The sequence below is a fragment of the Zonotrichia leucophrys genome, chromosome 13, assembly GCF_028769735.1.
Source record: "Zonotrichia leucophrys gambelii isolate GWCS_2022_RI chromosome 13, RI_Zleu_2.0, whole genome shotgun sequence".
In the NCBI taxonomy this organism is placed as follows: Eukaryota; Metazoa; Chordata; class Aves; order Passeriformes; family Passerellidae; genus Zonotrichia; species Zonotrichia leucophrys.
In genome coordinates this window covers 6,336,913-6,471,277 of record NC_088183.1, presented here as the reverse complement: position 1 = coordinate 6,471,277, position 134,365 = coordinate 6,336,913, and the positions used below count along the sequence as shown (strand labels likewise).

At 55.7% G+C, this 134,365-nt stretch overlaps 11 protein-coding genes across 24 annotated transcripts in view; 6 read left to right on the top strand and 5 right to left on the bottom strand.

The window, feature by feature from the left end:
- Positions 1-4,835, top strand: part of TCOF1 (treacle ribosome biogenesis factor 1) — a 19,761-nt gene extending 14,926 nt beyond the window's left edge. For 2 of the 3 annotated variants that reach the window (XM_064725081.1, XM_064725078.1), the window contains exons 14-17: positions 389-617; positions 1,574-2,170; positions 3,218-3,315; positions 3,806-4,835. In XM_064725081.1, coding sequence (XP_064581151.1) covers positions 389-617; positions 1,574-2,170; positions 3,218-3,315; positions 3,806-3,838 — 957 coding nt within the window. In that variant the 3' untranslated portion in view covers positions 3,839-4,835. The remainder of the gene's footprint in view (positions 1-388; positions 618-1,573; positions 2,171-3,217; positions 3,316-3,805) is intronic. The other variant, XM_064725079.1, reaches the window with a different exon arrangement.
- Positions 4,836-5,104: 269 nt separating this feature from the next.
- On the bottom strand, positions 5,105-9,109 carry CD74 (CD74 molecule). Of its 2 annotated transcripts, XM_064725086.1 has the most exons (9): positions 8,882-9,054; positions 7,596-7,771; positions 7,391-7,482; positions 7,249-7,302; positions 6,991-7,086; positions 6,669-6,759; positions 6,168-6,356; positions 5,765-5,857; positions 5,105-5,663 (listed from the first exon to the last, which is right to left on the bottom strand). In XM_064725086.1, exons 1-9 carry the CDS (start codon positions 8,950-8,952, stop codon positions 5,656-5,658), a joined length of 870 nt encoding a protein of 289 aa, XP_064581156.1. In that variant the 5' UTR covers positions 8,953-9,054; the 3' UTR covers positions 5,105-5,655. The 2 variants fall into 2 exon arrangements, with proteins under 2 accessions (XP_064581156.1, XP_064581157.1); XM_064725087.1 differs by lacking the exon at positions 6,168-6,356 and having other exon boundaries at positions 8,882-9,109.
- Positions 9,110-13,033: 3,924 nt separating this feature from the next.
- On the bottom strand, positions 13,034-16,043 carry RPS14 (ribosomal protein S14). The gene is made up of 5 exons (XM_064724841.1): positions 15,780-16,043; positions 14,462-14,612; positions 14,016-14,177; positions 13,756-13,832; positions 13,034-13,143 (listed from the first exon to the last, which is right to left on the bottom strand). The coding sequence occupies exons 2-5, from the start codon at positions 14,608-14,610 to the stop codon at positions 13,076-13,078; spliced, it is 456 nt and encodes a 151-aa protein (XP_064580911.1). The 5' UTR covers positions 14,611-14,612; positions 15,780-16,043; the 3' UTR covers positions 13,034-13,075.
- A 4,721-nt stretch (positions 16,044-20,764) lies between these two features.
- Positions 20,765-42,185, top strand: NDST1 (N-deacetylase and N-sulfotransferase 1). Of its 2 annotated transcripts, none has more exons than XM_064724774.1 (15): positions 20,765-20,877; positions 31,946-32,848; positions 33,375-33,857; positions 34,063-34,150; positions 34,353-34,507; positions 35,529-35,714; positions 36,094-36,222; positions 36,385-36,567; positions 36,900-36,996; positions 37,139-37,262; positions 37,436-37,610; positions 38,106-38,276; positions 39,511-39,620; positions 40,338-40,440; positions 40,546-42,185. In XM_064724774.1, exons 2-15 carry the CDS (start codon positions 32,339-32,341, stop codon positions 40,663-40,665), a joined length of 2,634 nt encoding a protein of 877 aa, XP_064580844.1. In that variant the 5' UTR covers positions 20,765-20,877; positions 31,946-32,338; the 3' UTR covers positions 40,666-42,185. The 2 variants fall into 2 exon arrangements, with proteins under 2 accessions (XP_064580844.1, XP_064580845.1); XM_064724775.1 differs by lacking the exon at positions 20,765-20,877 and adding an exon at positions 31,657-31,678.
- An 18,998-nt stretch (positions 42,186-61,183) lies between these two features.
- Positions 61,184-75,359, top strand: SYNPO (synaptopodin). Its single transcript, XM_064724795.1, has 3 exons — positions 61,184-61,461; positions 70,212-72,163; positions 73,398-75,359. Exons 1-3 carry the CDS (start codon positions 61,215-61,217, stop codon positions 74,163-74,165), a joined length of 2,967 nt encoding a protein of 988 aa, XP_064580865.1. The 5' UTR covers positions 61,184-61,214; the 3' UTR covers positions 74,166-75,359.
- A 1,550-nt stretch (positions 75,360-76,909) lies between these two features.
- MYOZ3 (myozenin 3) lies at positions 76,910-82,696 on the top strand. The gene is made up of 6 exons (XM_064724797.1): positions 76,910-76,965; positions 77,150-77,313; positions 77,560-77,634; positions 77,737-77,884; positions 78,158-78,329; positions 80,725-82,696. Exons 2-6 carry the CDS (start codon positions 77,185-77,187, stop codon positions 80,885-80,887), a joined length of 687 nt encoding a protein of 228 aa, XP_064580867.1. The 5' UTR covers positions 76,910-76,965; positions 77,150-77,184; the 3' UTR covers positions 80,888-82,696.
- Positions 82,621-90,119, bottom strand: RBM22 (RNA binding motif protein 22). The gene is made up of 11 exons (XM_064724796.1): positions 89,989-90,119; positions 89,182-89,235; positions 88,252-88,281; positions 87,065-87,197; positions 86,705-86,805; positions 86,369-86,541; positions 85,646-85,846; positions 84,997-85,161; positions 84,501-84,589; positions 83,865-83,996; positions 82,621-83,194 (listed from the first exon to the last, which is right to left on the bottom strand). Exons 1-11 carry the CDS (start codon positions 90,040-90,042, stop codon positions 83,064-83,066), a joined length of 1,263 nt encoding a protein of 420 aa, XP_064580866.1. The 5' UTR covers positions 90,043-90,119; the 3' UTR covers positions 82,621-83,063.
- Positions 90,120-91,235: 1,116 nt separating this feature from the next.
- DCTN4 (dynactin subunit 4) lies at positions 91,236-103,870 on the bottom strand. Of its 3 annotated transcripts, none has more exons than XM_064724979.1 (14): positions 103,687-103,870; positions 102,356-102,426; positions 101,749-101,927; positions 99,796-99,839; positions 98,953-99,060; positions 98,350-98,370; positions 97,364-97,437; positions 96,914-97,026; positions 95,516-95,625; positions 94,032-94,105; positions 93,626-93,680; positions 93,042-93,149; positions 92,567-92,664; positions 91,236-92,389 (listed from the first exon to the last, which is right to left on the bottom strand). In XM_064724979.1, exons 1-14 carry the CDS (start codon positions 103,819-103,821, stop codon positions 92,176-92,178), a joined length of 1,404 nt encoding a protein of 467 aa, XP_064581049.1. In that variant the 5' UTR covers positions 103,822-103,870; the 3' UTR covers positions 91,236-92,175. The 3 variants fall into 3 exon arrangements, with proteins under 3 accessions (XP_064581049.1, XP_064581051.1, XP_064581050.1); XM_064724981.1 differs by lacking the exon at positions 103,687-103,870 and adding an exon at positions 103,260-103,278; XM_064724980.1 differs by lacking the exon at positions 98,350-98,370.
- A 2,349-nt stretch (positions 103,871-106,219) lies between these two features.
- SMIM3 (small integral membrane protein 3) lies at positions 106,220-108,069 on the top strand. Its single transcript, XM_064724978.1, has 2 exons — positions 106,220-106,372; positions 107,064-108,069. The coding sequence occupies exon 2, from the start codon at positions 107,065-107,067 to the stop codon at positions 107,242-107,244; it is 180 nt and encodes a 59-aa protein (XP_064581048.1). The 5' UTR covers positions 106,220-106,372; position 107,064; the 3' UTR covers positions 107,245-108,069.
- A 4,342-nt stretch (positions 108,070-112,411) lies between these two features.
- Positions 112,412-115,279, top strand: GPX3 (glutathione peroxidase 3). Its single transcript, XM_064725392.1, has 5 exons — positions 112,412-112,781; positions 113,767-113,920; positions 114,091-114,208; positions 114,376-114,475; positions 114,566-115,279. Exons 1-5 carry the CDS (start codon positions 112,452-112,454, stop codon positions 114,785-114,787), a joined length of 924 nt encoding a protein of 307 aa, XP_064581462.1. The 5' UTR covers positions 112,412-112,451; the 3' UTR covers positions 114,788-115,279.
- A 641-nt stretch (positions 115,280-115,920) lies between these two features.
- On the bottom strand, positions 115,921-131,526 carry TNIP1 (TNFAIP3 interacting protein 1). 8 transcript variants are annotated; one of them, XM_064725388.1, is made up of 17 exons: positions 131,275-131,526; positions 123,933-124,103; positions 122,811-122,933; positions 122,421-122,503; positions 120,252-120,443; positions 119,989-120,083; positions 119,829-119,910; positions 119,500-119,592; positions 119,189-119,254; positions 118,825-118,956; positions 118,612-118,740; positions 118,199-118,315; positions 117,772-117,897; positions 117,394-117,474; positions 117,084-117,278; positions 116,743-116,833; positions 115,921-116,412 (listed from the first exon to the last, which is right to left on the bottom strand). In XM_064725388.1, exons 2-17 carry the CDS (start codon positions 124,063-124,065, stop codon positions 116,387-116,389), a joined length of 1,764 nt encoding a protein of 587 aa, XP_064581458.1. In that variant the 5' UTR covers positions 124,066-124,103; positions 131,275-131,526; the 3' UTR covers positions 115,921-116,386. The 8 variants fall into 8 exon arrangements, with proteins under 8 accessions (XP_064581458.1, XP_064581459.1, XP_064581457.1 ...); XM_064725389.1 differs by lacking the exon at positions 131,275-131,526 and adding an exon at positions 129,783-129,917 and having other exon boundaries at positions 119,500-119,589; XM_064725387.1 differs by lacking the exon at positions 131,275-131,526 and adding an exon at positions 129,783-129,898.
- Positions 131,527-134,365: the final 2,839 nt, after the last annotated feature.

Genomic DNA, 134,365 nt, shown 5'->3' with positions numbered 1-134,365 from the left:
TGCTGCACAGTGCCAACAGCAGCAGGGATTTTTTCCCCCACTTTAGTTTGTAACTTAAGCCATGTCCATGAAATTGCCTTTGTCAGTAACGTGCAGGGCGTGCAGCACATCTGCAGAGCATTAAGTGTGCGTGGGTGATGGCCAGGAGCCTCCCCCAGCCTGCCTGCCTTGCTGGGCGAGAACAAAGGAGAACCTCTGCCTCAGCTGGTGTCTGTCACTGCTGGCCCCTCTCCTGCTAGCCCTGGGCTCTCAGGGCTGCCTCCACACGTGGCCAAAGGTGGGCCCTTCACTTGAAGTATGGGGATAATAGCAGCAGAGACAAAGCTGCATGTCTGGTGTGTGGGAGGCTGCCCTGCTGTGACTCCTCAGTGTGTCTGTGCTGTTCCAGTCCCTCCTCACAGGCTACCCAGTGCTCCCCAAGAGCCCAGTAACACCCCACGCACCAAAGACGGTTCTCCCCCAGCCTGGGGGTGAGGTGGGGCCAGGGAAGGCAGCTGTGAGTGCTGCAAACTCCCTCACCAAGGGCTCCCTGAAGGCAGCCATGGCCGACAGCTCAAGCAGTGACAGCAGTGACTCTGACACAGATGACAACCAGGTGGCTACAAACCACAAAGCAGGTGGGTCTCCTTTGGCAAGGTTGGGAATTTGCTTGGCCCTGGAGCAAAGCCGTGCTGGCACAGGGGGGTGGCACTGGGAGGGTGGGCCCTGTTCCCAGTGTGTCTCTGCCATGGAACCCCAGCATGGAGCTCTGCTGCCGTCTGCTGGCTTCCCTGGCCACAGCACAGCCCTGCTTGTGCTGGCTGCCTGCAAGGCTCAGTGCCTTTGCCTCCTCCAGCTTTAACCACAGTAATGAACAGGAGCAGGTAGGGCTCTCCCTGGAGCCAGTGCACACTGCATTGCTGGCTTCTGTGGAGGGCTCAAACACTGCCTCAAGAACATCTGCTGGTATTCAAACCTCCCCTTGGGCTGTGTGGGCTCTGCTGCATGTCTGGAGAGCAGAGGAGGGGATGCAAGTGAGAAAACCTGTGGAGAAACAGAATGTCCCACCCTTTCCCTGGTTTGTTGGCAAATTGTAAAACTTGGAGCTGAAAGCTGCTTCTGCTCTGGTGTGACCCTGGCACCTTCAGATGAACTCTGGCCGGCTCTAGAAGTTCAGAAGGGTCTCTTGGTCCCTTGGGCACATCATGAAATTGTGCAAAGGGCTGTTGAGGAAGGCAGAGCTATCTATATAGGGGCTCAGGAGGGCCCAGGGGCTCTGGGCTTGATTTGGTGGTGATTGCAGGAGGCAGTGTGGAGACCCCACCACCTTGGGAAGTCCCCAGCTCACTGGGGATGGTGTCCTGGGGCAGGACTGCTCCATCTCTGCTCAACCATCTTGTGAAACAGCCAGAGCTGTTGTGGCTGTTGTCACCCACTTCAGACTGAGGCCTCTTTCTCTGACTCTGCTACAGATGCCAACAAGTTTAGCTGTTTTGGGGGAGAAGAACTGGATGCTCCTCTTCAAATGCATATTTCCATCCTCCTGTGACTAGTCTGTGTAATGAATGCTTCCTGAATTTCTCTGTTTCTGCAGAAAACAACCCCTCTTCAGGGCAGGAAGCTACAGAAGCCTCCAAGAAAGAGAAGGTGGCAGGAAAAACAGAGCCAGGTCGTGCCAGCCTCAAAGCTTCCTCACTGAAGAAAACCCTGGCCATGAAAGAGAACAATGTTGGGGCAACAGGGGTGCAAGTGACCCCAGCATCATCACATGCCCTGCCCTCCGTCCCACAGCCACAGCAGCCAAGCTCAGGGAGTGAAACTGAGGTCACCACTGCTGCTCAAGTCCCTGCAGTGCACACAGCAGAGGGCTTGGAAGTGAAGAAGAAGAAGAAAAAGGAGAAAAAGGAAAAAAAAGAAAAGGAGAAAAAGGAGAAAAAAGAAAAGGAGAAAAAGAAACCATCCTCCACAGCAGACAAGGCTGTGAAAACATCCAAGAGCAAAGACAAAGAGAACAAGAAGCAGAAAACGTCTCAGAAGCGGAAGCTGACGGGACAGGATGGGGCTGTGGGGCAGCCCAAGGAGAAGAAACGGAAAGGGCAGGCTGATGAAGAAGCACCCAAAAAGAAAAAGAAGAAAGCAGATGGTGATCTGGAGAAGGCAGGCAGCAAGGAAAAGAAAAAATCAGCTAAAAGTAAGCATCTACACTTGGGGCCTAGTTTGCAATGGGTTCTTGCAGCTGATGCACTTCCAGGTGCAGGGCCTTGCAGATAGCACCCACTGTCCCATTGGCTTCCTGCTTGGTTGCTTCCCTCGTGGAATCAGTCATGTGGCTTGAAAAAGGTCTCTTAAGATCATCAAGTCCAGCCATTAACCCAGGCCCACCCCCAGACCATGTCCCCACATACCATATCTACACATCTTTTAAATGCCTCCAAGGTTAGTGACCACACTGCTGCCCTGGACAGCCTGTTCCAGTGTTCCAACAACCCTTTTAGTGAAGAATTTTTTCCTAATATTCAACTTAAACTTGCCCTGGCTCAACTTGAGGCTATTTCCTCTTATCCTGTCACTTCTGACCCTTCTGCAGCTTGTTCTGTAGTGGCCTGCTCTCTGCCCTAATCCAAAGGCCTTTTTTTCTTTACAGTGCAGCCTCTATTTGCAATTCAGAGCTGGTTTTGTGCTGGATCTGGTAGAAAGAAAAGCAAAAGAGAAATAGGGAGAGGGGATGTGAATTGGCTGGGCCAGGTCGGATGGTGTTTCTGTTCTGCTGAGACACAGCCCTTATTTTTGGAGGAGACAGACTTGTCTATTGGCCCTTATGTGAGCTGTTTAACAGGGATGAGTGGAGCCTCTTGTGCTGAGCTGAACCTCATGTCCATCCTGTGTCAGCAGCTCCCCTGGCTCTCATTTCTGCCATGTGCCCATCTACACCAGCTCTGAAGCAATTCCTTGGAGCAGGTGGGCAGCAGGAGGTGGAAAGAAGGGAATTCTGTGTAACTCCACCCATGTGTGTGCACAGATGGTGAGATCAAGCTGCTCTGGCTCAGGGGTATTGGGGAAACATCCCTGGGTGCAGCTGCCTGTGGGTAGAGCTTTGCCTTCACCCAATTCCTGCTCTGGAACTCTTGCTCAGGTCTGGATGTGATGGAAATCTTACTGGAGATGCTCCTACCAGTCTCTGCTCCCTCTAACAATACCAGAGTCCCTCTCTTAGTTGGCTTTTATTTCCCACTCCTAGAAAAGAAGACTGGAAAAGAAAAGAAGAGCAAAAAAGCATCTTTGGAAGGGGAGCCTGCAGCAGATGTCTCTGCTGAGGTTCACAAGAAGAAGAAGAAGGTATGTGTCACACCCTGGGCTGTGGTGCTCACCCCAGCAGAAGTGAGCAGAGCCATGTCCTGGCCTTGCTGGCAGTGCAGGGACGCCCACAGTTCACTGTGGCCAGTCTGGAGACTGACCTTTGGCTGGGGTTAGAGTGGCTCAAGGGCTTTGTCCCTGTATAGCTGCCCTAGGAGATTCCTCTCCCTGGAATGCTCAAACCCAGGGACCCTTTGGTGGCAAAGGACTGAGTCCTGTCTAAGGAGCAAGTGCTGCTCTCCAGCTGCCTGCTCATCTCATTCTCAGCAGAAGCTGGAGTTCCTGAGGCCTTGGTAGACTTCTGCATCCCATCCCAAGGGCTTGAAGGGTGACAGAGGGAGACTACAGGATGTTCCTTGTGGTGGCTGCCACCTCTGCAGGGACATGTCCATGAAACCTCTCTGGCTTTGCTGGGTCCTTGATGTCTGTGGTTCAAATGATGCTGATGAATTTTCTCCCCTTTCCATTTTAGAAGAAGAAAGGAGCTGATCCTGAAGGATTGTGAGAAGGTACATGGCCTGTGGGGACGGGCCATTGGCACCCTGAGCGGCGTCACCTTGGCCACATTCAGAACTCCTGGGCCAGATTTGGGAAGACAAAAAGAGCCCTCTGAGAGCTCCCTGAGCCAGCCTGGCCTTGGATCAGAGGGCCAGGGAGTGGAGCAGTGTGAGGAAGGTCGTGCAGCCGTGTGCTGGCTTCTCTGGATGTGTGTGACCTCAACTCTTTAGCTGCTGAGATGTCCAGCCTGGGTGTTGCTGACCTCTGTCACAGCAGAGATGAGTGGCCTCTGGCAGTGTCTGTCTGTCCCTGCTGACCCCAGGCAGCTTGAAAAAGTGATGGGATTGGATGGTGATGTTGTAGCCACCTGCAAGTGGACCAGCTGCCTTTGCCCACGCTCTGCTCAGCTGTAAGGCTGCTCTCCTCCTCCCCATCCCTAACTTCTAACTCCTCTCCCCAAAGGTACCGCATTCCTGTGATTAAAGATTTATGGGTGAAGATCAAACAGAAGAGAGGAAAAGGAAGCTCACCTGGAGAATTCCAACTTTTTTTTAAAATAGTAATTTATAATTTCTTTTAACTGTGACTTTTAGAACAGTTGTGTAACTTTCTGCCTCCTCCTGCCCTGCTGAGGCTCAGAGATGTGTTCATAGTCCCTCCGAATGGAATGGAAGTGGAGGAGGCAGTTTGACCAGAGCAGAGCATAAACTGCTTTTCCCCTTGTTGACACCCAGCCATCCCTTCTCTTACCACAGAGCTATATTTTTGAGAAAAACTTTTACCTTTTTTCCCCTCCTCCTGTGACTTGTGGTGTCAGTCCTTTTGCTACTACAAAGAAAGCTCTTGGGTTTCCTTTTTACTCTAACACTGACAGCAGTGATTATCATGTCCCTGGAGTTGCACTGAACAGTTGTGTCCAGCAGCTGTTCTCAGCCAAGGCAGAGTCGGTTTTTGTGTTGTTTTTTTTTTTATGAAATACAAAATAAAAAAAAACAACAGACAGATTTTTCTTCAGCTGGTTTCAGGGGAGGCCAAGGCTGGCTGGCTCTGGAGGATGTTATGGGTGGGAGAGCAGAGCCCAGGGTCTGCCTGTCTGGGGCAGGGGAACCCCAGGGCCCCAATGACACCAAACAAGGGATGGGACAAGGGACACAGCCAGTCCTGGGTGGAGATACAGCTGTCCAAATGCCCAGAGATTTTTCTTTACCTCTTTTTTGTTAAGTTTCATTTCTTTATAACCTCGGACAGCTGCAAACAGCACACGAAGCCCTGCTGGAGTTGCTTACAAGGCTTTGTTATTCAAAAGTTTATTTGAGATTATTAGCTTGTGAGATCATTTGTAAAGGAACAATCAGATATAGTCAGGAAAATCAGCCCCTCTGCCTATGGTTACCCACTGCTGAGGCTGTAGGCGAATCTATGTACAAACCTGAGCACTCCACAATAAAAACCCATTTACTCCAGGAATCTAACAGGGCTCCAGCCTACAGCAATCAGTTAAGAAGCTGGTGGGGGTTATTTGGCTGCTTTTAATATTTGTTCAGTCTAAGGAAGCTTAAGTTCTTCAGCAGGGGTGAGCTGCACTGCTGCCTGGGTGTTCTCGGAGGTCGAGTCAAAGAGAACAGGATTTATGGATCTGAGATGGTTGAAATAATTTTCCAGCCTGCTCTAACCACCTTCTGAGGGGACTCTGATGGTGGTGGCAGCTGTGCAGCCATGCCCACTGTTAACTGCCTTGGAAAAGCAATGTAAGAGCAGAAAAAGAAAAAATTAATCAGGAGCTGAAGGAGCAGGGATGCTGAAGGCAACTGCTGGCATCCTCTTCTACTCTTCTGTGGGGGAACAAGAGGAGGTACTCAGTAAAACAGCTCGAGGACTTCCCAAAACCCCTCTGCAGCAGTCCCCAGGACTCTGGGGGCTCTAGGACACTCACCTTTGCTTGGGGCCAGCTTAAGCATGTCGACCCCAGAGAAGATCATCTCCTCTGGGTCTGGGGTGCCAGCAGCAGCACTGGGAGCAGCAGTGCCTGCAAAGGGAGGGCAGGATGTGGGTGCCGGACCCTGGGGCTGCCCCATCACCCACCCCCATCCCTCTGAGGGCAGCAGGGCACCCAGTGCTGCGTGGGGGGCAAGGGGGGGCTCATGGAAAGCCCTGACTGCACACCTCAGCTCCAGCTACCCACGGGGGGCTGTGGGTTTTGGGGTCCCTTAAAGCCTCAACATACTGGCACTGGATGGGTGAGGGGTGCTCCCTGAAGCCTGGATGCCCACCTCTCCTAGCTCTCTCCCCAAGATGCCCACCTCTCCTTCCTCTGCATCCCCTCCCTGGCCACCTACCAGGGCAGTCCAGCTTTCCCCGAGTGGCAGTGCCCTCAATCTCGGTGCCATTTTTGTAGCAGCACCAGCAGTAGCCAGCGGAGGGCAGGCACTGCTTGGGCAGGTAGTCGCCGTTCTCATCGCACTGGGGGCGGAAGTGGCCCAGCAGATCGCTCCCAAAAGCTGCCTCTGCTTGGCACTTAGTTAGCACTAGGGCAACAGAAACACAGGGGACACTCCATCAGCCCCCAGGGCCCTTCCCCTCAGCGGGAGATTCTGTCCACACACAGTTAAAGGTGAACAAGCCCTGCTCAGGGACCTTTCTGAGGCTCTCGGTCTGACCAGGGATGGAGGATTTGGGGTGGGGCTCCAGCCTTTTGTTCACCCTACAGGCAGAGATGTTCTGTGATGTCCCAACAGCCACAAAACAGGGGTTCCCCACAGAACAAATAGGTCCATGTGAGATATCCCATGCCAGCATCTCCCTGCCTGTGCCCAGCTCTGCAGTCCCATCCCCAATACCTTTCTCTGCTGGGATTGTCTTGCGGCCCTCAGCCTGGGGGTTGTTGGCCATCAGGAACAGCAGCCACTTGTGCATCCAGGACTCGAAGGACTGCAATGAGAGGGTCCAGCACATTAATGGGCATGGGAGAGTTCACCCCAGGGGAGCCATGTCCTGAGCTCTGGCTTGGACAGGGAAGGTGGTGAACACCATCCCCTCCTCTGGGTGGGAGCAGCCCAAGCCTGGCTAAAGCTAAACTTTGTTTATCCTGATAAATGTCCCTTCCCAAAGCACTCCTGGACAGGAGGCAGGTGGGACAGGATGACAGTGACAAGCACTGACCTTCCAGTCCATATGATTCATGGTGCTTCTCAGGTGCTTCAAATTGTCCATCAGGTTGTCCTTCAGCTCCGGGAACTTCCTGCTGGGGTCTCCTTGCTGTAGAGCAACCACCACAGTGAAGGCAAAGAAAAATGAGGTGGGAGGGTGGGGGTTGGAGTTATGCTGATATATCAGCCAGACAGATGCTGCAGGAGATCAGAGCTCCCACCAGCTCTGAGCACCCCCAGAAACCCCAGGGCAGAGAGCAGGGAACCTTACCAGCAGCAGGTGCTTCACGATGTCCTCAGTTTTGTTGCTAGCAGGGGCCTTGAACTTAAGAGAAAAGGCAAAAGGGCAGTGTGAGCACGGCAGCAAGGCCTGAGGGCAGCAGGAGTGCCAAGCAGTGGTGGACTTCTCTTACCGAAAGGTCTTCAAAGGATGCGGGGTGCAGGACATTCATCACCAGAGGTGTATTTGCCTTGGCCATCTTCATCTTATTCACTGGCATGGCATCTGCCAAGGAAGGAGAACTGTGAGGGGACCCAACTGGGCTGGGTGGTCCAGGAGGGTCCCGGAGGGATTCATCCCTTCTCCCCCTCCACCTCCCTGCCCATGGGGCTACTGACTGCCAGGCAGCTTCCTCTGCAGAGCCTCCAGCTGCAGGTTCTGGGAGGTCTTGGTCAGCTTGCTGATCTGCCCGCTCTGCTGGTACACGTAGTAGACGGTGACAGCCTGGCCGGCGATGAGCAGCGCCACCAAGATGGAGAGCGTGGAGAAGGCGGCTTTGCGCCCCAGCGCAGCCCTGCGGGACACGCACAGGGAGCTCAGCCGCCCAGCGGCAGCGGCAGGTGACATCCTGCTGTCCCCCCCTCCCGGCCCCAGACACTCCCGTCCCGGGGCCTTGCAGCCAGACAAATGCAAATTCGCCCATCGCAGAGAGCAGAAGTGAAACCTCAGCACCCCTCACAGCGGGAAGCGAAACCCACAGTGGGGGCGGGGGAAGGGGAGACACGGGAGGGGGACCGAAGGGCGCTGCCAGGGGATTTTGGGGAACAGCATCACTCTAGGCATCGCCTCTGGGAGATGATGAAGCCATTTGAAATCTCGCTGGTCCATGGGGCAGGGGACACGATTCATGGATGTTGTTTAAAATGTTGTGCCCGATCCTGCCCCGCTGGCTGAATGTGGCGCTGTCGAGGCGCAGCGGTGCCCCGAGGTCCCCCCCTGTCCCCGCGGCCCGGGGCGGAGCGGACCCTGCCCGGCCCGGGGACAAGTCCCGAGCGGGACGCGCTGCGCGGGCGTCTGCCTGGTGACTGGTGACGTCACAAATCCAGGGCTTCTGATTGGCTGCAAGTTATGGGTGGGGCGTCCCCCCCCGGGGGGGTTGGGACATGGGGAAGAGTGGGGACATGGGGGGGGACAGGTCCATAAAGCCATTCGGGTCCAGGGTCCGCTCCTGCCCCATGGCCACGCCTTCATCCTGCCCGTCCCACAGCCTCTTCCCACAGAGCTGCTTCCCCCAGAGCTTCAGGCCATGGCTCCACGCCCCACCCTGTGAGCCTGCCCCCCCCACCGCCACGCCCTGTCCCCCTGGCCCAGCGGTGCAGTGACCCCTTTCATCCCGCTGCCACTCCGTGCCCTCCCAATCCCACAGCCACCCAATTCCCCCATCCCACAGCCCCCCCAGGCCCCTGCCTTGCTTCACAGACCCTTCCACGGCCCTCTTAGCTCCACAGTGCCCCATTCCCACAGCCTGCGCCCCATCTCCTGCCCCACAGTCACTCTGTGCCCCCCTGACCCGACTGTATCCCCTTCCATCCCACAACCACGCAATACCCCCCTGTTCCACGTCCCCACTGTGCCCCCTTTGCCCTTCTCGCGTGCCCCATCCCCGTGTCCCCAGCAGTGGCACCTCTGGGTGTCCCCAACGCTGAGCACACCGCTGGCGCGGTCAGAGATGAGGTCCCTCTGCTCCTCAGCCATGGCTCCGTTGGGGTCCCCGAAGAGAATGAGCACCCCGAGAGAGGCTTCTGGAAATACCCTCGGGTCCCCACCCCGCCCTGACACCCGGGGGGGGAAGCCAGAAAAAATGTCCTATTGGCTGCTGGCACTTGCATCACTCGTTGTCAGGCAGAGCTCTGCTGCAGAGGTCTCCAGTTCAGAGATTATGCTGGACACAGCCCTGAGCTCCACGGCCGCTCTGTGGGGCTTCACTGCCCACCCCACGGCACCAGCGGGTCACCGTGCCCCACTGGTGACACCGGTGCCAGGGGCCCAGAGGCTCTGGTACCCCCAGGGGGGCAGGAGGTGAGAAAAGGGGGGTGGCAGTGGGGAGGGTGAGAGGAAAGGTGTGAGGAAGGAAGTGGGGTGCAGAGCTGGGACAGGGGGATGGGACACCATGGGGAGGAGCCCCCACACCAAAAGCTGAGCAGGACCCTCCGTGGGGGCACAGTGCCAGGGTGCACCCCTCCTCCCTGGTCTCCTCCCCTGCTGCTGGGGAAAAGCTGCACTGGGGCTCAGCCCCTCCTTGAGGGTCACTCTGGACCCTCCCTGCGAGGGGGTTCTTGGCCAGCATTTCTCAGTCTGAGGGGATGGTGACTAAAGGATCAAGGGCTTTCAAGCCCTCCTTCCTTCTAGCATTACCCACTTTGCTTTGCCTGCAGCTGCTTCCAGGGGCTGAACCCCCAAATCCAAGAGAGGAGGAACAGCCTCTCGATGTGAGCGATCCCAAAGCACCAGTGGGAGTGGGGCAATGAGGGTCTCCAGCCCCCCACAGCCCCACAAGGGCTACATGGGCAGGAGCAGCCATCCACCCCATAATGCTGTTTTTGGAGGTGTTACACAATGTCCCAGAGCAGCCCAGGGGTAACAGACCCCCATGTCCATGCTGGGCCGAGGTCACTCTGAGCCCCGCACCAAGCTGGCTCCAGCGTCAGGACTCAGCACAAGCATGGCCAGAGCTCAGCCAAAAGTGAAACTGCAAATGTACCGGTGAAAGTCCTGCCTTACCCTACCTAACCAGGCACCACGGGTTACCTGGCAAACCCCCTGGGGCGAGCAGGGACATGTTTCAGTAACTCCATTTCTTTTCCTGATTCAGTCCTGAGCCTCCAGCTGGCAGGAGAGCAAGCAAAGGGATCATTTCAAAGCATTTACAGGGGTATAGGGTGGGGTCTCCTGGCAGATGCTGTTCGTGGAGGAAATGTGGTGGGTGATGCTCCTGCTTTCCAGGTGGGAAATTGCAGCCCCGCACAGGGGAAGGACTTTGGTGCCTGGAGCCTGATCCTGACCCTGTAACCCAGCTGAGAAAGGCCTGGGCACCCAGGGATTCACACAGCACTGCCCCAGGGTGTCCATCAGCCTCACCCCAGCCTGTAGCAAAGCTGTGTTTAGAAACCATCAGAGGGGTTTGAAAAGAAAATAAAAAGGGAGAGGAGATCGAGAGAAAATGGAAGAAAGAGAAGTAAAAAAAAAAAAAGGAAGAAAAAAAGGGGTGGGGGGGAAGAAAGAACACAAAAGCCTTCCATACATTTTTTGTCTCTGCCCTCATGGGCACTGGGACTTTTGGGGGACACACTGGTTTTCCTCACAGCCCCAGCCCACACTCAGCTCATTTTTGGGCCACAATCCCTGCCTGGAGGCCACGCTCCTGGTGCATTCTGTGACCAGCCTCAGCCATAAGGAGAACCAGAGAAAGCCAGAACAGGAACTTCACAAACAAAACCCCAGCGATTCCATGGAGCTGGGCCGGCTGTGCAAACCACAAACGTGGGTGACAACTTGGGGGTGAGGAACATCCCCTTCCCAGGCAGGCTGAGCCCCTCAAGCCCCAGCCTGGAGGAGGAAAGTCAGCCCCAAATCAGCCCCTGCTCCACACACACACATTTCCAGTCAGCTCTTCAGTGCCTCACACACAACTTTCTGCCCAGGGCTGTGACACCCGGTGGGTTCTCAGTCTGTGAACTGATTTTCCAGGGAAGACAAAGACACTTTCAGAGAGCAGCTTCCATCCTGTCTGACCCTCCTCACTCTCCCATCGCCTGAGGCTGGCAATGAATTGTCACCACCCTGTTACCCCAAGGCTTTGCGTTTGGTGCTGCCCATCAAAAACTTCACAAGTCTTTTTTGAGGACAAAAAAGCCATCTGGAGCCAGGAGTGATTTCAGGACTCTGAAGAGGACCAGGCCAGCAGAGCAATTATTTCAGGCAGTGAGGTGGAATAACCCAGTGGGCATTCACAGGAAGCCATTCATCACCAGCTGGGCCTCATTTCACAGCTCTCAGCCCCAGACCCTGCACAAAGGTTTGGGGAACACACCCACATTTCCCACCGAGCCTGAGGTGACACCCTCAGCAGCACAGGATCAGCCCTGGGCAAACCTGAGGGGAAAGGCTGAGCCACAGGGCTCACCAGTGACCACTGACTGTATCTGGGCAGGGAGCACAGCCCCTGAACAGCCCCATGCCCTCCACAGGATGAGCATCCCTGCCAGGGCAACACAGGGTGGGCAGGTAATCACTCAAGACAAGCCAGTTGGGTGAGGCCAGGAGTGTCCAGAGCCAGGAGATCCATCCATGCCACTCTGACAGGAGGGCCTTTCCCTCCAGAAAGCCCCAGGACATGAGCCAGGAAGCTGCTCTTTGCTGGGGCTTTGGTTTCTCTTCCTCATTCATCATTTCCTCTTTGGGGTTATGCATCAACACAGGAAGCTGCTTCAAAGACGTCAGGTCAGCTAAGAAATCAAAGCAATTTTAACCTTTAATTGTGCAGTGAGCCCAGGCACCAGCTTGCCCATGGCACAGCACTGCCAGGGCAGCACCTGGCACAGGCTGGGTGTACAGCAACTCAGCTCAGCCAGCCCTGTGTGCACCTGCACGGATCCAGCTTCCAAGGACTAAGGGCTAATAGAGCAAATCCACCTTCCCGTGGAGCAGACACCTTCCCCTTTCTACATGTGGTAGAGGCTGAACCAGCCTGGACCAGGGTGGGCAGCAGAGGGAGTCAGTGGAAACATCTCCCCCTGCACTCAGATGAGCAGAGCCTGCTGAATTTTTGCTGCAGCAAAGGTCCTGTGTTGGATTTCTGATATAGAGCTCTCCCCAGTTGTGCCCCATCAAACAGCCATGGTGATGTCCCCTGGGACAGAGTAACTCACATGAAACACACAAATCACTAGACTGGAAGAGACCTTTAAGATCACTGAGTACAACCCAGCCCTAACACCTCAACCAAACCATGGCACTGAGTGCCACATCCAGTCTTGTACTGTGGCTTCTCATCGTGTAAAAACCATTACTAACAAAATAACCCAACACCAACCAACCAGCAAAATTGCAACAAACTAAAAACCCCACTAGCAGGAGGGAACCTGAAACCCTGCCTGCTTGGTCTGCCATGCCCTCAGACGTGCCACACCTGCGTGGCCAAAAAGAACAGCTTTCACAGCATGCAAAGCCTATCAAAAAACAGAGTGGAGCTGTTGGTAACAGTGCCTCATTCCCAGCTCCCTCCTCTCTCCTGCCCTTTTCTCCTTCAGCTCCATGTTGGCTGAGCTGCTTCTGGTTTCACGTTTTTGACACCTTCTCCTTATGGAATTCAACCACCACTTTAAGGACAGGAAAAGTGATCTGAATGGCAAATGGTGCATGTTTAAGGCAGCAAGGAAAGTTTGTTCTAATGTTTTCCATGGCCACATATAAAATAACAAATAAAACACTATGGCTGTGCCAAGGGAAATGCTGGCTTAGGAACAGATATCCAGGCAGAGAAAGGACTTTTTCCAGAGAAAGGGGAAGTGATGCATTAAGCAACATTTTGCAGAAAATCCAGCAGCAGTTGCTCGTTCCCAGTCCAGCTTTCTTTTCCAGGAGATGCAAGAAGTTATGACTCATTTCAAAAGCAGCTTTTACTATATGAAGCCCAAGACCCCTATGGCTTTGGAGCAGCCAGCCTGGTTCCCCTCCAAGCCAGATGCCTTGCTCCACAGCACAAGCCTGTGGATGGAATTACCTGAAGCCCCCTTGGCTTCTGAGCACACCCCAGTAAGGAAACACAGAGCTAAACTGAGGTTTAAGAGAGCTTTAATAACAGAAGGTGCTGCGCTGGTTACAGACGACGTCCACGGCGACCACCCTTCCTGCGAGTGCTGTCGGAGGGGATGGGGGTGACATCCTCTGCAGGGAGAGAATCCAGAGCACAGTTACCTTCCAGAGGCACCCCACACACCACCTGGGCACAGCCAACACCCAACACCTCAGCACCTGGACACCACAGGAGCTGCACATGTGCAGAAGGAACTCTCTGTGAAGGTATTTGGGAACTTGCCACAGCCTGGGTACCCTGTGCAAGCAAAAATTCCCATCTCCCACCCCACTTAAACCAAGCAGCCACAGCAGTTCAAAAGAAACACAGGATGCTTGAAGAATTTTCAGCACAATCACCACCACTGCATCTTGTGACTTCCCCACAAAGTTCAGGACTCTCCCTACAACAGCTGGAGAACTCCATTATTACTGAGTCACCGAGACCAGCAAGGTATTTTTAGGTGCCAGAACAGCCATGTGACATCAGAGGAGGAGCAGCAGCAACCTGCTCCAAGCTGGGGTTGGCCTGCACACAGAAACCTGGGTTCTGAGTGCTGCTCTCACCACCTACTGGTCAATTTAAGGATCTGTTTACATGAAATCCTTTCATTGGTGCCACCTAGGCGGCCATGAAGAAAGTCCTGAAGTTAAGATCAAGCAGAGCAATTATTTCACTAAATAATCTCTTTCTTCCTCACTCACCAATGCGGCCAATCTTCATTCCAGAGCGGGCCAGAGCTCTCAGGGCTGACTGAGCACCGGGTCCAGGAGTCTTGGTCCTGGAGGAGAATCAGAACCAACAACCCCTTTCATGACCTAGAAGCTGCACACAGTTTACAAACAGCCAGGAATATGAAAGGCACACTTTCCCCATGCCAAACCACTCTCCTGGTGTTCCAAACCCATTCACCAGCAGCCCCCACAGCCATGTCCCCATCGGTGCCCCAGCCCTCCTGCTGTACCTGTTGCCCCCAGTTGCACGCAGCTTGATGTGCAGGGCAGTGATGCCCAGCTCCTTGCACCTCTGGGCAACGTCCTGGGCTGCCAGCATGGCTGCGTAGGGAGAGGACTCATCTCTGTCTGCCTTCACCTTCATCCCACCGGTCACACGGCAGATGGTTTCCCTACAGAAGGAAAAGGTGATGCTCAAAACAAAGCCATTCCTTGCTCCTCCCCCAAATCAGAACCTACTATTTCCAATGTTATCAGATCAATAAGCCACACAGCACCCTGAACACCATCTTGATCAGATGAGCTCACCAAGCCACTCAGTTCATGCATATGCACCGTGCAAGAAGCTCAGCAGAAACTCAAGTATTTTGGTGGAACCTCTTGCCAAGCCCAGTTTCTGCTTTCGCACCTGAAGGAGCTGGGCTCTGCAGGGAGGTGATGCCTGCCCCATACTCACTTGCCAGACAGATCAGTCACATGGACGAAGGTGTCATTGAAGGAGGCAAAGATGTGGCAGACGCCAAACACATTCTCTCCTTCAGCAACCTGAGGTCCCAGGCTGATGACCTGCTCTTCCTTCTTCTCCTTGCCCTTGCGAGGTGCCATTTCTGAGCAACAACAAAACAGATGTATGAGTGTTGGCAGTTTCTCAGCATTGTTCAAGGATTTTATGAAATTCCTGCTATTTCAACCTTTTACCAAGCACGAAAAAATGAGTTACCACTGGCAAAACACAGATACATTTCTTATAAACCCCTTAATTCTCAGCTTTGCTGTATCCTGGCACACAGGCCATCATCTACTGCAAGTAGATGTTTAGTGGAGTCTCTCCTGCTGCACTTCATGGCAGCTGATGTCCCCAAGTCCCACCACAGCAGTGCACAAGGGAGCTCTTTTCCTTGATAATCAGCAATGCTGAGCACTTCCAATTGTTTATGTGGGTTTAAGATAAAAAAAAAAAACAAACTAAACAATTACAGAAACCCAGGATTCTCAGAAAGCTGCGAGTCTGTAGAAGTTTAAGTACCAGCTTGGGTTTTTCCATATTACTGGTCTCCCAACCACATCCTTGGGACTAGCCCAGCCAAGTTTCCAGCTCCCGAAGCCTACCCCCAGCGATGGGAGACAGCAGGGGCTGTGCTCGGTTTGATGGCGGCGGATCCTGGGCATCCGCTCCCAAGCACAGAAAAACGGTTCCATATTGCCCTCTCCTGCCAAACTCCTGCTACAGCTGGCGCCCTGCACAAGGGACATGTCCGGCCGCTGCACCGAGGTACCCAACCCAAACACAACCCAGATCACCCTCGGCCATGCCCCCTCCACCGACTGCCCTGAGCACTATAACATCGATTTACAGCAGTGTCTGCGCGGACACTTCCATAGCACCACATCCCCTCCTCGACCCATCCATGGCGCACGGGCTCCACGGACAGCGCTCTCCCCAGCGCAGCGAGGCCCGCACGGAGCACGCAGCACACGCTGTATCGCCGGTATCGAGCTGCGAGCCACGAACGCGCCGCGTTTCGCCGCAGCCCCGACCGCTCAGGGTCCGGGGGAGGGCCGGCCCGGGGCCCAGCAGCCCCAGCCGGGCGCTCCGCTACTCCAGCCCGCGGCTTTCCCGCGGCCCATGGCCCCGCTCCGCCGGGCGCGCCTCCCCCGCGCCCAGCGCGCTGCCCCGCGCAGCCCCGGTCCCGCGAGGGCGGGCGGCGGGCGCGGAGGCGGCGACGAGGCGCGGGCGGGCGGATGGCGGCGGATGCGGCGCGGCCCGGACTCACCTGCCCGTCTGCTCCGGCGGCTGCCGCGGAAAGGAAGCGGCGGGGTCAGGGGGCGTGGGTGACCGCCTCACCCGGAAGGGATGGCGGGAGGCGGCGTGTCCGCTGCCGCAGGCGCAGGGCTGTGTCCCCATCCCAATCCCGATCTCTCTGGGCCGGGCCAAACCGTGACCGTCCCTCCCGAGGCCGGGCCGGGCCGATCTCCCCGGGATAGCGCGGCCGCCTCTCCCCGCACACAATCCATTCTCCCGCCGGCCCGACCTCCCCAAGATGGCGGCGGCCTCCCCCCGGCTCCCTCCCCAAGATGGCGGCGGGTCCGGGGGTGTTTGCGCTCCAGACGGAGCCGGCCCGGGAGAGCTTTGGAAACGAACCGGTTTAAAAAACAACCGAAGGGAAATGGGTGTAATTCCAGCAAGCATTCTGCTTCCCCCCGGCCACGCCGCTGCAGCCGGCTGTGCCCCGGCTCAGCTACAGCCAGGTTGGGGCGCAGGCCTTTCTCCCTCGCTCCCTGTCAGGGCTGAGCATGGTGAGGGGTCCTGGGGGTCTGCAAGCAGCTGCTTGTCCCTGCCGGAGCCCTGACTGCGAGGAGCTGCTGGGGAATTCACCCACAGGGGGATGTGTGTGGTGGTTTAATATGTGTGAGTGGCATATTTTTGTCAAGGAGGTGATGGGAGAGGTTTCAGTCACGGTGAGTCTCTCAGGAGCTCTGGCAGTGGATGGGAGAAGCAGAGACTGCAGCTGTGAACCATGAGTGATGGTGCAGGAACACCTCCCTGAGCTATGACGGAGGGGGTTTGTTCAACCTCAACAAAAAGAATGTCAGTTTGTAAAATTTTACATAAAGGTGGTTCAACAAGGCAATATTTTCTGTTTCCAAGTGATTTAAAAAGTGCTCAGGAGGGTAAGGATGGGGAGCACCAAAAACCTTCAGAACAGAGGCACAAAAAAATTGAATTTATAGAGCTGATGAAATGCTTCCCGGGCATCATCCTGCCCTGCTTCCAGCTGCTCCACCTGGTGCTGGGCTGCCTCTGGGAAACAGAGAGCTCTGAGCCACATGGGCTGGGGTGTGAATGACAGAGCAGGAGCAGCCGTGGTCCCTCCATGGGAACGCCTGACGGAGCTTCAGATCTGCATCCAGAGCTGTGCTCAGAGCTGGGCTGGTGGAGGAGCAGCAGCTGGACAAGGGAGGATCCTTATAACAGCACTGCTAGCGAGACTGCGCAGTCCAAAGGCCTGGAAACATCTGCAGGGAGGGTCCAGCACCTCTGCATCACTGAGAGTATTTGGTGCTGGCCCATCAGAAATTTCTGCCTCCCTTCTCATGTCCATCTCCTCTGCAGCTGTGGGGTGCTATGTGTTTTTAGGGTAGCATCCATTTGCCCATATTGCTTATCCAGATTTCCCATACATTTTCCTTTCTCTGGCCAAGCATTCCAGGATGCAAACCTCTGGGCTGCCAGCAGGAAAAAGAGATTTGATCCTTAAGGCTCCTTGTCCCGCTGCACCGCCCCCACCCGTGCTGGGACTTTTCCCTGGGAAAGCTCTGTGTGCTCAGCCATGTCACTGTAACCCCGGTCTTGACCCCCTGGAACACCTTCACTTGCTACTGTGCTCGATACACTTTTGCCACTGCATCAGGGATCTTCCTGTTCGGATATTGAAGGAGAGGCTTTTAAAATACACATTGGCAGAGCTGCTGTAATTCCAGCCGAGTGCTCTGGTGGCAGCGGCTGTGGCCTGATTTGGAGGAAAGGGGAAGGAAAGAGTCAGCAGCAGAGGTCAGCCTGTGTCAGGGCATGTGTGCTGTGGGTGCCCTGTCTGAGAAGGAGCCTGGAGCTGGTGAGAGGTGCACAGGCAGCAAGGCAGGCTGGCTTTGTCCCCAGGGAGCCACGTGTGCTGCTCTGCCTGTGACAGTCCTCCAAAAGGATGAGCCTATGGATATTCCCCTGGAACAGATGCAAGCCAGAGGCAAAGAGACAAGCCCCAACTTATGGGCAACAGGCTGAAATAACCATATGAGCTGCTAAAAGAATTAACCCACTGGTTCAAAATCCTGTGCAGCCCTCAGCCCCAAAGTTGCTGGGAGACAGACTGCTCCACTGGGCAGGATGGAGTTTTCTCCACTCCCTGGGACACATTCTTCCCTTTCACTTTGCCTCGCAGTAGTTCTGGTGTGTCTGCAAGGGAGCTGCCTGCCCTGCAAAATGTTCCTGGGGCTCGAACGCCAGCTCCAGCCAGGCTGTCCTGCTGCTGAGGACAGCGCTGAGAGCATTCCCTGGCTGGGATAAGGGAGGGGCTTCCAGCAGGGGCTGCAAGGATTGCGTCCTCCAGCCTGGCTGGGAAGGATGCTCAGGCCACTGTGGGGTTAGTGCCAGAGATGATGTGTATTTGCTTTGAGAAATCCCCCAGATTTAGTTCCTTAATGGGTAATTAACATTCCAGCTGCTCCTTGGTAATAGCCTCTCCAGCCCATGGGAAACCCACAGACACGGTGACGCTGCAGGCGGATTTCATAACTCAGCTGGTGACTAAACAAAAAAGGGCAGGCAAAGGGGAATGCTGCTCCTAACATCTTCTCCTGCTGGGCTTTGGCCTTGGGGTAAACTGGTTCAGGCTGAGTGGGGTCAGTGGCAAGTGAGTGGCCTGACCTGCAAAGGCCCCAGCTCCAGGCTTCCCACAAGAAAGAACTTTTGGTGCTCAGACACCACTGTTTCCATGGCTGTGAGTTGTTCCCATGAGCCATGGACCAGTGGCTTTACTGGTGGCCTTGAAACAGAGACTGGCACTGGAAGGGGCCAAAATTCCCCCTGCAGCAGGCTGAACCCCAGCTGCCTGCCTGATAGGGAGCAGAGTCTGCAGTTGGGGCTCTCTAACAGACCCCTCAGGATGGCATCTCTCCTCTAACAGCCACGTCAAAGAGACATTCAGGGTCCCAATTGCATCATTCACAGGTGAAAAAAAAACCCCAAACTTTTCCATTTGCTTTTAAGGCCATTTTTAGTTTCAAGAAGGGCAGTTGGTGCATGCACACATGTAAAATGATGTGTCAGAAACAGGCGTAGGAAGATTAAAACAAAAATCTCCAACGCTGAAGTTAAAGCACTTAAGGAATTGGCAGAGACTTCAAGAGCGAGTTTCTGGTCCTAATGAAGTTGGTGGAAGTGCTGCCATGGACTTCAAGGGGACCATAATGTGGCTGTAACTCAGTAGGGAGCTGGAAGTGTTGATTAATAAATTGGAAACAATGCAGAGGAAAGCCGCTGAACTGCTTTCTGACAGATGTGCTGAAGAAGAGCCTGTAGCTTAAAGCACGCAGGAAAGGAATTGGTTTCCTTTGTGTTTGCAAACAGAAGACAGGCAAGGAAAAAAAGCTACCTGATACTCATGTAAAATGGCAAAGCTGGTATTAATAAATCCCAGTGCCTTTCTGAGCAGTTTTCTGTTTCCAGTGAGTAGTTTTTTCTTTAAAAAAAAAAAAAAAAAAAAAAAGTTATTCACAAATGCCAGACCTAGAAGACCTAGAATTCAACAAATTCCTTTTTCGCAGAAGAAATTATTCAGTGGAAAACTTTACCACTTGAGACTGTGGATTCTGCAGATTGTTCTTGGAGTTTGGTGCGTGCCTTTGATTACTCATTGCTGGCTTTTTGCTCAATGATTTGTGCATGAATCTCCTCTGGCGGAGGTTAGTGTGGCCTCAGAATGCTGTTCCCAGGGGAGATACTTTTTCAGGCTGAGTTTGCAAATCATTTAAGGCTGAAAAAAAAAATAATCCCTTTAATACCCTTTACAGCAGTTCACAGTTGAAAAACTTGCTGTTTGTCCCTTTTTGTTTTCTGAGCTTTCAAGTAACTTTGGCATTTGAAAAATATTCAGGGATCTTCAGAGAAAATGCTTGTGAGGGAAGTGAAATGTTTAAGGATAAGAAGTCTTTGACTTCAATGAACACTTAGAAAATTTGCAGCCATAATAGTGTGCCATTCTTTGTGTCTATTTCCCTTCAATTTCCTTTCTTGTTTTCTTTTTGTTTGTTTATCTGCTTGCTCCATTTGATTGAAATTGCTTCCTCGACTCTTGTTCAGTCGGAAGCTCTCCCAGGCTATGCTGCCTTAACCAAACCCAGCAGACCTTCTGCCACATCTCATCCCCGTGGGCTGGACATGAAATTTGTCCCCATGGGCTGGACATGAAACCTGACAGGGTTGTCTTAATGCCCCACATCCCTTCTAACGTGGCCAGTGAGGCAGACCTGGGCGGCTGAGTGGGTGATTAACTCTGGACCTGAGCGTGTCTTCACATGCCGGCACAGTCGCCAGCAGCGTCCGAGGGCAGGGCAGGAATGGAGCAGCTCATTTCCCCCCTCTCTGAGGAATGAAGGGAATTTTGTGTTGTGTGCATGCAAGTTGGGGGCAGCCAGCCAGTAACTTGGATGTGGCCCTTGAGCTTATCTTGAAGTCAGGGAGGAAATGCTGAAACGATGTGATCCCAGCACCCTGAAATAATACCTGGGTTCTGCAGATGGGCAGGAGGCTGGGGACAACCTCCGGTTTGACCGGCTTTAGAAATCTGACACAAAGGGTGTGTGCACACTGGGGGAAGGACGAAAAGGCTCTGTGTAGGAGCATGACACCCCAGCTACACCAAACACAGCCTGGGCCATACCCTTTGGACACCCCATCGTGCTCATCCCGGCAAACAGTGGGAACGTGGGGGCCTGGCGGGAGCATCGCCGAGCACCACGATCATCACAGGCCCCCGGGGCGCGGGGATCTGAGCCCTCCCGCCGGGGGATTACCGCCCGGCTGCTCACGGTCACCGGGGCCGGCGGGGCGCGGAGCGGGGGCTGCGCTGGGCGGGGCGGGGGCAGCCCCGATCCCCGCGCTGTCCCCGGCGCTGTCCCGGGCCAGCCCCGCTCCGGCCGAGCCGCGGAGCCCCGCGCGGCCCCCGGGCGGTGCTGGCGGGGGGCGGCGGGGGCGGTGCCTGCCCGGGCGGCGGGCGGGACGCGCCGAGCGGGGCCGGGCCGGCGGAGCGGGCGGCGGCGGCGGCCTGGCGGAGCGGAGCGGAGAGGAACGGAGAGGAGCGGGCCCGGCGGCGGCAGGTACGGCCCGAGCGGGGCGGCGGCGCAGACAAAGGGCGGGCGGGGGAGCGGGCGGGCGGCAGCGCGGGCCGGGCCCGCCGGGCCTCGCCCCGCTCCGGCCGGGCTGCGCCGGGAACCGGGCCCGGCGGTGCTCCCGTCCCCCGCCAACGGCGGCACACCCCGCCCGGCCCCGCGGCGGAACGGCCCGGTGCCCTCGGGAGGAGCCGGCCCGGGTGGAGCGGAGGGCCGGCAGGAGCCCCCAGCCCCGAGCCGGACCGCGGCCCCGCCAGGCCGAGGGGTCTCGGGGCTCGGAGGAGGCGGCGAGGCCGCGCTGTGCCCGGGGCTGCCGTGGCCCCGCCGCTCCGGGCGCCGCCGGGAGCAGCCGAGGCCAGGCTGCAGCTCGGTGCCAGGCGCTGGTGCTTGGCCTGGGGTGTCCCCGCTGCCGAGCAGTGCGAGTGGTGGCGGATAAAACCGTGCAGCGCCGGAGAGCCAGGGCAGCGCGGCCAGAACACCTGGAGGTGCACACCTTGCGCATGGCACAGCTGGCCCAGCCTGGCTGGCGCTTCCGTAGATCACCACACCACCCCCTCTTGAAGAGGTCCTGGCATTTTCTCCCCCGCTGGTGAGCTCCTGGGCCTCTCGTGAATTGCTGTGTGTATTATCTCCCCGAGTCTTTGGGCTTGCCTCTACCACCGCACCATGCTGTCCCCTGCAGATGGGGGCAGCCCCTGATGCCCGGCCGCACAGAAGCCACACCAGCTTGGGCGACCTTTGGCATCACCTGGAAGACTTTGCTTCCTATCGAGGCTGGTGCTCCCTCCCAGCACTGCAGTCATATCCCAGCACCGGGACTCTTCCATCTCATGATCCCAGCCAGCTGCTGTCCCAGCACACCATGGGATGGTTGTCTTCCCACTAACGGTGCTTGCAGGGCTGGGAAACCGGCGCCTTGCAGTGCCCCTTTGTCACCAGCAGCCTTGGAACAGCAGCTCTTCCTGCAGCAAAGCAGCACCTTTGTTACTCACATCTCGACTGTGGTTTTTACTGGGCTGGGCTGGTGAAGATGGGGAGGTGAGCAGCCCCGTGCCTGTTCCTCTCAGCTGCACATGGGGACCACAGCTGAGGAAGCTGCCCTTTTCCAAATAAAACAAGCAGGACAAATTCAATAGGAAATAAGTTCCTCTCTTCTGAGTGAACTTGCCATGGGTGGAGAAGAAGGAAATTAAACAATAGAAAAAACGTGCGGGGCTTGATATGGCAGGAAAATAAACCCCAATGCTAGTGGCCTCTGGCAGAATGACTGAGCATCTTCCCTTTGCCTGTGTCAGTGTTCATTTTGGGCAAGGACAGGGAAGGCGAAGCTCATGTTTCCCAGTGCCCCTCCATGGCTGGGGCATCCATGTGTGAGTATGGGGAAGCCAGGACCTCCCCATGCCACCCATTGCCCAGCTCCAGTACATACCATGATGCCCCACCAGCTGCAGCCCCCAAATCTACCCCTTCCAACCTGGAGCTGCTGGCACAGGACACAGATGCTGCTGGGGAAGCTCACACACACAAAGCCCTTCACGCTTCCTGTGCCTTTGGGAAGCTGGTAGTCTGATATGATTTTGTTTGGAAAAAAAAAATCCATTGGAAAATCCATGCCACCAGCATACTGGCAAACAGACTTTTCCTGACAGGTTGTTTTGGGTTTTTCCCCCCCTTCCTGTGTGTCTCTGTCAGTACTGTAGAACAGGATGTATTTAATTCGCTGTTGGTGGTAATTTAAACTGAAGGAAGAAGACACCTCATAAGTCAAAACCCAGGCTGGAATGAAGAGGCAGTGATTAATATTTTCTTCAGTAGCGTGTCATGGTGAAGCATGGCACAGCCAAGTGTGTCCCTGCTGCAGAGTGTCACCATAAGCAGGTTTGATTTTGGGATATCTCTGGCTGCTGGGCTGAGGATGGAGGGCTGTGGTCCCACCAAGTTTCCCATCTTGGCCAGCTTCTGACTGCGTGCTGGTGGTGGAGATGCTCTCTTGGCTCTTTGTACTCTGGGGCAGAGTCATGGGGGGTTTCGCTTAAAAGGGGTTTTTTGTGTAATTCTGCCTTCTAGATGTATGTTAATAGCTGTGTTTTTATTTTTGGCTGTTGAGGTAGAGCTTGCCAGAATAAGGTTAGGACAAGAGAAGCAAGATACTAAATTTCTATGTCTTGTATTTGCTTCATGGCCTCAGAGGACAGGGACTTCCAGTCTCTCGCTGGTGTTTCCAACCCTTCCAACTTCAGGACAGCCCTTGACTTCCCTGTGTGTTTTTGGCTGAGGTGGTGGCATTGCTTTGTGCCATTGTCACGTGTATGTTGGTGATATTGGAACTTGACACAGGGGCAGGAGGACTTGGGTGGAGGAAAAATGGGATGCTGCTTTCTTGGAGACCATCCTGTGAGCCTTGGGGGCTGTGCCCAGTCTGCAGGTGCCAGTGAGAGATGGTGCCCTCTGTGCCTGTCCCGTGTGGAGGAGCAGGACAGCCCTTGTGCCAGCCCCCTGGAAGGGCTGGATGAGTCTCACCCTGCAGACACGGAGAGATGGTGGCCTGTAGCTTGTGATTCATGTTGTTTTCCTGCAAAAGCCACTGTCTGTAATGGCAGAAGACCGATCAATATTGAGCTGTAAATCCCTGTGTGACTGCGGCCGGTGACAGGGGACTGCCACTGGGAGCACCTCAGTTCCCATGCCCTCCCCAAAACCAGCAGGACCTTGCTGCAGCCTCCAGAAACGGGACAGGATCCTCTGCACAACCTTCAGGTGGCACAAGCCTTCCTAAAGGGGTTTAGGAAGGCCAAGAGATCCCTAAATGGGAGATATCCCAAGAGGAACTGCCCTGGTATTAATGGGTGGGCATGTCGTGAGTTCAGCCCTGCTACTGGTCTGGTCAAAGCTGTGGAATTAGAGATTGTCTTGGAGAGGTCAAGACTCTCTTCTAGGACCTCTGTCCTGTTGCCCTGCTTCTGCCAGGGAACCCAAAATATCTTGGAATTTACATTCACTAATGTAAAGCAGGGAAGAAGTGTCTCCTGTCTCTGAGCTTGGGCATGTTGAGGGTTGGATGTAGTGAGGGATGTCCAGCTCAGCTCCCTCTGCCTCATGGGGAGATGTGTGTCTCATCCCAAAGGAAGGATGGCAGCCCCTAGAATGTTGCTGCTCTTTGGGGTAGCCTGCTGCTGTCCCGACTCTGCTTCCCATGTCTGGCAAAACCCAGATACCTGGGTGCAGGTATCCAAATACAGGGCTACAAGTAGTAACCTTTTAGCTACTTGTCAGCACTCCACCATGTATTCCCCTTCCTTCCAATACTATCTGCATCTTCACAGCCTTGTACAGGCCTACAGCCCCAGGGCTTGGAGCTCTTAAAGAAAGGGGATGCATTAAAGAGTGTTAACCACAGTTCTGAAGTATGGCTGAGTGCTATCCATGCCTGGACACGTGGCTCAGGCCATTTTCAGTCTCCTCCATCGGCCTTGATCCATCCCTTGCTGTGCTGGTGCACTGCTGGTCTCATGGATTTGCGTCAGAGAGTGGGATTGAGGCCAGGAGGGAAGGAGTTGGTGCAGGTGGGGCATGACAGGTTCCTCAAGCATTCACTTGCCTTGGAGCCCCTGCAGAGGAGAAGGAGGGGACAGGGCTGATGCTGGAGCAGAAACCAAATCAAAACAACATACTTATCCTGGACATGCCATTAGGTTCCTGCAGCCTCAGACCTGGGTCCGGAAACAGGAGAGGCAAGAGGCAGCTCAGTTGCTTGTTGGGGGCAAGTGTGGCCTTTGCCAGTGCTGTTCTAGTGGGTGAAAACAAAACAAATTTCAGAAGTGTCCCCTGTGCTCTGTGCCTGTTCCTGCTTCCCTGTGTTTTCCCTGGGCTGCTGAACCTTGCAGCCTCTGGTACATTTGAAGGGTGACAAAGTTTATATGCAGAGGTAATGTCTTTTATTAGCCTAACTAATACCTTTAGGAAAAAACAGATGTGCTCTTGGGGCTGAGAAATGCCTGTGCGGCCAAAATGTGTCGCTTTTTCCAACTGTGTCCATTGGTCTAATAAAAGATCTGACCTCCAGCCTGTCCTGGCCATGACCTTGGAGCGTGCTGGCCCTGGAAGCTGCTGCCTGTGCGTCAGTGTGTGCTGCCCAGCCCTTCCCAAAGGACCTGCCACCCCGGGAGCACCCCAGGAACACACCCACGGCATGGCAGGGGCTGCTCTGACCCCTCATTCAATGCTGGCTGCCAGCACAGGGCCCTGAGGCTGCTTGGGGCCCCTGGCAGTGTCTGCAGCAGAGTGGAGGTCAGAGGCAGCTCAGCAAAGCACTGGGGCATCAGGCAGGATGGATGTGGTGTGACAGGAGCATCCCGGGGAGCCCCTGGGAGGAGGGAGCAGCTCCATCCTTGCAGGGATTTCTCTGGAATGTGGGCACTGGCAGGGGGATGGGTTGCTCTGTGCGAGCTGGTCCATGCTGTGGTTTTATGGATTCTGCTTTGCAAAAGTGCTGGTTTGGGGCTGGGTGAGCACTTGCAGGGCAGCCTGTGCTCCCCTGAACAGCTGGCAGGGTGGCTCTGCTCTCCTTGCTCTCCTACCAGCTTGGGAAGCTGTCAAGAGAAGGAAGCAGCTGGCCCATCCCGTGGGGCTGGTAGTGCTGCCATGGCCGAGCACAGGGAATCGCTGCTGCCTCAAGGCTCTCTGAGATCCAGTGTCACCCTCACACTCGTGGCAGGACCAGCATCTCTGGCCAAGTGTCAGAGGCAGCAAAAGGTGGCATCGAGGGGTTTTCAGTCCATGTTTTTTAGGTAGGAGTCCTTGTGCGACCTGCCTGTGAGAGGGCAGGCTGCCACTCCAGTGAAATATAAAAATGCATGTGAGATTATTTTCCCCTTATTCTTTTCCTTGTTAAAATGCTTGGGATTCAGACCCTGATTATCCAGAAAGGCTCTTGGGTGCTTGGAAAGCCACAGGAACCGACACGGCACATTTCGGAGCAGGAAAACCCAATTCATTGAGTGGATTTTTTCCCCCTGTGAACCCACTTAAAATTCATGGGGAGTTTTGTCGGTAAGAACCTGTTTCAATTAACAGACAAAAGAAACTCTCCTCGTTAAGCGCCTCTTTCAATTAAGGTTTGGGAGAATTCCCCAAGCTCTGCTCCGAGGCTGTTCCCAAGGATTCAAGGACAAAAAACACCCCTGAGGAGGAGTCACCTGTGAAGGGCTTCTGCTTTTTTGGGGGGGCTGCAGTGGCCCAAACACAAACCATAACCTGGCTGTGGAGTGTTGGGGTGTTTTGTTGGGATGATGTTGGGGATCATCAGTGCTGAGGGATCAGCTGCCCAACCCCAGTGTCCCTGGGGCATAGGAAAACTAATGACTGCTGCTAATTGCTGGCCTAGTTTGTGGAGGAGACTGATTTAATGTGGGGACTGGGAGATGGTGAGGTGCTGGTCCAGATCAGAGTGCTGAGGACAAGGAGGGTGGGAGCCACTGCTGCCCCAGGATCAGAAATGGGCTGACCTCTGCAGAGGATTCCTCTGTACAGCCTCCTGATGGGGCTGGGGAACAGAGTGGGAGATGGGGATTAGCAGGGACAGGACCCTGGGATGTGGGTTTGAGATGTGGGGTTTGCTAGAACTAGTCTTAGAAACCCACCAGTTGGGCTTACCAGCTGCTCTGCCATGAAAAGTTTTAATTATGGACTTCCAGAAACATAACCCAGTTTTTAGGGAATTAGATTTTTTTTTAATTTATTCAGGTTTTTTTCTCCCCTAAAAATTCAGCATATACGTGCCACACACACTGAACCTTGCTTTTTCATCCCTCTGCAGGCAATGAGCTGCTCTCATGATTGTTTTTTTGAAGAAAACCTGAGAAAAACATGACTTTTATCTTTTGCAGTAAAACTGAAGTGCTAACAGGGCTTTGTGGGTGAAAAAAATGCCTCTTCCAGAGCTGGACACTTTACTAAAAATAAATTTTTTGAAGTGAAAATTCTTAACCACTTTCACTGGTCTCATTGCTCATATTGGTTTCTTTCCACCAGGAACAGGAAGGTGGTGGGCAGGCAAAGCCAGAGGTTTATTTCCAGAGCAGAGTGAGTGTCAGGGGGAAGCTTAGTTCAGCAATCCAGGTGAATGCTCCAACTGCTCATTTCTGACCAGGCTCTATAAATCAGATCTTAACAAAAAAGATCTGAGAAAAAGGGAGGATTTTCCTGCTGAAGGCCCCCTGGGGTGGAAATTCTCCAGACTTTATAAATCACGGATGAGTTTTCCTGATACTCCCTTGTGTCTGGTCGTACCCAGGAAGGGGAGAAGCTGAGCCACGTGTGTTTGTGGAGGAGCAGCACCAGTGGCTGCCTGTCACTGCCTGTCCCAGGGGCAGCTGCTGGGGCTGCCCTTGTCCATTTTTAACTTGGCACCTCTTGGGCACTGGTGGGAGGCTGGTGTCCTCAGGAAAGGAGCACAGGGATTGTCCCTCTCCCAAAGCAGGGTGTTTTTCTCCCTGGTAGGTTGTAACTACTGTTTGCAAAGCACTTAAGCAGCCTGTGTAATTACTACTAAGATGCTCCTTATCTGGCATTACGAAACCTCTGGCAAGTGGGTGACTGGGACAAGCTCCTTTCTGCTCCTCTGTGTCCTTCTCTGTGTTTTCCTCTCTCTGTCTGCTCCTGCCCAGACACTCAGGCTTTGCAGCTTGGCAGGAGGCAAATGGATGTCCCTACAGCTGTCCAAGTGTCTTGGGCCCATCCTAAAGGCTCATCCAGGCTTTCAGGACATGGGAATCACCTTGGTTTTGCAGTTTTTATGTCGGGTTTTTCTTCCTGGGCTTGCTGTGGCTTCATCTCCTGTGCCCAGGGCTTGTGCCCCAGCTCCAGGGGCATCCTGGTGGGATCATCACACAACCACACACCACAATAAAGGAGATCATCTCCTGATTGTTCCTTCTCTTGGTCAGTGGGTCCAGCTGTGGCTGGGGAGGGAGGAGATGGGGACAGGGACAGCCAGTGGTCCTTCACATCCTGAGACAGCTCTCTTCCCTTGCCAGTGCTTCCAGCTGCCTGCAGATATTTCCAGTCATAGCTGGTATCACTGTCATTTAGAGCTGATAAAGGCAGCAGTGCAGAGGTGGGTGTTTAAAGGCCATTTTTCCATGCCAGTTACTTTTTCATTTTCAAAGCAACCTCCCCTGTCTTGAGCTTGCAGTTGTCTCCTGAATAATGTGATGGCATTAATCTCCTCTCTAAGGACATGCTTAGCTCAGTGGTTTTAGATCTGTAGCCCTCTAAATGTTACCAGTGAGTGAAGGGGATTCCCTCTAGAGGGAACTTAAATCTATTAATAATAATTTGGCTGCCTCTTGTGCATCTTTTGCAGGTAGTGCTGATTCCCAGGGCTGCAGGGCACCACTTGGTGATCTCTGGGGATGCTGGTGGGGGTGCTTGAGGTGTGGGAGAGACAGAAGGTGGGGTTGGATGAGCACTATCCACCTGCTGGGGGCCTGAGCCACAGCCTGGCCAAATTTAGACCTTCCAGTAGCCTTTTGCTTTCAAGTGGGAGGTGCAGCAGATGTGTAGGTGAGGCTGATCCATCCACATTCCCTGCAGTGGTTGGAGAGGGGAAGGGAAGTGTTGGAGCGAGCAGGAGTGATTGCAAATCGCTGAGCTGTGCAATGCAATTTAGCATCCTGCCTCTAAATCCTCCTCCATCCATGCTTAACCCCCAGGGCTGGCTCACATGGAGAAGTGGAGCTGGCATGGTGCTGAGGAGGTGATTAATCAGCAGTGGTGGGTCTCTCCCTGCGCTGATGAGGAGTGAGAACCAGGGATGCCCACCCAAAGCGTGCCAGCAGGAGAGGAGCAGGGTGACCCATCTGGCTGTGATGTTTAGGATGTGGCTTCATCTCTGTGGCTTGAATGTTGGAGGTTTTGGAGCTCCTGGAATTGTGGACCAAGGTTCTTGCACAGAATCTTGAAGTATTTTCTGCATGACAATGGATGCCTGCTCTTCCCCTTCCACCCTTTCCAAAGTAGTACAAAGGAAATGTGTGAGCAATTTCTTGCTCTGTCACACCCGTGGTTTTGAGCTTTCCTCTTGTTTCTGAGCCATGGGCTTGGGACAGTTGATTTATCCAACATATGGGACTTGTGAACTGCCTGATCTTCACTGCTTGCACCTGCAGCCAGACCTATTCCACCCCCCAATAAATCAAACTCTGCTGTGGTTGTCTTCTAGGATCACTGACCCTTCCTTGTCCTCCAGATCTGTTTGCACTTCCTTGCTTATATTCAATCCTTCCATTGCATCTCTGCAAAATCTCACTGGAATTTAAAGGAAGAGTGCTGTAAGCCACTAATGGAGATGGTTTCATTCCCTCTCATCCCATCTGATGCCTCCCTGACTTTCTGGGGTGCAGTGGTTCCCCAGGCAGCATTTGTGGAAAATAACTCTGAGCAGGGGGAAGCCACCATCCCCAAACTGCACCAGGGGGTGTGTTTTGAAAAGCTTTTTAAACATTTTTCCTTTCATCCTGCAGCTCTCTTAGATTTGAAAAGTAAAGGGTTTCCCTGTCCCCTGGTTGTGCTCCGTGCCCGCTCTGGGGTCGGATCCGGCTCCGCGGGGCGCTCCGGGCTCCCAGCCACGCCGGGAAGCTGCTTGGATGCTGATTGTGTTTGTCAGGGCAGCCGGATTAAGAGCACAGTGGCTAAGCCTCCTCACTGAGCCTCCTCTCCAGTGGAGTCTGTGCCAGGGCATTGCTCAGAGACCCACGAGAAAAGAGCATTTTCCAGGGCTCTTTCTCCCGGGGTCCTTGATGTGCAGCTGTGGCTGAGCACCTGCCCGGGCATGGGAGCCTGCCAGCACCGATTTTGGGGGCCTGAGGTCTGTGTGTGAGATTCAGGCTGACATTTCCAGCTGGTGCCTTTTAAATAACCACTGTGGTTTTAAAAGGCACCTTAGCAGCATCTAAAAATCAGGTTAAAAGGAAGTTTGACCCTGGCTGTCACCTTGCCAGGTCTTGTGGTTTTTTAAATTTTACCATCTTGTTTCTGTTTTTGTTTTAGAAAAGCTGTTGGTCTCAAGGACTTGTTTTGTGCTTTTGGGCATGAACCTGCTTCCTTCTCTGGCAACGAGCTCTCCCACCACTGCTGGGGCTGTGCAGGGGTTTTCTGGGCAGGATGCAGCCAGCACCCACTGCGCAGGGGAAAGCCCTGGGCAGGAGCATCCCCACCCTGCAGCATCGCCCCAGAGCCCTTGGCATGCTCCCCATGGAGGGTTTGCTCTGGCAGTGAACTGGCAGAGCAGGATTCCTGCCTGCTTCCTGCCACACTGGCAGGTCCTTGGGGCAGGATGTTGCCCATCCCAGCCCCAGCTCTCACCTGGCTGCTCTGGGGGTCCAGTGCTGGCCCCCTGCCTGGGCAGGCTTTGACGTGGCAGCCTGGGGAGACTCAGCCAGAGTCTGGCCAGAGATGCTGTCTCCAAAGCCTGGTCATTAAGTACCGGTAATTAAAAGCTCTTAGGAGAGAATGGACTAATGAAGCGCCCTTGGAAGTGGCAGGTGATGTAGATGCAGAGCCCTCTTCCCTGTTTCATGGAGGGTGGAGCAAGGATGGACACACAGTGCTGTCCATCAGCTGCTGGCTCTGGTGCTTGGCATCAAACCCACTGCTGCCATTTGCCTGCCTGTCACTGTGGGAATGCAGCTGCCAGCACCCTCTGCTCCTGGCAGATGAAAGAAATGGAGAGGGAGTGGGATGGCACAGCCAGGTGCTGGATAATGCATTCCCAGCTCTCTGCACCCCTAGGCAGGGAGATGCAGGGAAGCCTCTGCACAAGCACATCCCTAAAATCAGCAGACCTGGAGAAGTGCCCTGTCCCAAAATCCCAGCAGTGCTGTTGTCTCAGGGAAGCTGGAGGGGCAGAAGGAGTGAGGTGGAACAGACAGGACACACCTCAGGGGGGGCTAAGGAGAGAAGGTGCAATCTCTCTTGATTGCCTGGAGATCATCCATGTGCACAAAAATAAATTACAAATCAATAAACCCAAGTGTTCCACCATGCCCAGCACAGACAACAAGGGGAGATTGCTGATGTGTCCTGGAGATGGTGAAGGAGGAGACAGTGATGGAGGCTGCAAGGAGACTGGCTGCCAGCAGCACCTACAGAGGGCTGGCTGAAGCAGTGCCATGTTGGCAGGATTGGGAAGCACTGCCTGGAGCAGGAGTTGCTGTTGGGAAGGGCAGGGATGACAGGATTACCCTGCCAAGCCCCAGCCTGTAATCCACAGTGCCGCTCAGCCAGCCACGTTTAATCCTGTTAGGAGCCCGGCTGGTGTCAGCAGGAAGGGTGCTCAGCCACGGTGCTGGCAGGGCACAGGGAGCTCTCCCTGGGAGGAGCAGGGACTCCTGCCCTTGTCCCCAACACTGGTAATGTGTCTGGGGACAATGCTGTGAGTCACTTCTTTTCCTTAAACGCATTGGCCTCATCAGTCTGTCCCCTAGTTGGCTTCACCTTCTGGCAAGCAGTGCTTATTGTTTTCCTTTTCTTTTTTCAAATGAGCCTTTCACAGGGAAGACAAAAATATTCCCAAGGTCCCTTTGGCTCCATGTGGTCACTCCTGCATTCCGATCTCGGTGACCTTGGCTGGCGGCTCCTGGCTCAGCATTGAGCCACCCAGCTGGCAGGCTCCCCATGTCCCTCCCGTGTCCGTCCCTGCCAGCCGAGCTGGGCCATGGGGGCTCAGACCACCCCCCATTCTCCTCAGCAGAGTGCAGCTCCTGCTGGGCACAGGGAAGAATGGCTTGAGGTACCAGATATTCACTGGGGTCTGGGGTCTCCCCTCCATAGCACCTGGTGATGCACCTGCACTCCAGGTGCACCCACAGCCCGGATCCCACGGCACGGCTGTGTGCCGCACTCCTGCTGCATCCCTGGTGCCACAGCATTCTTGTGGCAAGCCCTGGCACGCCAGTGAGCTTGTGAGGACTCTTCTGGGGCTGTCAGGCTGGCAGAAACAACAACAGCAGGCTGGCACTGTCCCTGCCCTCTCATCCCACCCCTCTCTCTCTCTCAGGGTGCCGTGTGGAGCCGGGGAAGCAGGGATCCGCCATGCCCACATTCCCAGCAGGATCCACGCCGAGGCCGCCCGCCGCCCCCTCGCCCCACTGAGGCCATGGAGCTGCTGCTGCTGCTGTTGCTGCCATCACCACAAGAATTTTGGCTCAGCAAGGGGACTCTTGGTGCCTCTGCCATGGTGACATGAAGCAGACGGCGAGGGACGCCGGACTGCTGGAGGGGAGAGAGCCTGCACAGGCAGCCTGCTAGTATTTTAATTTATTAGTAGTATTCAATTTGATTTTACCTGACTTTTTGTAGGTTGGTTGCTTGCTTCTTCCCCTCCCCGGGGCTCGTGAGGGGAGGGGGCGGGCAGGGGAGAGGGACCCCACCTCACCCAGCGGATGCAAGGATGACTGTGCTGGCCAGGGCCCGGCGGGGTATCTGGCAGCTCTCTCCGCAGGTGGTGTTGCTCCTGCTCTTTGCCTTCTGCCTGCTCAGTGTTTTCGTCTCTGCTTATTATTTATATGGGTGGAAAAGGGGCTTGGAGCCCTCTGGGGACGTGGCAGGGCCGGACTGCGATGAGCCCAAGGTCGCCCCTTCCCGCTTGCTGCCACTGAAGACCCTCAAGGTGGCCGACTCCTCCCGCACGGACCCCTTGGTGCTGGTCTTCGTGGAGAGCCTCTACTCCCAGCTGGGCCAGGAGATTGTGGCCATTTTGGAGTCGAGTCGCTTCAAATACAGGACAGAGATTGCCCCGGGGAAGGGGGACATGCCCACGCTGACCGACAAGGACCGGGGACGCTTTGCGCTCATCATCTATGAGAACATCCTCAAGTACGTCAACCTGGACGCCTGGAACCGGGAGCTGCTGGACAAGTACTGCGTGGAGTACGGCGTGGGCATCATCGGCTTCTTCAAGGTAAGGGGATACATGGGGCAAACCAAATTCACTGGCCAGGCCAGATGTGAGCCCTGTGTCCTGCTGCCCCACAGAGACTTTGCCCTCCCCATGATTTCTACAAGCAGCGTGAGTTGGTGTGGGGCACAGGCTTCTAGCAGAGAAGCTCTCTCTTTGGAAGGGCTGTGTGGCCTTTGGAGATTTTGGGGGAAAAAACACACTTCTGGGATCAGTCCAGTTGCTTTTAGCACTTGTTTTCTAGCAGTGACCCTATCTGGGGTTTGCCAAAATCATGAATAGATATTTTGCTCAGCAGCCCTTCTCCTGCCCAGGGCTCCTAGCCTTGGGGCACTTTGCACACAGGACATGAGCAGGACTGAGTGTGTGAGGAGGATGAGGGCATCCCATTCTCCAGAGAGGAAGGAGAGAACCCAGAATCTGGATCTCAAGGGGTGGTGAGCTGCTGCCTCTGTTGCCGTGGCTGTTGGTGAGCCCCTGCCTTGTCCCCAGTGTCCCATCTCCTGTAGCTCCCATTTTCCCCATGCAGGCCAACGAGAACAGCCTTCTGAGTGCCCAGCTGAAGGGCTTCCCACTCTTCCTCCACTCCAACCTGGCGCTGAAGGACTGCAGCATCAACCCCAAGTCGCCCCTGCTCTACATCACGCGGCCCAGTGAGGTGGAGAAGGGTGTGCTTCCCGGGGAGGACTGGACTGTCTTCCAGTCCAACCACTCCACCTACGAGCCCGTCCTCCTGGCCAAGACCAAGTCAGCTGAGTCCATCCCTCACATGAGCGTGGATGCTGCCCTGCACACCACCGTGATGCAGGACCTGGGCCTCCACGATGGCATTCAGAGGGTGCTCTTCGGCAACAACCTCAACTTCTGGCTGCACAAGTTGGTCTTTGTGGACTCTGTCTCCTTCCTGACTGGCAAGAGGTTGTCTCTGCCCCTTGACCGCTACATCCTGGTGGACATTGATGACATCTTTGTGGGCAAGGAGGGCACACGCATGAAGGTGGAAGATGTCAAGGTGTGTCTGTGCTCTCCTGGCTGGGTGGGCAGGGCTGGACTCTTGTGCTTGCTCAGGGATGCTCCAGAGATGAACTTTCCTGCTCCCTTGTCCCTCTGAGAGTCTCTCTGCAAAGTGCTCAGGGACATTGGTGCTTGCCCTGATGTGGCAGCTGTCCCTAAGGCCACATGCTGAGGACACTTTGCTTTCTCTCCCCTTGTCCCAGGCACTGTTTGACACCCAGAACGAGCTGCGCACCCACATCCCGAACTTCACCTTCAACCTGGGATACTCAGGGAAATTCTTCCACACAGGTGAGGAGGGCAAGGGCACTGCTTCTCCTGGGTGCTGTACAGCTGGTGCTCAGAGAGGATGCTGTTGGGCTGTAGGAGAGTCCTCAGGCATCCCACCCCATTCTTCCATCACCTGGCCACCAAGAGGGGCTGGCCCTCCCCCTGCCCCAGCTGCTCACACAGCTCTCTGTGCTCAGTGGTGACAGCAAGTGTCGTGCCACAGGTACTGATGCTGAGGACGAAGGTGATGACCTGCTGCTGTCCTACGTGAAGGAGTTCTGGTGGTTCCCCCATATGTGGAGCCACATGCAGCCTCACCTCTTCCACAACCAGTCGGTTCTTGCTGAGCAGATGACCTTAAACAAGAAATTCGCTGTCGTGAGTAAAATGCTCCCAGTGGGGTTGCTTGTGGTGAGGGGAGGATGGTAGAGGAGGAGCAAAGAAGATTCCCAGGGAATGCCCCCTTCTTGCTGGAGCAGAGGGACCTGGTGACATTAAGTCATGTCCTCTATGTTGCAGCTGTGTGGGTAAATCCATTTATACTCCAGTAACTAGAGCTAAAGGATTTATCTGCAGCAGCCAACTTGTTGCTGTGGCAGTGAGCTGCCCCAGTGGCTGTTCAAGGGGACACTCTGTGCCCTGCAGCTGTGCTCACCTGGCCTGGAACCGTGGGGATGCAGAGGTGCAGCCCAGGGAGATGCTCAGCCTGGCACCGTGTGAATGTGTGCTGGTGATGATGTGGGATCTGGAGCCGTGGCTGTGCTGGGAGGCTCTGGCTGGTGGAAACTCTCTCTACAGGCTGGACTGTCAGGGACATAAGTTTGGTTGTAAAGGGAGCCTCTGACCTTCAGCTTGGTCTTGTGCTGTCCTTTGTGTGGCACTGACACAGTTCATGCTGTGATTGACTGACAGCTGTCTTGAATCCAAACTGGTAAAGCCAGACCTGTTAATAATTGAATCCTGTGGCCTAAGAGAGGGATCTTCAAACTAACTTGAATTTATTATCTGATAATTACAAGTGCTTAATTAGAAAAAGACCAGACCTTTCCTACTTAGGATGGGCAATGTTCCAGCTCAGACTTTCCAGGCAGTTTTGTATCTACTGATACAAACCAATCTGCAAACCTATATAGCTGTACCTCCTCATTCTTCACACAACAGCTTGGCTGTGGCTGTTCTGTGGGTGACAGCAGAAGACAGGGATGAGGATGGTCTGAATGAAGCAGAGGAGTGGGTGTCCACCCAGCATGGCTGCTCCTAGGCTCCCTTTTGTGGAGACAGCCAGGCTTAGGAGAGGATGCAGAGGCACAACTAGACAGTTTGTAGCTGGGAATGGACAGGATTGGTTTGAGATTTTGGGATCTCCACAGTCACCCATTCCATACTCTGTTCTCTGCAGGAGCATGGCATCCCCACAGACATGGGGTACGCTGTGGCCCCCCACCACTCGGGCGTGTACCCTGTGCACGTGCAGCTGTACGAGGCCTGGAAGCAGGTTTGGTCCATCAGGGTGACGAGCACGGAGGAATATCCACACCTGAAACCTGCCCGCTACCGCCGCGGCTTCATCCACAACGGCATCATGGTGGGTGCTGCCCTTTGTCTCTGGGGCCTCTCTTCTCTTGCCTCCCCCACCAGAACCAGCACCTCGGGATGTGGTTTCTGTGCAGCTCCAGTTTGAGGGGGTTGTTCCCCCTTGCTCATCCTGCATGGGTGAAGCTTGTGTGAGGACAGTTTTTGGTGTTTCCATCTGTCCACATCCTTCCTTTCTGTGTACAGATTCAAGTCAAGGGTGGTGAGGGGCAGTGGAATTGGTCCTGGCCTCTGAGGGGTTGATGTCAGGTTCCCCCTTTTTGTTGGGGAGGGAGGGAGACCCAGCTCTCAAAGCCTGGGGGAGGCCATGTGGCCATTTCATTGCCCTGGCTCTCCCACCTGTTCCATCCATACATTTTTTCCTGCCCCAGGTACTACCCCGGCAAACCTGTGGCCTGTTCACACACACCATTTTCTACAATGAGTACCCTGGTGGCTCCAGTGAACTGGACAAAATCATCAACGGGGGTGAACTGTTCCTGACTGTCCTCCTGAACCCTGTAAGTACTGCCCAGGGACAGACAGACAGACAGGCATCTTGCAGAGCTGTCGTGGCCCTGCTGTGGGAGATGTCCCCAGTGTCCTCAGCCAGGGTGGGGCCATTTGTGGGATGGCTGCTGGGTGAGGCTCCACTAACCCCTGCTCTGTCCTCTTGGCTTCAGATCAGCATCTTCATGACCCACCTGTCCAACTATGGCAACGACCGCCTGGGCTTGTACACCTTCAAGCACCTGGTCCGCTTCCTCAACTCCTGGACCAACTTGAAGCTGCAGACATTGCCCCCTGTGCAGCTGGCACAGAAATACTTCCAGATCTTTTCTGAGGAGAAGGACCCACTGTGGCAGGTACCCCTGTGCCTATAATAGGGGGGTGACCTTTTTTTATTTTGCTGGGAGAGGGTAGTGGGGTACAGCTGGCCCTGCTTCGGGCCTCAGTTAGCTTCCAACCTGGATTTCTTTCTGGTTCCCTGGGTAAGCTGTGGCTTTTCACCTCTTGCTGTTTCTGCAGGCAGTGCCAGAAAGGGGTTTGTCCTGTAGACCTGGAGATAAGCCCAGTCTTTGTCCTGCCTGCTGAGCAGGGTGGCCTCCCCTGTGTCTGCTGAGGCTGGAGGGGCTGAGCAGTGGTGTGGGTTCCCATCCAGGCTGCTCTGTCTCTGATCCTCCACACTGTGTTTCAGGATCCCTGCGAAGACAAACGACACAAGGACATTTGGTCCAAAGAAAAGACCTGTGACCGATTCCCAAAGCTTCTCATCATTGGGCCTCAAAAAACAGGTGATTCCCTTCACCTTCAGTTCTGTGAGCATGCTGGGGGGCTTGACAGGACCCACAAAGAGCCTCTCAGCCCTCCTGCCCTGAAGCAGAGCTTGGGGGGAAGTTTGGCCTGTGTCACCTCCCTCTTTCTGTCTGTCCAAAGGAACAACTGCCCTTTATCTCTTCCTGGGGATGCACCCGGACCTGAGCAGCAACTACCCCAGCTCAGAGACCTTTGAGGAGATACAGTTCTTCAATGGACACAACTATCACAAGGGCATCGACTGGTGGGTCTCTGCATTGTGGGGACTGTGCTATGGGGGAGTGCCCATAACTTTGGGAAGGCGGGCAGTGGTGCTGTGAGATTTCCCTTCTGAGTGTCTGAGATGTCACCTGTGAGGGCGGTGCTGGGGCCATCTTGTGGTGCCTGTCTGCCAGCTTCACACTGTGCCTTCCCCAGGTACATGGAATTCTTCCCCATCCCCTCCAACACCACCTCTGACTTCTACTTTGAGAAAAGTGCCAACTACTTTGACTCTGAAGTGGCTCCTCGGCGAGCTGCAGCCCTGCTGTCCAAGGCCAAAATCATCACCATCCTCATCAACCCTGCAGATCGAGCCTACTCCTGGTATCAGGTGAGCCTCTGCCTTTCCCCTGGGTTGAGCAGTCCTGTGGGCTTGGCTTGGGATGTGGGGTGACTGTGGCTGAACGTGATGCGTGAGGACACATTGTGGTGGCCTGGGAGCTGCTGCACCTCGTGGGCAGCCCAGGATTGGGTTACCCTGGGGACAAACCTGCCTTGCTCCTGCCTGACAGGAGCTGGGGGTTGGTCTCTTTCTCCGGGCAACAACAGACAGAACAAGAGGACACAGTCTCAAGCTGCACCAAGGGAGATACAGGCTAGAATTAAGGAGGAAGTTTTTCACAGAAAGAGTGGTCAAATACTGGAATCATCTACCCAGGGAAGTGGTGGAGTCACCATCCCTCGATGTGTTTAAAAAAAGACTGGACGTGGCACTTGGTGCCATGATCTACGTGAGGTGTTAGAACATGGGTTGGACTCGATGATCTTAAAGGTCTCTTCCAACCTAGAAATTCTGTGATTTTGTGATTCTGTGATTCTGTGACAGCACCAGCGAGCTCACGACGACGTGGTTGCCCTGAAGTACACGTTCCACGAGGTGATCACGGCGGGGCCCGAGGCGGGGCCGCGGCTGCGGGCGCTGCAGAGCCGCTGCCTGGTGCCGGGCTGGTACGCCACCCACATCGAGCGCTGGCTCAGCAGCTACCACGCCAACCAGGTAGGCATGGCAGCAACCTGGCACACACACCTTCTATGAAAAATCCTTTCCTTCGGATTTTTTCCTCCTGAGAAGCTGAGAGGCCTCAGAAACAAAATGTAAACAATGATTATCTGCTGCTGTGGAATGCAACAGGTGCATCTGTGATTGGTCCATGTTGGTTGTTTCTAATTAATGGCCAATCACAGTGAGCTCTCTGTCCAAGCCACAAGCCTTTGTTATTATTCCTTTTTTTTCTATTCTTAGCTAGCCTTCTGATGAAATCCTTTCTTCTATTCTTTTAGTGTAGATATAATATAATATAATATAATATAATATAATATAATATAATATAATATAATATAATATAATATATATCATGAAATAATAAATCAAGCCTTCTGAAACATGGAGTCAGATCCTCCTCTCTTCCCTCATCCTAAGACCCCTGTGAACACAGTCACAGCAACCAGTCCTACAGCCCTCACCCACGCAAGGATGTGAGGGAAGGAGATCTTGTATCCTTCGCCTGGGAGCTGTTTTTCTTAAACTGTTCAAATTACAGGGAGAGGAGTAAAAGTCCTTGGAGAAGGGGCAGAGAGGAGGTGCTGTGCAAGAAGGGAGCCTGGTGATGGATAACACACAGAGATGGCCTTGCGTGGGTTGCCACAGCAGGGTTGAAAGGGAGTGAGGCAGAAGGCTGTGGGTGGCTCTGCAGGGTCACCCAACACTCACCCTCACTCTTGGCCACAGAGCCCTGGGGCTGCCCTGTCTGGTGGCACCATGGCATTGAACAGGACAAAAATAGCTGGTGAAGATGCCCATAGTTCAGGCTGTCTGCAGGGAAAATGGGAGCTGGATGGCAGCCCTGCTGTGACCCACACAGTGCAGCACTGCTGGAGAGCATGGGATCAATCCCTGAATGATTTTTCCACTGTTGATTAACCTTATAAAGTCTTATTAGTTGCCTGCTGCTAGTGTAATTGCTGTGTTGCAATCCCAGCTGCCTGTGGGTTGGGTAGCCCTGAGCAGAAGCTCTGATGTTGTCCTGGGTGGGTCCTGGCCCTGGCTTTAGCTGTATTTCATTTTCCAGCAGCCAGTCTAAGGGAGCATCAGGGCACATTGGTATTTAGCAGGTGTCCTGGTGGCAGATTTGGCTCCAAGGTGATCTAAGGTGTGTTAAAGGTGTCCTCTTGCCTCAGGAGAGCAGGGCTGGAGCCAGTGACACCTCACCCCTGTGCCTTGCTCCCTGCAGATCCTGGTGCTGGATGGCAAGCTGCTCCGAACAGAACCCGCCAAAGTGATGGACACAGTCCAGAAATTCCTCGGCGTGACCAACTTCGTCGATTATCACAAGACCCTGGCGTGAGTTCTTCCCCAGCTTCTCCTTCCTCCACCCTGCCACTGCTCCCATGCACTGCATGCCCTGGGGACACTGTCCCAGAGCAGCCCCCAGCCCTGGCCTCTCCACAGAGCTGCTGTTGAGCTGGATGAGGCTGAGCTTTCACCTGAGACTTATCCAAACACTACAGTGAGGTCACTGCAGGCAGCCCAAGAGCAGCCCTGGGCTCCTGGAGGAGATTTCAGCATTTGTGACTCAGATGATGGTATTGAGCCCTGGCACTCCATCTCCTCATAAATGCTTGAGAGCAGCTGCTGGCTGTGTGGCACCTCTGCAGGTGTCACCTTGCTCTGATCCTTCCATTAAACCCCACTGTGGGAAGCCTCCAGATCTCCTAGAGAAATAATAATTTACCTCTGCTAGGGCTTGCCTATGTATGTGTTCACCCATGTGCTGTGGGGCACTTGAGGGCATCCAGGGACAAAAGTGACACGGAAAATTGTAATTAAACCCAGGTAGACTCTGTGCTCCCTCAACAGGGCAATGAATGAGCCTTGGTGGACTGCTTATTGCACAGCTGCAGGGGGGTCCTGTGCTACCAGGGGGTTGATGACATGATGTTAGCTGGGCTGTGGATTCCAGAGGTGGAGAAGTGCCCTGTGCAGGGCTGGACAGCAGTGGGACCTGCTGGACAGGTGTGAGGGGGATAGGAGGGCTGAGGCAGAGCTCTCACTTTGCAGGTTTGATCCAAAGAAAGGATTCTGGTGTCAGCTTCTGGATGGAGGAAAAACGAAATGCTTGGGAAAGAGCAAAGGGAGGAAGTACCCCGAGATGGATTCAGATGTGAGTATGCAGAAAGGCTCCTGGGCTGGCCCTGAGCAGGGCTGTGCTGGGCTGGTGAGCTCCAGGCTGGTCCCCCTGACATTTCTCTTTGCTCTCCCGTTGCAGTCACGCTCCTTCCTGCGGGACTATTACAGGGACCATAACATAGAGCTCTCCAAGCTCCTGTACAAAATGGGGCAGACTTTGCCCACGTGGCTGCGGGAGGAGCTGCAGAGCACCAGGTAGCTGCTGCTGCCACCCCCCAGCAATACCTGAGCGGGGCTGACCCTGTGCCAGCAGGACCTTCTCAGCAATACCTGGCCTTGGAGGGGACCCCAGGAGCACACAGCATCACTGGAGGCTTGGAGGGGATCCCCAGGAGCGTATGGCTGCACCAGAGGCTTGGAGAGGACCCCCAGGAACACAGGGCTCCACTGGAGGCTGTCTGAGCAGTGATCCAACTCTGCAATCCCTGTGCTCCCCCCTCTCTGCCTGCCTCACACCTGTATTTCATTTTATTTTTCCTTTTTAATTCCTTGTCCCTTCCCACCCTGCTCTGGCATAGGGAAGTGGCACAAATTCCCCCTTTCTCTGCTCAAAATGGGGTCCAGCTGCCTTGGGCCTGAGAGCAGCACCAGAGCTGTCCCTCACTTCCTGGTCTGAGGATGGAGGAGCTGTTCTGGGTGCACTGGTGGTGACTTTGCTGAGCTGGAGCAGAGGGATATAGCTGGTGGAGACCCAAAGCACAGAGGAAACCAGACCCACTCCTGCCATCAGCCGCATGGCAGGAAACAGGAGAGTCTGCTGGATTCCCCCAGCACCTACTTGGAAAAGCTGAGAACAAGGTGGATTTTTCTTTTAAAGACTGGGGCACAATTTCTTTTGTCATCTCTGTCATCATATTCCAGCTCCTCAGCCTCTGGCTCCCCCTCCATGGGCAGTGTGGTGGGGATGTGGCCTAGCAGGAGAAGGGGCTGGCATGCTGGTCTGGGCATACTGGTCCCAGTTTGCTCATGACCCCCAAGCCCTTCCTGCACTCTTGTACACACGTGGTGTTTCCTGTGGTAAAGCCAAGTGGTGCCCAGCACACCCTGGCATGGAGGAGAGCTCGGGGACAGAGCAGACATTGGGATAAAGGCAATCAGAAGAATGCTGAGAGAACTTCAAACCTCTTGAATATTAAAAACGAAAGTATTTTAATAATGCTGGGTTTTAAGGGGGTGGGGTGGGGGGGGGTGTTCATTTGGTTCCCATTTTGCAGGGAGGTGTTTTTTCTTCAGTGCCAGGATTTGTACCTAAACCCCGAGGGTTTTACACGGTCTCTTTGGTCGTTAGACATGACATGGACAAAGGTCAGAGGGGAAACAGGAGGGTTTCCCAGTGGGAGACACATCTTTGTGCCAGTGGGGCTGCACAGAGCTGCAGCCTCTCCCACGCCCTGGGATTGCTGGCAGAGAGAGGAGACTGAGCCACCACGGGTTTGCTGGGATGTGGGCCCACAGTTCCCCTTGGATGGAGCTGCCCTGCAGGGTGTGGGATGGCAGCAGTTCCATGGGAGGGGAGCAATGCCCAGTGCTGCCCGAGGGGGGCCAGGGCAGTGGGGTGGATGTCTCACTGCCCTGCTGGCAGCAGCGTTCCCACCTGGATGTTTCACAGGAGCCTTGTAGCCCACCTGGGGCCATGGGGGCTGTGCTGGGGAGGCTCCCAAGCACTGCTGTAGGGTCCTCTTGAACCAACTGCTAATAAATGGGGGGGCTCTGGTTTTATTTGCTGTTGTTGCCTGTGTCTCTGCTCGCTGGCATGATCCCGCCCTGCCCCTGGGGGTCCTGGCTGCCTTTGGGCCCGTCTTTGTGGGGTTTGGAAGGGGCTGTGTGGGAGCAGCTCTCCATGCACGAGGTGGCAGCAGCTCTCCAGTCCCGGATCCGTGGATGCTGCACAGAGCCCACAGCCTCCTCCTCCTCCCGGGACAGCATCCAGCACCGCCTGCCCGAGCGCTGGGGAGGGATCTGGGGGCCGGGGGTCCCTGCTTGCCTTTCCCCCCTGCCCCACGCTCCATTCCCTGCCTGCCCGAGCCTGCCCGCCCGTCTGCTGCTGCTGCCTCCCCGTTCCTTCCTGGCCGGCCCCTGCCGAGCGCTGCAGGAAACCAAGACGAAGCCTAATGAATCCCAGACGGCTCTGTTTGAACCTGTCCGAGTGACAAACGACGTGTGGTGCCGCAGGAGCCGCCGCACGGAGGGAGGAGAGGGGGCTGCAGGGGGAGATCTGGGGGGAACGATGGAGCTGCTTGCCCAGGAGAGGAGGCTGCTCATTCCCTGAGCTCATTCCCTGGAGCACATCTCGGCCATGCACCCACCACGGTTCCATTCCTGTGTCCCCCTGCCCAGGAAGAAGCATCCTCCAGCCCCAGATGAAGTGCAAGGAAAGCTCCATCTTGGCCCTGGGCTGCCCCAGGTGGGTCCAGCTGGTGCTCAGCTTAGTCCTGAATTAATTGCTTGTTAATTAACAGGTTCATAAGCACAGGCTCAGCTCCATGCCATGGTAGTGGGGTGCCCTGGAGGATGAGGAGGTCTCTGCCCTCCCACAGCCACAGGAGAGCCCTGTGTGAGGGAGGATCTGTTCCCCTTGCCTTGGCACCAGTGATGTTTTTTAGCTTCTGCCAAAAATGTGCAAAGTTGGCAAAATCCTTTCTGGGCTGAGCAAGGGCCAGAGGCTGGGCAGCTGCAGCCAGCAGGCTCAAACCCTCGCTGCCCCTGGACTGCAGGGGTTGTCTGGGCTGTCCCTGCTGCAGCCTTGTCCTGCAGCCCCCTATCAGAGACCCCAAGGCAGCCCCTGCCCAGCTCTGACTTCCATGAGCTGCATGGGGTGCTCGTGGCAGTCAGCAGCTCCCTGGGGCTCCCAGAGGAGCAGATGAGGATGCTCCTGGCAGCCCCAGCCTGCAGACAGGACACAGTGGCCATGGTGAGGGCTGCTTTCCAGCCCACAAACTGCTTGAGGTTGGGTTCATCCCTGATGGCTGCACTCTGCACCTTGATTCATCCTGCAGCGTGCCCTGACACGTCCCATATCCTCGTCCTGACACATCCCACCTCCGTGCCCCAACGTGTCCTGTGTCCTCCTGGCTGTTGGGATGTGCCAGGGAATCCCTGCTGGAAATGTCTGCAGGAGGGACAGGGAGCAGAGGTGTGCCTGGGCTGCCCTTCCCAGGGGTCAGGGAGTGCTGGTGGTGCCACAGCCCAGACAGGGGCCAGGAGGGGCGTGGGCAGGGAGAGATGTGGGCAGGGAGAGATATAGGCAGGGGGGATGCAGGGAAGGAGGGATGCTGGCAGCAGGATGCAGGGAAGGGATGATGATGATGATGATGATGATGATGATGATGATGATGATGTGGCAGCAGGGTGCAGAGCTCACCTGGCTGGGCTCAGGGCTGGAGGCTGCAGCTGCAGGCAGTGGGGTAACTGATAGGGATGTGCCACTGAATGCAGGGGACCTGTGGTCCCCTAACCCTCTCCCTGTCCCCAGCACAGCTGTACAGACCAGACCAGGATCCTACCCCTAGGTGGGATTTGAGACCCCCAGCTCTGTAAAGGAGAGGTTGGAGAGGGGTTTTGCAGGGAATGAGGTGGCAGTGGCAGCACTTGGGGTGCATGTACACCCAGCCAGCTCATCCTGCCTGCTGCCAGCAGTGCCCTGGCTCCCTGTGGCTGTTGGGATGCAAACCCCTGCAGAGGGATACTGTGCCTTCCATCATCTGGTGAGCAGGGTGGGTGGGGGGACAAAAGAGAGAACTCTTGGATGACTTGAAAGCCATCTCCTGTGTTTGCTCCCCAAAGCAGATGGAGATGGGGGTGCTCAGCAGTTTATGGGTGGGATGAGTTCCTCCTCCATTCACTCTGTGCTCTCCCCAGCCTTCTCAGCCTGCTGAGCCTCGACATTTAAATCAAGCTTTACAATGAGACTCAACAGAAATCAGAATTATTTCAATCAAATTATATCTATAGCACAGATTTAGCTTGAAGGAATCTCACTGTCACTCCCCCATCCCTGCTCCTCCAAAGAGGCACACAGAAGGGCCAGGGCCCAGCCAGCACTGGGCTGTCCAAGACCTTGGCTCTGGAATCCATGGAGGAGTCAGGACAGGCCATGGACACTGCTGTCTCACAGGCTGTGTCTGCACCCAGTCAGTAAACAGAGATCCCTGACCATGAGGAGCTCCCTGAGAAAGGTGTCCCCAGCCCAGGTGAGGGTAAAGCAGACACTGCAAATATTTCATACTGTGGCAGGACTGTGAGCACAGCAATTGCTTCACCTCCTTCCACAGCCCTTTGCTGCAAGCTGGGGCCTCCCAGGGGATCTTGTCATGGGCAGGGAGGTGACAGAGGTGCTGCTGGAGAGGCTCTGTCTGCGGTCATGCTCCTGCTGGGATGATGGGACCCTCATGGAAGGTCAGATTCGGGGCTATTGAAAGCCTCCTGAGGCCCCAGGTGGTGTCACACAGTGCTGTGTGCTGGGAGGGGACTGTGGCCATGCCAGCCCCCCTGGAGAGCTGTGTGCCTTTGCATCCCCCCCACAGCTGCTGGGATGTGACCTTGGCTCTGCAGCCCTGACCCTGCTGCATCCTTGTCATGGGACCTGTGATTGGAGGGGAATGATGCCTGGAAGGGGGGAACAGTGCAAGTCAGCAAGTCCTTGAATAAAAGCCATGCAAAATATTTCTTTTAATGCCTCTCATGATTTTGAAGTGACATATTTACGCTTTGTGATAAAGCAAGACTAAATCCCAGTGTCTGAAAAAGTCAATGTCAAAAGTCATTTCTTTACATGTTCATCTACCCTTTGACTACAAAGCTGATATAAATGGTTTTGTAGATCTACATTTTCCTGTAAAGATTTATAGCTCTTGTTTCAAAGATACAAATGTATAGAATGTCTCCTATACATGCAAAGACATTTATATATAAGGTATTTACAACGCCTAAGACTGTAAACACAAATTGCCCATTTTAAATGTCACAGCCCAAATCAGAAAATGCTGGGGATGCAAAATAGACTTGAAATGTCAAAGGACAGATGACGAAAAGATGTTTCTTCCATCTGGGAAAATTCTTATAACCAATTTCCATTAATCCCAGCTTTCCGGTGCTGCAGTTAACCCCGTTGTGTGAGTGCTGTTTGTTCAGACATGTGCTGATGGGCAGCTGGGCCCCTCCAGCCCCCAGAGCTGCTGGGCTGGTGCCCCCCTCAGCCTGCCCCCCATCCCAGCCCTGCACTGCCCCTCTCCCTGCATCCCCCTGCCCTCCTGAAGGCGCCTTTGTCCCTTCCCCTGTTTGTTATTGGAACCAGGTGTGGGAGCAGCTCCAGCCTGGGGCAGCAGGGGCTCCTTCCCAGGGCTCTGGAGGCAGGGAAGCACTGGGTTTGTCACCCCCCAGAGGGCACAAGGGGATGAACTGAGGGGCAGCACTGAAGGGGTGACCCGAAGTCCTCAGTGCTGGAGGTACTGATGGCTGGCAAAGCTGGAACCAGGCAGATTTTGCATGAGTGGAAAAAGATAAAGGCTGATAAGGAGGATCTGGTTTAATAATGCAGGGGCCAGCTGGGAGGCAGGCTGGGAGGCAGGCTGGGGTGTCCTCTCACGTCAGGAGGCTGAGGATGAGGAAGGGGTGTGGGGGGATGCTGAGCCCTAAAGAAAAGCGAAGGCAGACACTAAACAAGGCTCCAGACTCTGAGGGGGGCAAAGGGTGACAAGATGTGTGTGATTCTGGCTGTCCTGGCAACTTTTCCTTGAGCAAATCCAGCTTCTGGCCACGTCAATGCAGATGGAACTTGTCTGAGCTCACGGAGAGGCAAATCCCATGCTGGTACCAGCACATTCCCACTGCCAGGGGGCTGGCACTGCTGTGGGGGTGGAACTCAGCCCACACCATCTGTAATTTTCAACCATTCTAATACTTCTCCTTGTCATTTTAAGCCCCGTGGGGACTCGGTGGCCTTTGTTTGCTGGTGCTTTCAGGTTGCTGCCCTCCCCAATGATCCCAGCACTGCCCAGAGCTGCTGGAGCATCCCCCGTGGGTCCCTGCCCTTGTTCCTCCCTGGGGCAGCATCTGCAGCTCCTTTTCAGGGCGCACTTGGGGAGCGAGAGAGGAGAAGCTCGGGAGCCAGGGCTGCTGGAGGGGCTTTCCAGCTGCAGGCACCGAGCAGGGAAATGTTAAAGGGTTCCCGCTGCTGCACATCTGGCTTGAGTTTCACCGCTGGAGCCTCCCCGCGCACCACGGGGGGCGCCGCTGCCGGAGCCCGCGGGGCCTGGGGAGCCGTGCCGTGGGTCCCAGCGCCGGGGCGGGCAGGGGAGGCTCGGGGTGTCCTTTCCCCCCGCACTGGGGGCTGCAGAGCCCATCTCAGCTCCCATTTCCCAGCCCATCCAGGGCGTGAGCAGCCCAGCCCTGCCGACCACCCAGGCGTGCTGGGGTCGCCGCTGCCACCCTCGGGACCCTCCCCAAGTCCGTCCTGCCACCTCCACCCACCTCACCGAGGGCGCTTTCCCCCCACATCCTTCCATGCAGGACATCACCTCCACCCTCCCCTGCCCCGTGTCCGGCAGGGCTGGGGGTGCTGGGCTTGCAGTAGGAGGGGGTTTGGAGCTCACAGTGAGCTGGACCCCCAGTCCCAGCTGCCACCAGGGTCTCCTCCCCGGGCCACACACATCCATGTGGATATTTATACAGGAAAGGAGCGAGCATCCAGCCCCGCGCGGCCGCGTGGCTCCCCACGCACACCCCCCAAGCCGTACGGACCCAACACGAATCAAACGCCTTGGAATGAGCCAGAATAAATATTTTACGGTAAATTACCAAGGCTAATAATTATAAAAATCTGTTCACATAACCCGGAGCCAGGGAAATGTTTCCAAGCAGCTGGTGACCACATGGGTGACGGTCCCCAGCTCCCCAGCTGCGTTGGGGGACCCCCCTTGCTCGTGGGGGGCAGCTCAGGGTAGGGATGGGGAGGGTCTGGGGGGGGTCTGGGGTGGGTGCTCTCCCTGGCTCTGCTGCTGGGGTTGCTGGGGGGTCTGTGAAGGCCCGTGGAAGGGCTGGAGTCAGGATTTCCTCCAACAGCGATTGCTGATGGGGTTTGAGGAAGGGATGTGTGGGGAGGGGAGGTTCATCTGCCCATGGGATGGGCTTGTTTTTACCCATTGGACCACTCAGGGATGAGTTTTGGTGTGCAGCCATCCTCCCCAGCCAGCAGGATCCAGATCTGCCCCTGGCCTGCAGCTCTGCTGGGATGGGGCTGCCCCTGGGGGATGTCTCAGATTTGGCCCCGTGCTGGAGCTGGAGCAGGCACATGCCGGGCGAGATCCCCATCCCCGCCCAGCGGGAACTGCGCCTCAGGGAGGGGACCTGGCACAGGGGGTGGAAAGCTCTTTCTGCTTCTTCCCCTCTTTCTTCTTCTTCCAAGGATTAGTTGGGATGAGCCCAGTGAAAACATGGGCACACATACGCCTGACATCTCCCAGCCCCTTCCTTTTCCTCACAGGCTGTCATCTCCTTGTGTCTGTCCCCATTGTGACTCACTGCAGCCTCCCTCCATCCCTGTGGCACTGCCTTGGCCCTGGAGCAGTTGGAAAAAAGGGGAGATTTGAGCAGCCAAAACCCACTCACTGCTCCCCCCTTTCCCCAGCCTTTTTCCCTCCCTCCCTGCCCTGATTCAGAGAAAAGAACCGGCTGGATTTCAGGTCAGCACCCGGCCCTGCCTTGCTCAGCTCCCGCGGGCTGATGACTCAGTCATGAGCGGCAGGATCTGCAGCTCCGGCCCCGTCCCAGGCTGGCTCCGCTCCCCCCGGCACGGCTGCACCGACAATGGGGTTGGCCTTGAGCGAGCGGCAGCTCCTGCACGGCCTCCAGAGGGGTCACACCAGCAGCAAGGGAGGGAGGGAAGGTGGGGACTCGTCCCCATCCTGGGGCCTTGGATGTGCCTGCTGAGCACTGAGGGTGAAGGGGCCCTTGCTGGAAATGGGATGGACACTCCCAGCCCTGGATGTCCGCAGGTGGCCGTGAGCATCCCACCCACACCCCCTCGGTGCTGAGGAGCCTGAGAGAGAATTCCCAATTCTCTGTCTGAGTTGGTTGCTGTGTCTCACCAGAGAGCTGTGACAGCTCCGAGGGGACTCTGCAGCCCCCCAGGAGTGGTACCCCATTCCCTGAGCTCCTGACTGCCCTGTGCTCAGCCCCTGCTCGGGCTCACAGCGAGACGTGCGCGGGCGGCGCGGCCCTTGGCGGAGGGGCCTTGGCTCCCAGCGATCAACAGGAAACGGGAGATGGATTTCTCGGCAAACTGGGCTTTCCATAAACAGTCTGAGGGGCCGACCCGCGACGGCGGGAGCAGCACAGAGCCAGGGCTGGGCTTTACAGCTGTTTATCACATTTTTCTGCTCTCGTTTCCTCTCTGGCTCAGCAACTCAGGGTTCCTCTTCTCCTGCATGCAAACCGGGGATGAGTTGGGCGCTGTTGGATGGGCTGCTGCCATTCCCAGCTGGGACGCTGCTGCTGGAGCAGGATCAGGGCAGGCATCGTCCCACGGGTCCTGTGCCCTGCTCAGCCAGGGTGCAAAGTGCCAGAACAGTCTCCAATCATTCCCAAACATAAACACAGGTCCTGTCAGGCTCCCTTTGCTTTGGAGCGCACCAGAACCCACTGGCACACAAGCCTCCAATTTCTCTGCAATCAGGACTTAAGAAAATACAGGCTGACCCTGAGGGCTGAGAAAGGCTGGGTGGAGGGGGGGGGGGTGCTGGGCTCTCCACCTGTTTCTCATTAGCAGCAGCTTGTTCAGCGCCAGCCCCGCTCCCCATCCCACCCTGGTGAGCTTGGCAGCTCCACTATTTCCCAGTGATTTCTGCCCGTCTCAAAGAGCATGAGATGAAAGGTTTGGCTGTACAGCATCCCTCAATCCATCCTTCTATCCCTCCTGGCTGGACAGAGCAGCTCCATACCCTTGCACCCTCAGTGACCCATGCCCGTGTCCCTGGGCACTGACCCTGACCCAGGAGGGGTGTCGGGGGCTGTCCCTGTCCCTGTCCTCATGCCTGCCTTGACCCATGGGACAGCAGGGACTGTGTTTTCGGGTGGTGGAGGTCACTGGGGTCAGCCAGCCCTGCTGGCTGAGCTGAACAAAGGGGCTTTCTTTGGCTGGGGCTTGGGGTGAGCGCCGCCTGTCTGGGAGTGAAGCCGCCTGCGTCACAGCAGACGGGGTGGGATGGGATGGGATGGGATGGGATGGGATGGGATGGGATGGGATGGGATGGGATGGGATGGGGGGTCCTCCAGAGGGCAGGAAAAGCAGTGGGGCTGCACTGGAGTCCAAGGGGAGCTGCCACTGGGCACTTCAGAGATGAGAGCCTGGGACCCTCATGCCCACATCCCCTGGCAGGAGGATGCTGGGTGCCCAGGGCTGATGCATGGCCACTGTCCTCATCCCACGATGCCATTGTGGTGCCAGTGGTGCTGCCAGTCTGCCAAGCAACGCCCAGCTTTACAAAATACATCTGGTTTTGCCTCTGAACGGCACAGAAATGCCCCACAGCAAGGCCAGAGTGGGCACACAGACAGATGTCCAAGCAAAGAGTGAGACACCTGGCGCCACACCAATTCCAGCAGGTCAGCGTTGATGGCAAGTGCCAGCTCCTGGCTCCTCCCCACCATCCCAGGCACAGCCAAAAGCATCCCACAAAGGCCAAGTGCGATGCACAGCACAGCAGCAGCTCTGTGCAGCCGTGCAGGCGCTGCTGGCGCGGCCGGCCGTGCGTGCTCTGGCACCAGAACGCACATCCCACTGCCACGTGATGGAGGTGGAACAAAATGTGTTTGCCTGTGGAGAGGGGATGTGGATGGCGGCATGGGGCTGGGAATGGGGCTGGCAGGAGAGGCAGGATGCTGGGATATGGGACTGGCCAAAGGGGGAAGGCTGCCTGAAAATGGGCTCTGCTGGGCCAGGCTGTGTCAGGGAGAAAAGCTGGTATGTAGGTGTGCTGGTGCATGAGGACGTTGAGCTGGGGAGTGTGTTAAAACAGAAGGGTTTGATTTTTTCATTTGAAATGGCATTTCTGCTCCCTTGGAGTATAAAATGAAGCATTACCAAAAGAGGGGAAAAAAGGGGGGGAGTCATCAGTAACCATTCCTTCCCACCCTGAAAAATCCCCTTTGTAGTCACATTTTTGCTGCCTTGTTTGTTTTCCAGCCTGGACGTGAAGCTGCAGCTCAGAGGCTCGTGTGTCCCTGTGCCATGGCTCTGCTGGCCTCGGGCTGCAGGGTGGGATGGCCCTCAGGGAGCCACACGGTGAGGATGCTCCCATTCCAGGATGCTCCCAGGGAATGCAGCAGCATGTGGTGGTGTGTTTGCATCACCCAGTGCCTGGAGGGACACAGCTCAGTGCCCACACTCATGGGAAGTGCAGCCAGGCAGTTCCTGATCCTGCAGAGAGGGATGCTTGTGCCCCCTGTGCCTCCCAGCCCTGCATCCCAGTCCTCAGCAGGAACAAGGGCACTGTCAATAAGGGCCAGGAGGTTCGTTCCAAGGAGGAATTGTGCAGGATTTGCTTTTGCAATTGTAAATCCAAACAGCAGCTGGTCTATGGGCCAGCTTTTTGGGAAGAATGCTTCCAGCCACATGGAGCTCTGGAGCTTCCCCCTGGCTTCCCCATGGGGGCAGGACAGGTGAGGGATGAAGGTTCTGGAGGTGCAAAGACATGTGGGGGTCCCTGGCACAGCCCATGCTCCTGCCTGGTCCTGGGAAGCAGCCAAGAAGGATTTGGATCCATATCTCTTCTCCCATAGAATTTGTACCTTGTATTCCCACTTTTAAATCTCTCTGGCAGTATTTGGTTTAATTTATGTTGAAGCCTTCAGGGTGAAGTGTCTGGAGCCATCCCAGCCACAGCCGCTGCTGTCACACACTGGGCACTATGTGCAAGGGGCACCCAGGGTGCAGATGCCAACTGCCCCCAGAGGTGGGAGGCTGCTGGGAGAGTCTGCTCCAAGCTTTGCCCAGTCCCCACAACTTCTCAGCTCCCTGCCAGCTCCAGGAGCACTCCAAGCCCCAGACTCTGCTGATTAGAGACATTTAACATTCTTCCCAATGCCAAAGGGATCTTTTATCAGCGGGGTTTTTTTCCTGCAGACTATTTTCTTTGCATGAAAACATTAAATGGCCTGAGAGATAAGGAACAAATTTATAGCAGTTCACACCGAATCAGCCAAGGCACTGGCAAGGAAAAAATGCCTTCCCTCCTGCTACCCGCCTTCCCTCGCACGCTCCCCACCCCGGCCGCTTCCTCTCATTCTCTCCAAATTCTACAGACTCCCACGAAAACCTTGGCCAGCCTGTCCCAGCTTTTCCTGCCCAGGCAGGGCTTGGTGCAAGGTCTCCACTGAGCCAGAGGATTTGGCACAAGGAGGTGCTGGCACAGTCCCATTCATCATCTCCCTGGGATGCTGCTGAGGGCTGCCTTCATGCCAGGGTGATGCAGCCCCGTGTCCAGCAGCCCTGGACATGAGGACAGGATCCTGGACATGAGGATTGGATCCTGGACATGCACTCCCTCCTGGCACGAGGATGGATTCAGTCTGTGCAAAGACTTGCCTTAAAAACGAGCCAGTCTAAATCTGGGTGGATGTTAACTGTGGGTCTGGGTGAGACCTGTCAGCCCCCCCTTCCCTTCCCCAATAAAGCATCCCTTGTTCCATCCCTGCCGCTGGGAGCTGCTCAGCAAACCAGTCCCGGGGCTCACAGAGCTGTAATGTTTAAGTTACCAAAATCTGCAATAAATTTTCCTAGCAGCCCCCAATCATCTGGCCCCCGTCCGCCAGCGCTGCCGGTTTATGAGCTCTGAAGAGCTATAAAGGCCTTTTACTGGCTGCCTTTTTTATTTCAAATTAGAGTGTGACTGGATAAACACTGGACAAAGTAAGGATTTACTGGGCATCCTGTGTAGAGCAGGGCTGGGGGCTCAGGGACAAGTGGAGCTGTGGCTCCGTGGGATGGACAGCATATCCCAACACCCTGCGTGAGTGGGCTCCTGCCTTTCTTCCCTTGGCTGTGCAAAAACACTAGGGCTGGTGAAGGGGAGCCCACTTTGGGAGCCCTCATGGGTGCCACTCAGGGGGTGGGCACCAATGAAGAGCCCCAGTGCTGAGGAATCCACCCAATCTGGTGAAAACAGAGCATGCATGTGCCTCTCTCCATCTCAGACCACGCTTGGAGTTTTGCCACCTGGGGATGTCCTCTCCTGCCCAGAAGGTGAAAGCCAACATCTCTTCTATGGGAATAAGGCAGGCATGCAGTGCCAAGGACCCTAGATGTCCCCATCCCACCCTGAGGGGGCTGATGGGGGCCGCAGGGGGCAGTGGCAGCCACTGTCTGTGCTCAGGACCTGGAGATGTTCCTTCTCTACTCACAAAGATGGTGTCACCCATTTTACAGGCACCATGGTCTGTCCCCAGACACCACAACGGGGGACAGAGTGGAGAAAATGGGCAAACAGCATGAGGATATCCAATGTGGGTATTTCCCAGCCCTTCCCTGTCAGCACCTTGCCTGCTTGCTGCTCCAGGGATGCTCTTGTGTCAGGGAGGGGACATGACACCAGCCCTCCTTAGCCCCTCTCTGCCACTGTTAGCCACAGTTCATGGGCTCTGCCATGTCCTCAGGACAGGAGGGATGTCTGGGGTCTCCTCAGCCCCCTGGGGATGTTTGGGTTAGTTTCCCCCACTTCACATCATGCCCAAATAACAGGGAAAGGGACACCCCTTTCTTGGCTTCGAGTCCGGGGGCTTGGTTGCTCTTTTGGGGGGACAAAACCATGCAGAGCTGTTCTCCAGGCTGTAATGTAGGGTCTCCCCATTTCTGGGGGGGGGGGGTTCCAGGGCAGAGGGGTGCTTGCTGCTTGCTGCAGCCCCCCAGGACAGGCGCTGTGCCCCGAGCTGAGCTCAGGGCTGTGCTCCCAGCCGCCGCCAGCGCTTGAAGAATATAGGTGGTTAATGCCTTCAGCATGTATGAAATATCCCATATGCTGGGAAACAAAAGGGGCTCTGTGCTATTAAAGTTTCATTTCCCCCCTCCCCTCCTCCCGCCCCTCTCCCCCCGTTCTCGCTGCCCTGCGCGGCTGCAGCGGAGCAGGAGCAGGAGCAGGAGCAGGAGCAGGAGCAGAGCCGGGCGCTGCGGCCCCAGCTCCGGCCCCGGCTCCGGGGCATCGGGACGGGACCCGCTCCGGGCTCGGCCCGAGCGCATGGACAGCAGCCAGCTCCGCTTCCCCAGGGAGACAAGGGGAGGAGAAAGAGGTGAGCGTGGCGAGAGGGAGCATCCCCGGCTCACCAGAGGTGCCCCCGATCCGCGGCCATCCCAGCGGGATGCTGGCGGGGCACGGCTCTCGGTGACCTTGGGGACAGAGCGGTGTCACACGGCAGCCTCCCGGATGGAGAGGGCTCCCGGCAGAGCGGAGAATCCCGTGGGGTTTCCTGCTTTTCCCGGAGTGCTTTCCTCACCATGGGTGGCTCCTGGCTCCTCTGTCCTGCCCAGAGTGAGGTGCCCCCCTGCCAGCACCCAGTGCTTGGCTGGGTGAACTGGGAGCTGGAAGGGGGAGCAGCCCTTTCCCCCAGGACCCTCCCGAGCTGTTGGGGAAAGGATGAGCTGTGGAGGGCAGAAAGGACGTGGGGCAGGAAGAAGAGGGAGGGGAACGACAACCAGGGGGCTTGAGGGCAGCAAAACCAGCCCTGTGCCCTGGGGGGAGCCTGGAAGCTCACTGCTGCCCCAGCCCTTCCTTGTGGTCAGAATCCCAGGGTTTCAATGGGGTTTGGCTCCAGCAGCTCCTCGGGCAGCTGGGCACAGGTCCCCCGGGCTCCTGAAGGGGTTAAGAGAGGAGAGGAAAAGCAGAGAAAGAAAAACAGAGTGTTGGGAGAGAGCAGCTCGGTCAGGGGCTGTTTGCACTGGCCTGGATGTGTCCTCGGCGTGTTTATTCCTACTGCACAAGCGGCTCTGCCAGAAGGGAGCCAGACTGCTGAGCACACACACACACACAGCCCCAGCCCAAAATGCTGGGGGACCCCTCTGAGCAGCGAGGTGGTGCTGCCCTGGCCTCAGGGACCCCCAGAGCCCCCAGGAGCACAGGGCTGCTCTCCTGCCTCGCCTGGGCTGGCCAGGCTCTGAGCCTTGGGGGAGATCAATGGGAAAGGACCTCGTGTCTCAAGGCCACCAGCCTGCTGTGCTGCTGGGGCCAAGGCCTGGGAATGGGCATGTGCTGGGGTTTGGCTGCTTTCCTGGTCTGGAAAGAAAACACTCCCTTCCCCGGGATGCTCTTTGTTTCCCATGGACAGACCCGTGGGGCTCAGAGGGGCCAAACCCTGCACTCATGTGCACTCTGTCCCTGTGCTGCTCAAATGTCCTTTATCCTGGGCCTGGCAGCTCCCAGGCTGTGTGCACCCATCTCTGCTCCCAGCTCCCATCCTGCCTCCCTGGGGTCAGAGCTGGGGCCCGAGGCACGGCCAGGGCTGCAGGTTTGGGAGGCAGCAGGGAGCGCTCCCTGTTCCTTAGCAGCACAGTTCTGCTCCTCAGGGAGATTTAGGGCTTCAGGGATGCCTGGAGGTGATGGTGAGGGGCTCACAGAGGGGAGGACAGAGCTGCTGGGCTCAGCAAACCTTGGCTGAGCTGTCAGATGTGCTATTGACCTTGAATCTCAGGATCACATCCCCTGATCCTGACAGCCCCAGGTCACAGCCCCTATTTTGCCTGTCCAGGAGGACCCAGGCAGGGCTGTGACAATGTCAAACACAGCTGTGCAACCCAGCAGTGGCTGTGCCAGCCCCCCAGGGTTACCTGGGAAGTTCTGCAGCCTGGTTTGGAGCCTGGGGAGCTGAGATGCTCAGACTCAGTTGTCCCAGCTCAGGCAGCCCTGAATGCTCAGAGGTTGTTTAAACTGGATTTTCGAGCCCCTGTGGGGTTTTCTGCTTGGTTGCTGTCTTGTGCTTTGTGTCTGCTGAGGCTGAGCTCCCTGGGGCCACTGAGGCTGCAGGATGAGCTGTAACTCCACTGCCAGAAAGTTCATCCCACTCATCTCAGGGCTGTGGGATGAGTTCCAGCCCCACTGCAGGGTGAACCCCAACCCCACTGCAGAGGCTGCCTGTCCTCCCTACCCAACACAGGCACAACCACCAACAGGAATCTGATATTCAGGGGTGACCCCATCCCCAGAGTGCTCTCCTCCAGGAGCAGGGTTTTGTTCAGTGAGAGTTCCCTCATTCCTCTCCCAGGAAATGTGCTTGGTATTGCCTGGGAAATGCGTGAAGGCGCCGCTGTGCCAGCCCGCCCTCCCTTCCCTCCCTCTGGCAGCTGCTGCTGCTGCAGCTCTGAGGGGAAATCTGGGTGTGGGACCTGCTGTGCCAGAGAGCTGGGATGTTCCTGCAGGATGGGTGACGAGGGGGAGCTGCCCCGGGCACACAGGGATGTGTGGAGCCAAAAGCTGCCAGAGCCTGGCTTGCCAATGCAGCTCACCCTGCAGCCGTGGTGGTGCCAGTCCTGGGACAGCTGTGCCACGCTGACCAGAGCTTGATTTTCAGTTCATCTTCTCTCTTGGTCCTCTCTGGTTTTTACATTCCATTTGAGCTTTGAAAAGGCTGAGCTGCAGTTTCATCCCTGGCTCCCTGTAGCGATCTGCAGAGCTCCAGCTGATCCCCCTGTGTCCCACAGCAGCAGAGGAGAGGTCCCTGAGGATGGCCACCCCTCTGGTGACACCTTGGGCTGGCATCGGGCTGAGCTGGTGGGACATGGCAAGCCTGGCACTTACTCCCTGGTGGGACATGGCAAACCCGGTGCTTTGCTCCCCAGAACTGCACTGAGGAGAAGAAGGGCTTGAGGCAGCTGTGGGAGCCAGGCTGGGGCTGTGCTCACTGCCTGGAATGCAGCAGCTGGAGCTGGGGTCAGGGTTCAGGCTGAGCACAGGGCAGGACAGGCTGGGACCTGCCCTGCGTGGGGCTGTCATGCACTCAAGACATGGGCAGCTCCCAGGATGCCTGGCTGGGACCCCCAGGTCAGATGGGACCCACAGGGGTGGCAGGAAGGGGAAGATTCACTGCTGCACCCAGCCAGGAGGGCAGAGCAGGATCGGGGCTGCTTGGCTGGAGTGCACAGACCGATGTTTGATGGATGCAAAGTGGAGCATCAGGGTTTCTTGGGGATGGGACTGGCACACGGGCTGAGCGGTGGGAGGAGGGGAGTGGGCGTGCTGAGCACCAAAACCTGACCAGAACCCCCTTGGAATGTGGGTGGCAGAGTGGGGCAAACACCCTCTGGGGCCGGGCTGGGCTGGCTGTGCCGGGTACAAACACATTTCAGCCCTCCAAGGGGAAGCATCCCCTTCCTGCTCCCCATCCTGCTCCCCTGCCCTGCCCAGGGAGCTGCCCAGGGAGAGCTCCAGTCCCCCTGAACGCGGAGGGACGAGCCCAGGGCTGGCGTGAGGAGCGGTGCAGCAGCTCAGAGGGATCGATCTGCCCACATCCAGCCCTTCCTTCCAGCCTGGGGCGGACAGGGAGGCGACACGGTCCAGCTGGCCGGGATGCCACTGTCATCCTCCTCCTCCTCCCTGCCTCGCTCAGCGCTGAATCACACCCGCAGCCCCCGTGCCCATCCCCGGCATTCCCCTGCTGCCTCCCCGCAGCAGCTGCGGGCTCGGGGTGTGGGCACAGGGCAGCGACCGGCAGCCGTGCCCAGCCCGTGCCCAGCCCGTGCCAAGCCCGGGTCCAAGCTGTGTCCAGCCCGGGTCCAGCCCGTGCCCAGCCCCTGTCCCCGCCGGCCGGCCGGGGTGCTGCGGATCGCAGGGGTTGCACGGGGACAGGAATTCAGGAATGTTGTTTTTTCCATCCCGGTTTCCGTCAGGTAGTAAATCAACTCTGCAAAAGGGTTTTGTTTTCCCCAGCACGCTGCTGTGCCTGCCCTGAGCCAGGACGAGGCCATGCCTGTCCACACTGCCATTGCTCCTCAGGGGCAGGTATCCCTTGTCCTGGCGAGGGAGGCAACCACATCCATCCCACCTTCCCTGGGCACTGGACCCTGCCAGAGAAGGCTTCCCTCCCTCTGTCCCTCCATGCTGCAGAGCCCAGCTCTGTCCGTCCTGCTGCCATCCCTTGAGGCTGTGAGCAGCCTGGCTCTCCCTCTCTCAAAGGAAGGATGTTGGGGTGGCACAGGTGACATCTGCAGGGTTCAGCAGTGGGCTCCTTGCGCAAGGGACACAGGCAGCTCGGCAGTGCCCTGCCCCAGCGCGCAGCTCAGCCCTCCTGGCCAGGTATCCAGGGAGCCAGGGGGGATATTGGATTGCAGCAGACGGAGCGTGGCTGTGCACAGGGCAGCCAAACGCTGCTGGTGACACCCGAGGTGGCTCCGGTGTCAGCTGAGAGGGCAGAGCTCCCTTACAGGAACACAGCGGTGGGGGGCTGCCCCGGGGATGCTGCCGCCCCTCTCTGGAGGGAAAGGGCCACGGGAGGAAGGTGCCACGTGGAGGAGGAAGGTGCCCAGCTCCCCCGAGGGGACACTCAGCTGCTGGCACAGGGGAGGTGTAAAGCTCCCCAGATGTATTCATTGCAGCTGGGCTATTTTGGAAAGGGACCGCGCCGATCTTGTGACTGGAGCTGGGGACTGCAAGTCTGGGCAGCAGGGTCCAGCCTGAGTGACAGCGACCCGCTGCCTGACCCGGGAAACCCGAGAGCCCCGCGGGGCTGGGGCGGCTTCACAGCCCTCCCCGGCTCGTTTCATGGTGATGAAAGCCCAGCGAGGGGCAGGGATGTGGCTGAGAACATCATGGGGAAGCGGGGACAGAGCCAAAGTTTGGGTGTGAATCTTCCCCCCATTTCATGGCACTCCCGTGGCTGGGTCACTCACGGTCCCCAGGGCTGTTCTGGGGGTGTCCCCCGTTTTTTACAGCTGTGCCACCTCCTGTCCCTGCACTGTGTCTGGGACAGAGCAGCCCATACCCCCAGCCGGGTGCCGGGAGCAGATGGAGACAAAGGCTCTGAGCAGACCCCGTCTCCCCCGGGTTCGGCAGCCTGAATGCCAGCAACGCCTGCCAAAAATATTTGTGTGGGACGTGGAAAGTTAACTTTAGTTTTCCTTTTTTCAATAGCTGGGGGGGGAGGGTGACAGGGTGTGAGAAAGGCAGGTGGGGGGGCCGTGCATCACTCGCCAGCGAGTGGGCAGGAAGAGAAGTGGAGCAAAAGATCTCCTTGCTGCCAGATTTCAACACTTTGTGAATTGAAGGATTTTTTGTTGTTGTTATTGTTGTTACTCCCTCCCCAGCACCATTTTCTCATAGGGACTTGTTGCCATCAGGAATCTTGAGGAGCCTCTCGGACACAGTGAGCAGCTGCTTCTTGGGTCTCTGAGCTGGGCACCCAGTTTGGGTGTCCTCTGAAGCTGCACCCCTGAAATGCTGCCTGAAATGACCCCCATCCCTCTTTACAGCCTTTGTTTGCAGGTGGGGGCTATCTCAGCCTGGCTTTGTGGCTGTGGCTGCTGTTGCTGCCTGTTATTGCCAGCACAGTGATGCACCCGAGGCATTTACACACATCCTACCTGGCTGGTATTCCAACAGGCAGGATCAGCCCAGCAGCTTCTGCTAGAGATCCGTGGCACTCATAAATATTCCCTTGCTGTGCTGTTGGCAGAGCCAGGAGCTGTGTCCTGGGGGAAGGAAGCTGCTCTCCATAGCTCTGCCACCATTCCCTAACTCTGTGCCAGGCCCAGCTTGGCCCCCAGAGAGGAAGCAGAGGCCTGATTCAGTATTTTGGTGCTGAGAGTGTCCTCAGGGAACACCACAGCTCGGGTCTAAGCAAGAAGGGTTTGCCTGGCGAGCCCCAGGGTGTCACTCCCAGGAGATGCCCATGCATGGAAGGCGCTCCCACATGCAAGGGAAGCTCTGGAAGATGCCTTCAGGGAGTTCCAGCCCCCCAGCAAACTGTCAAGGCAGCTCTGGATTGGATGGACATGATTGTGCTGCCCCAGAATCCTGCTCCCCAGGGATAGGGTGAGGAAATGGGAGTGGGGAGATGCAGACCCACCCTGACAGGTTCTCTGCCCACCCACGCTGGGCTGGGGCTATTTTGGGCAATTTTCTTTTTGTCCTCATTTGAGATAAACTGGCTCTCTCCAGCTCCAACAACTTGCCATGTTTCCAAGGAAAGATGTGGGTGGCTTCCTGCAACTATTGATCCCCCAAATTACGTAAAGAGGAGAGTGAAATTTCTTTTTCAGAGAGAAACATTGACATTTTCTCCTCAGGTTCTCTTTGCAAATCTGTGCTGAATAATTGCAGCGGAGAGGAAGGAATTCAAAAAGGGCAGAAGATTTCCTTTGGGCGTTCTCCAAAAAATGCAGCCTTGTGTTTGGGAAATGCCCGAGCGCCTGCTTTCTAATCTGCCTTCTTTTCCAAAATAACCCTGCTAAGGACAGGAAAAGTTTTGCAGAGAAGCTATGTGAGCCTTGAGGAAGCTGCAGGGTGTATTCCTGCCAGAGCTTAACCTGTGATATTGACCTGGTGCCTTTTCTTATTTCACTGAGAAACCTCACAATAACTCAGGGAGGGGTGTGGGATGAGCAGGAACCCCTTTTCCTCCCCAGCTGGCTGCTAGTTTGGGAAATCCATCATGCTCCATGTGCCCTGGGTGCTGTGCATCTCCCAGGAGGTGCTTCCCAGGACCAGCCTTGCCGTGAGCAGGGCTGGGTGATGCTGTGTGAGAGGACTCACAGGAATTTCCGTACACTGCAACCCATATCCTGCCCTGGGAGAGATGACATCCCCCTGTCCCAGCTGATAACTCGTCTGTGCTGGTGCTTGGCTCCGTCATCCCAGCAGGATTTGTGCCTGGCAGGAGGGAAGTGTGTCTGCCTGCGCTGGTCCTGCCTCTGCATGAGTCACTCAATGGTTAAACACAGTTTAGCTGCACGCTGGAAATTTTCCCTTTTTTGTTCCTGATAACCCTGAGCAACATCCTCAGGGCTTTGCTGCCTGGCTGGACACTCCCAGCTGCAGAGCAGTGGTGCCCCAGGGCTGAGCACTGACAGGGGTGCCACAGCCACATCTGGGCTGGCAAAGCAGGGGGAGCAGGGCACAGGGGCTGTCCCCAGGGTGAGGGTGGATGGATGAGGGTGCTGGGGTGGTGGATATGGTGGTGGGGTTGGGGCATTTCCAAATTGCATCTCAGGGGGTTCTTCCTCATGGGAAGTGGTGCTGGAGCTGGAGTTCAGGCTGGGGTTGCTGGGAGTTGCTCCATGGTCATAGGAAATCAGCATCCTCAACACTCTTCCTTCCCTTCACACAGGTCTTTGGATGCTGGTCCTCTGCCTGGAAAAGAGAAATTCCTGCAAATCCTTCCTGCTGGCCTGCCTGCCCTGGACACATCCCTCAATCCTGGTCTCCAAAACCTGCCTGCTCCTGTGGCACCGTGCCTGATCTTCCTGCAGGAGCAGTGGCTGCCCTCCCTCATGCTGCCCGTGCTCTGAGGGGGGATCCATCCACCCCCCTGGCCATGCAGAGGCTCTGGAGTGCCAGTGAGGGCAATCAGTGAAGAAAGATGCTGAGGACAAGGCTGCAGCAGTTCTGCCTGAATGCCCAGCCCGGCTGCCCCGTGCCTGGCGAGGCTGAGCAGCGCCCCTGTGTCCGAGGGACAGCCAGGGGGGACACTGGGGGGGACAGGGGCAGCAGAGGGGGGCAGAGCTGCCCTCGGCTCTGGGATGCTCCAGCCTCCGAGGCAGGCGAGCAGGAGGCACAGATGGCACTGCAGGGAGGGAAATCCAGTGGGAGCTGCCAGAGAGACCTCAGGGGGCTCAATGGGGAGGCACCACAGCCCCCAGTGAATGGCAGCAGCCTGGCCTTGGCAGAGGAGCCTGCAGCCCCCCCAAAGTGCCCTGGCTCTGCCACAGAGCTGCCCCCCACAGCAGAGAATCCCAGCCAGGAGTGGAAAGTGGTGAAGATCCAACGGGTCCTCATCAACCCTGACTTCGAGCCAAGGAAAACAGGTAAGAGAAACCCCCTTTGGCCATCGTCCCCCTGGAAAGGCACTGCTGTGCTCCTGGTGAGAACACCCAGCTCTTCCCAGGGCAGGACTTTCCCTGGGTTTGAGGTCCCAGGCTTCCAGCAGAGCTGCTGGGACTAATTTAGCTTGAGATGATCTCTTTGGCCTTACAAATAAGGAGGAATCTGTGGCTTTTCTCGGGAGGGGGGTGGGAAGGCAGCGGGCGGGTTCCCACTGTCCCCAGGAGCTCAGCCCATCCCTCAGTGGGGCAGGGCCAGGATGGAGCTCCCAGCCCTCACCCTGGCCATGGGGCTGGGTGGGATCCTGCCCCAGAGAGATCAGGAGCAGCTCCTGTGGCACCGTCTGGGACAGGGACACCTCTCCTCCATCGATTTGGGATGGCCAAGCATCCCTCGCATGGCTTTGGGCCATTTCTGTCAGCCCCTGGTTTAAAAACCAAGCACTTTATTTCAGGCTGGTTGGTTCCTACAATGCTCTCTGCCATCCCCTCACTTCACAGCCCGTGCCACAGCCATTCCTCCCCCCACGAGTGTCCCTTCAGCAACAGTGACACCACTACAGGCTCATACCAGGGTTCCTGTGGCTGCTCCATGCCTGGGATGCCCCACCTCCCTGTGGGAGATGCTCCCATAGGATTCACCCTCTTACAGGCATTGGGCCCATTTTTAAACCCCTCTTCCACCCTGATTTCTATTTTGCTCCTGCCCAGCTGTTATCTCAGCTGCCACACCGTGCCAGGTGTGTCCCTGTCCCCATGGAGGGGGGGGATGGCATTTTGGGATGCTGCTGCTCAGCTCAGAGCCCCCAGGCAGCCCCCAGCACTGGGTGGGATGGGGTGGGACCAACTGGGGATGCTTGCCACAAACCCAGTGTCCAGAACCCACTCCCTGCCTTTCTGCAGGGTCAGGCATCCTCCAAAGCAGCAGCTCCTGGATGGGAACGGGCTGGGAAGCTCAGCCAAGCCCTTTGGCTCCCAGCTGCCCCAGCAGCATCGTGTTTCAGGGCTCAGCACACAAACCAGATGGACCCAAATAGTCTTCCCATTTCTCACTGCTCCGGGATGGCAGATCTGTGGTGGGGAAAGGTCAGGCCTGACTCTGTCCAGGCTCAGCATTTTCCTAATCCATGCAGCCATCCAGCGCTTTTGCTGCCAGCCTGGAATTTTAAAGTAACTCAACAGGTTTGTTGGAAAGAGTTTGTCTGTCCCGTTTCCTCCCCCTCCAAGTGAGATCACCAGCAGCCAGTGCCTGCAGGACCCGTCAGACTTTCCAGAGCCTGCAGGCAGGATGTCCCTGAGGGTCCTGGCAGCAGGGACCTTGCCAAAAGCCTCCAGGTTTGGGGGAGAGAGCTTTAGATCAGTGCAGGTGAGAGGGAAGGGCAGGAGCCCTCACAAGTGGCCCTGGAGCTGTTCCTGCAGCAGGAGCATCCCAGGGAGGTGCCAGGGGCTTGCTCCTCTTCTCTTTAGCTGCCATGGGGTGCAGGACCCCCCACCTCTTCCAGCCTCTTCAGGAGAAGAGGGAACATCCATCCACACCCAGAGTGGTGCAGGCTGGCCCTGGGAGCCAGGAGCCAAACGGGAGCCCCACCTGGAGCTGTGTGGAGCCACCCAGGCGGGTCCCAGGTGCCCCTTTGGTCCCCATCCAGCAGCCCAGGGCCAGGCTGGCTGCTCTCACACATCCAGCACGGCAGCCCGGGCTGGCTGGCACCTCTCAGGGCAGCCTGGGGAGCGCAGGAGCCCCGGGAAGAGGCAGAGCATGGGAGATGCAGGAGGCAGGACTGGTTTCTCTGTCTGGTGTGCAAATAAACAGAAGGTTTCGCTCCCTGGGGGCTGCAGAGCCAGCGCCAGGCTCCCTCAAAAAACCAGGAAAGCACAAAAAAGCACAGAGGGGCAGGAAGAAAGGAAATTAGAAAGGCAAAAAATCGAGCCAAGAGCTCATCCTGAGTTGTGGACAGGCATGGGAAGGGGGTGAGGCCGGTCTCGCTCTGCAGCCCTGGAGGGGTGGTGGAGGTGATGCTGCCTCCACAGGGATTGCCTATGGTTCCCTTGGGAGCAGCCCAGCCCTGGTAGAGGGCATTGAGGGCTGTTCCCAGCAGGTCCCCAGGGCAGTGACACCCCTGCTGGATTTTTGTCTCTGGATTTTTGCCTCCCTCCAAGTGCTTCAAAACTTTAGCACTGAGGGAACCTGCGGGAAGGGGAAGCCCCACATGCCCAGCAGTGTCTGAAACGTGAGGTGCTGTGGGAGGAGGGAAAAAGGGTGAGGAGCTGCGAAAGGTCCTGGGATGGGTGAGAGGATGATCAGGACGGTTATAGGGAATGTGCAGGGCTGGGAGAGAGGGATGCACCAGGATGGGATCAGGGGATGCCCCGGAGTGGGAAGGGGATGTGGGAAGCTGGGTAAGGGATGCCCAGGCTGGGTTAGGGATGCCCCAGCTTCTCCCCCTGCCCTCGCAGCGGGCTCAGGGCAGACCCAGCCGGGCCGAGAAGCAGCGGAGCAGGAACATCGGGGGCGGCGGGGCGGCTGCCAGAGTGGCCCGGCTGGGGGACCCGTCCCACCCGGTCGGTCTGTCGGTCGGTCGGTCGGTCTGTCGGGGCGGGCAGGGGCAGGGGCAGTGCCGGCGGGACCCGCCACCCCCCCGGGCCGGCCCCCGCCCGCCGCCCCCCCGGGCCCGCTCCGAGGGCGGAGCTGCCGCAACTTTCCTGCCCGCCGCCTCCTCGCCGGTGCAGTCGGGCTGCGCGGGGAGGCGGCACCGGCACCCGGCACGGCGGGTACGGCGGGGCTGGAGGGGTGCGGGGGGCAGCGACCGGGGGGCTCCGGGTGGGGGTGGCACTGCAGGAGGGACGGGGCAAGGAGGCTGTGTGGGCACGCAGAGGGGCTGCCGGGGGTCTGGGGGTGTCCGGGGGGTGTCCGTGAGCAGGGGGTGCTCAGGGGTCCGGGGCGCACGGGGGGGACGGGAGTGCATGCTCAGGTGTCCCGTGGGTGCCATGGTGGGCGAAGGGTGGGCGATGGGCGCACCCAGCCGGGGCTCAGCGGGGTTTGTGCCCAGGAATGAGCGGGGCAGGTGTCGCTTCCCTCCGCCTGCACCCGGGTGTCCGATGGGGGTGTGGGAGGCACGGCAGGGACACAGCCGGGGACGTGGAGGGGCCTGGGGGTCCTTCCCGGGGCTCGCAGGGTGGTACCTCGCAGCTCCACAGAACTCCTTCCCAGGCGATGTCCCCTGTCCCCTGCGGCAGGGACGTGACCTCCCCTGGCCGTGCCACCCATGCTGGGCACACGAGGCTGGCCCTGGGCTTGGCAGCCAGCAGGATGGATCCCTTACGGGTTGTGCAAGGGACAGGCAAAGGCCCCGTTGCGTTCCGCCGCCCTCCCCGCTCTGCCCACCCCGCAGGGACACTCGGAGCCGTTTGACCTTCTCGGGGCACCGGCCCGGCGGGGCTGCCCCGGACCTCGCAGGCCGGGATGGGTCACAGAGAGCTCCAGAGGCTTTGGGCACAACGGGGCTGGGAGGCTCTTCCCAGGCAGGATGGATGGAGCGCCCGTGGTACCCGGCCGTGGGACGGGCTGGTTCTGCTGCCCTCGGGGTGGATGGATGGCAGCGCTGTCTGGGCGGCTCCAGGCGCCTTTTCCAAGATAAAAGCTTGATTTTAGCCAGCTGGGGAAGGTGCTGTCTCCGCCTGTGTGGTGGCAACAGCTTCTTCTTGCCCACTGTGGACACATGTGGGGCTGGGGCTGCTCACTGCATCCCCCAGGAGCTGGGGATGGGCTGGGGCAGACAGCCCCCACTCAATCCCCACCACCCCCTTCTCCTCCCCTGTGTGGGAACTGGGTGCCCCAGCCCTTGCTGCTTGGAGCCTGTGGGGCCATTTCAGCAGGATTTGGGTGCTGAGTGCCAGCCAGGGCTGGGGAGGCAAACAGCTCCAAATCCAGCAAAGCCCCTGTGAACAGAGCACAGGCAGAACTTGCAAGCGCAACGAATTCTCTCGCTGTGCCACATTTTGTCACTGGCACAGGCGCCCATGTGGAGAGGCCCAGCACAGAGCATCTGCCAGGCAGGAGAGGCTGATCCCACCACAGCACCCACCACTTGAGCTGGATCTTTTTGGGGCTGCAGGGCCAGCAGGAATGAGAACTTCATGGAGGTTTTGTATCTGGGGCATAGGAGGGCTGGAAGCTGGGAATGAGGCAGAAAATTGTCATCCTTCTGTCCATATGTTTGAATCATATCCGTTTCTAGCTAGCTCAGCTGCCTGTCTGTGCTACCCTCTGTGTTTTCCTAGCTGCAGATTATTTGGGATAACTGGGAGCTGGAGGGGAATGTGTGCACAGACTGAAATGTGGGTGAGTTGGTACGCGCTGCAAAAAATCCTGCACAGCTGTAGCTGGGGCAAGAGGCCAGCTCGCTGCTCTGCCAAAAAACCTGCTTACATTTCCTCAGTGGCCAAAGTCCTCAATGTTTGGGTGAAAACACTGCATCTCCTCTCCCCAGCCTTGCCTGGCTGTGGATGTGCACTGGGGTTGGTGTCAGGTGGCACAGAGCGTGTCCCTCTGGAAATGGGGTTGGTCTTGGTTTCACTCTTGGTTTTGCCAGTGGGATTTTGCCAGCAAGAGGCCCCGTTTGGGTTGACCACAGAAGTCCACGAAATGTTTGGAAATGGGAAAAAGTGCCTGCTGGTTGTGGATGGTGGGTGCTGTGTCAGGGGTGGTCTGGTAGGACACCCTGAGCATGGCCAAGCTGGGCAGCAGCACCAGAGTGGCTGAGCATCCACACTTGGGGCAGGCCAGGGACAGAGCCCAGGCTGAAGATTTTGGAGTCACCTGCCAGCTCTGACTCCAAGATTTCACATGACCTGTGGCATCCTGCAGGTCCCATTAAGGCTTGAGTACCTTGTCTTCTGCATACAAGGACTTCTCACCAGGCACAGCTCCCAAGTCACTTTTTCCTTCCTGTGACATCCCAGCCATGTCAGGATCATCAGCTTTCACTGAATTTGTCAGTTCAGTGAAGCTGCAATTTAAGGCCAGATCTTCATCCCATTTCAGCTCTTAGGAGTCCACCTTAGGGCAGGATGGGTCACTAGCCATGTCTGAAACATCCTTCACCTCCATCTGGGGTCAGATGGTGATTCCAGCCTTTCCTGGCTGCACTTCAGACATCCTGCTTTAACACCCTTCAGGGGGATCCATCCTTTGCATGGAAAGCTGAGATGGAAGGAATTTTTTCCCCCCATCTGTCCAGGAAGTGAGAGTAACAAAAATGCCTTTCATCACCTTCGTCATCCTCTCTCTGAAGGAGAGACCACTGCACATGCTGTGGGGAGGGTGACTGACAGCTCAGAGAGAAGCTGTTAAGCCCTGCACTCGGGGGATGTTCAGGAAATCACCCCTGGAGCAAGGGAAAACCTGCAGAACAAGTGCCTATATAAATCTATAGATAGAGATCTATAAATCTATAGCTAGAGATCTATAAATCTAGAGATAAAGGTCTATAAATCTATAGATAGAGATCTGTAAATCTATAGATAGAGGTCTGTAAATCTATAGATAGAGATCTATAGGCTCCTGTGGCCAGAGCTGGAATGTGCTAAACCACAATAGCACCTGGGGCTGCTCTGTGTGCCAGGACTCTGGCAGTTCCATGGGGCACAGGATGCACAGGGAGCACCTCCTGCAGCATCCCTGGACCACAGAGAGACTCAGGGAGGGCACAAGGCAGTGGAGAGGGCTGGTGGGGCTCATTGGCTTGGAAAAAATGGGATATTTGGAGAGGGGAGATGTTTCCTGCCCAAGGGACTGTGGCATGGCAAGACAGTGTGTGGTGTGGGATGGATGGATGGATGGATGGATGGATGGATGGATGGATGGATGGATGGAAGGAAGGAAGGAAGGAAGGAAGGAAGGAAGGAAGGAAGGAAGGAAGGAAGGAAGGAAGGAAATGAGGAAAGGAAGGATGGATTCCAGGAAGGAAGGAAGGAAGGAAGGAAGGAAGGAAGGAAGGAAGGAAGGAAGGAAGGAGGGAAAGGGAAAGGAAGGAAGGAAGGAAGGAAGGAAGGAAGGAAGGAAGGAAAGGGAAAGGGAAGGAAGAGGAAGGAAGGAAGGAAGGAAGGAAGGAAGGAAGGAAGGAAGGAAGGAAGGAAGGAAGGAAGGAAGGAAGGAAGGAAGGAAGGAAGGAAGGAAGGAAGGAAGGAAGGAAGGAAGGAAGGAAGGAAGGAAGGAAGGAGCCATCACCTGTTAGAATTTGGACTGGGCTCAGGGCAATGGGTGGAAACCAGTTCCCAATGCCCTTGGACACATGGAGTAATTTTACTTTTGCCTCCTTGAGCCCCACAGCCCTTTTCCTTCTCCTCCCCAGCACCTGGACATTCTCAGTGCATTCAGCTCCCTCCTGCCTGCCTGGGGCTGGGGACAATGACCAACCTGAGCCCCCCCGGGGCTGGCAGGAGATGGCAGGGAAGGATGAAGGAATGTTCCCTGAGGCCGGGAGGGGATATGTGGTGTAGAAACTGCCTCAGGTGACAGAATCCCTCCAGTCACCATGGCACATGGATAAAGGGTGAACAACCTCATCCCATGGCTCAGGCTGCATCAATGTCCTCTGGACTGCCAGAGGCTTCAGTGCTCTTCATCTGTGTCACAAAAGTCGGATGTGAAGAGCAATTCTTACCCCCAGCATCCCCAGCAGTGTCCTGAGGGATTCATTTCCAGTGGATCCAGGCGGAACAGCCCAGGGACGGCCGGTGCTGGGTGGGCAGGGAGCTGCTGGGAGACTGGAGGGGATGGGTGTGGATGGAAATGGATTGCAGGTGGGGATTTTAGCTGTCAGAGCCCGCCCTGCAGCACACCCTGACCCGGAGCAAAGCCATGGAGACACCCGGGGGCAAAACCCCGGCGGGCAAATCCCGGTGTTGGTCCCGGCTACGTGGGAGCGTATCTGGCGGCTAGTGCAAGCGGGAACAGGCTGGCCAAGAGCTGAGTCATCCCTCCAGCACGGAGGAGATCCCCCAGGGCCCCTCGTTTGCTGTTAAAAGGCAGTAGCAAGAGCAAGAGGCTGCGAAATGGCTCCGCCGAGAGCTCGGCTTCTGAGGCAGCCCCGGCAGCCTGAGGAGGGAGCGGGGATGGATGCTCCGCTCGGAGCACGGAGCCCGCAGACATCTGGAGCCTGTGGCTGCTTTCTCAACGGCTCCTTGGCAGCGGTTCTGCTCCGCTTCGGAGATAAAGGCGGCGAGGGTGACCCCGCGGAGCGGAGCCGCGGTGCTGGCCGCCCTCCAGGCAGCCCGGCCGGAGGAAGCAGCGGCCCCGCTCTGTGCGGCCGCCAAAGCAAACAGAAATGGGGCATAAAACAATGCTGGGCGCGAACGGGGGACTCTGACCGCCGGCGACACCGCTGCCGACGTCTCCAGGAGAGTTTCCACTGGCATCTCTGCCCCCTGCCCAGATAAAACCCTCCTGAAGGTTTCATCCTGCACACCTGAGCTGTGTGCAAGGACCTGCCGGGGGCTGAGGGAGGCAGGAGGGATGAAGGGTGAGGAACAGGAGTTGCCCGGCTTCCAGCAGCCCTTCTGCTTACCGTGGGCTTGCTGGAAGGATTTGGCTTAGTCATCCATCCCTTTCCCTCGCTGGTAGGCTGAGCCACTGCTGAAAATATCCTGGAAGAGTCCCAAGCAGCACAGAAGGCAAGAAAATGAGGAACACATGAAGGAAGGGAAGACGGGAAGGGATGGGATGGGAAGGAAAGAAGAGCAGGGCTGGGAGCGGGCTGCCTTGGCCACCCACCTCCCTGCTGGGGCCAGAGCAGAGCAGAGGCACCGTCAGAGCCCTCCTGGCAGTGCCTTTGGAGAGGGGCTGCCCCCTCGCTGGGTGCGGGGCTGAGGCCGATGGTGTCTGTGCCCAGCAGTGCCTCGGCAGGGTGGGGGACGCCGCCCTTCCCACGGGAGCTTTCGGGGGGGGCAAGCTCATAGGAAATGGCTCACGCTGAGAAAATGCATTCCCGGCAGCTCCACATCCTCTCGTCTCAGGGAAGGGCTGGTGCCCTGACCTTTGTCCGGCACAGGAGAAGCCCGGCGGCACCGGGCTGGCTCGGGCCAGGCTTTTAGCACATCGCTTTTAGAGCTTGTATTGAGTCCCGAGGTGTGAGCGTGGCCCCTCGCTGTGTCCGTGCCTGTGTCCGACTGGGCAGGATCTGCGCAGCCTCTGTCGGCTGCTGCCATCTCGTGTTGCTCCACATACAAGTCCCCCACCAGGGCTGCCCACCGGCCTTGCTGTGGGGTCGGGGTGCGCTGGCATCTCCGCGGGTTTGTGTCCTGCCCGCTGGGGGCTGAGCATGCCGGCATTCGGGGCGAGGGGCCGGGGGACACCCGCCGGCCTCTCCCCTTCCTCTGTGAGCCGGGGCCGAAGCCATGTGAGCTGCAATCCGAGACCCGCTCCGAGAAATTCCTTTCCCATGTGGTCAGCGCGGTGGGTGCGCAGAGCCCAGCCGAAACACGGGCTGGGATGGTGGAAAGGTCCTGAGTGTCACTGGGTGTCCCCTGGGCTTTCCCATCTGTCCCAGCATCTCTGTGATGGCTGTGCTGGGTCCCCGTTTTCCCCGGACCGTGTATGCCAGCCCCAGTGCATCTCTCCTGCCAGGGAAGAGTCGGGATGCCGGGGGATACCTGGAGGAAGGGCCGCCAGTCCTGGGGGGAGGATGCCACCCCACATTCCCTCTGAGGGCCCTAATGCCCCTCTCCTCTGTGCCCAGGTCTCTCCCGCAGCGCCAGCCTCTCGGAGAAAGAGCTGAAGGAGGCGAAGGCGCGGAGCCAGAGGATCGCGGCCCAGCTCACCACGGCGCCCGGCCCCAGCTCCAAGGGCGTGCTGCTGTTCCACCGGCGCCGGCAGCGCGTCGAGGGGCTCACGGGGGCCGGGCATGGCGGGGGGCAGCCCCTGAGCCCCGCGGAGCCCCGGCCTCGCCAAGGAGCCATGGAGCACAGCCAGGGCCAGGGCATGAAACCAGAGCCTGGCCAGCCCGGCAATCCTGGAGAAGGGATGCTGGCAAACGCCTCCCCGTGCCAGGAGCTTCCTGCCGAAGCCCAGCAGGTGCCACTCAGCGTTTACCTGAAGGAGAACATGGCGGCAGCCGCCACCAACGGCGTGCAGGAGCAGGCGGCCGGCGGGATGGAGAGAGGGGTGGAGGGGCTCGGAAATGCAGCAGCCCCTGCGGGGCCGAACCCCCTGCCAGCTTTTGTCCTGCCACAGAGCCCCGAGGAGGGGAAGAACGGCAAAGTGCCTGGGGAGGTTCCCGCTGAGATGCCCGCTGAGGTGCCCGCTGAGGTGCCCAGCGAGGTGCCCAGCGCGCCAGCGGGCACAGCCACAGGGATGGCACCCCCAGGAGGGCAGCAGCAGAACGGGACACAGGGCCGGCAGTACTACGAGGTCCATCTCACCCTGGCCAAGCCCAAGCCCGTGAAGAACCGGACAGCCAGACCCTTCGGCACCCAGGCATCCCCCGCCAGCGCCCAGCCGGCCGAGGAGCCCCCCGCCCCCGAGCTGCCCCCACCACCAACCTATGCAGAGACCCTCAGCAGCCCCCCACCCCTCACCCGTGTCCGCTCCCCCCCTGCCTACTCGGCCCTGTACCCCAGCCAGGTGCAGAAGGTGCTGCCGGATCCCCTCCTGGGCTGCGGGGTGAGCGGACCAAACCCCCTGCCCAAAACTGGGATCCTGGAGGAGTCGGCTGCACGCAGAGGCAGCAGAAAGTCCATGTTCACTTTCTTGGAGAAGCCAAAGCTGAGCCCCAACCCCGACCTGCTGGACCTGGTTCAGAGTGCAGACAGCAGGAAGAAGCAGAAGGAGCACGGGGAGCCCAGCACCGAGGATGAGCCCTTTGCCCTCGGGGCTGAAGCTTCCAACTTTGTCCCCAACAGCACAGCCAGGGGTGTGCAGCACCTCCCACCAGCTGAGGATGCTCCAGCGTGGTCTTCCTGCCTCAAGTCTCCCACCATCCAGCCCAAGAAGAAGCCACAGCCCAGCCACATCCTCACTGAGGCAAGAGGGAAGGGGGCTGAGCTCTTTGCCCGCCGACAGTCCAGGATGGAGAAGTTCATCATTGAGGCCCCCTCCCAGCCCGAGCTGCTGCGGTCACCATCGCCCACCATGTCCCTGCCTCCCTCCTGGAAGTATGACAACAATGCCTACCTGTCACCCATGGTCTCCAGACGCCCCTCCAAGAGTCCCTGCAGGCCCTCCAAAACCCCTCCTGCATCGCTGTATGGCAACAACCTCATGGAGAGCGAGGTGTCCCAGAAGGAGCTGGAGATCTCCCGGCACCAGCCTTACCAGCTCCAGTCTTCTCTCTTCATCCTCTCCCCATCCAAGGGCCCAGCAAGGTCCATACCCCAGGAGGTGCCTCCACCCAGACCCTCTCTTCCCGACTCCTACCCCTGTCCCCAGCAAGCCTCCTGCCCGGCCTCTCCGCTGCCTCCTTCTCCGGTGTGGCATCCCCCCGTGGTGCCCAGCGCCGGCCAGGGCAGTGCCAGCCCCTTCCCCAGCGCTGCCGGGGCTCTGCCCCTGGCCCAGGAGAGCCGAGCCAGCCCTGCAGCCCCGGCCGAGGCGCTGCTGGCCTCGCCCTGCCGCCTGCTGCCGCCGCGGGCTAAGGCGGGGTTCCAGGCACCCCGACCCTCCTACTCCACCAGGAACGCCGGCATCGAGCCGCAGGTGTGGAAACCTTCCTTGTACTACAAGTAGTGGTGGCAGAGAGAAACACACAGCGGTGCTAGGCTGAGTCCTCCCGAACTAGCTGCTCATGGGAGAGCCAAAAGCCAAACCAACCACGAAAAACAGTTGTGGGGAGGGGGAAGAAAAGGAAGTGGAAAAAAGAAGTGGTTGTGATGTGAGGCTGCAGTGCTGGGACAGTGGGTGACAGGCGCTGCTGAGCCCCCGTGCAAGAGGAGCTGAGGAGTCCCGGGGAGGCAGCAGGAACTGGGCACAGAGGTGCAGGATTCCCAAAGAGGCAGCAGGAGCCTGCCTGTCCCACAGGGCTGCTCTTGCTCTTCTATCTCCTGGAAACTGTTATGGAGCATCTCACCTCTGGCTCCCTACTTTCCTCATCTCTGGCTTTTCCAGCTCTCAGAGCTCTGCCTGCTCCTCCACATCCCCTCTGTCCTGGGCTCTTCTCAGCTCAACCAAAGCAAACCTGGAAGGGACACACTGCCTTTCTGCCTCACTGTGCCTGCTGCTAGCTCTTCTGTTGCTCCTTCAGGATCTGTCCTCGTTTGCTTCCTCACTGTGAAGGAAGAACTACACCCTTGGGGAATGGCAGAGCCCATGGCACTGAGCCCAGAGTCCCTGCGGGGTCCCTGGCCCCACCTGGGCTCGGTGTGGCACGGCTGGGATGAGGAGGCTGCCGAGGGCAGGGCTGCTGGGTGATGCTCAGCCCAAGGTTTGTCATCCAGCTGTGCCCCTGCCCGTGCCCTCCTGCCACTTTCCCCATGGTGCCAAGTTGCCTTCTGACTGTGCTTTACTTCTCCTGCATTTTTCTTTTCCCCCTTTCTGAATACACTCTCTGCGCTGTCACACCTGGCTCTTCTCTTTCCTGCCGCCGGGGGAGCAGTGCTGGGTGATGGATCCTGGGGCAGTGCAGGGGGGGCTCCGAGCATCCCCCACAGGGAGACTTGAGGAAGCTGCAGGTATTGACAGGTCCTGGGACATATTCCGGGCAAGGATGATTATCTGCAGGCTCAGCCTGCCCTCATCTCCTTGGTGAGCGAGGGGGTGCAGGATCAAATGTGTTTTGGGGACACCTTGCAGGGGTGCCATGCACGAGGAGACATCCCCAGCTCCTGTGGGGCTGTGCCAGGATGAATCTTCCCTCGGCACCCTCCTGGCACTGTCCCCCTGCTCTATCTCCGCGTCCCCCAGAGTCACTAACCCGCTCTCTGTCCCTCTCCAGGACAGGCGCTCGTCTCTCCCTGCATCGCCCACCTGGACGCCCCGGCTGGCGCGGCGCCCGGGCAGCCTGGACGGCTGGGCCAGCCCGGCCTCGGTGCCCGAGCTGGACGAGGGGCCCCCCACGTCCCCTCCGTGGAGCGAGCGGTCGCTGTCCCCGCTGCGGCAGGACGCGGAGCCCCGCGCCAGCCGGCAGATGCAAGCGCGGCTGGCCAGGAACATCATCAACGCCGCCCGCAGGAAGAGCTCCTCTCCCAAAGCGCTGGGGCTGGAGAGCTCCCGGCCCTTCACCCCCATCCCCGCCGGGCCCCCCAGCCTGCCCCAATCGCCCCGGCTGGGGCCGAGAGCGCCGGCGCTGCAGGCAGCGGGCAGCGCGCTGGGGAGCCTGGGCAGCCCCTCGCCCACCCACAGGAGCCCCCTGCGCTCGCCGCGGGCCGGCAGCCCCCAGCCCTGCGCCTCCCCCGGGATCCCCCGGGCCGCCTGGGCCGAGGGGCGCCGGCTCCTGCCGCCGTCCAGCGCCTCTCCCTGCCCCGTGGCCCGGCTGTCCCCCGTCCCCAAGAGCCCCCTGCCATCCCCCGTGGTGGGCGGGCGCTCCTCGGCCAAGCGCGGCACCTCCCGGTCCCCGACGGACTCGGACGTCTCCCTCGACTCCGAAGACTCGGGGACCAAGAGCCCGGGAATCCACAGCTTCAACCTGTGTCCGCGGGGCTGGAGCAGCAGCCTGAGGCTGAAGACGGGGGCTCTGCCCTCAGGGGCTCCCTGCACCTCCTAGACAAGCCAGCCCCCGCCAAAAAACCCTCTCCCTGCACCTGTCAGCCCGGGTGATGCCCCCGCTCATCCCCATCGGGAACACACCCATCCCCGGGGCTGAGGTCCCCAAAAAACAGTGTCCACTCAAAAAACAGTGTCCCTTCGGAGCTGCCACGACCCCTCTGTGTGCCCGCGGGGTCAGGTGCCTCCCGGCCGCCCGCCGTCGCATGGCCCCGCTCTATTTTTACACGCTAACCTTTCGGGGCAGGACTGCGTGCTCAGCAGGCAGGAGCAGAGAGGGGGAGCCGGCCCGTCCCTGCCAGCCAGCCCCATCCCGCACAGCCAGCATGGGATGGGCTGGGTGGTGCCCCGTGAGCCCCTGTCCCCGGCTCCCAGGTGTTATCCCCCGGTGTCACTGCAGCTCTGCTTCCCTTTGGAGGGGGGTCACATCTGCTGAGGGTGGGCTGCATCGATTGGATGCCATGACCAGGCTGTCCCAGCCTCTAGATTTGGCTGGTGTCAATTAAAACCAGATTTTGGAGAGGAAAATTTAATTTTTAGTTCCAGCCCCCAAGTTCTACACTGCCCTTTTTTTTTTTTTTAACTTTTGACTCCTTCTTAAAGAATTCTCCCAAATCTTTCTTTCTCTAGAAAGCAAAAGAGCCAAAGTTATTTATTGCCATGTTAAGGGGACTGTTTACAGGTGCCCTCCTGCCCTGCCCAGACCAAGAGGGACAGCCCCACCGTGTACCTGTCACTGTCCCCCTATCCAAGTTCACCACATCCCCACTCTGGCGGATGGAGGCACACACAGGAACCAATGGGTGCTGTGACAGCCAGGGCAGGTGAGGAACTGGAGGAGCTGAAGGAAATGGCAGAAGTTGCAGAGGGTTTGAAGGAAGTGTTGGCACAGAAGGCTATTCTGAGGATGTCAGTGTCCCCACACCTTGGGGCCAGCCCTGGAGAGGAGGCTGTGTTTGGGCTGCCAGGGCTCTGGAATATTCCTGTTCACAGAGCCCATCACCCCTTCCCTTCCCCCAGGACACACTGCTGAAGCCATCCCTCATCCCTGGAGCACCTCCACACTGCAGCAGCCCCTCCTGGAGCACAGCCCCCATTCCCAGGACACATCTCCCCCCCGGCTCCAGCGGCCAGCACAGCCTGCCTTCACCACACCGCTGTATACCCAGTTCTGAAATAAACCTCTGTTATTCCACCCAGGCTGGCTCTGCTCTGTCCCCCAGGTGGCCTGGGCACACACGGCACACTGCCACCGCCTGCTGCTGCCACATGTCCCCAGGGGTCAGCCCTGCTCCGTGCCAGGTGACAGTGTCTGCATCCGTGTGGGTCAGCCCTGCTTCACGCTGGGTTGTGGCGTCCTGGTCCCCAAGGGTCAGAGCCCTGCTCCATGCCAGGACTGTGGCATCCTCATCCCTGTGAGTCAGACCTGCTCCACGCTGGGGTGATGGCATCGCAGTCCCCAAGGGTCACAGCCCTGCTCCGCCCCCTTTCTCAGCCAGAAATAACTTCTGTCCCTGGCTGGACCTTGGCATCTGGGCTGGAGCCCAGCACGGCTTGGGGCGAGCAGCAGGAGCCCGAGGGGGCCGGGACGGGCCAGCAGAGGCCACCGGGTGCTGGTGGCTGCAGCTTGGCTTCAGCCTCATCCCCAGCACAGCAAGAGAAGCATCTTCAGTGCCCCAGAAGCATCTGGGGTATCCCCTGGCCAGGTAGGGAAGGTGAGGCCCCACGTGGGGGTCAGCAGGTGGGTGGGTGCACGGGGCTTGGGGATGTCCTTGGAAAAGGGGACAGCACCACTGTGGGGTCAGAGTACGGTCTCCCTGGAGGGGGGCAGAGGGAAGGATGGGGTGCAGGTCCCTGGCTCGTTGTGAGGATGGTCAGTGCTGAGCTCAGAGCTGGCAGGGAGCTGTGCCCGGCACCCCAGCCCCACGGGAACCCTGGCACTGCAGGGCCCTCAGGGGAAGCTGCCCTGCATCAGCCCGAGCTGAGCAGTGCCAGAGGCACCAAACAGGGTGGAACAGCACTTGGGGAGCCGAGTGTCCCAGCAGCACAGGAGGGCTCTGCTGCAGGTGGGCAGCTCAGGGGGCTCACACTGGAGCTGGTTTCCAGCCACCTCTCCACATTGGAGCAACCCAGCTGAGTGGTGCCATGATCCTTCTTGCTGCTGGCTGGGCTCACCAGCTCCCTGCAGGTTCAGGGCTGCAGCTCCTGCACCCTGGGAGCCAGCTGCTGAAAATAGCTCTGCTAAGGAGGAGGTGCTGGGGGCGCAGTAGCCAGCCCCTGCTCAGCCAGCACCTGCTGCTCTGAGGGCACCTAGGGCACAAGGACAACAGCTCACTGGGCAAAGACAGGGGCAAGGACAGTTTCTGCCCTAAAAAAAGGCAGAGAGGAAGAAGGACAGGCAGGGGCTGAGGGACAGTGTGATATGAACATTGTCTATGTCTGTTGAAGTGGACAGAGAGCGGTGCAAGAAGATGCTTAGGGGTGATGGTGACCAGGAGAGATACTCAGCTGAATCCTAGCACCTCTCTGGGGCATGCCTGGGGCTGACATGTTGCCATGTTTGGTGTCACTCCTGGAGTGCCTTTCTCTTCCAGCCTGACAGGATCCATCCCCCTCGCCCAGAGCTGCCCCAGGAGCACGGCAGCAGGTGATGGCCATCATGAGACAAGGCCCTGAAGATGGTAAGGGGGTGCAGGTGTGTCACCAGCCCCAGGACAGTGCTGCCCTCCCTGCCTAGGGGCCAGACCCAGCTCTGGTTGAGGCCACTTGCCCTGTTTTTGCTGGAACAGTTCATGCACAGGGTGGGAGAGGCTGCTTGAACCTCTGTAGCTCCCTGGCAATTCCTCACACTGAGGAAATGCCAGTCCCTGGTGTGGGCAAACGGCCCAGCCACAAAACAGAGACCCCAAGGAGGGGACACACGGTCTGTGCTGCCTTGGGGGTCCCCAACCGTGCAGCATCCTCAGTTGTAGCTGTGCTCTCCAGCCTCCTCAGAGCCCCAGCTGGACCTGGGGAAGAAGATGAGCACAACACAGGACCTGATGATCGAGGAGCTCTCCCTGCCCAACAACCGCGGCTCCCGGCTCTTCCAGCAGCGCCAGAAGCGCGTGCAGCGCTTTGTCTTTGAGCACCCCAGCGGCTCCAGGCAGGTGGGTCTGAGGCCAGCCCTTCCCTGGCCCTTGCAGCCTTTCCAGGGAAGGAATTCCTGATTCCTGCCAGGGTCAGTGGTCTCTCTGCAGGGCAGCCATGGTTGGCTGACTGCTATGCAGATGTGAGGGGGTAGGAGAGATGTCCTGGTGGGCTGGGCATGGAGATGGGCAAACATGGGGTTCAACATCCAGCAAAGAGGGGGATGGTGCTGATCCCCCTCTGTACCCACTGACTGTCTCCTGCAGCTCCCAGGGCAAGGGGCAGGCGGCTCCCACCACCCAGGGAAAGGTGGTCCAGAAGGAACAGTGAATGAGCACATGGTGAGTAGATGGAGGAAGCTCTGAGGTGCTTTCAAGCACCCTCTGAGTCCCAAATGGGGCAGGGGGAGCTCCCCCTGTGCCTGTTAACTCTCCCCTCCACAGGCAGGTGAGAATACTGGGGGCCAGGAGAATTATCACTCTGAGCTCCACGTAGCAGCATCACCCCAAGGTGGCCCCCCACAAGTACCCAAGAAGTCAGAGAAGGTCCTGCACATGAGCAAAGTGCTGAACCCCAGTGCCCTGGCCCCAGGTAAGTCAAAGCTTTCTGCACCTGAACTCAGCTCTGCTGTGATCCCAGCAACATGGGGCTGGAGGCAGTGAGCTGCTGCTTGCTCAGGGGTCTGCCCAGCCCTCCCCCAGAGATTCTATGTGTACAAATATGTATGTATAGACACAGAAACATATATATGTTATAGATACTCATTCCTGCCCCAATAACAGGCCGTGGCCATGCAGAGGCCGGGCTGTTCCCAGCCCCCTGGCTCTGGCCCCAGCACCCACACTGTGTCTCTCCCCTGCACAGGGTACTCCAGCCCCCTCAAAGAGATCCCCCATGAGAAGTTCAATGCCACTGCCATCCCCAAGGGCTACCGGTCCCCGTGGCAGGAGCTCTTTGGTGACAGGGACAATGCTGTGTACAGCAAGAACCCGCCGCCCATGAGACCCCCTCCGTGGGACTTCAGGAGCTTCAACAGGTAACAGGGGCTGACACCACCAGCCACAACAGGAGCACCCACCATCCTGCCAGGGAAATGCAACCATTGATGTCCTCTTTATACCCCAGAGGGGCTCAGGATGCTCTTTTCCTACTCAGGAGCTCCTCTGTGGTTCCCTGCTGCCTCCAGCAGCTCTGCCCTAGATCTCCTCTCAGCTCCACTACTGGGCTCACACAGCCTTCAGCAGCTTGATCTCACTGGGTAACGTCAGGGATGAAATTTGGGAGGACCAATTCTTACAAACATGGCCCTGGAGTAGGAATCACTCCAGTTCCCAGCTGGGCTCAGCTCTGGGCTTCATGGAGGAATGACACAGTGCCAAGTCTCTTTCCTAATTTCCTTAAGGTATTCAAGCAGCTGCTGGAAGCAGTGGGGGTGTAAGGTTAATCTTCCCACAGAGTGCTAAGAGGTCACCAGATTCCTTCCAAACACCTGCTGGAGCCCAAAGCCTCCAGGCCAGGGCAAGCTCCCTGCCCTGTGGCTGCTTCTGGGGGAGCACAGCTGGTGCCCCCTCACACCCCCAAATTACACTGGGGTCAAGAGTGGGACCCTAGAGCAAAGGCTGCCAAGACAGATCTCCTTTCTGGAAAGGAGTTTAGTGGGGTCCAGGAGATCTGCTGGCAGCAAAGCATCAGCAGCCCATGGCAGAACAAGGAGAACTGAAGTTTTAAGCTGAACATCATCCCAGGGAATCAGCAAAAAGAGTCCTGTCTGTCCTCCTCCCTGAAAGCCTCTGTGATGAGGATGGAATTACATTGGCTTTGGTGGCCTGGCCAAAGTCACCTTCCAGTAGCCAAGTTCCCACTGGAGTTTCCCCCTGGGACACAGCACTGGTCTCCAGCAGCCCATGTGCCAACAGCAGCAGCAGCTCCCCAGGGCTGGATTTGAGGCATGCTGTGCTTTCAGCACTTGGCAGAAGGGGCTGTGAGGGACCACAACCCCTCCTTGTGGGAAAAGCCATCCCAAAGGGCAGAGATGAGCCTGGCCACCACCGTCCCTTTGCTGCTCTCCTCCCCCTCAGCCCTGGGGCTTTGCCATGTGCTGTCCTTGAGGAGTTAGAGCCAAGGAGGGGCTGCAGGGGGAGGACAAGGAGCTGCTGCAGACACTTGGCTCTTTTCTTTCAACATTTAGCCATGTTTCTGCCTCAGGATTTATTTATGAACAGGGACTGAAGCAAGGGCATGTTTCTGAATAATACTCTACCCTGTACCATTTCTCCCCTCTCACACACTGCCTTTCTATTTTAAGTCTTCAACTGTAATTTAATACAGATGGATGCTAATTTAACTCCAAGCCTCTTGCCACCTCCTCTAATTCTTCAGTGAGGCAGGAAGATTCAGAAAGCGAATCTGCTTTTAACTGGGCTTTTCACAATTTTCCAAGCTTTTAAATCACTTCTCAGTTCAAATACCAAGCCACAGACAAACAAACTTTTTGGAACAAGCTGGCTATCGAAAAGCCAGTGGTCTTGCCTAAGGCTAGCTGAATCCCAGCACAGCTCTCATGGGTCACAGAGCAAGGGCAAGTCCACCATCTCCACAACAACTGCATTAAAACAGGCTGATTTATCCACAGGTAAATTCAGACTGATGCAAAAACCTGGGCCAACTTGCTAAGATGCGCTGCTTTAAGAGAGAGTGAAAACCGAGCTTTGACAAAGACTCTTTTCCCAAAAGAAAGTTCCTAGAACAAACTTGTCTCATTTGCCTTTCCCCTCTTATTGCAAAACAGTGCCACGTTATTCATGTTCTAGCTGTGCTTCCCAAAGCAAACATTCCCAGTTTTGCCTCACTGATAACTCAGCCCCCATGTGCTGCTCCAAAACCAACATTCTTGGCTTTTTGGGGGCTGGCACACTCTTCCCCAGTCCCTTTCCACATTTCTCCAGAAAGAGATGACAGCTCTTGCCCCCACACTGCTCCTCCTGTTAGTCATTGTTCAGGAGGAGTGGTCCCAAAAGGCAGGATGGAGGAAGGGCCAAGAGAGCTGCATGTGCAGGTGTGATCCAGAGCTGTGTCAGCCCCAGCCCTGTGCAGGACACAGGAGCTGCAGATGAGGCACTCTCAAGACCAGGGGTTTGTCACTGTCACTGGTCTGAGTCTAAGCCCTTCCATGTGCAGAACACTTCCACCAACACCCAGGCATCAAACCCCACTCTTCAGGCTTCAGTTGAGGTGGGCTCTGTACCAGAGAACCACCCCAGTGGGCTGGCAGGGCTCTAACAGTGTCCTGGGGAGGAAGAGGAGGCTTAGGCAATGCAACAGGCATTGCTACATTGTGCTGGGCTCAGTAAATCCAAACTTATTTTTTCTAACCCCTTCACAACATGGCCAGCCTCTCCTTGTGACCAAGTGTGCTTCTCCTTGTGCTGCAGGACCCCAGCCCCGTTTGACAGGGCGTTGGTTGGTGAGCTGTTCTCCCTGCCCACCGTGGAGCTGGATAACCTGAGTGTGCTGGAGGTGATTTCCCACAGGCCCAACTTCAACAGGGTGGCCCAAGGCTGGGTGCGGATCCTGCCGGAGAGCGAAGAGCTGTAGGACGTGTTCCCTTCCCCAAGGCCACGGATGGTTCCCTCACTGGACTCAGACACGCTCACAGGGGAGGGAGGGAGGGCAGGAATCCTCCATGTAAGCTCAGCTGGTGGGCTTGGGTTGTCATCTTTGAGTGGGGTTTGAATGAGCTCGAGTGTGGGACCATTCTGAGCTCCCCTTGCAGTCAGTGCCAAGCCAACCAGCCAAGCCCTCGCTGTTAATCCAGCAGATCCCTGCAAGCTCCCATAGAGCCTGTCCTCTCCCCTGCCTCATGGAAAACAGCAGCACCACCAACTGCAACACACCAAAGCTGCCTCACTGCATCCTCACTGGCACGCGAGACCTGCTCGCACACCTGGTGCTTTTGCAGAGAAATTCCATCTTCAGGACAGCTCTGCATCTGTCATTCCAGTCAGGATGCAGAGAGGAGGTGATAATGGAAGGGCAGCAATAAAACAAGTTACTTGAGGCATTGGCATGTTTAAAGCAGCTACCTTGAGCTTGGCTGGACAACAACAACAAATGTTTACCAATACAGCACAGCCATGATAGAGGGGAGAGGAATGCTGGGAGTTGGAAACTTGTGCTCTGTTTTCCAGAAGCTACTGGCTAGCACTTGGCAGCTATTTCCCCTTCCTTCTGCTCTTTGCATGCCTCGCTTGAACATCTAATCCAGGCTCTCTGAGTGACTTATGACAGATTTGCTTCATGTAGTTGGTCAATGATCAGGCTCTGCAGAACCACAGCAGTGTGAGGATGTGCCAGGGTGTTCTGGTAACTTCCACACCAGTGGGAAGGAAAAGCAGCAAGGCTGTGCCTCCAGAGATGTGGAAATCAGCATTGAGGATCCAACTACACCAACATTTCCAGCAGTGACACACAGTGGGACATGCAGCTAACAACAGCCTACAGTCACCAGAATACCTGGGGAACCCCATTCACAAAAACCTCTGACTCAACACAGGCTTCCTTCAATTGCTTTTGTCAGGTTCTTAACATTACCCTTTCTTATACTCCCAAAAGCACCAGGATAAAAGTTCCTTTTTCCACCACTGTGGTTAAATGGGGCAAGTAAACGTTGTGCTAAAATTGCAGTTAGCAGCTGCCTCATTTGTGAAGTTTGTAACACTGTGCAGAGCAAACCCCACGCAGGGATTCTGCTGCCACAACATATCATTCAGGTGGGAAGCTTTCATTACTCAGTTTCCCACAGAAGCAGGAGGGGGCAAGCAAACAGAAAGAAAAATGGTTTGTTCCTTAGAAACAATAAATCTATGATGTTCAACTGCTGCTCTGTTCCAATTCCATTTCTCTCCTCTTTGTCCAGCATCTGCAGAATCTAGGCACCCTGGGTTACTGGCTGGTTACTGGAAATAATAAATAAATTGGGATGATGTGAAGCCTCCTGCATGCCAAATCTGTCACAGCACTCACAGGTCCTGGCTACAGACACTCTGGACCAGAACAGTGCAAATGCCACAGCCTCTCCCATCCACCAGCATGTCCAACACATTCTGGGTGAGCTCTCCCCTGACAGAAGCAGAACTAATTAACCACACCCAAAGCCCAGCTCTTTCTCCAGAGAAAACTAGCCTGTGGTGCCACAAGTTCTACTCCTCCTCTGCTTTGTTTTCTTGTCTTTTTTTAACCAAGAAGTCAGGAAAAAGGAGGGAGGAAAATTCTGTATAGTGGTAAGGCCAAGCCATGGGTTTGGCAGATCTGATGAACTCGTTTTTCAACTCTTATTCAGTCCTGGTTTAATACCTCATTAGAATAATACATCATTAGTTACCTGACAGAAAAGTCTCTGGTTACATTTTTACAGTCCATAACATTCCAACTGAGGATATCAAATGGCTTGAAAAGGGTTTGGTTTTGTTTTTCCAGAAGTTTATTTCAAAAGTGTGCCAATGGGATACACAGCTAACACTGTAATTCTGGTACCCCAGACCCACAGACCCCTGACAGCCCTTCTGTCTGTCCCCCACCCACCCCCCACACTAATAGAAAGACCTGGGACATATCAAGAACCCGATTATAAGTGGAGACACGGAGCTGAGCTTGCCCTGTGGCTGCAAGCAGGGAAATAAGGCATCTCTAGCTCACCCACAGCTCAACATATGGTGCTACCATGGTAACTAGAAAATAACATTGACTTCAAGGATGAGGGTGGCAGGACGTGCTAGGGGCTGCTGTGCTTTCCTGCGTGGGCACCCATCCTCTGGGGATCCTGGGATGGGTAGTGGATGGGGCCTGGGGCTCTCATGAAGGGAGGTGGGGGCCCCATGGCGTGGAACATGTGTGGTCCAAAACCTGCAGAAACAAAAGTTGGCAGCTTCAGGCAAAGCAAAAGAAAACCTGATGTATGTGTACTGCTGCTTCAAAGGGCTGACACCACAGCTGGCTGACAGCTGTGCCCACAAAGGTGCACATCTCCCCAAACTCCTGCCCCTCTTTTCAGTACAACTAGGGCCAATCCCTACCCAACACACATCCTTACAAATAAAAGCTGATGGGGGGACTGGGCAGGTGTCTGTAATAGCCATCTAAATGTTTCCTACTCAAACACAGAGCAGAGCAAATGCATCTGTGAGAGTCCAAAATTCCATTAAAAAGAAAAAAAGTATCTCTGGATAGATATTTGGAGAGCCAAGGACAGGCCAGCATTCAACCATCTGCAAAATTACCCTTTGAAGTCTGGGTTAATGTGGCATTTACACAGCCAGCAAAAGCACTGAGTAGGTCTCAGTACCAGTAACCAACGTGCCTAGGAATTTGCAAGCAAATACCAACCACAACAGGCAGCTCAGTTCAATTAAACTGTGCTGACAGCTCAGTTTAGCTCATCCGTTTACACTGTGTGATCAGGGATGAGGAAAATCAGCTCAGGGCATGCATCCCTAGTGCAGCATGGCCTGGCAGGGAGGAAGAGACTGTCTAACACTGAATTTCACACCCCCTCTGGAGGGGGAGGCACAGGTACCTGGAGGCGGCGGTGGAGCGATGCCAGGAGGGGGTGGCAGGGCAATGTTCACCACGGCTGAAGGGCCACTTGGAGGTAGATTGAAGTAATTTGCAGAAGCCTCCTCTTCTGCAGCTGGAGGAGGGGGGAGGGCTGCAGAAAAAGTACACGTGGTTATGGAAAATCTCTCAGGCAAGACAAGCAGAGGTGTCTGCCTTCAGAGATGGAGCACAACCCACGCTTCCACAAAGGCAAACTGTTGTTACTATTTCGTGTATGAACTAGAGTGAGAAGCTGAACTGCCCTGAAACTCCAGTCACCAATTTCCTTCATCTGAAACCAGTTTTGCTTTGTCCATCATACAACATTCACCAAACACTGAAAGCGTGGGTTGCAAGTATCTGTGAGCTAAGGAAGTTGAACTCAGCTTTAACTTTTCACTCATCACATAAAGAACTCTCTTTTCATCAAGGATCTGCTCCTAGACAAAGCTCATCTCCCATCCAGCTGGATGTGCTGCAAACCTCCTGTAACTGCTCTGGGCTCACCACAGCCTCTACCATCCTGAACTGTCACTGCTCCTGAAGTTTAACAGCAGTCTCACTGGTGGAAGTGGGTCACCATTAAGTGTTTCAGGGATGAATACAACTCCCTTACCTCCAGGAAGTCCTGGAACGGGCTCCAGCTTTATCCCCGATTCTGTAGTGCCTTCCTTGTCCTTTTCTTTTCCTCTTGCTGCCTGGGACCTGAAAAACAGACAAAAGTTTGAGAACAAAGATGAGAAAGGCAGGATAAGGAGATATTTACACCACAGTGACTTCACATTATCTATTCCAGATCCATTTCTTCAGGCTAAAGATGAGAAACTCACAGAACATCAGACAGATGGTACCAAGTTTGCGAACAGTGTTTACAGGAGATGGACTAGGAGCAAAGCTACCGAAACTCATCCATAATCCTCAGCCAAGAAATCCCTTATGCTGTTTGTGTCATTTCCAAGCCAGATCCCATTGTAAAAATAAAACCAAAATGCAAGAGGACCCCAACTATTTACTAAACAAGTATCAACTTCTGCATAATAATCCTGGTGGTCAAGACTGTAAACTGAGAAAAGAACTTACAAATCCTCAGGGCTTCACCCCCAAACATTTACCTTCCCCATTTGACGTTGAGCCTGCGGCCGTTGATGATGAGTTTGTTGAAGGATTTCTCAGCAGCCACCTCTGCAGCCTGCCTGGTGGCAAACTGGATGAAAGCACATTGCTGCCTCTGCACCACCGTGATCGTCCGGATCTCCCCAAACTGGTAGAAGTGATTTCTGTATGGGACAAAAAAAATTATTACGATTCCCCACTCCTCCTACTCGCAGGGTATAGAGCAGGTGAGATAGGCATGCACAGAAACTTTCTCTTCTCCATTTCCAGTTCAAACTAATCATTAGAAATCAATAATCAATCAGTTAATCATAATTAGCCCTCCATGCAATTATGGAGCAATTAAAGCGGTGCAGCAGCTTCTCTCAGTAGCTAGCTAGAGGATACAGGACCTCCTTGTAAATAGGGTTACACAGTATCCCCAACAGCACAAAGGGATGACTCATCTTTAAAGAGATACATTTTAATCAAAGCATTTGAAATGTGCCTGCCTGTTCTCCAACAAGCTGGCACTCCTCTGCACTTGCCCACCAACCAGTTCCCCATTAAAAAAACGTGAAATCCAGATTTATTTTTGTTCCTCACTTGAAGAGTCATTATCAAAGCGTCAAACAAAAAGGCAAGGTCAATACAAATTCACCAACACACCTGAGATCTGATTCAGTGATGGTATCTCCAAGCCCTCCAACATACAGTGTAGTAATAGTCTTGTCTTCAGGAGGATCTAGACGAGGCATGGTTGATGCTCGTTTCAGAAGTTTGTCAGCCACAGGATCATTAATTCCATAGTAACGATCCTTGATGTTCTGGTCAGCCAGAGGATCATCTGGATCTGTTGGTTTCTCATGTCTAAGGTTCAGCAAACAAAGCACTTTATAACATCAGGGATGACTGAATGGATTAAAATTACTGTAGCTGCCAGTTTCCCTTCTCAAAGCCTCGGGTCAATTATATCCTTAACCCTGTCCACATAAACATGCCAAAATGGAACAAAGCCCTGAAGACTTCAGCTGCAGCCAGGACTGCGTCAAGCTCTGAATGAATGGTGCTTCTGACAGCTCAGCACTCAGCACTACAAAACACAAGAGCTGGGTTTGAAACAGCCTCTTGTTCAAATACAAAGATCTCTGCTTGAGGGGACTGACGCCACAAAGGGGAAAAATTGACTATACAAGAGAAGAGCTGCAGTCACTGCTTTGGCAAAGGACACAGCCAACTTCTCACAAACCAACTTGCCACCACAGAGATTCATTTGCTGGCACTGAATGCAAGTGTTGCCCTGACCCAAATCACTGTAGTGTCTCCTGCCCCTCCCTCTCCAAGGGAAGCTGCATCTGGTGTAGAGATGGACTGTCCAAGCTGTGTCTGTACCTGTAGGGACACTCCTCTCCTCTCTTGCACTCTCCTTTCACCCAGAAGGAACAGATGTGAGGACGGTTGCGTTTGTAGTATGGAGTGGTTCGGGCCAGCTTCAGCAGCATGTCACTGGTAGAAGTAGCTTTTCCTAGTGCACCAACTGGTCTGGTGCCATCAGAATTGGCTATCTAAAAGCAGGCAGAACACAAATAATTGTGTGTATATCAGCACCGAACATTAATGCACAGAATCAGAGCAAGCAAGTGGTTTTAAGAGAAGCTAGATCACTGCTGCCCTTCCCTCCCCACACACAGGCACACAAAAACCATGATCATGGCTGGCTACACTCACCTCTCGCTCCATGTTCTGGGTGTAGTATTCTTTGTTGACATCAGATTTTGGCATTTCATCCTTAAGGGAGAGTCCTGCATCCCGGACTTGGATAGGCAAACCTAAATTGGAACAAAAAAACCCCAACCAATCCATATGAAGAACAAGCTGAAAGAGCAGAAACAGTGATTTCTGTAACCTGCAGTGACCAGAGGTAAATAATCTGCTGCTCAGGGAAACCACTGGGCCCTTGAACCTCTGAAGAGACAAGACCTGCTCATCCCAAACACTGTGCAGTGCCAATTACATGCACACATTTAAAGTGATTCCACCATGTCAGAGGGCAGCTCCCTGTCCTGGAGGAGGTTTTTGGGTACACACCATACTCCAGGTCGAGCAGGCAGGTCTGACAGACATTCTTCAGCTTGCTGCAGGTCTGGCACACTTCTGTCTTCTTGAAGCGCATCCGCACGCCGGGGCACCAGCGGAACACCGTGAAGGGCCTGGCACAAATCTGGGACACAAAGGGGACACTTGGTTCACCCTGCACACAGCTACTATCTGCTCCTGGCATGGAAACACACTCCAAACTCATCCAGCCTCTCCAAACTCATCCAGCTTCTCCAAACCATAAACACAACTTCTTGGTCCTAAAGCTAAGACTCAGAGCTCAGCAAAAACTCATTTCTAATTGGGGTTTTACTTTGACAGGAGTAAGTGTTAGGGAAGCTGTTTTTCTTTTTGGTTGCTGTTGTTCTTTTTATTTATTGCATTTATTTATTTATTTAAATGCAGATCTACTCAAAGATAAATAAATTCTCTTTGATTCCAGGTGATGTCAGTGTGGAGCTTCCAGAGATGAATTACAATGATGGGCACATCAGGCACCAGCACAGCAGCAACCTGCAGGAGGTTATGAGAGCTTTGGTGCAGAAGAATGATGTTCCCTCTTATCTCATGGAATGATGCATTTGCTTCCTCTGCAGGTACAGCTTGAGCTCATAATACAATCTCAATATGTGCAGACTCCAAATTATACCTTTTCTCTACCTCAGATGAAAACTGATAAAAGGGCAAAAACCTCCTTTAATTTCCCTCAGTCCAGGCAGCTCTGAGTATTTTTTGCTCTTGGAAATAATTGTGGCTTATTTCTTGGACAGCCAACACAAATCACCAAATAGCATGAATAACATTCACAGTAAAACCCAAACTCCAGGTATTTTGCACTTCTCAGTAAAAACAACCAACTTACAGAAGAAATCATGGATCATTTAAAATGCTGCAATAACTTCACACATAGTACAACAGTATTTGCAAAACCTCATTCTAATAAACATGAAGATTTTTTTACACAGACTCAGGATTTGCTCAATAATTTTACTATTTTAGAACTGACTCTGTCTAACAAGCACAGTAGACCGACCTAAAAATTTAAGTAGTTACATAAATATTTTAAGTTAACCCAGATAAGCACTCTTCTGAAGCTGACAGGTTTTTAATCATTAAAATGGATTGTTCCTAGATCTGCACCAATTTTCACAATCTTTCTTCAAAACACACAAACATACCTTGCATTCTTTTCCATATTTTTCTTTGGTCTGAAATATAGAAAAATAAAAATGAAACATATCATTGACATGATAACACAGTAGCTTTTTTCATATTTAGGCTGCATTTAGACTCACTCATCACTATGTATTTGGCTTACACCTTGGAAAGTCAACAGGACAAAAAATATAAATCTTAAATACTCTCAATACATTTTTGGTTTAGAAACTTTCATTGAAAACAGAATACTTTAAGTCCCACCTCCTGTACTGATGAAAGGTGAAAATAAAAAGGAGCATTATCAGCTCTTTTTAAGGAAAGATGATGTTACATTAAATAACCCATGGAAACAAACAGCTTTTGAAATATCCCCTATAGTAGCATTAGGGTTCTGTTTCATAAGAACAAGCCAATCTCTCTGAGAAAATTTGTGGAACATGAATGTGAAGGAGATAATGTCAATGTAGGTCATGGGCAATCAGGCCAGGCAGAGAAATGCAACAGAACATGGACTGACTCACCCTGCACAGAGCAAACCCAGGAAAACAAACAGGAATTTAAACTACCTTCATAAGTCACCTTTAACTTAATTTTAGAGGTGCATGTTTGTCACATTTTAGAAACTGCACTAATTAGAATTTGAGCAGCTCACTGTCATGTTGGAGCTTGCCAATACTAAAATTTCATTTTCTACCATTTTCTGCACTCCAGACACTGGAGTGGATCATCTTCTCTCCTTTGTGATTGATTTGTTCTTAAATCACACCCCTAACTGTGATATTACACACCAACAACAGCTGAACCAGATGCTGTTGTGCAGAACCAGCTGTTCAGCAGTGTGTGTTCACTTCAGCACCTCCTCCTGTACCCAGCCCTATTTCAGGCCCCAAACCCAGTTTTAGGGCCAGCACAGAGGGAGGGAAGGGCTGCAGGGCCCAACAAGCACCTACCATCCGAATGTAGGGATTTTCTCCAAGACACGTCTGGCACAGGATAGGGAAATCCTGAACGGAGCAAAAAGAAAATCGGGAATTGTTAACAAGCTCTGCCTCCACAACAGCATTGAAGTCACACTATGAAAAATTATCTAGCTTAACTCAACAGATGATTAAAAGATGCAGATGGATTAGGAGACACTGGGAGAGCTGCAAGCCACGACCCAGGCCCAAATTACTACAGAATCATAATCTGGTCGCTATTGGAGCTTAGAGTAAAAGTTAGAATAATCAAGTAAAAATCGTATTCTTGAGATGTGAACCTGTCAGTGCCCGGACTGCAGCAGGCGACACCGCCCCCGTTATCCCTCAGCAGCGACTGTCTGCACTGGGCCCACTCTGGGGAGGCTTCAGCAGGAAGGGACGCGGCCAGGGGCACCCGACGGGCCCAGCTCAGCCCCGCAGCCCCTCAGGGCGGCGCGGGGGAAGGAGCGGCGGGCAGCTCGCTCCCTTTGGGCCGCGGGGAGAGCCGGGGAACGCGGCGGCACAGCCCCAGCCGCAGCTGGCGGGTCCCCAGGGAGGGTGGCGGGTCCCTATGGCAGGTGGCGGGTCCCAGGGATGGCAGCGGGTCCCCAGGGATAGCAGCGGGTCCCCAGGGACAGCAGCGGGTCCCCATGGCGGGTCCCAGCCCCGGGGCCGCCTCCCTGCACCCCGCCCGCCTCGCGGCCTTGCCGCCCCCCGCGCTCCCGCGGCGCAGCCGAGCCCGCCGGCCCAGGCCCGCCCCTCCCGGCTGGCCCGGCCCCTCGCGGCCGCCCCGCTCACCGCATCCTCCCAGTTCTGCCGGTTGTAAGTGTTGGAGCCCAGCGATGTGGACATGGCGGCCCCGCTCCGCTGCCGGCAGGCGGCGGCCGGAAGTGACGCCACTTCCACCAGCGCCGTGACGGAAAAGGCGGGCTGCGGCAGCGGTGACGTCACAGCGGCAGGGGGCGCTCCAGGCACGGCTGAACGGGCGAGACCACGAAAAAATGAAGGGGGGGAGCACGGGGACGAGACCATTGGGAACGGACGGGGGAGCTCCGCCTTTTGTTTTGTTTAAATAATGATTGTTTTGGAATAAGAGGCAGCGCACAGAATCCGAGAGCCACGTGTGGTTTATTGAAGGTCACTACACAACGTCAAGCACAAGGCAACAGGCGCCTGTCGGGGAGCAGGGACAGAGGCAGGGACACGGCAATTCCTTTCCTATGGCCTACAGCACCTGCGGGGAGGGGAGAGCAGCTCGCGGAGCTCAGAGCGCCACAGCCCAGTGCACCTTTTGTTTGAAGTGAGAAGAGCCCAGGTCACGTTGCCTGCAGCAAACCCCAGGCACAGCTCCAGGCCTGGGTCCTGGGAGGTCTTTCTGTGGTGGTGTCCAAGTGCAGCAGCTGCTTTGGCTACTGAACAGGAGAAGTTGTGGCCAGAGGTGAAGTGCTTTATCCGGACAGGGAAAGCCACAGCAGGCACTAGCACTACACATTAACTACTAACTACAAGTCTCAAACTCATGCTGTACATCTGTGTGTCACCTACACAGAGCTGTAAACGTGATGCCTCGCTGCTTTGAGACCCGCTGCAGGAGCAGGGCTGTGAGCTGTGAGCCCCCAGCACACCACAGCAGGCTCCTTGAGCTAAGGGAGATGTTTTGGGGTGCTGCATCACCCCCTCAGGGAGCAGGCAGCCTCATCCTGCCCCTCCATGCAGAGGATTGGCAGAGCCATGGCACAAGCATCATGCCACAGCCATGGCTGGCTGGTGTTCAAGCCTTTCCCAGCACAGCAGCGTGTCAAAGCCCCTCAGAAATGTTTAACAAAGGTCAAGGTCTGAAGTGGGAATGCTCTGCAGGAAGAGCCATCTCACCTGCCTGCACCAGCCAGTAATTCAGTAATTCAGTCTCCTGGATACACAGCTCTTAATCACCCATTTTAGCTTGGACTGCAGCCAAATTATACCCTGGGTAAATGACCTTCTGGTACAGTGTGTGTCCTTAACACATAATGAGTTTCCACCTTTACACCTCCCTCCCACCCGCCCTAACTGGAAAAACAAAGATTACAAACCCAAATCACCACTGTAGCTTTATAATTACCAGAACTAATCTTAACTCTCCAGGTTTCATACCCTCATTGCTACAACCCCTAGCAACACAACATTTACTGAGCTGAGGTCTGCCAGGGAGCCTCTCTGGAGCATCCCTGCCTCTCCAGAGCATTCTGAGAGCTGCAGCAGCACCTGAATTCCCAGCCTGGAGCACATCCTGCTGCCACACCCAGCTGAGATGCAGCAGGCTTGGTTGCCAGTCAGATCCATGAACACTACAGTACACTATGTTTAAAGTTTAAAGGCAAACTGATCAACTCCTTTGTGAAAAAACATCTGCCACCTCAGCTAAGCAAGCTACATATGCCAGAGGGGTAGGGCTCTATGGCCCAGCCCCCACAGTTGAGGTATCCTATGAGGGAGCAGAAAACCAAACTAAAAGATCATGCTGCTGGCAGTAACTTGCCAGAATGCAGAAGGCAGGGACACTCTTTAAAATGTTTGTTTGGGTAGGGCATTGCTCTGTGTGAAAGAGAAGTTGTTCATTATTAGGTATGTAACATCAGGTTTGTGGGCTGAGAAAAAAAAACAGAATGGCTACTTTTCTGCTGATAAATCCAAATTCAGCCCTAATCCTCTGTTGATAAAGCACAATTCAGTGCAAACCTGGAGGGAGATCTTTTTCTGTGCTCTAAGACGTGCTGCAAGTTACTCTAGCCTGGGGCAGTGAGGGGAAGTGGAGTGGTGGTTAGTGGGCACTACACAAGGGGAGAGAGAACAAACCAGCCCAAACCACGGCAGCTCAGCCCCCTCCTGGCAGCTGGCCGGGCCCGTGGCACACCCACACATCACAGGGGAGCTCTGCAGAACCTTTCAGAGGCGCTTTCTCAGGGTGCCAGTCCATCCAGCCGTCGGGAGCAGCGCCGGGAGCCGCTAGGGGAGCACGGGGCCGAGGCTGAGCTCCACGTGGTGGGTGAGCCAGATCACCTCAGAGGGGTGGTCACCATCCTCGTTGGGCCTGATGGGAGCAGTGAGGTTTTTGAACTCGTGCTTCATCTTGAAACTCACAGTCACCTCGCCCTCTTCTTTCTGTGGGGTGACCTTGATGAAAACTCCCACCTTATTGGCTTTTCTAAAGGCAATAATGCTGCAGGGCAGAACACACAGGAACAGTGGGTCAGCCAAGTTCTCAAAGCATTGTTCCAAGTGGAACAATGCTCTCAGAGGAACCCAAACCACACTGGAGACAGACAGGAGGAGAGGGAGTTACTCAAAGAGCAGAGTTTTTAAGGGAGAGGACACTCACTCCCCACAGGACACTCACTCAGGATCATCCTGGAAGTCTTGAGGCTCTGCCAGCTCATCATATTCTGCTGCAGCATCTTTGCCAGCCAGAATAAGCTCCTTGGGAGGAACTGCCACCTGAAACAGAGCAAGGAGAGAAAGAAGCCTTTCAGCACTGCAAGCAGGAGGGCTCTCCTCTTCTCAGGTCTGCTTCACTGCAGTTTAACAGAAAACTGACTCATCCTCAGCTTTTCTCTGTTCCAGGACCACCTGATTACCACCCTGCCAGTGAAATAATACATTTCTCCCTTGGGTTTTCATTATCCAGGAACAGCCAAAATTTCAAAATACTTAATGAGCTGCTGTTTATATTGGTGACAGTAATTTATGCTCCAAGGAGGGAAATGCAGCACAGTTAGCCGGGGTTGAAGTACATATGAAAAGTGTGCCCTGTGGAAGGACAGATGGGAGTGGTAAACCCATGGGCTTACCCAGCAGGAGGGTACAATCAATACCTTGGCAGTGCTGTTGATGTTATCAGGGTCTCCCTCCTCACACTCCAGCAATGTGACATGTGTGACGTTCTCCACGGGGTTAGTCAGAGTCAGAAGGACTTGGCTCTCCTGGGGAGATTCAGGAATCACAGTTCAAGAAGCAATTGTGCTAAAATTCATTGTTACTGTAAGCACCTCCATCTTCTCTGACTCATCAACACATTCAAAAATTGCATCACATCCTCTCAATGGATGGACAGTGACTGCCCCCTGTCCATAAAAAAGGCATCAATATCATGCAAAACTCTTAATATAAGAAATATGCATCTTGGGAGTCTAGCTGGGATTTTAATTCCACACCCTTTATTCTACAGAAATTGGCAAGTGGTGATGTCACACTGCACAGCAATCTACTGCTGCAGTGACAAGAACATGCAGAATTACTCTGGCCACTCCCTTAAACCCTGCACCCTCTAAATGGAGTGAGTGGAGCCCTCAGGGAACAATCATCACACCATGTCATCTTCCAAAAAGATCAAAAAGATCCCACATTCACAGCTCCTGGCTATGTCTCAGCCTAAGACATTTCTGGAAAAGCCACTGACCTTCATGTAGCGCAGGTTGGGAATAGACATGATTCTCACTTCAGGGATGTAGTTACTACAAAACAACAGAGCAAATGACTGTGAGAAACTGTGTTGCTGTCTGTAAAGCTATCAGAGCTTTCCTAAAATGAAAAATGAAGTGTCCTTTTGCTGTATAACCCTAACCCTACAAAACCCTGCTACAGTCTGGGGCTGGCACAGCAGGCAGTGTTTCTGTCAAACTGCTGAAATCTTTAGTAGATCAGCAAGCAAACCTATTACAGATAAGCTAAATATATTTAAAAAGGTGATTACACCATCCTAAGGGATGACACAATCCCACAAGAGGTCAAAGGAAATTAAAATAGAAGGCAATAACTAAGCATGAACAGGGAGTTGTTGTCCCCAATTCCCATTTCTTACTTACACAGCAACCAGCTGGATCTTGAATTTGATAGAGGTTGGATTGAATTCTGGTTTGCTCAGGTTATGCTCACATTTCTAGAGAGAAAGGTATTTAAGTCAGTACCAAAGGCAGTGTGCAGTCACACACTGAAGAATAAGAGCCACAAGTGCTGTGTCACCAGCCATGACATTACAGCCTCCAGCACAGCACACAAAAACTCTCTGGGGTGCATGTAGCCATCAATGTGCTCAGCTACTGATACTCCAAAATGTCATATCCAGCACTACCAGCACAACCTCAGAAACACAAGACTTGGAACCAATCTTGAAAACACCTGGACACTGACTGCAGCACAAATAACTGCCTTATGCTCCAGAATTCATTAAATAAATGAAGCAGCTAGAAGTCCTGATCTCCTTATAGGCTACTCTTCAAATACAGGATCAGTCTGACATTACTTATTTCTGAGAAAATACTCTGCATTTGTTCAGCATCCTGCATATTAAATACTTACAATAATATTGCTCTAGTACTTTAGGAACTAGATAAATAAACATCCTTGTATGACTGAGAAAACAAATAGTGTAATAAGGGCCATGCAGAGAGCCAACAGCAGAACTTGGATTTAACCCTTGCCTGTCTTCATAGATCTCTGCTTTGCTTCTGTGAAATACCATCTTCCTGCTTTCACTCTAGTGACATCTTAAGTATCCTGCACTGCCTCTCCCTAATAATTTGTTTGTTGACTTTTGTCCTTAGTAACAGCAATTTTTTTTTTTATCTCAACTGCACTGGCAGTATTCTTTGACTCCTTGGCTAGGCAGGGCACTAGCACAAACCACCTTTGTATCTTTATGCATCTTTGACAGTGTTGTCCCCCTTTCACAATTGTCATCACACCAGAGACATCACAGCCTCCCTCACCCCCTCAGTACTGCTACCACTAACTTGGCTGAGAACTTTCAACAACCAGAAGCATTTGAGCCATTTCTTTTAAAAGAGAAACACAGAGCCCATTTCCCAGCACCTGAGTGCTGAGAGCCTGGAAAGGGCATGTAGGAGTGTGCTCTTTGTTGACAGAGTGACAAAACTATCCTTTGTCTCCTTAAAAAGAAAAGAAGCTCAGAAGTTTCTCTCTTTGATTAGGTGAAAAAGCCACCTCATGGGCCTAGAGACTTCACCTCAAGCTTAAAGATAGCTAATTAGACAGAAGCCAAAAAGTCCTGCCTGGGCAATAGATGTAAACAAAAAAACTAATCACTTTTGTAAGGTGTTTTACAAAGAGCAAAGACCTCCTGCACCCAGCTCAGTTTGTCTCTGTTTGTTATTTCTCCTTTTATGAAACCTTTTTGTTTCCAACACTGCAACAGAAACCATCCTGCTGATTTTTATGCCTCCAAGGGTAGCTGAGCTATCTTGGGTGTGTTCTAGGCCTCTGGGAGCTCATGAGCCCTGGCTGGAGGAGGCTCCTGTAGCAGGGCAGTGCTCAGGGTTGAATTGCCTACCCGGCAGCGCAGCGAGCGTTTGATCAGCAGGTGCTTGTGGCGGGGGTAGAGCTGGGAAGCGCAGATGGGCTGGAAGTCAGGCTGCAGCAGGCGCTGCCGCAGAGTCGTCACTGGCAGCACAACAGAAAAAGACAAAGAAATGACTCAGGAACTGAAACTGGATTCTACACAAGCACCTCGTACTGCGTGGAGATCTGCCACCATCTCTAAGACACTTAATTTCACCTGCACCTCCTAATTCAGAAGGCACTGGCAACTATCACGTTTCTAGAAATAAATAGAAAGGCAAAAGCTGAATAAAGGGTTGCTCTGACTGGGCACAGTAACATGAGAGCAACATCAGTGCTAGCCCAGGAGAAACAAGGTACTCACATCTTTTTTCACAGCTGAACTGGGATGGAAACAAGAGTTTTCTAACCATTTGGAACACAGTTCTTTCCCTCACTACAGAAATGAATTTCACATCTTTGTTACACTCACAGCTGGGTGCTGCATGAGTACAATGCACAGCTTCTCAGCAAGGAGTTTGCATAACTCAGACTCACACGTAGAATTAGAGAAAACAGTTCCCAAAGCAAGAAACTCCCAGCAGCCAAAACCTCCCATGGGTTTCTCTCAAAATGCAGGCTCCTCACTGCACCAGTGCCTAAGAGACGAGTGAGCCACCTGGCAGCCTTTTCCTCACTGTGAGGAACCAGGGAAGTTGTCTTCTTCAGCAGGATCAAACTCACAGTGCCAACAGCCTCTTGAGAAAAGAGGACCAAGAAGATCTACCCCTTTCCATAAATCTCTCATGAATTTATTGATACTGGCAGACTTTGTGGGCCTGCAGACCTACCAACATCATCCGTTCCACTTGGAGCTACCTCAGCTGGAAGCCCACATCACTCCTGTACCTGCTGCTTTATCCTGTTCACATCAAGTCTTACTGATCAATTTACAGTATTTATGGATTAAATTTATGAGTCAGCTAAAGAACTGGCAAGTGTACACAGGCTGTTCCAAGCTGATGTCAAAGCAATGCGCAATTGTTACTCAACAGCCCACTTCTGGTGCCAGATCCCCAGCAGCTGCTATTTCCTTATTTCCTGCTATTATTTGAAAAAGGACATCAGCTTTTTTCTCCATCCAAAAGTTGATGCCTCACACACACAGAAATTAAGGCCAGCAAGAAAATTAAATAACCCTTCAGGCCCTCTGGCTCTGAGCTTTCCATGCACAACATGAAGCTGAGGCTGCATTCAAAGTTACCATTTAAAAAGTCAAGTATTTCCCAGTATTTCAATCCCAGCATAAAAATGACAAGGAACTTGGGTCATGACAAAATGTCACAGGCTTGTAGGCAATGCCCATGTTACAAAACATAAGCCAAAAAGTGATAGAATACTAAGGTTTTACCTTCTGTCAGATTGATTGGTCTTGTGTAGTAATCTTCAGGAAGAGGCTCCACTTCTTCCACTGCATCAGCTGGCTCGATCTTGATCTCCTTGTGGTCTTCTCCTTCTTTCAGGCTGAAGCAAAATAAGGGGCAACTCAGTCATGAAATAGGGCATGTGTGCTCTGACAGCAACTGCATTATAGCCCAGAAGACAGTGAGAGCTGAGACTGCACAACAATAATTGCAACAAGGGTGTGAGCAGTCCCTTGTTCCTCTTGGGAGAAAGCAGAACATCTGGAGCTGCTGCACAGAGATGCCTGAGGATCTGACACCTCTCGAGTGCTCAAAAGGAGAAATCTCCTCTCACTGCTATCTGCTAATTGTCTATCATATTTCTAGAGCTGCTTTACTCTTCTCTTGCCTACCCCTCCAATGCTCCCCACAAATGTAACCCCAACCCTGAGACTCACGAGAGTCCAGCGAGGGCACTGATGGGAGCTCCGGGCCTCTGGCGCTGCAGCCTCGTCCCAAGGCTGTATTTGTCCTACAAGGAAAAAAGGAACTGTCACCCTCAGGTCTGCCCCTGATGGGACACAAAAACCTGCTGCAAACTCATCCTTTGAGCTGCATGACAAGCATGGGGGTATAAGCAAAGGAAAGCAAAAAGGAAAAGGTATTCAACGCTTCCTAAGATACATTTTTCTGCTTAAACTGTTAGCAAGGAGAAAACAATTCCCACTGCACTGCAGATGGGGAAAGACAGATGTGTGTGGCTACTGCTAATAAAGCTTTTTGCTCCTTCCACAAATCACCAGCCTGCACTACTGACACATCTTCCCTGAATATTCTCTTCAGAGCAACTCCATGTCAACTAGTGTAGAATGAGAGCTCAGCTGCCAAAAAAAGTGGGTTGATGTGGTTATGCATCAATCTGAAAGGCTCTGTAGCACTACTTGAAGCAGCTGAAAGCTGCCACAAGCCTTGTTACCTACAAGTGTCTCTCACCAGCAATAGCTGAGCTACTCCTCAGCTTTCTACAGCTGAGCTGTACCCAGGGTGATTGGAGGCAGACATCTTCCTTCTGGGCAGGGCTAAAAGCCTGAATTCTCACCAAATGAGAAATGTGAGCATCAGCTACTCTGGTGATTTTTCAAGGATGAGATGATTAATGTTAGTACCACCTGCCTTGGCCAAGCAGACAGCTGTGTTTCAGCCTAGCTTGGTGAAGGACTGCTTTCCAAGTGTACATTACTTACTCAAAGACACTGTCCTGTTTCTAAACTAACACAAAATACTTTTTGTAACAAATGTTACCCTCTGAAGAGTTAGGCTTTACCTGTGTTTGTTCTAGGCACACCTAAGCCAGAGGCCCTAAGGCATGGTGTAGGATCTGTTACTCCCCTTCAGTTGGTACCATGAGAGCTTTAACACCAGCAGAAACTGTGAAAAGACTTACCACTACATGTATAGTGTGTTGCTGTGGAGAGCCCCCAAAATAGCAGCAGGTAGCAACGGAGACAAAAAATGCAGCCATAAGACACAAGCAAGGGCACAGAGCAAGCACAGTTCATTGAAGTAGCAAGCATATGCAGTCACCCAGCTAAACAAAGTGAGCATTTACCTGCCAGGTACAATAAACAAGTCATTCAAGCCACAACCAAATCTTAAGGTTAACTTCAGTAGAGATTTCATGCAGAGAAGTGTCAGACAATGCTGATCTATCTGGCACTAAGCTGTGGGATGAACTGTCCTGACAAAGAGATGCCACAGGCCATGTGGCTGCAGTTGGACTGCACCTCACTGCTGGAGAACATACTCCTAGGCATGGCAAGTATAAACCTTCTGGCACTGCTGGGGAGGACTATCAGAGAGAGTAGCAATGTAATACACAGTAATGCATGTAAAAGTATTCATCCCTAAAGAAAGCCTTGTTTCCTTCATATTGTCCTCAATTAGCCAAAGCTGGGCAGCCCTATCATGCTACCAACTATCTGATTTTCCAGGCTGAGGCTGTTGTGGATCCCTTTTGCTGCTCTGGGAGGAGGGCACAGCAGCTCACCGAGAAGGCCAGTGGGACGTAGTTGCGGCGTCGCACCAGCTTCTTCCTGTCCCGCTCGATCTTCTCCTTCTGAGCCAGCTGCTGGTAGTACTCAACCAGCTTGTTAATCTGGAGGGAGGAACAGGGAGCACTGTCACCTCAGCTGCAGCATTTCCTTGTGAACTAGCTGGGGTTCCTGCTGCTGTTTCACTCTGTTCCTAGTACCAGCTGTATTGTGCAGGATGTACTTCAAGAAGTCTGTGGACCTTAACGTGTCTTAACCCACACTGTGGGTGACAAAATGACCCTTCCTTGGAATGATATGTGTTGGAGGGCAGTGTCCAATTCTCACTTTGCAATTCAGCAACTGAGACTTCATTCATGAATTTGCCATGACTGCATAGAGGAATGTTATGTGGTCAACTCTGAGCAATTTGGACTGGCAGAGCAAACAGCATCTTTAGCATCTTTTCCCCCCTCCCCAAGGCTGGTCACATTTAGAGTGGAGCCCTAACGGGTAAAAGGGAAGGGTGTTAAAGGTGCAGTTGTGTTTTCCAGATCCTAGACACACTTTTGATTGGAAAACAGCTTTTTTTCACATACATACACAGCACATTCACCTTAACAGCACCATTAGATAGGTTGGTTTCAACTGAGCTTCTTCTCAAAAGCAGATTTTATACTGTGATATCCTCAGGGAGCCTCTAAGAGGCCTTCCCTCCATTCAAGGTGCAGATTAGGAACTGGAACTGGTATCTGAAGGATTATATAGATGCAGAAAAAGTGATTGAGAGGGCCTGACACACTAACAGTTCTTTCTGGCTGATGCATTTCAGCCCAAGCACAGCTTTCCCATTCACTCACCCTCTGTGTGTGAGGATTCTCCGGCTCCTGCCAGCCCCCACTCGCTGCACAAGAGAAGAGAAAAAGCAAAGTCCACAGGAGGTTTCCAGATGCCACACAGAAATCACACAACACTCAACCATCTTGGTGTTTTTTATAAAATATGACATTCCCTATTTTTGCTACACCTACCACTGCAATTGTTTAAGTTCATGTCTGTACAAATATACATCTCTGAAAGAGTTGCACAGGCAGGTTTGGAATGAAGGAGCTTTGACATCTTTTATATTGTGTTTTTAAACAAATGTTGCTTGAGAGACACTCAGGACAGCACCCAGGAGTCACTTCAGCAGCAGGTACTTGTGTTATTATGTGTGTCTTTTATAACTGGCTGCTGCTGTCTCTGCATCCTCAGCTCCATTTTCAGTCACATCAACACTGGAAGTCAGAGGATCTGCTTGGCCTACTCAACCCCACCTGACAGATATTTTCTCTACATCTCATATACCAAAAAAATAGATGAAAGCTTTGTTCTAGTGCTCTTGTGAAGAGAAAAGCCAAGTTCAAACACTGACTAGCAACTCTGGAATAAGTCTAAGTGAACAAAAGTGATGGAAAATAAATTAGGTGTTTATGCTGTCAGACTGAGCAGCTTCAAAGCCTGTGAAAGCACACAAACAAGATGTCAGCAGTGGGGAGAGTGCACTGACTGAAACAGTTTGACACTTTTCTCACTAGTCAGGTAACACAGGCATGAAAGTGGGTCACACATTCCACTAACTCAGCTATTCAGAGGACTCCTCAGCAACGAAGAAGAGTTTTGCTGTGAATTTCCAACTACAACTCCAATCCTAGCCAGATATCAAGTCTATAGCAGTCTGGAACTAACTGGATTATCTGTTACCTTCAAAACACAGACTGGGCTCTTGCTGTAACTCAGTTTTGTGTCTGTTCCAGATTGCAAGGCAAGATGTATTCTATTACCATCTGTATGGCAGTTGTCTTTTGTCAAGTGGGCAGTTTTCCTTATCTCTCTCTGAGTGATCACAATCAGTGATTCCCTCCCCTCTGGAGGGGATATCTGCTGATAACAGCTATTGAATGTCACTGCATGACTGATAAGAACTACAGCATCCCATTGTGAGATGCTCTTCCCAGAGGGAGGAGCCAAGCATTGCTAGCCAGATATAATCTGGAGATTTTGGAATAGCAGCACAGCTTCTCCACTGGATTTCCCAGAGGAACAGCAGCTGCCTCTTCTTCCACTGATCTTCAGAGGAAGAGACTGCACCTTTCTACAGGATCCCTGCTCCAGCAGAACCATCCCTGACACTGCAGGAGGGCTGCAGCCACAATTCCAATTGGACTGCTACCAACACAATTCCAATGGGACTGCTACCAACACCCTGACCAACTGGGTGTCAGGTTGAGTTCTGACTCTATTAGTGTTGTTCTAGTTTACTGCATTGTTTATTTTATCCTTTTATTTTCTTCCCTATTAAAGAACTGTTATTTCCTGTCCCCATTTTTTTTTTGCCTGAGAGCCCCTTAATTTAAAATTTATAGCAATTCAGAGGGGTGGGGGGGGTTTACATTTTCCATTTCAGGGGAGGCTCCTGCCTTCCTTAGCAGACACTAAGACAGTCTTTGAAGTGTCCCTTACCAACAGACTTGTCTGCCATGCGAGAAGTTTGCAAACTTTGCTGGATTCCTCCAAAACTAAAGCTGCCAGCAACTAGGACCCTTCAAACCTTAGAGCCCCAAACGTCACCTTTGATCTGATCCCAGACCCTGGGGAAATTACTCTTTTACCCACAGAAAATGGCCTCCATTTGCAGCCACTCGCCCTGGCCGACAGAGCGGTGTCAAGCTGGAAACTGGCAAACTTTCCTGGAACTGGATTATCTGTTACCTTCAAAACACAAACTGGGCTCGTGCTGTCACTCAGCTTTGTGTTTCTGAACTGTCCCTTACCAACAGACTTGTCTGCCATGCCCACATCCCGGGAAGTCCAGCGGCAGAAGCCACAGGCCAGGTAATAGGCTTTCTTCATGGTGGTCTTGGCCGGGTCGTCGGGCAGCGGCGCAGGGATGCTCGTGGCCCGTGTGGAGAGGGTGTGCATGCAGCACGGGCAGTCAAAGCAGTTGGCACACCTGCAAACAGCAAGGCAGGGCTCTGAGAAGGGTGCCAGGCTGAGAGAAATGCTCCCAACGACCACATCAGCACTAAAACAACAGATTATTAATTCCTAGGCAACAGCGCTAGGGACGACGGGCTGTGACGGGAACTTGGGGCTTTCAGAGTCAGCACAGGAGCAGCAGCAGTGAGAAACACAAAGTGACACTAAAAATCCTCTGTATTATGAGCCCAGGTCATAAAAATACCCCCAAAAGTCATGAACAGCCCTGTTCATCATGGAAAGACACTTTTCCTGATACATCATGGAAAGACACTTACTCTCCAAAACAGACTCAAACACAACAAGCACCCATGTAATTATTGAATAGCTTCAGACAGACATGGGAAGGGACTGTTTTCAATAGGGAGCCTTGATGAAAAAAAAACTTCAAAGCAACTTTACCTGTTCTTTTTCAGCTTGGCTTCAGCTGAAGGCATGTTTTCCAGGCAGCTGGGGCAGTAGTGAGAGTCAACCTGAAGAAGACACAGCCACATCACACATGTTATCTGGCACACCTTTGTCCAAAAAGCCCCAGATTTGTGTCTTGAAACAGCAGGGTGAAGCCAGGGAAGGCTTGAGACGTTTTTTTGGTGTCCAAAACCTTAGCCCATCTCAGCCAGATTTTGATCTTTAATAACAAAAATTATAAGGTTTCTTAAGTCAGAATGGATTAAACTACTCTGCCTGGTAAATAGGAAAAGATCAGCTGGGTGTTGACTTTTAGCAATAACCAGAATCTCATTTTTCAGCTTGAACAAAAGTTTTAACATTTTGTTTTCTATTTAGACCTAAACTTATTGTGTCCTCACAGTTACACTGGTCAGATATATGAATATTTCAGAAGATGGTTTGTATCTCTTGGCTGTCACAGTGAATTGTGTCCATTAAAACAACAGCAGCAAGACTGGGCCCATTTCTTGAAGAGGAATTCAAAGTGATTATTAAGCACGGCCACACACAATGACTGCACTGCTCACACCACAGTGAATTCATGACGGATACAGCCAGGTCACGAATCCTCTCTTCAGAGACCTTAATTTCATTAAAGCTGCCTTTTCTGACATCTGGGCTGCACAGTCATTCCTTCAAGGCTTTCCAAAACTATCACAATTTCTTAATTCAACCATGCTTCCAACAAAAGCAGTCTCGGCGATTTTAATATGACAATTTACGAAGTCAAACCCTCCCTCCACAGCAAAAAATCGTAGCTGCAAAAAAAACCGACACGGGGCGTGGGTCTGGGGGTCCCTGTGCCCCTCCTCGGCCGGGCCCTATGGGTATGGGTGTGGTGGGGAGGGGTCTAGACCTAAAGGTCGGGTCCCCGCGAGGGTGAGGGGTCCCCGCTGAAGGTGAGGAGTCCCCGCGGCCTCGCTCGGGCCCCACCGAGGTTTGGGGGGGCCCCGGCCAGTGCCATTTAGGGGGCCTCGTCCCCCATGAGGGGAACCGCCCCTGTGCGGTCGCCCCAGCCAATCACAGCCTGAGCTCCGCCGACGGACAGGCGCGCACAGCCAATCAACGCGCAGCACCGCCCCATCCGTCACTCATGACCAATCCGCGCGCCCCGTTCAGCGCTGCGCCCACCCGCCAGCCGCGCCAACAACCAATAGAAAAGCAGAAAGCAAGTGAGTGGCAGGAGAGTGACCCAATCGCTGCGCGCAGAGAGAGCACCGTCCCGCCCGGTCCCGCCCGGTCCCGCCCGGTGCGCGGGTGCGGCGCGGCCGGTCCGCCGTTACCTCGTGCGAGACGCACTCTAGCGAGCGGAGCTCGCTGCAGTAGCGGCAGAAGTACAGCTGCGGCAGCGGCGCCCGCAGCTCCTTCTCGCCGCGCACCAGGTACAGCACCCGCTCCGATTGCAGCAGCGACGCCATCTTGGGAGGGGGCGGGCTCCGCCGCGCCGCCGCCTGACGTCACCACGCCGGCCTGGCTAAGTGACACTGCGTGGCCAACAGGGGGGTGTGGTCTGCGAGGGGGCGTGGCCTCCCCCTTAGTGCCAGCAAGTGCCACCCGGGGCCACCAAATGCCACCGAGCGCCATCTAATGCCACCCATGGCCACGGTAGCGACACCTTCCTTGGTCCCGGAGCCCCGCCAGCCCGGCCATGGACCCTGCCGGGGGTGGGGCCGCCGTAGCTGGTCCGTGCCAGTGCTCCCCACCCTCACAGAGGAGGATTTCTCCCCAGTATCCCATCTGTCCCTGCCTCTGGCAGTGGAAAGCAGTTCCATCTCACCCCGTCACTCCGAGCCCTTGTCCCCAGTCCCTCTCCAGCTCTCTTAGAGCTCCTTTAGGCACTGGAAGGGGCTCTGAGGTCTCTTGCAGCCGTGCCTTCTCCAGTTTTCCCAGTCTGGCTCCCGAGCAGAGGGGCTCAGCCCTCAGAACATCTCCATGGCTGCCTCTGGAGTCACCTCAGCAGCTCCATGTCCTTGTCACGCTGGGGCCCAGAGCTGGACACAGCTCAGGTGGCTCTCACCAGAGCAGAGCAGAGCAGAGAGGGTGACCTTTCACATCCCATAGGTGGTTTCTCTTCAGTCTCACCTCCACCAAGACAGGATCCTGATAAGAATGAACATTCCCGTGCAGTGGGATCAGCAGGAAAGCACGAGGTCTGCGGATGCTCTCTGCGTGCAGAGAGAATAAACACATCAGCAGGCTTTAAGAGATCTGAAGCTCGGTGTCTACACTACAACTGCTTCATTCTCTGCTGAGGGCAGAGCTGGAATCAGCAAACCCCTCCCAGTGTGCTGCTGGATAGCCCAAACAAGGCAGAGCCAGCCTGGCCTGTGGCCTGTATCTCACCCTCACCCCGGATCCATCCCCACACAGCGCCTGCAGTCTGTCCCTGCCCTCTGCCCCACAGGAAAGCCCTGTCCATGAGGATGTGCTGCTGCTCAGATAAAAACCCCACGGTTTTATCCGCCTGCAGCAGCTGGAGGGGCAGGGAGGAGGCTGCCTGTGCCCTGCTCCCCACAGAGCTGCATGTCCCAGAGTGCCTGGAGCACAGGAGTGTCTTGGGACTATGAAAAGTGCATATTATATGGCTCTACACAGATATTTACTATATGTATTTTGTTGTATTGATTAGTGGTGCTGTATTAAAATTTTAATAGTATGATAAATGTAGTTTTCTAGTTAAAAGGTAACTTTTGTAGTTAAAATAGGAACTGTGTAAGTGGGATTTTTTTTTTAAGAAAGGAATGAGGTACTCGCACCAGATAGCAGCCACAGAACTGCTAAATCTTTCAGAGAAAAAGAATTTATTGTTCTCTTATCAGAAGAAACTGACTTCTTCCTGCCTTGCTCAGGATCGAAGACACCTTTAGGATTTGGAGGAAGAAGATGACGATGACCAGACTGAATCCTTTGTTTGAATGCAATTTATGCATCATGTCTGGGATGTATAAATATTCAACAGGTTATTGCTTTTAAGGGTTAATCCTTTGTTAGCGGGTGTCCTTTTTGGGCCTGTGCTGCCCAGAAAAATGTACCTGGATGTCCGTAACGCTTTTGTTTCTCTTGTCTCACATTGTCCTAATTCAAATTGTCCAAATTATTATTACTTTAATTGTATTACTATTTTTATAACCATTTTATTACTATTAAACTTTTAAAATTTTAAAAACAAGTGATTAGTGTTTTTCATAGTAGCATGTGGTAGAGCTTTCCATCACCAGAGACCCAACAGCTTTCCCTGGGAAAAGGCAGGAGTGAAAGGTGCAGTGTGTGGCTCCCACCGTGACTGACACTGAGCTTGTGTCCCAAAAGGAAAGTCAGAGCATCCCATCTTGCTTTTGCCATTCAGCATCACCAGTGGAGTGGAATATTCCACTGGACAGCAGAAATAGCTTTCCCAGCCGGCGGCTGAGCTCTGTCCCCTCTCTCTCTGGCCGTGTGTCTGTAAATCACCGTGCCCGAACCCTGGGGACTGCGGGCACCGTGCTGTGGCTACGGAGGCTCTGGGTGCTCCTGCCCTGGGCCTTGGGGACAAGCGGGTGCCTGTGAGCCCTGCTGTGCCAGGAGGGGGGACAGGGCAGGGAGGACCCTTTGTTAAGGACTATGAAGTGAAATGTCCCCACATTTCCTCCGTGAGACCTTCGTGCCCAGCTCCAGAGGCACTCCCCCAGTGGAACCCCATTGTGGGTGGGATGAAGTGGAGTGTGTTATTTATCCTGGTGTAGAAAAAACCTCCTGCCTTGCTTTGCCTTTCCTTCCTTCCCTCCCCTTCCTCCTATCCCCTTCCCCTTCTCCCCCCGTGCCGTGCCCCGCGGGCCGGGCCGGGCCGGGCCGGGCGGGGCCGGGCGGAGTCTCTCTCTCCCCGGCGGGAGCGTTTCTCTCCCGGCAGGATCCGCCGCTGCCACCGCTGCTCGCCGGAGCTGCAGCAGGAGCCGCCTTCGGAGCGAGAGCCGGAGCCTGGCAGCGCCGCAGGTACGGGGATGCGGGCAGGTGGGACGGGAAGGGCACGGGCAGGGCACAGCAGGGCAGGCAGGGCACGGACAGGGTACAGCAGGGCACGGGCAGGGCACGAGCAGGACACGGGAAGGGCACAGCAGGACACAGCAGGACACAGCAGGGCACAGAAGGGCACAGGGAGAGCACAGACAGGGCACGGCAGCTGCCGCCTCTCCCCCACGGCATCGTGTCCCCAAGCCCCGAGGTGCTGGGGCAGGACGGCGGCACAGCCGCGGTCCCTGGGCAGGGGGTCCCCGCTCCCCGGCCCCTCGATCTCCTTCAGCTGATGGATAATCCGTGACTCAGTACGAGGTGTGGATGGGGGGAACACACACGAGGGGGCTCCTGGCTGACCCGACCCCACCGTGTCCCCGTGACCGGCGGGACACCCGGTTGTGGCTTCCCTTTATCAGTTCCTGTAACAAACAGTAGCAATTAATAGGGAAGTTTTTCCCTAGGCTTTTATCCAGTGCCTTTTAAAGCATACTGTAAATCCTGCGGGTAATTGAAGGAGCTTTTACCAAAGGCTCTCGAAGGAGCCCAAGGTGAAAGCTGGATCCCTCCACAGGAGTGTCCCCGGGGAGAGCAGCAGGAGACTGGAAGGGGGCTCTGGCTAGGGGAGGGATGAAGGGGGCTGCCCCACCTTCCCTCTGCCTTTTCCCTGCAGGATGGACCTCCCTCACCTCACAAGTCCCACCGACCTCCCCAAGCACATCCTGGATATCTGGGTCATCGTGTTGATCATCCTGGCCACCATCCTCATCATGACAGCGCTGCTGCTGTGCCCGGCCACGGCCGTCATCATCTACCGAGTGCGGACACACCCCACGCGCAACGGCATCGTGTGAGCCACGGACACGGGGGCACGGCCAGCTCGCTGGGCTGGGGGCTACAGCCATGGCACCCTGTGCCAGACACCTTCACAGGGCACCCTGAGAGCTGCAGCCTGGCCAGGAGCTGGGGCGAGCCAGCCCAGACCTGCTCCTGCAGCTGGCTCTCGCTGGGTACCTACTGCTCATCTTCCCACTGAGCTCACGGGGACTGCGGGGGAAATGCCAGAGTAGGCAGCAGTGGGGAGGGGTGTGACTTGGAGGACACGTCCAGCTGGGAATATCTCACTCTATGAGAGGCAGGCTGGTCTCACCTTCACTGGTGACACTGTCTCCTCCCAGGCAAGCAGCAAGGAGTGGAAATACCTGACAAAGTTATTTCTCCTTTGGAGCCCAGCTGTCAAGGTGGCTGGGGAAAAAAGAGTCAAAGCAAGATGGATGTGGCTTCTGGTTGTGCATTTAGTGCTTGGCTAAAAGCAGCGGTGACAGAGCTTGTGCTGGCTGCACAGCAGATGTGCAGCTGGCACCAGCTTCTCCTCTACCCATTATCTGCAGAAATGGTAGGAAAATCCTGCAGGACCCTTGGTTCCTCTGGGTCTTGTGGGGCAGAGGAGTGTGTGCAGTTCCTGCCAGCCCTCCTGTCTGCATGCTGGCTGCGCTCCCCACTCCTGAGAGTGAGAGCTCCCACTGTTTGCCCAGCACACCAGCCCTGCTGGGGAGTCTGTGTGTGCCTCACCTGGGCAGGCAAAGCAGGAGGAGCAGGTTTGTGCCCAGCCAGTGGCAAGGGATCGTGTAAGCTCTTGTACTGCCCTTTGTTATGAAATAAATGGACTTTATCCTTCATGTGAGTGTGTCATGCAGCTCTGTCCACACTGCAGGTGCTGTCTGGCTCTGCAGGATCTGCGATACTTTGCAGCCTCTCCAGAAACCCTCCCTGCTCTGCTCTCGTGCCCTGCCTTGCCTCAAGGTCCCTGGAGCCCATCAGGAAGCTCACTGCCAGCCCAGCCCCACGCTCCAGGAGGGCAAACCTCAGTCTGGAGCCCGTGGGTGGGAAGGATCCCTCAGGACTTTCTGACAGTGGTTGTGGCTGTTTTTATCCCACTCGGGTGACCGGCACCACTTCCCTCACCCCAGCCTCGTGCCGGGTCAGTGTGGCAGGAGCCCTGGGGCTGAAACGGCGTCGTGGTGACTCACAGCAAGGAAGGTCACAAAATGAGCAGCATGAGTCAGGAAGGATGTGGGGAAACACTACGGTGATGCTGGTGGGAATTGTTTAAATCCAATTTTCTGTGCTGAAAAGAGCAACCAGCCCTGCAGTGTTGGAAACCCTGTATGGCTTGATCCACAACATCCAGATTTGGGGTTGCATTGGGTGGTGGGGCCAGAGGGGCAGGAGGTTCCCAGGGAAGCAGGACCTTGGGCAAACACCTCCCACCTTGAGGAGGGAGCCAAGCACAGGGATACAGACCCTGGGAGCAGAAGTGCCTGCACTGGAGCCACTGACTGTGGTTGTGCTGGGAAGGAGCAGACACTTATTCTTTGCCTAGCCAAACAAAACATATTTCTGTTTTGAGCTGTCAACTCTCTCTTCCCCTCTCGAGTTCCAGAGTTTGAGACAAATAACCAGAGTTATTTTCCTGTTTTTCTTCCTCTCTCCCTCCCTTGCTGGCACGGTGCAGCAGCAGCTGGAGGACATTACAGATGGGCAGGGTGGGAGCAGCCCTGGCTCTGCTCTCCCCCATGCTCCACCCCAGCATTGCTTCCCTGGGGACAATGTGGGGACAGCCAGCAGCACCAGGAATTAGAGCTGAGCAGCTTTGCTATGAGAGGAATAGGGGAGAAGCCACAAACACTGGAAGTGTTTGGGAAAGAAGCCTGGTTTGGAGCAAAACACGAGGAAAAGCATGGAACACCTTCCCCCCCAATCCATGCAACCATCCATGATTGCTGTTCCCACCTCTGCCTTCCCCTTGTCAAGAGCAGCAGAGGGAAATGAGAGATTTCCTTTATTGGTATGAATTTTCTGGGAAGTTTCAAACCCGTGGCAAACATTTCCAGGAAAGGCCTTGGAAAGATGGGTTTGCTCATAACAACAACAAACATGGAGCTAAATGGCAGCAGAGGCAAAGCAGGGAGAAGTCACAACATTTTTTAAAGCATTAAGATGGCGGAGAATGAATTTAAACTGGATTTCCAACACTGTCAAGTTAGAAATTCCTCCTCCAGGATGGAGCAAGATAACAAAATCCCCCTGTGGCCATGGGTTCAGTGCCTGGACAGTGCTGGAGCTTGTGTTTGCATGGAGTTTTGCCAAGGAGAAATGCCTTTCTGCTGAGCAGCGGGTCCTGCTCGGTGACGCTGCAGCAGGCAGGGTGATGTGGGCACTGAGGTGATTCAGCAATCACTGGGATGCTTCCCTGGAGGTGCTGGCATGTGCCAGGAGCTGGCTGCTGGCCCCTGGGGGCTGCTGCTGGGGGAGGCAGGTGGGGCAGCCCCAGAAGGGAGAAGGGGACACAGGATTCTGGCTCTCACCTTGCCTCCCTTTGCAGGGGGAAGGGGGGCAATGGGCCAGGGGCATTTCCACAGGGAGCAAATCTCCTGGAAAAGGAGGGGATGGCAATGCTGGAGGGGGCACAGCACAGAGCCTGGGGGCTGTGGGGGCTCTCAGGAAGGGGACCCCCACTCCAAAGGGTGCTGGCACCATGGCCAGCAGGGAGGCTGCTGCTGAGCCAGGGCAGTGTGTGGGAGCACACGGGCTGGGGCAGAGCAGCGAGGGCTGGCTGAGCTGTGAGCTGGCAGCCTGGGGAAGCCTGGTGCTCAAAGAGCTGGGGCCTCTCTCCTGGCAGAACTTGCTTTGCTTTTGCTTCCCCGTCACACACTCAGAACAAAGGTTCAGAGGTTGCCCTGGGATTGATGCCAAGCCAGGCTGCCAGAGGGAAGCTGCACTGCTGCTATCCAGAGCAATGCTGCGGGCTGCTGCTGCCCAAGCTCCCTCCCTGCCACTGTCCTGCCACGCTGCTGGCACCATCCCTGTCCCTCTGCATGAAAACACCTCTGGGTCAGCTCTGGGATAACCCCAGCAGGCAGCACTGGATGGTCCCCACCGCTGCTTTCACATTCCTTGTGCTCAGCTGGGGCCCTGCAGCCTGGCACAAGGTCCCTGCAGCCCTGGCACGTGGCTCAGGGACACCAGGGAGGCTGGTGGCAGTGGCAGTGGCAGCATGGGGGCCAGGGAGCTGGAAGTGCCTGGCCTCTCATCCCAGACTGCTGCCAAACATCTGCAGCAGGCGGGGGCTGGCTCCAGATCAGCTCTGGTGGAAAAACAACCGAGCAGGAAGGTTCATGTGAGGGTCAGCCCGCCCTGCATGGCTGCTTTTTGGGGTGGGGGACCCCAGTCCTGCAGCATGCAGCCTCCAGCATGATGTGGAACAGTGTGTTGGGAACACTGGGTGACATGCCAGGGAAGATCAGTGGCAGAAAGGGGGTCCATCACGCTGGGGACACCGAGTGACATGCCCGGGATGCCAGGGAAGCACAGTGGCAGAGAGAGAGTCCATTGGCTCTGTCTCATTAACTCCTTTCCCATTCCCAGCCTCCACCAAGGCTGATTTGGCACTGGGACCCAAGGAGGAGGGACTTGGATGAACAGGTCCCTTATTTTTATTTTGGTTTTAGGAAAACCGAGTTCAGGAGTGACTCAGACTTTCACTGCTCGTGGCAGGGATCAGGGACACGTGGAAGGGACACAACCACACTGTGCCACACACCACTCTAACTAGATATGGCTGTTCCTGTGGTGGGAAATGTGGGGCAGGGAGCTCAGTCCTGAGCAGCTCCCCAGACCTGTCCCAGCTCTGTTGCAGGAAGTGGCTCAAGCCCTGGGCAGGCTCAGAAGTATGAGCTGTGTTGGGGAGCACAGCACTGGCACATACTGGTCCTTGTTGGCTGCAGGATGCAGAGTGACCCAGGAGCTGCAGCCCCATGGCCTCAAACCTCCCTAGAGCCTGGGAAGTAGGTGGGGAGGATCAAATCCTGATTTTGGCCAGGAGCCACCTTGCTCCACTCACAGCCATATCTGTGAGAGTCACCCAGAGCACCCCTGTGGCTGACCTGGCTCTTGGCATGCTGTGATGGGCTCTGTGCAATGCCCAGGCAGTGGCTGAGCACCCTGAGGGTTTGCCTGGACCTGGGGGAACACCCAACACTGCTTGGGGCTCCAGGCAGGGCAGAGCTAAGCCATTCCCCCAGCAGCAGGGCAGGTTTAAAGCTTTGGGAAATGCTGCCAGTGACAGAGAAACCCCCAGCTCCCCTGCTCCGTGGCTTTTCTGTGCCTGGGAGATGGACCCCACCCCCAGCCCTCCCACGCCAGCTGAGGCTGCAGTTGGAGCCTCACACCACCAGCCTTTCCCAGGACATGATGTTCCTTCTCGTGAGGAACACAGATTGGGAGATTGCTCCCAGCTTCCTCTTAACCCATGGCCTCACTCCCCTTCCTTGGTGGCATCTCCAGCAGCTGGCTCAGTGACAGCATGGAGGCAGAGCTGACCTTGCTTTCTAGCAAAGCCAAAGCTCCTGCTGGCACTCATGGTCCTCCCAGGGCTCACCCCCTGCCACCCCACACTGTCCTCCACCCCAAAACCACATCTAGCCAGCTTCACCCCAAAACCACAACTCCCCCAGCTCCCCTCCAGCCAGTTAATTATCCCACTGAATAATTTTTGGGGGGGGATTTCAGGGAATTTACTCCTCACCACGGATATTTTCCTTGGAGACAGCCCAGGGTAAATGTTCAAATTCCTTGGCTTAGCAAGGACCCTGGAAACTCCTGTCCCTGGGGACACCCAGCAGTGCCCTGCCCTTGACCCCAGCAGGGTCACCGAGCAGCCACAGCCCCTGGCAGGAGGGATCCTCCTCTGGAGATGCCTCTGGCAGTGCCTTCCTTCACCGGGCACACAGGAGAGGAGCCTTCCCCAGCCCAGCCCAGCCCAAGCAGCCATTGGGGGCACCCAGCGAACCCCGATGCTGCTGCAGGGGGGTTTGGTCCGTGCTGCTCTTGGGGGGGAAATGTCACCTGGCTGGGTCACCTGAGCAGGATGGGGCACCTCTCCCCTCTCCCCCCGTCCCCCCTTCCCCGATATCTCTTTCCCACCCCACGGGTTTAATCCCGGCTCGGGTGACACATTGCATAAACCCTGGGCACATGCCGCTGCCCCGTGTCCCCCTAGATGCCAGCCCCGGGCGGTGTCTGTCCATGTGTCCGTGTGTCCGTCCCAGAGCCCACACGGTTAACGCGGGCCCGGCCCGGCCCCCCCCGGCCATTGGCTCCCCCCTCGCAGCCCGCAGCTATTTCTCGGCCGCCGCCGGGCTCCGAGGTGACAGCAGGCGACAGCGGCGCTTGTCGCTTGTCCCGGCCGCTGGCCCCGGGCTGTCGGGGGGTGCTGGCACCCCGCACCCCGCAAGCAGCCATGGGGCGCTGCTCCCGCAGCAGCAGCTGGATTGTGCCCCTTTTCTTGGCTGGGCTCGTCCAGCTGGGGCGAAGTGAGGAGAGGGAGAAGGTAAGAGCAGGGGGACACGGAGCGGTCAGGGGGGTTTAGGGGCTGTGTGGCACCCTGGGGACGCGCCTGCTCCCCGGGCTCTCTGCAGGACTCCCCGGGGCACGGGAGGGACACGGCGGCCTCCTGAGCCCCCCTCTTTCCCCCGGCAATCCCGGTGCCTGGATCACGGGGACAGTTTGAGCTGGTTCCTGCCAAGGGCCAAGAATCGCTGTCCTGGACTTGGGGACAAAGGGGGACAGAGCCTTGTGTCCCCCAAGTGACCTCCCCGGGGCAGAGCACGAGGGCTTTTCCCCCTGCAATGTCGGGTGGGTTCCCGCATGTCGGGAAGGTGTGGGACCCACGGTGTCCCCACAGCCCAGAGGGCAGGGGCACTGTCACCCCCCAGCCAGGCTCCCCACCCTGCCACAGGGACCCCACAGTCCCACGGAGCCTTCATTCCTCGAGTGCAACCCCCGTGATTTCACACTTTGCCAGCTCCCAAAATAGCCCCTCGGTGGCACTGGGCTGAGCCTGGGTACCGTGGCGGGGACAGGAGGGGGGTCCTCTGGGTTAACCCCCGTGGCCCCGGATGCAGGGCTGCTCCAGCCCGACCCTTCCCGGCCCATTCCCCATCCCACCGGCACCTCCTGCCCTGCCCCTGTCCCCCAGGGCTGGTGGGTCCTGTTCCCTTGCCCACAGCCTCGGCATTCTAGCGCTGGCCTCTCCCGTGTCCCGGCTGTTTTGCAGCCACTCGCCTTCCTGCTGCTCCCTGCTCGGTAAACATCCCCCAGCTGCAGCCAGACCCCCGCCCCAGCCAGCCCGTCCCAGCAGCGCGACCTTGGCACGCCACAGCGCGGCTGCTGCCAGCGGCACTCCGGGCAGGGGACACAACGCTGGCAGCTGTCCCGCAGCACGGCTGGCCCCGTTGCCCTGCTGGCCCTGGGGATGGGCAGGGGGTGGCTGGCAGCCCCCAGCCCGCTGCCACAGGACGCTCCTTGCCCCACAGGTGGACTGCTACCCGTCAGTGAACGACACCATCTACAACTACGGGGCCCTGACCATCGATGGGGACGAGTACATCCCCTTCGAGAGGTACAAGGGGAAGACTGTGCTCTTTGTCAACGTAGCCACATACTGAGGCCTGACACTGCAGTATGTTGGTAAGGGTCCTGCAGGGCCCCATGGTCCATTGTGCTTCAGGGAGCTGGGGAAAGGGTTAATGCCTGCTCCCCAGGGCCCAGCCCGGCTGGAATGGTCCCAGATGGTAACTGCAGGTGTGGAGATGTGCCCAGCCCTCTGTTAACCCACATCTGGCTCTTCTTGCAAACAGAACTGAATGCACTACAAGATGAACTGAGAAACGAGGGGCTCGTGGTCCTCGGTTTCCCCTCCAACCAATTTGGGAAGCAGGAACCTGGCCAGAACTCAGAGATCCTCCCTGCACTTAAGTGAGTACTGTGGTGGGGGCTGTGGGACACCTCTCCCCCAGCAGCGGGAGCCCAGGCTGCAGCTGCTGCTGGCTCAGGGCCCAAACAAGGGGTTTGGGGACTGTCACCACCCCTGTGCAAGCACCCAGAGCTGTCCATTGCACAACATCCTGTTCCCCGCCTTGTAGGTATGTCCGGCCAGGAGGTGGCTTTGTTCCCAACTTCCAGCTGTTCCAGAAAGGGGATGTGAATGGGGCCAAGGAGCAGAAGATCTTCACCTTCCTGAAGGTAGGTGCTATGGCAAGGGGAGATGAGGGGGACAGACCCAGTTTGCTTTTCGGAGGGGCAAGGCAGTGATGCATTGGCTCCCTGTTGCAGAACGCCTGTCCCCCCGTGGTGGAGGACTTTGGGAACCCCAACAGGCTCTTCTGGGAGCCTCTGCGGATCCATGACATCAAGTGGAACTTTGAGAAGTTCCTGGTGAGCCCCGAGGGTGTGCCCGTCATGCGCTGGTACCATCGCACCAACATCGCCGTCGTGAAGAACAACATCATGACCTACCTGAGGCGGCGGCAGCAGGAGAACCACGATGACCAGTAGAGCCTCGGGCTGCTGGCATGAGGGCCAGCATCCCCCCGGCTGCTTCCCATTCCATTCCCTCCCCAGATGTTCCCCAGCAGGAGGAATCACGCCCTGTTCCCTCCATTGCTCCTTTGGCACCCCCCAGTCAGGATGCTGGGCTGAGGATCTGATGGCAGAGACCTCAGTAAATACTTCCAACATCCCTGTGTCCCACCTCCACCTCTGGTGGTGACATCTCCAGCCTGCCCCCCTCCTCTCCACCATCCCGGGCAGTGGGAGGATGCAGGGGCTGGCTGTCCCTGGAGGAGACCACATCTCCATGAAGGCTTGGCCCGAAAGCCCCGGGCTGGGGCGGGCCCGGCCTGAGCGTGCCAAGCACGGAGCAGCTCTTCAGTGCATTCAGGCTGCGCGTGCTCCTGGCACACAGACGTGCTGCTCTCCTGGTTGGGGGTGGCCAGCCCCTCACCAACCCACCAGAGAAACACCAAATAAAGGCTCTGCAAATGTGCAGCCCCACCTGTTGGCCAGCGGTAGGGGAGGTAGAGTGGGGGACACAGTGGCCAGCCTGGGGATAGCAGTGCCTGACTGGAGAAACTCAATTTTTTCCACAGTAACTGCAGACATGGAATTATCATCACAGCCCAGCATTTGGGGACAGGATGGGGAGGGAGTGCAGAGCACAGGTGGGCAAAAAGGGCTGGAGGCAGGACCAAAGACAACCCCCAGTGAGGAGCATACTGGAATCCTGTGCCTCCTGCTGTCACATCTGTGACAGCCACGCTCACAGAAACTGGGTTGTGTTTGTTTTTTCCTCTCCAGACCTATTTCGTGGAGCAAGATTTGCTGTGTGCAATGTCAAAGACTGTCCCCAAGGCCACTGCTGCATGGAAAGGCAGAGGGGGCAGCAGGGGCTTCCCTGCCCTGGCAGAGGTGGAGGGCAGAAAAAGGGAGGGTGAGGGGCTGAGCTCAGCACACAGAGGGAGGTGGGGGCACGCACTTGGGGCAACAGATCCTGGGGTGCCCGAGCAAGGGTTGGGGTCTCCTTGCACTCAGTCTGTCTCCGAGCATGTGGGTACCAACAGCCCTGGTATCCCTCCCGCTCCCCCCTCCCCACACAGAGACTGCCCAGGACAAAACCAGAGAGACTCAGGCACACTTCAGTCCTTAAATAAATACGAAGACACCAACCACCCTCAGGCCAGGCCACGGCTGCGGCCAGCACCTGCCTGCGAGTGTGGGGTCCCCCACCACCGGGAGAGTCCCCGCTGTTCCCCACTCCTCCAGGGGCTCTGCTCTGGGGCAGCTCCTGGCAAACACTGGCTCCTCTTCCATGAAGACCTGGCTCGGGTCTGTAGCACTGCCAGGCCAGGCCTGGCTCCTCGTGGGGAAGGGGATGGCTGCAGGGGACTGACCCCATGCTGGCTGTCACCATGATGGCACCTTCAGTCCCTCCTTCATGATATCCTTGGGGGAAGGCGCTGCTGAGCCCCCCACGTGCAGCACATGTCCTTGCACAGGCATTGGCGGCCGGAGGAAGCTCCTGGACACACACACACGGGCACACACACACACCCTACTCCTCTTCCTCTGGTGTCGGAGCGTGGCCGGTCCTTGGCGTTAGGGCAATCCGGGACCTGCCTGTTCTGAGACACAAGAGAGGGGTGGCACAGGGTAAGCACAGCTCTTCATCCTCACACAAGCCCCACAGCAGAGATGCCAGCTGTGGCATGGTTGTTATCCCTGAGCACCAACTGCCATAACTCCATGAGCTGTTTGGGCTCAGCCTGACTTTAGGTGCTGTGGTGAGGCTGGCAGGGATGCAGCAGGCACCAACCCCATGGCAAAATCATCCCCTCAGCTGATGAGAGGTGGGGGCTAAGGGAAAATGGCCATTGTCTGGAAAGTTGTGCCCCCATCCCTCCCACAAGTGGCCCAAGTCTCAAGGTGAAGGTCAGGGAGGGTCTGAGCCTTACCCAAGTCCTTGGGGACTGGTTTCACCCCAGCCACTGGTTGGGCGTTCTGGCTGCGAGCCATGGCACAGGGCGGGCGCCAGGGGTACTCAGGCTGTGGGAGGAGATGGAACAGAGACAGGGAATTACCTGCCATGTGAATCATCAGGCAGCACTCTGACCGACTGACAGCGTGTGAAGAGGAGAAGGAGGGGGAGGAAAGGGGCTGAGCAGTCACATGCCACCAGCACACATGAGCTCAGCTCCCTGCTCTGGGACTCAGTGGCCCTGGAGGGCAGGGAGCCCCAGACCCGCCCACACGTCACCCTCTGCTCCCCCTCCTGCTGGCACAGGTGGAGTCTCACCGGGGGAAAATGGTGGAAGTTCTGTCCTTGCGTGTGCTCGCCCGGCATGGCTGGCGGGTACCGGACCTGCTGCCACTCCTCGTAGCCGTGGTACATGGGGGGAGCCATGGGGGGACTGTACTGGTACTGGTACATGGGGCAGGCTGGGCCCAGCGGCCCCGGGCCTGGCTCGGCGTGCAGCCTCTCTCCAGAAGCCTGCAAGGAGCCAGGACAGATGCTGGGGAGATGCCAAGGGCAGCCCACCGTCACCCATCACCTGCAGCCCCCAGCCCCTCTGCCCAAGGCGGGTTTCCTCCCATCCCATCCATACCTGTTTGTGCTGTTTCAGCAGCTTCTTCAGCTTTTCCTTCTCCTCCTTCTCCCTCTGGCAATCGTCTTTGGAGGCTCGCAGCTGGGAGGAAGAGGGGTTAGTGCAGAGCCCACCCTGCCATCCCCCCTCTTCATGAGTTAGGGTTGCTGAGGGAATGTCTGCACCAGTCTCCCCCCATCAGACCCCCAGGAGAGATGCAGAAAGAGGAGATGAAAGAAGATTCTCTTGACAAGCAAAAAACCCCTCTGGCCTTTCTGTCCTTCAGCCCCTACTCTTAGGTATGTACAGGACTGTGACACTGGGGGCGAAAATTTCTGAGACACATGGGGTTGACACAGGACTCTCAGAGTGCTGCTAGCAACACCCAGCACTGCTCACCTGGTTGTTGGAGAGGACCAACTGCTTCTGCAGCTTTTCCAGCTGCTGCTTCAGCTCTTCCTTCTCCTCATTCATCCTCTCCCTGTCACTCCGTTCCCGTTGGAAATCTTCCTCAAAAATTTTCACCTGGCAGGAAGGAAGAATGTGAGTGAATCTGGCTGAGGGCAGACACTTCCCCTAAGCAATCCCATTACTGAGCTGCCATCCTTGACTCCACCAGCCATGCCAAGCCCCTGTGGGCTGGCTCCATGGCCCATGGCTGCAGTCCTTCCAGATGAATGCCTGGAGGATGCTGAGTTGGGTCCCCAACCCCACCATCCCAGCACTGACACCTGCCCAGCTGCTGCTGGCACACAGAGCTCTTTGCTTGGAAATTCAGGACATGTATTTCCTTGCCTGTCCCCAGTGGCTCTGTGTCCTGCCCTACCTGCTGCTTGAGTAGCTCATTCTGGGTCAGCAGCTCCTGCTGTGGCAGCTTCCCTGCTGGCTCCATGGCAAAGATGGGTGGTGGAGAGGCTTGGACATTCAGGGCCTCTTCTAGTGCCTAGAGAGAAAGAGAGGGGAGCAGGGTCAGAGCAAGTTCCGTGCCCAAGATGTCACTGGAGGACCCTGGGCATGTACCCAGCATGGGAAGTGGGTATAACTGGGCACAGACAAGAAGGACAATAGACTCTCCTTGAACCCTCCTTCCTCAGAGCCCAGAGGGATGTGGGGGACCTGATACAAGTCTCTGCCTGGACAAGTGTGGGTTATCAGGGTCAGTTTTGGATTTGAGAGAGGTGAAGAAACTGGAGAACATTAAAGACATTTTGCAGTGAGGGGTTGTGCCTTGGCTCTCACCTTGTTCAGCCTCTGGATCTCCTTTTCCTGGTATTCCCGCTGCCTGGTGACCGGAGCCAGCTGCTCCTGCAGGAACCGCATCCTCTGCTGCAGGTCCCTCACCTCCATGGCCAGCCTCTCCTTCTCTGCCTGCAGGACCCAGGGTGGGGGGAGATCAGCCAGGGCAGGGCAACAGGGCTGGCAGCTCCCTGTCACCCTTCCCAAGGGACTCACCTCCTCTGTTTCAATCCGGGACTTGGCCAGGAGCAGCTTGCGGTCAAAATCCCGTTGCTTTTGCTCCCGCTCTGACTCCAGCTCGGTCACTGCCCTGCGGGCCTCAGCCAGCTCCTGGTGTAGGTCTGTGACCTGCCAGGAGGGAGTGGGGACATTAGCCTGGAAGGACTCACACTGGGGAAAAGGAGGCACACGCAGCCCCCAAACCTCCCTACACCGTTCCCTCTGCCTGCACCCAGCAGGAACGTACCCCCAAGCACCCAGCCCTGAACACCCAGCAGGACTGTGCCCCTCAAGCACCCAGCCCTGAGCACCCAGCAGAAATGTGCCCCCCAAGCACCCAGCCCTGAGCACCCAGCCCTACCTTCTGCTCGTACTTCTGCTTCATGGAGCGGAAATGCTGATCCCATTGTTTATTCACCTCCAGCAGCTGCAGGGAGAGAGGGATGGCTGAACAGGAGCCCAAATCCTGCTATGAACCAGCTGTGGTGGTCCCCAGCAGACTCCTGTCATGAAAGCACTTTGGGGACCAGCTGGATGGAGATCCCAGCTCCAGCAGTGCTTCCCTGCAGCTCTGAAGCCCTGCCCCAGTCTCTCAGTGCCATCCCAGCCCTGTGCCCACTCTGCCCACTCCCCGCCTCCTTAGTGGTGCCTCCCTCCCAGCCTGGTCCTCACCTCCCTGCGCTGGTGCTCCAGGATCTTCACCTTCTTTTCCTTGGCCTCCAGCTCTTCTCTGCCCGGCGCCTTCTCCACCATGGCCCCGCTCTGCTGGACGCGCACGGGGGGGACCCTCAGGGCTTTTGTGGAGGCTGTCCCCAAGGCCGGCTAAACTCGAGCCAGTTCCCCTCCCACTGCCTCCCCCATCCCCTTGAGACCCTGAAAAGTCCTGCTGGTCACACTGGGACAAACTGGGGACTCGATTAAAATGAGGCCATCTTTGCTGATGTGTCAGCGGGCTCCCTGCCTCCTTCCCAGCCCTCTCCAAGGAGATGCTGCCTCCTCACCTGCTGCTGCTCCGCAGCCTCCCTCTTCCCACTGTCCTGGCTGCTCAGTGTCACCATCCTCCGGAGCTCCTGGTTCTCACACCTGTGGGCAGGAAGAGATGGGTCAGGAGGAAGAAGCTTCCAGGGCAGCCCAGTCCCCATCCACAGAGCCTATCCTCACCTGAGCTTCTCCAGAGCCTGGTTTCTCTGCTCCAGGTCATGCTCCAGCTTGGTGCGCAGCTCCTTGTTCTCACTGTGCAGCGTCTCGCACAACGTCTGCAGGGTGAACACTGCCAGTGTGAGGACCACGGCCAGCCCTGGGCCACCCACACCTCCCACCAAGCCACGCTAAGGACATGGGTGTCCACCTTAGGGTGGGTATGAGGGGTTTGGAGGGAAAAAACACCACAAGGATAATCTCCATGAAGTGCCAGCCTTGCTCACCTGCAGGAACGACGTTCTCTGCTCGTTCTTGTGCACCTTGGAGGCCAAGCGCTTGAGCTCGGAGGCCATGTAGCCCATGCGCACAAAGACCTGGTCCTTGCTGGCCTCCTTGGCACAGCCACTCAGCGTGTTCTCCAGCTGCTGCAGCTGGGGCAGCAGGTTGGCATCCTCGCTCGGGGCCTGCTCCAAGTCCTGGGAATGGCATCAAGTGTGGTCAGAGCAGCTAAAGGAGCATTGTAAAGTTCTTCTTAGGGCAGATCAACTTCACATCCCATGCAGGGCTGTGGTGGGGAGCAGGGCCAGCACCAAGACACTCTGCAGCACCTCTCAGTATGCTGAAAAACTGTGGCAGCTTTGTAAAGGTCTGATTCCCAGCTGCTGGATATGGCACACCGAGTCCCTGGGTGGAGGAGCAGCTCATGGATTCCCTATGCCCCTTGGCAGCCTGAGCAGAACACACTCTGAAATCGCTGTCAGCAATGGAGGCGTCTCCAACCTTGGTCTCCTCCACCTGAGCTCTTCCCATCTGCACGAAGACTAAAAATCCCAGCTCCTGAGACTGTCCTCTCTACATAAATCCTGGTCAGTGCTGGAAGGGGTGGTGGTCTTACCCCAACTCCCATGCTCTCCTTCCACCTGTCCTACTTCTGTGCTCCCTGCTGCTGTGGCATGCCAGGCACCAGGAACCCAAGACCTTTGGCAGGTAACAGCCAAGTGGGTGATGCACCGGATTTAAACAGCAGCTGGGAAAGCCCAGGTCACACCCACCAGTGTCAGGGTGTACCCTGCCCATGGGGAGTGTCCCCAGGAGGTTTATGCTCCTCTGGTGTGGCTGGTTAACTCTTCCATAGCCTAGGAGGTGCTGCTGGCATAGCACTCCCATACATGGACTGCTGGGAGGAGCTGGGGTTGTGCTGGCACACCTATGCCTGCTCCACTCCCAGCCTCACTGACTCACCTGCTGCCTGTGGGAATGCCCCAGATTGCACCACAGGGGCAGCCCAGTGTGTCCTCAGCACCCTGACCCCGGAGTTTACAGCCCCAGACCTGCTGTGGGAGGGTGTGTGTGGGGCACAGCACAGCCAGTTCCTCCCACCATGCCTGCTGGCAAGGGAGGCAGTGAGGACCCAAGCTGGGAGAATCCAGGTGCAGGCAACACGACTTGGACTTGGCTCAGGCACCAGCAATGGTGGCCAAGCAGATCCTATTCTGCTCTCCATCACCTCACAGCTGCACCCCAGGAGTGTCCAGTAAGACCCAACCCCTCCAAGAGTCTCTCTGGGCAATGAGAATAGGATGTGCAATGAGAGCATGTCCTCTTACTGGTGCCAGCTGATGTTCATTGCCCTTGGGCTCCCCATCCTTTCTCCCCTCCATTTCAGCACACAAAAAAGCAGAGCAGGACAGGGTGGGGCAATGACAGTCAGGAGGGCATTCAGGTGGCAGCAAATGGAGCACACAGAGCTTTGGCTGGGGCAGACCCTGTCAGCAATGACAGGGCTTGGAGGCCTGGTCCTTCCACCCAGTGTGGGCACCAGCAGAACATCAGAGCATCACTGACAGCTACCTGGGCTGTCACAGCTCTTCCTGTCACTGTTGTGTGGCATCTGCAGACACTGGTGTCCCCATATGGCTGGGGCTGCTTCATTGACCCCTCACCCAGGCCCAGCCAGGCCAATTGTGTCTGGGGAAGGACCCTTGCCCAGTTTATCCCTCCTCTGTGTTTTGCCCAAAGGCTTCCTTGACATGGGTCAGCCAGCCCTGCTGGTGCCTGCCTGGATACAGAGCTGAAGCCCTTCACACCCTCAAACCCCTGACACTGGCTCAGCTCCCCAGCTGCCAACACCAAATCCTGCAGGCAGCAGGGCCACTCACTGCTCTCCTGCCCTCCTGGGGAAACCCCTGTGCTTGGATGGCAGCAATCTGAAACTCTGAGGAGGATCCCTGCAAGGGGAGGCAGCCAGGTCAGAGCTCCCCAGGGAATGGCAGCCCAGGATGCCCATCACACAAAGAGAGGAACCACCAGGAGTACAGCAGGGGAGCTGACCCTCCTTTCAGGTTCCTCCCTGTTTCTAGAGGCTAAAGGCTTTCTCCTTTTGTTTTAATGAGATGGACAGTGCCTCACTCTGCAGCCATGCCAGCACCAGCTTCCACACTCAGCAGACTCACAGTGGGAGGTGATTTCTGTGCTTCCACATCCGGCTGGGCACTGCCCGGGGCTGCCCGTGCAAAGCTGGGATCGGGGCCGACGGCTGTGGAGAGGGGAGAGGAGGCAGCCATGAGCCTTTTGGAGAGGAGAGCCTCCCTCCTCCCAGCCCAGGGATGCAGACAGCACACCCCTGCAAGCTCAGGCACTGATGGATCATTTCTACCCCACCCATGGGGATGGGACAAAAACCTCCTTTTAGAAAGGAGGATGGCAGTGGTTTGATCCACTGCAGAGATGACATGGCTGCAGGGGACCTTCATTAAAGTCTCTTGCACAGCCTTTCCCTTCCCCCAAGCTGAGGATTCTGAGCCATCAGGTTATTCCTCCCCCATGAGCCTCACATTTCCTACCTCCAGTTTCCACCAACTCCTCCAAGGAAGATGATCCAATCAGCATTTTATTGTCCTTCACAAGGTCCTCTGCCTTCTGCCGCAGCTTGGATGCCTCGACCTGGGACTCCTCCAGAAGCTCTCCTGTTGTGGGCAACAGAGGGTGCTCAGCCTCCTTCCCCCAGGGCCTGTCCTGCAGTAGCCCCATCCACCAGCACCAAAAACCCCATCTGGCTGGAGCAGCACCCAGAATAGTCCTTCTTCATCTGGAAACAACTATTCTGGGATAAATCCAACAGCAAAGCTGGATCAGCGGCTCACTGGTGTCAGAGATCCTCATGCTGACACACAGAGCACTGGTTACAGAAGGCAAAAGGCACCACTGGGGCTCTCCTCTGCTTCCAAGAAGAGACGAATTTAAGCCTGAGTGGCAGACTTAGAGGTCCAACCTCCCCACTTTGGGGTCTGCCATGAACAATGTGATCCTCCCCCGATGAGGGGGGGCTGCTGTCACACCAGTGAGTCCCTGTCCCAGGTAAGGGCATGGTGACACAACAGGAATCACGAGGCAGGTGGAAATTCGGCTGCAGAAGCAGGACTCAAAGGGGGAAGCTGGCTCACGAGACAGAAAGCAAAACTGGGGGTGGGAGCGGGGGAAGGCTGACAAGGAGAAGAAAGAGGGTGGCACAACTCAGCTGGAACATTTCAACACTGGCATGTTCCTGCTGCCGCAGGGAGCACTCAACAGCAGGTTCCTTGAGAAACACCTGGGAAAAGCCCCTGGCCCAACCGGGTTTGCAGGAGGTGGGGATTTTCATCAAAAGCAGAACTGGTCCCAGCACCCATGAACTCCAAGCAGTTGCCCTCACTTCAGCACTTGTCTTTTCTTTCCAGCCATTTATTCCAGCATGAAACACCCCAGAAGTTTAGCAAAATTCTTGCTCTTTTTGCACTGCCATGTGAAAAAGCTCAGAGATCCTGCTCAACCCTCCAGGACAGGGAGAGCTTTGCTGCTGCCCCAGTGCCAAGACCCCCAGCTCCTAAAAGCACCTTTCCTCAAGCAAGCAAGCAAGCCCTGGCTCTGTGGGCACAGGCTGGGCTGTCCCAAAGGCAGATCTCATCCCCCTGGCACGCAGCAGTTACCAATAGACTTGATGCCTTGCATCTTCTCCTTCAGGCGGGCGTTCTCCTCCACCAGCCGCTCCAGGGCCGTGCATCCATTCTCCTCTGAGCCCCCACCAGGGTCATAGATATGATAAGGTCCTCTCCCTTCCATGCCTGCTGTTCAGTCACCTGCCTCCCAGCCAGGCATCCCTGCAAGGCAATGGAGCACGGTGTCACCTCTCTCTATCTCCCCTGGTCACAACTCTCTGGGGGTCTGGGGTGCTGTGCTGGTGCCTCACTGCTCACCAGCCAGCCAACAAGTGACCCAGGTGAAGGCACTTCCCCTGCAGCCCTGCTTGGGGAGAACGTGTGTGGTGACTCACGGCCATGAGAGCTGTCACACGAGCAGGCATCACCAGCAGCCCCACTTGGGGCTGGCTCTCACCCATGCAGGGCACTGCAGTCATAGAGAAATCTGCAACCCCTGGTTGCTGCATGCCAGGAGAGGTGGAGATTCAGCTCAGCAGCATTCACCCACACCAGAGCAAACCTGGCACTGTCACCAGGGCATGCTGCTCAACACATGGTATTTCTGGGGTGCATGAAGGCTTGTCAGGGGCTGTCTGGGGACAGGCAGTGTCTGCAACTCCAAAAGCCTTAACCAGCAGCTGGGGGGAGGTTTGGGCAGTATTGGGGATGAGCCCTAGGAACCAGGCAGTGACCTACTCTGTCCTCCTGCTCAGCCAGAAAAACTGGCTGCCAGCAGCATGGCTTCCTGAATTGGGCACAGGAAACATCCAGGCATGAGCCAGGCTGGGAGCAAAGCCCAAGGAGACAAAACACCCACAAGCAGGATGCTAACTGCTTTTCCAATCCCTTGCACTTGTGGGTGGCCTAAGGCCTCCCCCTTGCTGAAGTCTGGCCTGGGGACAGCTGGGCAGGATCCTGGTTGCAGGTCTCACCCATCCCCTGGGGGATAAAGCAGCAGCTGTGAATCACAGCACAACTTATCAAACCTATCCCCCCTGATGCCAGCTTGTCAGGACACGGAGCAGAGCAGCAGCTGAGAAGGTCGTGGTGCCAGCTGAAGCTGGGATGCTGCCTGAGGGCACAACAGGAGCACCCCAGAGGCTCTTGTCCCAGCCAAGACAGCTGGTGAGCAGGAGAGGAGGCATTCAGAAAGGGGAAGGGGGTAGTCTGTACCCGAAACTGCCTCAGCCTCAGACTAATGCTCATACCATGAGTGATCCAGGCTGATCTCCAGTTTGGATGACCTGCCTCCCAGGGAGCGGCAGGGACTTTCCAGATGACAGCTGTCACCTGGCAGCATCCACAACTGGAACAGCAATTAATGCCTGCCTCAGTGACAGGGAATCAGCCCTGGCCTCAGCAGCTCTCTGCTTCTGGGAGATGCTCTGGTGCCTCTCATCATCCTCCTGCTCTGTGGGTGCTGCCAAGCCCTGCATTGTCTCTGGCCCCTTGATGGGGAGCCAGTGACCCCATCCCAAGCAGCTGGAAGTATCCCTGGGAGCTGCCCAGCTGTGTGGTGTGGGGTGAGCTGAGGAGAGGCTATTCCTGGAGCCCAGAGCAGCTGACAGGAAGCTGTAGAAGAGCCAGGACCATTTCTGAGCTGTGGCTCCCAGCGATGGCAGCACTGTCACAGCCTTAAACAAAGGGCAGGTTTGGATCAGGTATTAGGGAGAAATTCTTTACTGTGAGGGGTGAGGCACCAGAACAAGCTGCCCAGAGCAGCTGTGGATGCCCCATCCCTAGAAGTGACCAAGGCCAGGTTGGATGAGCCCAGCAGGTAGCCCAGTGGGACTCTTGTGGCTGGGAAATGCCATTACCTGTGCCCATGCCACCTGGCCAGCCTGGCAGAGGATGGGGACAGTGCCACAGGCTGGCTGGAGACCCGAGCCTGCTTCTCACTGCTGTCCAGTCAGCACATGCTGCTCCAGACCTGGGGCTCTGCGAGGACCCACCCTGCAGTGACCACCTTGTGGGGCATCTGCATCCTGCACTGGGATGAGCCCAGGTGTGTGTCAGGGAAGGTAGGAAGAGGAGGAAGAGGGAAGAGCTGCCCTCTCCTGCACTACCATCTCCCCATGTGGCTTGGAAGCAGCCTGAAATACCAGTCCTCACTCTCTGAATGCCAGACCCCAAACCTGGAGGTTTTCTGCCTTGTCCCATGGCACATGGGAGGTTCTGTCCCCTGTGCACCCCTGCAGGAATCTCTCAGAGTCCAGCTGCACTGACCACCCTGCCAAACAGCACAGCACTCACAGTGATCCCCTATTCTCCCAGCTGGATGGAGCCACTGCAAGCCTCTGGTATTCCCTGTTCTCAAGATTCTATCAAGAACTTTTCTACTCAAGGTCTGTACCCTACCAGGGAGGTTGTAGCAAAGGGACCACAGGAGCTGCTTTCAAACAACAGCTGCAGAGAGGAACTGGACTATCTCCAGCTGACCCTAGCACAGACCAGCCACAAATTCACCATGAAACAATAGCCAGAAAGAGGGAGGGGTTTCCACAGCATTCCAGGCCACCACTGAGAACAGGGTGGGTTTTCCTGGAGTGAAGGCACAGTCCAATTTCTGCAAGGCACTGCTGAAACAGAGAGGTCACCCTGGGGACCAGAGACCAAGTCACTGATCCCAGTCTTGGCTTGTTGTGTTTTTTTTTTCTTTAAGAGTTCTGACAGGTGAGATTTACAGTGAAAAATCTCATTTCAATACAAACACAAGTGGATGAGAGAGAGACCATACACCAGCACCAAGCGGTGGTTAGATACGCAAAGAAAACACAACTACTACAAACTCCAACAGAAACCACCAAACCACCAGAAAACACTTCCCTCTTCGCCAGTCAACAGTTCCTAAGGTGATCTGACAATATTTCACAGCCCTGGGGCCCAAGGGCCAGGCTCAGACCGTGGCTGCAGCTCACTGGCTCCGTGCCCAGCCGTTGTCAGAGGCTGCCAGACGAGCACCTGTGGGCGTTGCTGTTTCCATGTGGGACACCAAGACCTTTAGGTAGCAAATTTTTAAGGCAACTCAGCAAAAGTAGAGAATGAGAGTGTGAGAGGGCAGAGGAGGCTCACGGGCAAAGATGAAAGCAGAGTGGTGTTTAAATAGCTGTGCTATGGCTTGGGAGTGAGCTGGAGCTGTCACTGCTGTCACCCAGAACAACGCGCAGTGCTGCCACAGCCATCACTGCTCCAGCCAAGCAGAAGTGGCAGAAAGATGTGATTCCTACTTTAAAATTACTCAACACTGAAGATAGCAAGGCTTAGGATGTGAAGCCTGTGCAGGAGGGGGCTGGCACTGCTGGGGGCTGCTTTGGGCAGTGACCCCAGGGTGGGGAGCAGCCTCCCAGAGCTTGGCAGCCCTTCAATTCCCATCCTGCGCTGGGAACCCCCGAAGGAGAAGGGGTTTTTCCTTACTCCAGTGCTCAAGATTCACAGGAAGCCTCCTCCGCAGCAGGATCACAGGAGGTGAAAGCAAATCCCTGCAGGCTGCCAGCATAATTTTCCCATGGCTGGGGCTGCTGGGTCCCCAGCCTGCCTCCTCAGAGGGAAAGCAAAAGCCACACAGACAACATGGAGTGATTTTGTTTCTTTGTTTCATCATTTTACTGGAAAACACTGTAGCCCCAGACTGGTTTTCTTCTACACAGGGCTCCAGCAGCTTCCCAGGCAAGGGAAAACCATTCCTGGACTGGTCTCATTTGCAGGAAAGCAAAAGTAGAGTTTGCTTTAGGAAGCAGCAATAATGAGACTTTTTGGGCACTGCAGTCCACTGGGCTGGGAGTAATAAAAGAAGAGGACAGCATGCATTGCAAGGCTCAGGTCTCAAAGGGAAAGGTCTGAACCTCCACTTGCAGTGTGCTGCTCTCCAGCCAGTTTAGCCACAAAGAGAGGGCAGGAAAAGCAAGAGCCCTACCCAAAACACAGCAGGTATTAAAGATGTCCCCCAGCCAGAAATCCCACTCTTGCCTCAAAAACCCACCTTCCAAAAAAGCTTCATGAAACAACCTGCTTCTGATGAGGCTGCTCACAAAGAAAATAAAGCATTTCCCTGGGTCTGCCAGGTTTACAAACGCAGCTGACCACACACAGCTGCAGAGCTCCTCAGGATAGGCTCAGGCCTCAATGCAGGCAGGACATGCAGCCAGGCACGGTGGTGGTGCTCTCCTGGCAGCACGGGGTGCGGATTTATGCAAGACCCTGTCTTCTGCTGCAAAGACATCTGGCTCATCCTGCCTGCTCCACTTCTCCCTGCAGAGCTCAGCAGCATCATGGCTGCTTGTGACAGCACTCCAGAGCAGAACAAGGCACAGCCACCCCTTTCCTTGTAGCCTTTCCCTCGCTTCCAAGCTACTCCTGTCCAGCTTGGGATGCTTCAGCCAGCCACAACCAAGCCAACAGCTGACAGCACATAGTGACACCACAACGCTGCACCAGCGAAGTGCCACCCAAAGTGCAAGAACTGCTGCTTTAAAACAAAATCTGCAATGCCACAAGAGTAGATGGTTCGGTTTCCTCCACCCACGAGAGTTTTGTACCAGCTGCTGGCAAGCAACAACCCACGGCCCTGTGCTAAATAGGTCTGCCTGGCGTAGGTCGGGCTGAAAGGGCGTCGTGGGATTTCTTGCAGAACCAGGAATGATGCCAAAGGCAGCAAAAAGCCTCTCCTGTTTTCCTCTTGCTTGCTTCACCTCACCACAGAAACAGCTCTCAAGGACGTGCCTGGTTGGAGCCTTCCTGTCTCCAGAATTCACCCCAGTGCCCGAAGTCCAGCCTCAGGAATGCTTCAGCTGACGGTGCTCTCCATGAAACGTGCACTCCAAGAGCTCGTGGCAGCAGAACGGCTCCCATTCCCCCAGGGGCTGGGAATAACCCACCCAAGCGATGGGAATAACCCACCCAAGTGATGGGAATAACCTGCTCAAGGGAAAGGGCTGTGTTTGACCTCTTGATACAGGGGCCAACCTGTGCGCCAGGGACACAGGCACAGGACAGCCAGATCTCTGAGGGGATGCAGATCCCCATGAGTTCCACCTGGAGCTACTCTCACCCAAAAGCAGCAGCGATAGGCAGCATCTTTTCTGTTTGGGTTTTTTGTTCTGTTGGGGTTTTTTTTGGATTTTTTTCTGTCTGCCCTCCATGAGGGTCTTGAATGGAATTGAGGGATGGGAAAGGGGGAGACAAGCTGTGGCTCCCTCCCAACAGAGGAGGATGCTGCCATCCCTACTCCAGCTGTTCGAACCTCTGGATCAGCATCCGCTGCGGACACACGCTGTTGGCCCAGAGGGAAAAAGTCAAAGGGAAAGGGAAACAGCACGGACAGGGGGGTCCCTGAGGCCACGGCAGCCGCAGCCCCCCCGGAGGGAACCCAGGAACCGGCCCTGCCCGGGGGGATCGCACACCGGGGGCAGCCGGGAGGCAGAGGCGTGGGCCCGGGGAAACGCCGGGGTTGTGCAAGGCGGGGCGAGGGAGGAGCGGGGCCGCCCCGGGCACCAGCACCGCCCGGGGGCCGGGGGACCCCCACCCGCACCCCCCGGGCACCGCCGGCAGCACGGACACCCCGCCCGTCCTCCGCCCTGCCCGGCAGAGGGGAAACTGAGGCACGGCACCATTACCGCGACACCGGGCGGCTCCGGGACAATCCCCCGGGGACGGCGCGGCCCCGGTCCCCGCCCGGGCTCTCACCCCGACCACCCGAGAACCGGCCAGACACGGGCAAGGCGCAGCCCCGATCCTCGCAGCTCCCTCCGGGCCGGGCCCCTTCGCTGGGGCGGCGCGACCCCGGTGCCCGTAAGCCCCCGGTGCCCCGGGCAGGGCTCCTGTCCGCGAGGGCGGCAGGGCCCCGCAGCGCTCCGAGCTCACCTGCTGTGCGCCCCACGGCGGGGCCGCCGCCTGGATCGCGGTCGGGGTCGGATCGGGGTCGGGGGTCTCGGTCCGGGTCCCTCCGCTCCGCCACCGGCACCGGCACCGGGTCCGCCCCCGGGAAATTCCCAGCCTGACGGACAGGCGGCGCAGCCAATGGGTGCGCGGCGGGGGCTATAAAGGGGAGGGCGGGGAGCTGCTGGGGACGGTGTCTGTCATGGCGGAGCCGCTGTGTCTGTGTCGTGTGGGTTCCCTGGGGGTACACGGGGGTCCCGCCCGGCTTTTCGGGGCTCTGAGGGGCGGTGTCAGCCGGCCTGCGCTTTTTTCCTGCGGGAGGTTGCGCTGGCAGGGGAGCGGCGAGGCCGAACCCTGCAGCGGCTCCCCCGGCTTGTGCAGACACAAAATGGCGGGGCCGAGGGGGGCTCCTCGTGTACCCCCTCATGGCTGAGGGGAGGCTGTGCCGAAGCACTCTGGTGGCCTCGGCCCCGGGAAGGAGGAGCGTGGTGCTGCCGGCTGGCCGAGGCTGGCTTTCCTCTGAGGCACAGAGAATTCCCCACTGAGCCTCTAAGTTAATGTTAAATGAGGGAATTCCACCCTCTAAGTGTATTCCAGGGATCCTTTTCTCTGTGCTGCTGCTGCAGTTGTGCCGTGGTGGAGCACCGAAATCAGCCAGAGGAGCACCAAGCACAGGGAACATCTGGGTTCACTCTGCTCTTCGAGACTCGCTCAACAGCTACCTGATTTTCTTTGTCCTGTTGGTTTTGCCACAAGGAGAAGGTGGTGGGTTTTTATTAAATATACGTGTAAATAAAAGCAACGGACCAGGAATGAAGAAATCTCGCTGTAAGCAGCTGTGCTGCTCTTTGCCTTTACTCCAGATGTGTCCTCCTTAGGTGACCTGGTGCTGGGTTCATCAAGGACCTTCACTGCAGATTGAGCTGTTTCCAGCTGCCCCAGTCCTGGCTTCTTACTCAGCTGTATTCACACAGCTCCACCACTTCTTGGGGATTTGATGTTTTGGGTTGTAAAAATTAAAACCCCAGAAACTCCTTTTACTGACTGGCCCTTCACTGCCAGCACAACGTCAGCCTGGCAGCCTGGCTGGGTTACGAGAGCTCAGTCCTGATGGGACCCTGATGTGCTCTTTGTGCTCATGTCTGAAGTCTCAGCTGGGGATGAGAGAGCAGGACCCCACACACACCCAACATCTTCCCTTTTGTTCCCTGAAAGTCTTGTTTTACCCCAACAAGAGGCCCAGTGCTGTGCTGTAAACCCTCAAAAACCTGTCTTCAAAGCTAAATACAGTCCCACCGAACCAGAAAACACTTTGTCTATAAACTAATGCCTCAACCTGCATGAAATAACAAAACCCTGCTTATTTCGTCTAGGAGCAAAAGGGGTGGCTTGTTTTTGCAGCACCCCAAAAGGTGCCTGCCTTCCCCTCACTCCATCGCGGGAAATCTCGCACCGAAAAAATCATCGTGCTACTCACCAGGCTGGGTCCTGGAGGGGCTGGGGGAGGGAGAGCCCTTCAGAGCAGGAGCTCTGTGCCTGCGATCCCCAAATGCAGGAAGGCTGGCCCAGCTGAGCTTACTTTTAGGCATGGAGAAGGGGAATTCCCCATGATGGAGGTCCCAGACAGCCTCTGTGTGGTTTTGATAGGGAGCCAGGCACCACTTAAAGGGCTCTCCTGTGCTGTTCCTCCCAGGGGCCCTTCGTGTCAGGTATTAGTCAGCAAAAAGGGGAGGGGGGGGAGCTGTCGTAGAGGCTGTGATTCACTTTTGGACAACTGGAGAGCCTCGTTACATCATTTTCCCTGCCTGGTTTCTGGGCAACTTCACCAGGATTGCCAATGTGCTTTTCCTCAGAGAAACTGCTGCGTCTGGCAAGAGGCTTTGTTGTTCTATGTGTATTTCCATCTCATTCTTGTCCCTATCTGGAGTCAGAATGGGATGCATCTTCCTGGGGGAGCAGGGAAGAGCTGGGTCTGTTGATGGAGGTGCACAGGTGCTGGTTTTCCTGGGTTGCAGAGAATCCCTGGAAACCATCCACCAGTAGAACTGGCGGTCAGAACCAAGGCTGGAGCCAGCTGGTGCTGGAATAAACACCAAAGCTTTAAATGTTTCTATTTTATAGAGGCTGATTCCAGCTCCCCAGCTCCTTGCCAGCAGGTAGAGATGTACCTGGCAGGGTGTTTGGTTTACACTTGCCAGGTGTTGAAGTGCAGGGCCTGAAGAGGGCTCAGCTTTAGTCCATCTGGTTTGGGTGGCAGGAGAGTGAGTGCTGGGCAGGAGCGTGAGGAGTTGGGGGTCTGGGGTCTGCCTGCACCTGGGAACCTGTGGATGGCACAGCCTCACTCGGTGCCTCTCCACCTCTCTAACCAGCTGCTCTTTGTGTTTTTACCTGAGGTTGCTGGCTCAGGCTGGCCCAAACGCCAGCATGAATTTCACTCTGAAAATGAAAGGCTTTTGGTCCTGCTGGTCCTTCCTTGTTCCTTTGGTCCCACCATGCTCCCAGGGGAGAAGACTCCCCTGATGGCAGCTGTGGTTTATGAGCACGCCTGTGTGGCTGTGAGGGTGTGTTCACAGCTGACACATTGACACACTAGGGTTTTTTTTTGGTGCAGAGATTTGGGTTCAGCACCTTCAGTTGCAGCTTATTTATGTGAACATGCCCTGATTGCTGCTGTGCTGTGGGAAACGGGCTGAGAAGGAGCACAGGGTGCAGGTGGAACACCCCTGTCCTCAGGTCCTGCTTGTCTCCGATCAAGCCTGGCTTCCTTCAAGTTGATCCCACTCTGAAGTGAGCAGGGTGGGCCCAGTGATGTGAATTCAAAGTGGCATTGGCCAGCAGCTCTTGTTGCTCAAAAAAAATCCCCCTACCCTCTGCTGCTGGGCAAACAGAGCTCACTTGAACCCTGATGGGGCCAGGCAGGATCTGGCTGTCATGGGTGGCTGTGCCAGGAGCAAGGAGCTGGCCCTGGAGCAAGGCAGGAGCAGAGCAGGCAGGGGATGCAGCTGGTTTGGCACAGCATTCCAGGGCCACTCAGGGCTCAGCTCAGCCGATGGATCCCTCTCAGATCAGCAGCTGGGAGCTGCTGTTTGTGCAGTGCTGGTGGGATGTGTCCCAGTGCTCCGGCAGCGAAAGGAAGCAGGAGGCCGACAGTGACGCTGTGAGAGTGGGGAGGAAGCTCTGGCTGCAGGAGGGGATTTCCAGAACATTGTGATCTGCTGCTTATGCAAATCAGAAACTCAAATTAACCTGGCAGGATGGGAGGGCTCTGGGATGGAGGGCAAGGGAGAGGCAGGGGAGGGAGCCTGGGATAGTTGGCTGCTGGGAGGGCAGAGGGGAATATGGAAGGGATCAAGATAGGAGAGAGGGGAGGTATTGGGGAACATTCCTGCTCCACCAAGCCTCTGCAGTACCCTGCCTTCATGGGGGGCTGGATCACACCCTGGCTTTCCAGGGATACTGCACTGCTTTACCTTCTCACTGAATGAAGGCTCCCATCTACCTCTGCCTCTGGCATGTGAGGCCAGACTCAGTGTCACCCATTTCACAGGAGATCAGCACCTCCTGCCATCCTCTCCCTCCTTCCCAGTCAGCAGGATGGGCTGTGGTGGGACCTGGTGCAGTCCCATAGTGGGGCCAAAAACTGTGGGAACCAGGTGTGGGATTGCTCAGAGGATTTCCTTGAATGACTTAAGCTTTGAATAATTTGGAATCTCATTGTATGAAACCAGCAATAGGCACAGAGGGGATTTTCCCCTCTTCCTCTCTCCCCAGGCTGTGTCTCATCCAGTTGCAATACCTGAGAACAGGGCTCAGCAGCAGTCATCATGTCCTGTAGAGCTGCTCCAGAGATATGGGAACGGTCCTGGAGAGCTCAGCTGTTTCTCCAGCCCCAGCTCACCACCTCCCAAGGCTGAAGGCTGAGTTTCTCCCTTCAGAGGGCAGGTGGGATGGAAGTGGCTCGCGTTGTTCTAAGGATTGAGGCCAGCATCCCATGTGCCTCTGTGGCTCCTCCTCTCCAGGGGCTGGCAGCAAAGAGGATCTTTAGTGGCTGACTCAGAGCAGAGGTCCAGCCCTCTCTGAGCAGCAAACATGGGCTCGTGGGGTTTTCTGGATGTTGCAACCTGTGAAATCTGGCCTTGGCTTTGCCTGGAAGCGAGCCCTTGCCCCCGACATTGCTGGGCAATGTGCAAAGTGTAAATCCCAGGCTCTTCCCTGCAGTACCCCTGAAAGCTAAAGCGTGGATGGCCAGCACAGACCTGCCTCCAGTCCTTACCCTGCTCACAGCCTTGCTGATTTTCCCCCCTTCCTTTCCTAGCCTTCTTTGAAACACTTAGCTCCTTGTTGATCTCAGAGGTTAGGCATGAGATTTGTACTGATTGCTCTCAGATTGGGTGGGTTGGAGCCAGAGCAGGGAGCAGAGGTGTTCATGAACAGTGGTGTTATGAAGTCTATTTCCTCTGGAGACTGGGTTGCTGCAGGGATAGGGATGAAGCTGGTTTATCAGTGAGTCCCAGAGGCCATGCTAGTGCTTCCCAATATCCCATCACCCTCCTGGCATTGCCTTAGGA

Excerpts from the sequence above, each read along its gene's own strand:
- CD74 (XM_064725086.1), bottom strand. The coding sequence starts at position 8,952 with ATGGCTGAGGAGCAGAGGGACCTCATCTCTGACCGCGCCAGCGGTGTG. Across the intron at positions 7,303-7,390 it reads CATCCTTTGAAGACCTTTCG|TTCAAGGCCCCTGCTAGCAA; the intron begins GTAAGAGAAGTC and ends TTTTCTCTTAAG. Across the intron at positions 5,858-6,167 it reads GGGAAAGCTGGACTGCCCTG|GCACTGCTGCTCCCAGTGCT; the intron begins GTAGGTGGCCAG and ends CTCCCTTTGCAG.
- RPS14 (XM_064724841.1), bottom strand. The coding sequence starts at position 14,610 with ATGGCACCTCGCAAGGGCAAGGAGAAGAAGGAAGAGCAGGTCATCAGC. Across the intron at positions 13,833-14,015 it reads CGTGCAACTGGGGGCAACAG|GACCAAGACTCCTGGACCCG; the intron begins GTACAGCAGGAG and ends ATTCTCCTCCAG. Across the intron at positions 13,144-13,755 it reads AATGAAGATTGGCCGCATTG|AGGATGTCACCCCCATCCCC; the intron begins GTGAGTGAGGAA and ends CTCTCCCTGCAG.
- NDST1 (XM_064724774.1), top strand. The coding sequence starts at position 32,339 with ATGACTGTGCTGGCCAGGGCCCGGCGGGGTATCTGGCAGCTCTCTCCG. Across the intron at positions 35,715-36,093 it reads TCATCCACAACGGCATCATG|GTACTACCCCGGCAAACCTG; the intron begins GTGGGTGCTGCC and ends TTCCTGCCCCAG. Across the intron at positions 40,441-40,545 it reads ACCCCGAGATGGATTCAGAT|TCACGCTCCTTCCTGCGGGA; the intron begins GTGAGTATGCAG and ends CTCCCGTTGCAG.
- SYNPO (XM_064724795.1), top strand. The coding sequence starts at position 61,215 with ATGGCACTGCAGGGAGGGAAATCCAGTGGGAGCTGCCAGAGAGACCTC. Across the intron at positions 61,462-70,211 it reads CTTCGAGCCAAGGAAAACAG|GTCTCTCCCGCAGCGCCAGC; the intron begins GTAAGAGAAACC and ends CTCTGTGCCCAG. Across the intron at positions 72,164-73,397 it reads ACGCCGGCATCGAGCCGCAG|GACAGGCGCTCGTCTCTCCC; the intron begins GTGTGGAAACCT and ends GTCCCTCTCCAG.
- MYOZ3 (XM_064724797.1), top strand. The coding sequence starts at position 77,185 with ATGAGCACAACACAGGACCTGATGATCGAGGAGCTCTCCCTGCCCAAC. Across the intron at positions 77,314-77,559 it reads ACCCCAGCGGCTCCAGGCAG|CTCCCAGGGCAAGGGGCAGG; the intron begins GTGGGTCTGAGG and ends TGTCTCCTGCAG. Across the intron at positions 78,330-80,724 it reads GACTTCAGGAGCTTCAACAG|GACCCCAGCCCCGTTTGACA; the intron begins GTAACAGGGGCT and ends CTTGTGCTGCAG.
- RBM22 (XM_064724796.1), bottom strand. The coding sequence starts at position 90,042 with ATGTCCACATCGCTGGGCTCCAACACTTACAACCGGCAGAACTGGGAG. Across the intron at positions 89,236-89,988 it reads GGCAGAACTGGGAGGATGCG|GATTTCCCTATCCTGTGCCA; the intron begins GTGAGCGGGGCG and ends TGCTCCGTTCAG. Across the intron at positions 87,198-88,251 it reads AATATGGAAAAGAATGCAAG|ATTTGTGCCAGGCCCTTCAC; the intron begins GTATGTTTGTGT and ends TTTGTGTCCCAG.
- DCTN4 (XM_064724979.1), bottom strand. The coding sequence starts at position 103,821 with ATGGCGTCGCTGCTGCAATCGGAGCGGGTGCTGTACCTGGTGCGCGGC. Across the intron at positions 99,840-101,748 it reads CATGGCAGACAAGTCTGTTG|CGAGTGGGGGCTGGCAGGAG; the intron begins GTAAGGGACAGT and ends TCTCTTGTGCAG. Across the intron at positions 94,106-95,515 it reads AACGCTCGCTGCGCTGCCGG|AAATGTGAGCATAACCTGAG; the intron begins GTAGGCAATTCA and ends CTTTCTCTCTAG.
- SMIM3 (XM_064724978.1), top strand. The coding sequence starts at position 107,065 with ATGGACCTCCCTCACCTCACAAGTCCCACCGACCTCCCCAAGCACATC.
- TNIP1 (XM_064725384.1), bottom strand. The coding sequence starts at position 124,065 with ATGGAAGGGAGAGGACCTTATCATATCTATGACCCTGGTGGGGGCTCA. Across the intron at positions 119,593-119,828 it reads AGGCTGCGGAGCAGCAGCAG|CAGAGCGGGGCCATGGTGGA; the intron begins GTGAGGAGGCAG and ends GTGCGCGTCCAG. Across the intron at positions 118,741-118,824 it reads CCCGGATTGAAACAGAGGAG|GCAGAGAAGGAGAGGCTGGC; the intron begins GTGAGTCCCTTG and ends TGGGTCCTGCAG.